The 144179-nt window shown below is 37.5% G+C and overlaps 2 long non-coding RNA genes across 2 annotated transcripts in view; both read left to right on the forward strand.

Annotated features, from left to right (window-relative positions):
- Positions 1–7353, forward strand: part of LOC122791366 — a 17656-nt gene extending 10303 nt beyond the window's left edge. Inside the window, exon 3 of the long non-coding RNA XR_006363152.1 lies at positions 7252–7353. This is a non-coding gene — a long non-coding RNA (uncharacterized LOC122791366). The remainder of the gene's footprint in view (positions 1–7251) is intronic.
- A 50760-nt stretch (positions 7354–58113) lies between these two features.
- Positions 58114–119395, forward strand: LOC122791260. The gene is made up of 3 exons (XR_006363121.1): positions 58114–58226; positions 59517–59627; positions 119327–119395. It is a non-coding gene; the product is annotated as an uncharacterized LOC122791260 (long non-coding RNA).
- The last annotated feature ends 24784 nt before the right edge of the window (positions 119396–144179 follow it).

The following is a 144179-nucleotide window of genomic DNA, read 5'->3' on the forward strand; positions in this document are numbered from 1 at the left end:
ATGTAATCAGCTAATTTTTGTTGTTCATCATAGAAGTCAGAAATTAAAAACACTTCCTCAAGAGTGAGCAGATCCTGCCCCCACCCCAACACGCACACACTTTTAGAAACCAATATTGAATCTAAGGCTAATCTATTCGGCAACACCCCAGCCCTCATTTCAGTCATTTCTGTCTTAGCTATAGAAAGATGTTGAGCAGTTTTATTAAACAGTTCAGTTAATACGTGTGATAAGGCATTTGGTTCAGCTGTACTTCTATAGATACTATAATGAGGGAGAAAGAATGTCAGCATCTGTTCATCTGGGAATATTGATCTTTAGCTTCTCATTGGCCAGTTGGTAGAGACCAAAAATGCTGGATGGCTGGGTAATGTAGTCTACAAAGCAGCACCTGGACTAGATACTGGGGAGCTAGGGATAGGCATGATCTTCACAAATGTAATAATGATTAGTTAACATGCTCATAGCTTGTTCCCAGTTATAATATTTTAGTTTGAGTTAATTTAAAACTTGCTCATGTCAAGTCACATTTACATTTGCTGTAGCCTACATGAACTGTCACTTGTCTTGCATAACAGATCTTTCCTGGAGTGAATACTGCCTATTGAAAATATACATTTTCTAAAAAAGATGAAACATTATGCCAAATTACATTTTTCTCAAACCTCTGTTCAAAATTCATTTGAAGCTCTGGAACCAGAATCACACACTCTGGAGTGCTCAGGCACAAATGCACAGGCACAGCAATTGCTGATGTTAAGATTTGCCACATATTGAAGTAGTACTTGTAGAAAGAGGTTCTCCTTTGACTTGGATGGAAGGATCATCAGGAGTGATGTCATCAGAAGCAGGTGAACTCTCACTCTTTGTCTCTGTGGATACCAGGTAGGTCTCCTTGCATTGAGAAGCATTGATCCAAGTTGGCAGTCCAGCACACTGAACAGCAGTATGAGTTGAAAAAAGAACAAGGTATGGCCCCTTCCACCTGGGCCCCAGGGAGAACTTTCACAGAAGGACTTTCATAAAAACCCAATCCCCAGGTTGCACATTATGGCAGGGTTGAGCTGAAGGCTGAGGAATAGCCTCAGGAGTTCTTCATTGTGAAGCCTGTAAGATAGAAACACTTTTTGAACAATAATTCAGTGGTGCATCAGTTAATGTAAGCTCCACATTTTGGACAGGTGGAACAGATGGCATTCTCATGAGAACCAAATGCAGAGCATCAGGCCACTTTAGTCCAGTCTCTTTACATATATTTTCTATCCATCCACCCATCCATTCACAACACCTTTTCCCATTTTTGTACATGGGTCGGGGTGTCATTTCAACAGTGATAATCATATGGAGCTAAGGTTTATGCCACCAGGTGGCTAGTCCTGTCATGGATGTATCTTTCCCAAATTTAATTTTAATGGTCTGTTTCATGTGCTCAATTAAGCCATATGACTGAGGGTGATGAGAGCAGTGGAGCTGCAAATTTACTTTAAAAGTCTGACAGAGTTTCTTTATGATCTCAGCAGCAAATTGTGTGCCTCTGTCAATATCAATAGTATGGGGTACCCCAAACATTGGTATAAATTCATACAACAGTTTTAAGCTTCTGCTGAGGCTGAAAACAAGCAGACAGTTATTAAAATGTATTCATGGTTGTAACATCACTTCAGCTAGATGAAATACAGCTGAATATTGAAAAAGGCCCCCAGTCGGGAGGCAGAGCTGAAACGTTAGTTTTGACAGTAGGAGACACATTATAAGACAGCCACACAGCCACGTTTCACAGTTGTACACATATTGCTTTATCAGGGAAGAAGATGATATCAAAACCAGTCATGATTTATCACATTTGTTATAAACTATTCCTAGCTATATGGTTAGGTAAATGATACACTCTTACTAGCCAAGGTAATGTAGCCAGAGGTGCCTCAATGTGCCTGTCAGGATTCCACCATACCAAATAACTAAACATACTGATCCATTTTTCTTTCCTATTTTCTGATGCCTCATCATGCAGAGCAGTTAATGTGTCAAAATTAAATATAGGATTACAAAGTGTTTCAGGTATCATCGTTTCAGAATTTAGAAGACTATGCAGCCCAGCAGCTCTTGTAAATGAAAAAAAAAGGTGATAGAATAAGAGGTTTTCATGCTAAAATAAATTTTCTGAAGGACGAACCTCCTTAAACTCAAATGTCTATCATTATTAATTAGTTCAGTATTCCCAAATTAAACTTTGCTCTGCACAAACAGCTACCAACATTGATTGCCGTAACCACAAATGCACGAGAAACAGACCAAATCTGAAATAAAACATGGACATTTTGCAAGATCTGAACAGTTTTAAGGCAGACCTACCACTCAAACAGCTTAGCAGTGTAGTTCTGCACAGGGCTGAAATCATAACTGCATGAGATGCCATATTGCCAGTGAAATTAAACTACTAAATAAAGATATAATACATCCCAGCAAGGTTACCTAGCATCCCCAAGGGAATATCAATACACATGATAGGCTGCAAGCATACCTAGCTCTGGCAACAAATTACACTTAAAAAACTACTCTATAAAATACCAAACCTGACAAAACAAAAACCTACCTTCTCCAACAACAGAGGGTCAATTTTAAGTATTGTTGCACTCTTTATAAATGATTCAAGAACAGACTCTGGCCTTAAACAAACCTAAGATGTGGAGCTGGAGACAGACAATCAAGCAATCCAAATAAAAAACAATACATTGAGATTTAATTCCAAAAACAAAAAAACAAAAAAACAAACTGTAGAAATCACACAAAAACGACTAGAGTGCAAGCAAAACTCTTATTTAATGAAATACAGTGAAGCACTTTTCGTTTGTAAAATAACAAACTTCATCAGACTAAAACAGTGTTAAACCACAACTGAACTTCTTAAATAGAATTTTATAAGCCCACCCTGCACTAGAAAGGAAATGATGTCATGAACAAAATTTTAAATTTTAAAAACATAAAGCATATATATATAAAACACACATACAATAAAATACATTAACTAAATTCCTTCATTAATAAATAATCTAAAGTCATCCTAGCTGATTATTAATTAAAATATTTCTTGTTATAGAAAAAAAAAAAAAAAATATATATATATATATATATAAGTAAATATACTTATTAAATCACTAGCCTAGCACAGGTCAGCAATAATTAAAACCAACTTACAAATTATCTCACCTATGCTTTTAGCCTGAGTATACTATTGATTGCACAGTAGTCATTTAAACCCGGCCATACATAAAAATGTAGTTTTAGTTGCCAGATTAATTCTGCTCTTTCTAAGTGTAGCATCCATGGGCTCCTCAAGTTGCTCATGGACCTGTTGGATACCACAAAATTCAAATCTATGTTCACCATACTCCTGTATGTGTTTTGCAAGTACATTTGTTAAATTCATCTTTCTAATGGCATATAGGTGCTCATATACTCTTTCTTTTAGGGTTCTAGTAGTCTTCCCTATATAATAAGCTGGACAGTGCTTACACATTGCCACATATACCAGCTCTTTTGAATTACAATTTAGTTTATCATATATATTGTATTTCTGGCCATTAATTTTAACATATTTACCCTCATACATATGCTTGCATAAATTGCACATTCCACGTTTTTTCATGCCTTTAACTTGGTGTTTTTTTTTTTTTGTTATTTTACACATTTCAAGAAGAGTTTTTAATTTCTTGCCTCTCCTGGCCATCATTTTGACATCATCCTTAAATTTATTAATAACAGGTGCTTCAACCTCGAGTAAATGCCAATTTTTTTAAATTATTGTTTATATCTCATAAAAATGATCGTTAAATGTTGTAATGAATGTTGCATTATAATCTATACGATTATCTTCCTTTTGTATATATACCTGGTTTACCTGTTGATTTAGGATTGGTGCAAAATGTCCATTATTCCTTTTATGGCTAACCTCAGTATAAACATCATGTAATAAACTAACAGGATAACCCCTACTTATAAACATCTCTGTGAGATGCCTGCACTCAAAAATAAAATCTGCTTCCAAGGTAACCATTTTAGCAGCATGGACACATTTTCCTTTTACTACCTCTTTTTTATTCGATAAAGGATGGGAGCTTGTAAAATGCAGGAAAGAGTTAGAGTAAGTTGGCTTCCTGTGTATTTTTGCAATAAATCTTTGATTAATTCTACTAAGGTTAACATCCAGATAGTTTATTTCTTGCTCGTCTATGGCATGTGTGAATTTTAAATACTGTGTTGTGCTTTTAATATATCCTAAAAATTGTTCCACAGATTGTTGGTCAGCTTTCCATAGGATAAATACATTGTCTAAATAATGGAGATACAACATAATGTTATCAGCATAATTGCCTCCCAGGACATATTTCTTTTCCCATCCTGCCATAACTAAATTGGCAAAAATGGTCCCAGAAGGTGTCCCCATTGCAACTCCTACCTTTTGAAGATAGTAGCTGTAATTAAATATTAAGAAGTTATTGGAAAGTATGATGTCAAACAGATCAACATATAAATTGATTTCTGATTGTGGCATGGCTTATTCAAATAGAAACTGCTCTATAATCTGAATACCCTCCTGTTGGGGTATGACAGAAAACAGATCCTTTACATCCACTGTCAGGAACAAAGTCTGATCAGAATATTCAGTACCATTCATCAAGCTTAGAAAGTGCCAAGAATCCTTGCAGATCTGTACTTGCCCATCCAAAAACGTCTTTAATCTACTATCAAGAAACTGGGTGGGGTCCAGAGTTTGGAGATTACCAATGTCTTTGTTTATAAGTTCCATGATGATACGTTCCATGATCTTGTAGACCAGGCTCGTCAGGCTAATGGGTATCTGAAATATATCTGTAAGCATTCAAAATTACAGAATATAAAAAAGAACTTGCATTTACTATAACATGTTTTTTCTGTTTCCATTATATTCTTCCCTTTGACAGCCCTTAGAAGTCATCTTTGACCATAATGCCGTAATGTGTAGGTTATTAATAACAACACTATTGCAGTTGTCAAATACATAATGATTCTAGATGCCTTTATGTTGGAGAAATCATTGACTTTGTTTTTGCATTTTTCATAAAATACTTCAACAATATATTTCTAATTAAAGAATATATTAAAACTATAACACAAATTATAATTACTGTTGCAATCAGTCCAACCATAGATACATCCATCCACAACCCCCTTTTCCTATTTTTGCACATGGGGTCAAGGTCATGATTGGCACAATCTTCACTGAACAGGGTGAATCTACTAGCTGATAAATTTAGCTTGTCATAGACTTGTCATAGATTAGTATTAGGCTAACTGCCCTTGTGGGCCATTTTAAGCCTAGACAATTATCCCATGTGAGAATCAAAGCCTGCATCTTGTGTCTGTATGGTAAACACCTAACTTCACCTCCACTTCCCCCCAATAACCCATGTGAGACCCCTTCTAGCATACCCCCCAACTATCAACAGGTAACTGGTCCTGAAAGGGCTTACTAAGGGCAAAAACACTACTTCATTCAGCCCCAACAATATTTCTGGTTGCCTCCTAAATAGCCTAAAACACAACCTAGCAGGACCACTATAGGCAATCCTCAACTATAACCTCAAAACTCTTTACATGCCATGTGAATGTAGGGCTACAACAGTCATATCTTACACAGATCGCCTTAAGGACCTATCTACAGGTTACTGACAGCTGATCTATACCTAGCATATAAGACATTTTCAGATCCAGCTTAGGTGGGATCTTTTGCACATCTGCAAAACAAACAGCAGCAGAAACATTAGATCCAATGACCTGAACTTTGCCTGTGACATAAATAAAACATACTGGAGAGGCTGATACATGTCTCAAAGGATCCCTGCACTATTAAATAAGCTCTCAGTCCATGTGAAATAGAGTTCATCCCTACCCTATTCAAACAAAACTGTGATCACAGGATGCAGAATTGCAACTTCATCCACTGTCTGGCCCTCATGTCCCTGATGTCCAAAGGTCAGCAGTAAGTAAATTAATGCTCAACTAACATTCCTCCACACATAACCCTTAGCTACTGCCTTACCAACATATACCCCTCCATGTAAGTGGCCAAGGTATTCAGGGACAAAGCTGAGTTGGGTTGCATCGCTAGGCTTAGAAAGACCCTGGTGGTCATCAACCAAGTATAAATCTATGAATCACGGAAAGCCCTCCACCCACAAAATGTTTTGTAGAAGTCTCATGTCTGTCAGATGTTGGAGTTATGGGAACTGCATAGGTGTTGGATAGACTCATTGTACGCAATATCCTGTGCATTGCAAGCTTTCTATCAGTTGATGGAATGAAAGCCTTTCCAGTTGTCATGCCAGATAATATGAGACGCATGTTGGGCTTTGATAGTAATATGGGTGCAGTTAATGGTGCCAGGACCTCTGGGGGAAATGGCTATGATGCAGAATGCCCAATAACTGGTGGTTCTGCTCTCTGATTTCTGGGAAAACAACATATACTCCTGCATTTGAATCTAGGCATTGGTATGAGATATATATGAAGCTAAGGCCTACCTAATCCCTAGTGCCTCCCCTGTCTGATGCTGAAAATTCCCCTTAGAAAGGAAGTTTTATGCTACACAAATCTTTATGTCCACTGGAAAGGAAATCCATTAATCCTCCTTGATTACATGTGAAGATGGCATGTTCCATTTTCTACAATATGTCTATGTCCACATAGTTGTGGTCAACTAGTTCATGATCATGGAGGTGGTAGTATGTCAGTTGCTGATGGACTCTTCTTTCATGTGGAGGACAGTAACATGCAACATCATGGACATTAGCTCCAAAATGACAACTAACACATGCTGACCAGCTCAATTGGTTAATCTCTCCATTGAGAAATGATGGTGCTCAGATAAGCTGGTCACTGTGGCATGTCACACAATGTCTGTCCACTTCTGGATCATTATGACATTTGGTTTCATGATTTGCATATGTGATGGCTCTTGTTAACATACTGACACTCATTAGAATGTCCTTATGTAGTCATTTCCATGTCATGCATACAGAACTATTGTTCCTTCTAGCACAGTCACACTACATAGTCCCTGAATTGCTCCTGATGGCATGTCATCACTTACCATGCTGTTTTGCTTAACATGTTGTACTGTTTGTTTCAGAATACCCATATAAGGTTATTAATATATACTTAGTTTGACTCTTTTATGGTTGCATTTTTTTCATTCTGATCTTTATTTTTCAGCACATGAAAGATTCACAAAGAGAAAAACTTCTACCACATCCACTAAAACAACACAAAGTTTCACAGCAACACCAACGACAAAAGCTGCAGCAGTTGCATCTGAAAAAGGTGAGTTTGTGTTGCCTGCTATTACACATCTGTCTTATTATCGTTCTAAATATCTCCTGTGAGCTATCACGTTCCAAAAGCATTTATCAGTTACCAAGAGCAGTATGTACCAAAGTTCTGAATCCAAAGGCAGCATTAAAGCTAATGTTCTTTTTTGATTGACTTGGGATTAAAAGTGATGATTGTTTCAGAAGCAGACAAGTAATATTGCAAGCAATCCCTCCTTCATTATCAGGATATAGCCTAATATAATTGATATCATTTCAGTACAGATGTTGTCCACAAAGTAAAAATAATATCTACCTAAGCGGGATAATCAGGTCCTCGTTTAGCTATTTCAGCCATATGGTCACTGCAAATACTAAACTTGAAGATCCCAGGATGAATTGAGAGTTTTCTTATAGGTCTCTGATAATTGTTTTCCTGTGCTTCAGCAGATATTTCTTTCTCAATAACACGTTAAGAAAAAGCAAACTGGCTAAAGAAGGAGAGGAATAAATGAATGAAGGGTGGTAGTAACAGACAAAGTATTATTTGCTGTCTATAGTAATCACCATTGTAAGCAAGTCATCTGCTTTTAAGAATTCTTATTAGTAAGAACAAGCATACATCTCAGAATAACTTTCTCAGTATCCCTGTATCGAGCTGCTAAAATCCCATGGCAAACATTAACTCATTGAGCAGTAACAAACATTAAAAAAAAAAATAAGTTGTTGCCTGATTTTCTATCTAATGAAAATGCTCAGGTTTAAAAAAACAGAAAATAAACAATGAAATATGTGATCACAACAGTGTTTCTTGTAAACAAAAGGGACAGAGGAGCATTTATTAAAATGAAATTTGAGTTGGTGACTGGGACCATGCCTCTCTCAATTGTCCAGATTTTCACAGAATGTCCAGATTATTGCATCATATTTTTGGTCTGTTTCTCATAAAATGTGTGGTGTTCCAGCACTTCAGTGAGCACTGAATTTACTAAACAATGACATATGTTTAAATTTCAGACTTCATATCCTTCAGTAAATGCATGGTAACAAAACCTTTTATGCTAGCAACTTTATAAGTTTATAAGACGGATACTTAACATTTGTCTATATTTTTGGGACTTTGTCCCTCCCCTTTCTTTTTGGCTGTGTCCAGATTTCTTGTGCTAAGAAGATGAAAGATATGACTGAGACACAGTCTAAAAATACTTTAGCAACCACATGAAATGTTAACACAGTTTAGCAGTCAAAGAAGTGTGACATATTTCCAGACTTCCAAGGACCCATGGTTCAGAATGTATCAAAATGCAAATTTACCCTTGATTATTAACAAGGGGGAAAAGGAGCAGACGTTACTTTGCCTGTGAAATAAAATACATGAAGTCACTGTTATAAAATATCCTGAACTTATTTCAACATTTTATAGATAGTCAAGAAAAGGAAACTATGCAAATTGCAAAACCTTTATTACATGCAAATAAAAAAACTAAAATGCTCAGTTAATCAGACCTCAGCCACACTGGACAACTGTAAAAATATTCATTCTTTTAACTTCATCAAAAATGTTACTTAATTTATCAATTTGATAAGCTGTATCTAAGAACAAATTTCTTATGACTAAAGAGCTGTTTAGGCTGTGTCTCACCTTCCAAAAATTCAAGGACTTCTAATAAGGAGTTAAGGTATGAAGTAATTCAAAGGCAAGCAGGCAGATTATCTGGTAATATAAATATAATATTTATTCCAAATCACAGCTCATGGGGAGTACCAAGAATTTTGTAACAAGGTCCTACAGAATTTTGGCAAAACAGCTCTTTTTATACCTTAAAAGATGTTAGGTATGGTATGAGACGCACATGGTATGATACAATTTTAACAAATCACAATCTCACAACTCATACTGTTCATGTGAAAAGTGCACATATGTGAGGATATCATTGCTCTTTTACCCAATAAGGAAAACGGAATCCAGTCACTTATTGAACTCTGTTTTCCATCTTACAGTCAAACTATCAAACTGAATGAACTTTTGGAATTGAGAAAACCTCATCTGTATGTTGTTTTTGTAGTGCTATCTTCAAAAGTCCATAAAGCTATTTCCTCCCTTAATTTAATTTAGTAACATATCTATGCACGTTGCTTTGGAATATGTCACAATAACAGGAAAAGGAATTTAACATGTCATCTCAGATTGTACTTTGAGTGTCTGAAATATATCCCTAAGCATTTAAAATTACAGAATATAAAAAAGAACTTGCATTTACTATAACATGTTTTTTTTTGTATTTCCATTATATTTTTCCATTTTGACACCCCTTAGGTGTCACCTTTGACCATAATGCAGTAATTTGTAGGTTATCAATAACAGCGCTGTTACAGTTGTCAAACACATACTTATCCTTGATGCTTTTGTTTTAGAGAAATCATTGTCTTTGTTTTTGTATTTATCACAAAATAGTTCAGCAGTATATTTTTAATTAAAGAATATACTAAAACTATAAGATAAATTACAGTCACCATAGCACTCCATCCAACCATACATACATGCATACATACACAACCCCCTTTTCCTATTGTTGCACATGGGGTCAGGATGTCAAGAGTGACAATTATCTAGAGGCAAGGTTTAGACCACCAGATGGCTAGCCCTGCTGCAATACTATGGCATGTATTAGTACAGTAGTAATCAAACTCTGAAAAATACTAGCTCCTGTATTCCCAAATGCATTTCCCAAAGAGCCAAATAACGTCCATTTTGTTTCAGTTTTGGTTTGATTTCTAGCTCCTCCATGTAATCAGCTAATTTTTGTTGTTCATCATAGAAGTCAGAAATTAAAAACACTTCCTCAAGAGTGAGCAGATCCCCCTCAACACACACACACTTTTAGAAACCAATATTGAATCTAAGGCTAATCTATTCGGCAACACCCCAGCCCTCATTTCAGTCATTTCTGTCTTAGCTATAGAAAGATGTTGAGCAGTTTTATTAAACAGTTCAGTTAATACGTGTGATAAGGCATTTGGTTCAGCTGTACTTCTATAGATACTATAATGAGGGAGAAAGAATGTCAGCATCTGTTCATCTGGGAATATTGATCTTTAGCTTCTCATTGGCCAGTTGGTAGAGACCAAAAATGCTGGATGGCTGAGTAATGTAGTCTACAAAGCAGCACCTGGACTAGATACTGGGGAGCTAGGGATAGGCATGATCTTCACAAATGTAATAATGATTAGTTAACATGCTCATAGCTTGTTCCCAGTTATAATATTTTAGTTTGAGTTAATTTAAAACTTGCTCATGTCAAGTCACATTTACATTTGCTGTAGCCTACATGAACTGTCACTTGTCTTGCATAACAGGTCTTTCCTGGAGTGAATACTGCCTATTGAAAATATACATTTTCTAAAAAAGATGAAACATTATGCCAAATTACATTTTTCTCAAACCTCTGTTCAAAATCCATTTGAAGCTCTGGAACCAGAATCACACACTCTGGAGTGCTCAGGCACAAATGCACAGGCACAGCAATTGCTGATGTTAAGATTTGCCACATATTGAAGTAGTACTTGTAGAAAGAGGTTCTCCTTTGACTTGGATGGAAGGATCATCAGGAGTGATGTCATCAGAAGCAGGTGAACTCTCACTCTTTGTCTCTGTGGATATCAAGTAGGTCTCCTTGCATTGGGAAGCATTGATCCAAGATGGCAGTCCAGCACACTGAACAGCAGTATGAGTTGAAAAAAGAACAAGGTATGGCCCCTTCCACCTGGGCCCCAGGGAGAACTTTCACAGAAAGGCTTTCATAAAAACCCAATCCCCAGGTTGCACATTATGGCAGGGTTGAGCTGAAGGCTGAGGAATAGCCTCAGGAATTCTCCATTGTGAAGCGTGTAAGATAGAAACACTTTTTGAACAATAATTCAGTGGTGCATCAGTTAATGTAAGCTCCACATTTTGGACAGGTGGAACAGATGGCATTCTCATGAGAACCAAATGCAGAGCATCAGGCCACTTTAGTCCAGTCTCTTTACATATATTTTCTATCCATCCACCCATCCATTCACAACACCTTTTCCCATTTTTGTACATGGGTCGGGGTGTCATTTCAACAGTGATAATCATATGGAGCTAAGGTTTATGCCACCAGGTGGCTAGTCCTGTCATGGATGTATCTTTCCCAAATTTAATTTTAATGGTCTGGTTCATGTGCTCAATTAAGCCAGATGACTGAGGGTGATGAGAGCAGTGGAGCTGCAAATTTACTTTAAAAGTCTGACAGAGTTTCTTTATGATCTCAGCAGCAAATTGTGTGCCTCTGTCAATATCAATAGTATGGGGTACCCCAAACATTGGTATAAATTCATACAACAGTTTTAAGCTTCTGCTGAGGCTGAAAACAAGCAGACAGTTATTAAAATGTATTCATGGTTGTAACATCACTTCAGCTAGATGAAATACAGCTGAATATTGAAAAAGGCCCCCAGTAGGGAGGCAGAGCTGAAACTTTAGTTTTAACAGTAGGAGACACATTATAAGACAGCCACATTTCACAGTTCTACACATATTGCTTTATCAGGGAAGAAGATATCAAAACCAGTCATGATTTATCAAATTTGTTATAAACTATTTCTAGCTATATGGTTAGGTAAATGATACAATCTTACTAGCCAAGGTAATGTAGCCAGAGGTGCCTCAATGTCAGGATTCCGCCATACCAAATAACTAAACATACTGATCCATTTTTCTTTCCTATTTTCTGATGCCTCATCATGCAGAGCAGTTAATGTGTCAAAATTAAATATAGGATTACAAAGTGTTTCAGGTATCATCCTTTCAGAATTTAGAAGACTATGCAGCCCAGCAGCTCTTGTAAATGAAAAAAAAGGTGATAGAATAAGAGGTTTTCATGCTAAAATAAATTTTCTGAAGGACGAACCTCCTTAAACTCAAATGTCTATCATTATTAATTAGTTCAGTATCCCCAAATTAAACTTTGCTCTGCACAAACAGCTACCAACATTGATTGCTGTAACCACAAATGCATGAGAAACAGACCAAATCTGAAATAAAACATGGACATTTTGCAAGATCTGAACAGTTTTAAGGCAGACCTACCACTCAAACAGCTGAGCAGTGTAGTTCTGCACAGGGCTGAAATCATAACTGCATGAGATGCCATATTGCCAGTGAAATTAAACTACTAAATAAAGATATAATACATCCCTTCAAGGTTACCTAGCATCCCCAAGGGAATATCAATACACATGATAGGCTGCAAGCATACCTAGCTCTGGCAACAAATTACACTTAAAAAACTACTCTATAAAATACCAAACCTGACAAAACAAAAACCTACCTTCTCCAACAACAGAAGGTCAATTTTAAGTATTGTTGCACTCTTTATAAATGATTCAAGAACAGACTCTGGCCTTAAACAAACCTAAGATGTGGAGCTGGAGACAGACAATCAAGCAATCCAAATAAAAAACAATACATTGAGATTTAATTCCAAAAACAAAAAAAAAAAAAAAACTGTAGAAATCACACAAAAACGACTAGAGTGCAAGCAAAACTCTTATTTAATGAAATACAGTGAAGCACTTTTCGTTTGTAAAATAACAAACTTCATCAGACTAAAACAGTGTTAAACCACAACTGAATTTCTTAAATAGAATTTTATAAGCCCACCCTGCACTAGAAAGGAAATGATGTCATGAACAAAATTTTAAATTTTAAAAATATAAAGCACATATATATATATAATATATATATATATAAAACACACATACAATAAAATACATTAACTAAATTCCTTCATTAATAAATAATCTAAAGACATCCTAGCTGATTATTAATTAAAATATTTCTTGTTATAGAAAAAAAAAAAAAATATATATATATATATATATATATATATATATATATATATATATATATATATATATATATATATATATATATATATATATATATGTAAATATACTTATTAAATCACTAGCCTAGCACAGGTCAGCAATAATTAAAACCAACTTACAAATTATCTCACCTATGCTTTTAGCCTGAGTATACTATTGATTGCACAGTAGTCATTTAAACCCGGCCATACATAAAAATGTAGTTTTAGTTGCCAGATTAATTCTGCTCTTTCTAAGTGTAGCATCCATGGGCTCCTCAAGTTGCTCATGGACCTGTTGGATACCACAAAATTCAAATCTATGTTCACCATACTCCTGTATGTGTTTTGCAAGTACATTTGTTAAATTCATCTTTCTAATGGCATATAGGTATTCATATACTTTTTCTTTTAGGTTCCAGTAGTCTTCCCTATATAATAAGCTGGACAGTGCTTACACATTGCCACATATACCAGCTCTTTTGAATTACAATTTAGTTTATCATATATATTGTATTTCTGGCCATTAATTTTAACATATTTACCCTCATACATATGCTTGCATAAATTGCACATTCCACATTTTTTCATGCCTTTAACTTGGTGGGGTTTTTTTTGTTATTTTACACATTTCAAGAAGAGTTTTTAATTTCTTGCCTCTCCTGGCCATCATTTTGACACCATCCTTAAATTTATTAATAACAGGTGCTTCAACCTCGAGTAAATGCCAATTTTTTAAAATTATTGTTTATATCTCATAAAAATGATCGTTAAATGTTGTAATGAAGGTTGCATTATAATCTATACGATTATCTTCCTTTTGTATATATACCTGGTTTACCTGTTGATTTAGGATTGGTGCAAAATGTCCATTATTCCTTTTATGGCTAACCTCAGTATAAACTTCATGTAATAAACTAACAGGATAACCCCTACTTATAAACATCTCTGTGAGATGCCTGCATTCAAAAATAAAATCTGCTTCCAAGGTAACCATTTTAGCAGCATGGACACATTTTCCTTTTACTACCTCTTTTTTATTCGATAAAGGATGGGAGCTTGTAAAATGCAGGAAAGAGTTAGAGTAAGTTGGCTTCCTGTGTATTTTTGCAATAAATCTTTGATTAATTCTACTAAGGTTAACATCCAGATAGTTTATTTCTTGCTTGTCTATGGCATGTGTGAATTTTAAATACTGTGTTGTGCTTTTAATATATCCTAAAAATTGTTCCACAGATTGTTGGTCAGCTTTCCATAGGATAAATACATTGTCTAAATAACGGAGATACGACATAATGTTATCAGCATAATTGCCTCCCAGGACATATTTCTTTTCCCATCCTGCCATAACTAAATTGGCAAAAATGGTCCCAGAAGGTGTCCCCATTGCAACTCCTACCTTTTGAAGATAGTAGCTGTTATTAAATATTAAGAAGTTATTGGAAAGTATGATGTCAAACAGATCAACATATAAATTGATTTCTGATTGTGGCATGGCTTATTCAAATAGAAACTGCTCTATAATCTGAATACCCTCCTGTTGGTGTATGACAGAAAACAGATCCTTTACATCCACTGTCAGGAACAAAGTCTGATCAGAATATTCAGTACCATTCATCAAGCTTAGAAAGTGCCAAGAATCCTTGCAGATCTGTACTTGCCCATCCAAAAACGTCTTTAATCTACTATCAAGAAATTTGGCACAAGAGTATGTAATGGAGTTGCAACCATCCACTATAGGTTGTAAAGGTGGATTGGTTACATCCTTATGTATTTTTAGAGTACCAAATACAGTCGGAATACTGTGTGAAATAATGTTCATATAATTATAAATGTCAATAGTAATTCTGTTTTCCAAAAACATATCATTCAGAGCAATAGAGATTCTCCTATAGGCCATATTCAACTCATTTCTAGTAACTTCTTCATACTGTTAGTCTGTACATGTCCCAAGTCCCTTACCACTGATTCGACTCTTATGGAAGTGTTATCAATGTTTTAATTTGCAGGGTTGGTCATTGTTCCAAAGGGTATAATTATGCATTTTTTGCATTGAGTTGTAGGCCATGGTTCTGACACTAGTTATTTGTGTCAGACCCTCCTGGAGGATATCTACATTTTTGGAGGATTTATTGAATGCATCCACCTTGCAGTTATCAGTAAATTTGGTCAGCCAACTGCCCATTTTTTGCCTTGACTTCAGAGAAGTATATTCCAAACAGGAGAGGCCCCAGTACTGAGCCCTGTGAGATACCACTAGTAACAAGCCTCTTGGTGGAAGTGGACTCCCTCCACCCTAACTTCATGAGCCCTATCTGTGAGCCATTTGGCTATCCATTGGATTACAAAGGGATTTATATGTAATTTGTGAGTTTGTCTATAATACTCAAGTGATGTATTGTGTCATATTACTTTGCCACATCAAGGTAAGCAGTATGTACCATTTTGCCCTCGACATGACTCTAGTGACTTCCTTGAAGAAGTCCACCAAGTTTAGTAGACATTTTCTGCCCTTCATGAAACCAAACTGGGATGGGTCCAGTATTTGAAGATTTCCTATGTCTTTGCTTATAAGGTCCACAATCATTTTTCCATGGCTTTGCATATAAAACTAGTCATAGTAATGGGTCAGAAGTTCTCTGGGTCTGTTTATGCTCCATCTTTGTGTAGAGGGATGATTTTGCAGTCCTCTATTCCCTAAGTATGAAGCCTGTCTGGAATCTGTGGTAAAATAGAGATTCTAGCGGGCCTGATAGATCATATCTCAAGCTATTTAGGAGGCATCCTGGGATATTATCAGAACCCATGAAGGCAGTGCTTTTAGTCCTGGAAAGTGCAGAGAGTACCTGATTTTTAGTGATAGGAGAGATATGGTAGTGGGTATTTCCTGGAGGGTGGTACTGGGGGTGATATGGGTGTGAAAGTGGAGCTAAATTTATTGGCCAGCAAATTTGCAATATCCTTCGGTTCAGCACAGGAGGTTTGCTTTACTATTAGTTCAGCAAACTGTTGGGTATTAAGGCAGCATGCATAACTGAAAAATGTCTTATGGTTACCCTTAGCCTGGGAGGCTCTTTTTACCTCAAAGTTGGTTTAGGTGGACTAGATTAGTCCTCTCAGTTGTTTGGTGAGACTGATGAGGGAGATTTTTTTGTCTTTTGGCATAGCCCTTCCTATTTTTGGACAGGATTTTCTTTTTTTGTTGAACAACCTGTTTATACCAGGGGAGTCCACCAAAGGGATCTGCTTTTGGAGTTTGTCTTAAGTTTATTTTGGTTTTATACTACTGTTTCGATGCACCTGCTTGTACATGGTTTCTGTAAAAATTTCTGTACATGCCACCATGTTCTCTGAGTTTGGATTGGCTTGGAATGTAGTTATTCCATCACTTAATAGGAGGTAGTTAGTCTTGGAAAAGTTCTTAAAGGTTCTGGGGTTTGCTGGAAGTTCAGCCTTTTTATTTATTTCAAGGGTTACCGCTTTGATATGACCAATGAGGACATTACGCAAGAGGGGTGCAATGTTCCCTCATATTTGTGAGTACCATATCCAGGATATTTGCACCCCCTGTAGGTATGCAGATTAGCTCTTCCAGGAATCTTTGAGCCTCCATGATAGTGGTTGTTTACGCATCCCAGTTTATGATGGGATAGTTGAAATCACCCATGAGTATGGTATTGGGCTGAATTGTGAGTGACTCCAGTACATTCAAGCATGTAGTATGGTTATCTCTGTTCATATATGGGGACCCATAGCTAGCAAGGATATGGTATGGAACATGGAGTAGCTCAAGTATGTTATATTGTATGACCAGTCTTGAGGTGTGCTTACATTTTATGTACATTGATACTCCTCCACCTCATGTCCCTTCCTGTGCGGTAGCTTGTCTGAATATATGGAAGGCATTATTGCCTTGTACTGCCAGGGTGCATTCTGTGACTTTAAACCATGTCTCAGTAACTGGCCAGCTGTCAACACTCTCCATGGTGAGGAGCACTTCTAGGGAGTGGAGCTTCTTCTTGAGAATCCTATCACTGAGCAGTAACACCTTCAGTTTATCTTGAGTAAAATTTACTATGTTGAAAGGTTTATCAGATTGGCATTGCCTAAAATAGGCACTATAGGGATATAAAATGTTATAACCAATATCCAAAAGCCTAGTAGGGATAGGTATAGGCAATTGCTGGCAAAACAGCATAGCCTGTTGTTCATGTCCTGCCAAGATGACAAAAATTAGACCCCCTTAGAATGATGCTAGTGACTAAGCCAGTTGTTAAAATCAGTCATGTTCTGTTTATATTGTGGCATCACCCTTACAGAAGACAGAATGCTGCACAGTGCTAGGCTTATGCCTGCCTGGGTGGGACACACAATCTAAAAGATCTATCATGTCTGCCCTCGTAGAGTCCAGGGAGGTATATCTCAGGTCATTAACACCCACATGGACTATGACAAATTCATACTAGTACTTGTGGTTCAATATCCTGAGTGTATATGTGATCTGGTGGATCCTTGCCCTAATAGACAAGTGACAGTGACTGTCTGTTTGCTCAGCCTGGTGAGGGGGTATCAACGTATCTCCAATAGAGTCTCCAATGACCAATATATTGGGTTGTGTGACAGTTTGTCTTAAGGCTTAGAGGATGAGACCTTGTGAGATGTGGATGTACATGTCTTGGGGAGTATTGTCTTTGCAGAGTGTCTTGGAGGTTGCTGAGGGCAGCAACTTCCACAATCCCTTCCTACCCAATCTAAAACTTAACCCTTTCTTCCCTACTTAAGCCTAAAACAAACCAGCAGGTGTACCATGTACAAATAACTTTGCTCCACAGACTACATTTGTCAAATGCTGTTTCCAGGTTCATAAATCACAAATTTGTATCTGTATGGAGCAATGATTTGCCACACGTTAAATTAGTTTCTTAAAAAACTGAATGCGTGAAATACTATAAACCAAAATGTGTACAGCTTTTTAAACTATGATATCATAAGAATAAATGTAGTAATGTTGCAGTTCTACGACTACATTTTTTCATTCCAACGCCTGTTTTACAGCACATGAAAAGATCACAAAAAGAAAGCCTACCACATCAGCTACTTCCACAACACAAAGTTCCACCAACTCAACCACAGTAACAACACTTGTAACTGAAAAAAATGAGTCTGTAACAGCTTATGCCACACATTTATCTTGCTGTTGCTCAGACATCCTAATATGAGTCTGTAATTTAATTAGTTATATTCAAGTGTTACAACTAATACAGCATTAAAATGACTGATGTTTTTATTCTACTTATCAGGCATGCGATTGTCAGTAGTATATGTTCAAGACACAGTTTCTAAAATTATATTCCATTTTAATTTGCATCATCTGAGTGTTGCTGATAGCTAGAAAAGGCTCCTGGCATGTGTGTGTGTGTGTGTGTGTGTGTGTGTGTGTGTGTGTGTGTGTGTGTGTGTGTGTGTGTGTATATATATATATATATATATATATATATATATATATATATATATAATAAAACAGTAGAAACCAACATGTCCACCAGGCTGATTGACTAAAAACAGGAATTTTAATAAAAGTTGAAATAATTAACAAGATGAGCACTTTTGGACAATATATCATTCATCAGATCCAAATATAAAATAATCATAAAATATTTAAAAGCAATCTTGACAAATTACAGACAGCCTTCACAGCCAGCACCCAATTCTTGACCAATAGGAGTTATGCCAGATAGCTCATCGGTGGTTCAGTCAGCTGTGGAGCAACATCCATTAAAATAAGAGTATAGAGACATTGTCTCCATATCATCCTATCAAGTTCTTTATTGTAATCTTCGTGCTTTCAGCACCAGTTTAAGGGGTAGATTTGTATTTGCTGTGGGCTTGTAATTCAGCAATCCAACTCATATCATTCCATTTAGTATGTAAAGCAATATCTCCACCATGAAGCTCTCTTTAACAACTTGCAGGACCATGAACTTAAAGTTATGTCCTGGATTATCGGCAGTATGTTTGAATAAAGGGCTCTTAAAATCCTTAAGGCGGATATCACTCGTGTTTGGAAATCCACTCCTTAAGTTGCCTGTCTGGCTGTTTTTCCCACACAGAAACTGTGACATAGGACACAGGTAGCTAAATAAATGACATGCCAAGTTCTACAATCAGCATAATCTCTGTTCCTATGTCTCATGCTGAATCTCAGATGAATGAATTCTTGATTACTGGAGATGTATCTACAACTACAACTAGAACAGAGTCCACAGAGGTAGGTGCCCTTTTAATGCAAAGATTTACCACAATAATTGTCATTTGAATAGCATAACAGCTGCTTTAAATTTCTATGGCACTTAAAAGTAAAAAAAATGGCTCCTCACCCACTATCTCTTTGATGGTAGGATCAAGTAAAAAAATGTTCCAATTATCCCTTATGATATCACAGATATATCTCACAGCATATGAATATGTCAGCATAAATCTATTTTTATTGTTTCTATTTCTATTCTGTCATGTAGTAATATCAGCAGTGTCTCCTTCATGTCGCTCATATAACTTATCCACAATTGGAGGCATGTTTCTTTTCTTGTTCAAATATGGTTTCACAGTTCTATTTCTTAGCATCTTAACTTTATTAAATTCTCCAATGCTATCATTGTTTTTATAACCTTGTGCTGTAAGTTCAGCCCCCAGTCTATTGACTGCTTTGTGGAAGTCAGCATCAAGAGTGCTGAGCCTGGAATATCTACATATTTGGTTCCTGATGATATTAGAGAAAATGTGTCCCGGTTGCATGCTATTCCAATTTAATAAATTGATCTTCCTGCATTCTTTTTGGTGAAGACTGGTCTTAATCATATTCTCTCCCTCTCTGGAAATGTTCACATCCAGGAAATCAACATCCAAATATGAGAAGTGCAATATGAATCTAAGTAAATCAGTGGCTGATTCCAAATATGAGACAAAATCATTTGATCTCTCAGCTGTATCTTGCCATATTAGATATATGTCATCCACAAAGTGCTTATAAAACTTCAAGGATGACCTAAAATGATTCCTGTCATTAAATATAACAGAGGTCTCCCAGTCAGCAAGTACCAAGTTGGCGTAGCTGTTGGCACATGGTGTACCTATGTAGCTATGACCCATCTTAGCCAGTATATTTGCTGTCCAAATGTAAAAACACTGTTATGCAGTATCAAGGCTAATAGATGGCAGATTAAATCAATTTTAGCTGAATCATATCCGTTGTTATTCTCAAACTTTAAATTTTTGGTGCCGTTCCACAGTTTCTTTCCCTGTTTTTTGTTTTACAGTCTGTTTTTCGCTCATTTGACCTTTTGGGTTATTCTCAAAGTATCATCTCAAAGCAATAGTGCTTGAAATTCTACATAGATGGATAAGGATTCAGTTGCCCACCTATTTCCTATTATCTATTATTATTATTATTATTATTATTATTATTATTATTATTATTAATAGATTATTATCTATTATCTGGAGCCTTTCTCCTCGGGCCTCCGCTGAAAATTGGCTTTGTTCCAAGTCGGACTTTCCCGGTTAACAAATGTTAAATAAATAAATAATTAAATAAATAAATAATAAAAAATTCCCAGTGACAATAAAACTTATACCATTATTAATAAGCAACATGTGGATAAAATGATTACTGACATTCATAGTCATATTATTGATCTATTTAAAATTAAACAAATAACCAAGGAATTGCATGATTACTTTGTTATTGAAGATCCCACTATTCCAGTTATTAATGGCCTACCCAAGTGCTTAAGAACAGTAACTGCCCCCACTATGTCCCATTGTATCCGGGAATAGGTGGGCAACTGAATCCTTATCCATCTATGTAGAATTTCAACTTAAGGATATAGTATTGAAAGCACCAGCTATCATAAGGGATACTGGACAATTTCTTGAATTCCTATCAGAGGGTATTAGAAGCTATCCCTCCTTACCTTTATGGAGAATGGCTTTATTCAGAATTGCTACTTATACCAAGTTATAATTGTTAGTTTTTCTTCTCTTTAGAGTTTTCTGGTAACCCAGAATTTTAAAAAATGTATATCTTCATATTCCTAGATTAACATGTAGAAAATTCTAAAGGTTTTCTGATTCTAGAACAATATCAGATACTCTGTATTAACCTTTGGTCGATCCACTTCTGTAAAGTTACATACAAAGTGTTTAGCTCCTGTAATAGCCTACTACAGACTGAAAGATGTTCACATTGCTCCTTATTTGGACAACTTGTCTTTACTTGCGAAGTATTTTTCAAAATGTCAGGAGTCTCTCATTGGGTCAGAGATTTCCTAAACAGACTGGAATTCAAGGTTAATATACAGATGTCTTGTCTAACTATTTCTCACATGGTTATTTACCCAGGGTGTCTCTAAGACACCTCAGTTCACAGATCATTTCTTCCATAGGGAAAAAATACATCTGTATCTAGATGTATTCTTGAGTTTTTCTACTTAGACTAGTGTCTCAGCAATGCAATTCCTCAGGATTCTGGTCTCATGACATCTATGATTTTCATGATACCTTTCACAAGACTCCTTATAACAAAAATTCATTGGTACCTGTAATTTATTTGGTCACAAAGTCTATGTTTCCTGATGTTACAATTGAGTTTTGGATGGAGACACCAACAATTTCATAATACAGGTCTTTCATTCTCCATCCCAGCTCCAAGACAGTCAGTCACTACAGATGCCTTAGACTTTGTTTAGAGAGCAGTATCTTTGAGAATAAAACTGCAATGTCTTTACAACAGATAACATAGACCAAAATGTATAAAAACAAAAAGAGACATTTGCATGGCTAAACATTCTAAACTTACTCTCATTTATTTTTGGTCCCTGGGACCTTTACAAGTGTAAAACAACAAGGGTGATCCAGTTATTACCATCTATGCAGACTAGCCATGGTAGCCTGGGATATAATTTTTCAGCACAATGTTACTCTACAGGCATCTTACATACTGTCTGAGTAAACTTGTGTAGAAGACAAACTGTGCAGAATCAAGACAGATATTTGAAAATGAAAATCGGATGGGGTTTCTCCTAGGAATTGATCCAACTGTTGGGAACACCTCAAATAAATTTTTGTTTGCATTCTCAGGTATGACTTGGTGAAATTCTGTTCCAGGTCACCATTCTCGAAGGCCTGAAAGACAGATACCTTTTCTTTTCCTTGGACAAGAATTTTCCTGTATAATTTTCTATCCTTTAATAATATTCAGGGCCATTCAGAAAGTCTCTCCAATAATCATCGTGGTGACTCCCTTCTGGCCTTCTTTTGGAATGGTCAGGGGAAATTACAAAATCTACTCAAAGACTGGATCTACTCACACAAGACCAGGGGTGCTTGATACATCCCAAACATAACAATAACCGACTGCCTGGATGATAGAATTGTTTTTACCTTTCAGACACCTTTTTTAAAAGGTGCAGCAGATATTAAAGGAAGCAACAAATCCTGCTACTAGAAATCATATATTAGTAAATGGAAAAGGTTTTCTAGTTGGTGCCAAAAAAGAATCAGCATCAATTCTTGTCTCAAGTTCCTCATTTTTTGTGTTAGTTACTATCCTACGGCCTATTTTTCCCCTCATTCAAGGTTCATTTGTTGGCCATTTCAACATGTCTGCCCATGGACCCACCCCCCCTTTTAGATGCATTCTCATATGAAAATGTTTTGAATGGGGGTGCTGCATATGAAGACTCCAGAATTCAGGTGGCCGTTCCTCGGGATCTTTATTTGGTGTTAGTATAGCCAACTGTTGCTCCATCTGAACCAGCTTATCAGGCTGTCTTGAGGTTGATGACATGGAAAACAATGTTCCTAATTACTCCTAGCTTCTGCAAGAAGAGTCTCTGAGTTGTAAGCTCTTGTGGTGGGAGCACATTATCTTATTTTCTACATAGATAGTGTTTCCATAAGAAATAGTCCTTTATTTATGTATATAGTGGTAACCAAGTTTACCTTTGGCCAAGCTTTCCAGCTCACTCTCTCTTCCTTTCAGAGACAGGACATTTCATACCTTGGATGTCCACAGACAACTGAGGTACTATTTTGACAAAACAAAAAATGGAAGATCCTCAGATCTGTTATTATTTTCTGTAAAGGCAGAAAAAATGTTTAAATTCAAGCTGTTTTCAAATGATTGTCTCATACTGTTACTTGGTTGCCTCATGATATTATCTTTTGTTATACCCACAACAACAACAACACTGTTCCAAAATGTGACAAGGCTCATTCTGCCAAGGCCTTGGCTTCATCTGTGGTTCTTTGGCAAAGGTTGGATTCTAGAGGTTTTCTGGAAGCAGCAACTTGGTCCACTGTGCACACTTTTACAAAACATTGTAAACTAGATTTATTCTCCAAGTCTAGGACAGGCTTTGCTAGGACCATTCTCCAGGGATTCTTTCTGAACTTGCATCCTTCCTCCTCTCAATCAGTATAAGCTATGGAAATCTATTCATATAGATTTGGATACTGCAGCAGTGATCCATATGAAGAACATAGTACAGTTGTGTAAGTAAACTTTCAATAACAGTAAATGTTCAGATGATCCCTGTTGCAATAATTGCTCCCTCTCTCCATTCCTTTGTTTTTGCATGTTTTATGCCAGGATGTTTTATTACTTTATTAGCATTATCCTTCCTTGGGCTTTAACCTCCCTCTCAGTATTAGCATGAAAGCTCTAAAGGGCTTCACACCCAAACCTGTATTTTAGTCAGCTCAGCTTGAACTGACTAATAGTTTTGGTGTGTGGAAGGTGCCCTGAAGCTTTGGAAGTTGGCCAGCTGTTATATATGTGGCAGGATATAACTCCTACAGCTAAGGCTACTGCAGCAGTGATCATTCAAACATTTACTGAAATGTTAAGCATGCATTACACATTTGTCTGATTATCTTTCTAAAGGTTTCCGCATCATATACTGTACACCACAGCAGGCATCTATGCGAATCTGAGTCTGTAGTTTAATTACAGTTATAGTGAAAATGCTAAATTCAAAGGCAGCATTAAAGCTAATGTTTTGTTTGCTACATTATCATAATCATGTTCATTAGTGGCATACATGTAAGAAATATACAGTTAATAATTAGCATTGCATATAAGGTTATATCTGCTTGATAGGATATTTAAGCCAAATTACCATAATTTCAGTGCAGGTGTTGCCAAGATTATTAAATCCTAGCTATTCAGCTTGTTTGGGTCCACTTTTGCTTAATTCAGCCAAATGGTCCCTGCAAAGAGTAAAACTGAAGATACCAGGATGAACTGAGACTTTTCTTAAAAGACTATGAAATTTCTTTTCTTTCATTTCAGCAGAAAGTTTATCTCAAAAATCATATTCTAAGAAAACAACAAACTGGCTAAAAAAAAGAAAGCAGAAGAAAAGAACAAAGGGTGTCAGTAACAAACACTATAAACATTATTCTGTTGTGTATAAGAATCACTATTTGAAAATCTTCTGCTATAGATCTGATCTTTCTAGCTTTAAACATTCTTATGACAGGCAGCCTTCTCAGTGTAACCTAGTTCCATCCTGCATACCAAATAATTAACCCAAAGTGCATTTGTAGAAAAACAGAAATAAAGATGATGTTGCCTGATGTTCTGTCCCCTAAAAATGTTCACATTAAATAACAAGAAAATAAGAAACGGAGCATGTAATTACAGTAGAGTTTTGATGTTTATATTTCGCAAACATGACAGAAGATCATTTACTAAAATGCAGTTTCAGGAGTTGAGTCAACAGTACCAGAAATTAAACAACAGGACAATGCCAATAAAGTAATGATAGGAACTGTAAAATACATAACCAAGTAAACCTTTAAGCAGATACATCTAAAAATTCTTGCCAACCTATACAAGAACTTAATGGTGCCCAAATCCCAAATCAAATGGGACAGTGCATAATGACCCTGGTGTAAATTTGTATCTACCCATCCAATTGTGCTTGATTTGCAGTAGTAACTTATCCTATAGTTTGGGGCTACATTGAGTTTGGAACCTGTCCCTTAATAGATTCTTATTTATTTGTGGATGTATATTTAGGTCCCAGGGCAGTACAGCGGCACAACAGATAGTGTTGTCGCCTCACAGTAAGAGGATACCCTGTTTGATTCTCGGCTGACGTGCCTTCTATGTGGAGGCTACATGTCCTCCCTGTATTCACATGGGTTTCCTCTAGGTGCTCCAGTTTCCTCCCACATTCCAAAGGCATGCAGTAGGTGGATTGGACACTCTAAGTTGGCCATAGGTGTGAGTGTTTGTATGAGTGCGTGGTGTGGATGAACTACCATGGTATAGCTAGCCACCCAGTGATGTAAACTTTGATGATTGTCACTGTTGAAGTGACTCCTTGACCCCATGTGCAAAAACAGGAAAAAGAGGTTGTGGATAGATGGATGGTAGATTTCGGTCCCTAGTGCAAGTGTTTATAAAAGACACTGGTTCTGTGAAGAAAAAAAGAGGTCACATAGGATTTGGCCTTTCATGGCTCAAAAAGTGACACATGTCACCTCAGAGGAGCAGCAGGCTGCTGAGTGATAGCAGCATTGTACTAATCTATTTGGATACTTGAAGAATTTAAGGCTGTTAATTTTAATGGTTAACATTTTTTGGTGCCTTTCCATGAAGTAACACATTTGGATTTGTATATACTAAAGGGGATAATGGAAGACTGCAATAGTAAGATGGCTTCCTTAAATCTTGAAGTTATTCACCTGGAAATTAATTGGGCCAAACAGAAGAATTTCCTGACAATGCTGGAAACATGATAATTGAATGAGAGAGAATTGTTCCGATAAGTACCCAGGTTTCTTATGACAGTATCTGCTTAAAGAGCAGTACCAATTACAGTATGAGGTAAGATAATTTTTTGCTGAATGCTGCTGTACTGTGCTCTTTTACATTTGTCTTGAAACCATTTTCAGTAAACCAGGTATGTTCATATTCCAGCCATTGTTGGAGCAGTATAGTATCAGTATAATATCAGTAGATGAGCAGAAAACAGTGCCCAGCTTGTAGTCATCAACAGACTTCGTCCACCACACTCTTTATATATTGGCTCGGATGCCTGCAAACTAAATGCTAAACAGTAAAGGGACCTGTACTGATATCTGTGGTACCCTACTAGTTGCAGTTTTAAATTCACAGAGGGTATTAGCAATTTTCACAGGTAATGATCTGTTCAATAGTCAAATAGCAATGCAAAAGACAATGCAGGTGTTTACATTAAATGTGCCTCACTTTTCAGTTATACCAGCATGGGGGATAGCACCAAAAGCCTTAACCAAGTCAAGATAGGCAGTGTACATGGAGTGACAAATAATGTCATACTCTGTAACCTTTTCAAAGAAAGTCCTGTGATCAGGAGACAGCACCTACCTTTCACAAAACTAAACTGTGAGGGGTCTAGATCAGCTGAGATGCCTATATCTTCCTAAATTAGTTTTGTGATGATATGCTCCATGGCTTGTATATAAGGCTAGTAAGGCTGATGGATCTGTAATTACCTAGGCCCACCCTTGTGCTGGAGAGTCAAAGTGGCTGTTGTCCAGACATTAGGCACAAACTCTGTGGATAAGCTGAGGCTGAACCATTTAAGAAATGGCTCAGATAGTACTAATTAGCACTGATGATAATGCATCTCGCCAAGTCATCTGGTCCCATGGAAGTATTATTTTACCACACTTTCTCTGGCCTGTGGCTCAGCATGTATGAAAAACCACAACATGTTCACTGTTTTCAGTTGTACTGACCTTACTTCAAGATTTTCTAGATTGTCAAAAACAGGAAACAATCTGAAAAAAATGCAAATTCAGGATGAAAGCTTTATACCACATACAGTTTTCAGGTTCTTAAATAATATACTAATCTGCATGAAATAAAGCATTTTAATAGTCATCGAGTCAGTTTTTAAACAACTGAATATCAGAAATAATGTAAATCAAGATGTGTAAAGTTGGATAAGGAATACCTTATCAGCATTGATGTAGTATGTTGCTGTTGTGCAACTACATTTTTACATTCCCACCTCTGTTGTACAGGACATGAAAAAAAAACACAAAAAGAAAATCTACCAGCCTTACTACTTCCACAACACAAAGTTCTACCCCAACAATAACATTAAGAACAACAGCACATATCACTGAAAAATGTGAGTCTGTAACAGCTAATGTTGCACATCTGTCTTGATGTTGCACTGACATCCTAATCTAAATCTGTAATTTAATTACAGTAATACTCTAAATGTTATGCTTAAGGTAGAATCAAAATGGCTGTTCCCTTTATTTTGCATGTTAGGTGTGTGATTAATAGTATTGTGTGTGTATGTTCAAGAGAACTGAAAAAAGTGACTTAACAGAGCAAAACCACCACAATTTTATTCAGTGAAACATTCAGTATGCACTTTCATCTATTACAAGACTTCTTCAGACTGAATGAATCACTGCAAAAAGCCCCATTAAAAAAATCTGAATTATTCACACATCAATTAACAAGCTAATTAAGAAAAACAGTTCTGCCTGTGTCAATGCCTGAGCTTTCTTCTCCTTAAAAAACTTTAAAATTATCTTTATTGTTTAAATCTGGAGGGCTGCTGGAATCTAATCGTACTTGTCAGCAATACTTCTTCCAGTTTAATTCTTCTTCTGCACCAAATCTATTCAAATAGTTAGGGACACTATCTAAAACAAAAAATCTGGGTAAACCCTCGCATTTTCTTTTTTGTGATTTTATTTTAGCGTTTGGTGTATTTATGTGTGTGTGTTCAAGAGAGGCAGATTTTAATATAACAACATTCCATTTTAATTTGCATAATTTCAGTAAAGGTGATGCCTGGGAGGACTCCGTAATCAGCATATTATAATGTATACACATAGGATCCTAGTTGTTACAATGCAGCTAGTCCAAGAGGCCATCTCAGCCTTGCCAATAACCACCATGAGGTCTTACCTCCCTTATCAATGATGGACATGACAGTCATACCAAAAATAAATATATGAATACCCATCCAGCTGCCCAGCTCATTTTTAAAGGCAGTTAGTATATCACACTGCTTAATTTGGAGAGGAAGTTTGTTCCTGAAAAGGGGTAGACTCTGAGTAATGAATTTGTCTCTCCATCTTGTTCTATTTATTTTCAGGAGTATATTTAGATCTCAAGTCCTAGTATTACTCAGGCTTTTTGATTTTTGAATGTGCAAGAATTCTTGGACAACTGGATCTAAAAGTAATGCAGAAATCACTTCTAAATAGTTTATTCAATATTAAATATAAAGATCTAGCCTCCGGTCTCTCTTGCTAGCTCAGATCTGTCAAGCACTTAATATTTTTAGTAAGGAACCTTTGGGTTCTTTCAAATTGCTTGATATGCTTTGTAAGATACATCTGAATGGGGGAATTGTTCTCTGTGATGAGCTAAATTAGAGAAGAATACAAGGAAGTGAAGACTTCTTTTGACTTGGAGTAGATAACTTTTGCTGTGAGTCGTATGACGTAAAAGGATTTCCTCAACATCGTAACATGATGGCCAAACATAAGGGAGCAATCCATCCTGAAACCTGGTCTCTCACTACTTGCTCATTTTGGAGTGCTATGTTATCTGTACTGTAAGCTGGAGTATGGGTTGCTTACTGAATGCAACAAATTTTCGCTGTTTAGAGTTATGTTTGAGCCCATTTTTGGCCACCATTCCTTGACAAGTGTAAGCTCACTTTTGAGTACCTGTCTGTCAGAGAAGGACTTGATGATGACTCCCAGCTTACAGTCGTCAGAAGACTTTGTTAACAAAAGTGCATCATTTGATCAATAGAGATCTGAGAATTAGATACAAAATAGCAGAGGTCCAAGTATAGACCGCTGAGGGACCCCACTAGTCACCTTTATACTCTTGGAGGATGTACCCTCTACTATAATTTTATAAGTGCTGTCCCTAAGCCAGTTTGCTAGCCATCTAACTATGGTGAGGTCAAAGTCAAGCTCATTTAATTTGTATATAATATTTTCATGTACTGTGGTATCAAACACCTTGGTAAGGTCTAGATTCATGGGTTCATAGGTTCATAGATTAGTACTAGGCTAACTGCCCTTGTGGGCCATTTTAAGCCTAGCCAGTTACCCGATGTGAGAATCAAACCCTGCACCTTGTGTTTTTAAAGTAAACATCTTAACCATTATGCCAACCCCCATCCTCTAATCTGCATTCTCCCAATCTGTAGTCCACAGCTTGGTTATCTGTTTTGAAGAAGTTCATCAGACAAAATCTACCCTTGATAAACTAAACTGCAGAGGGGGTATAGAGTCTGATAAGATTTTTAATACCATAGTTAATGAGGTAAGTCAGGATACTTCCCATGGCTTAACATATAAGACTCATTAGACTGTAATAGGGTTGGGAAGGTGGCCTAATAGGTAAGGTGTTTGTCTTACAAACACAAGGTGCAGGGTTTGAGTCTCACAAGGGATAATTGGCTAGGCTTAAAATGGGTCACAAGGGCAGTTAGCTTAGTACTAATCTATGAACCTATGAACCTATAATTTACAGGCTTGTGGGAAAAAGCATGTTGTTAGGCTCAGGTTAAAGAGATTAAGAGTGGGTCTACCAGTGCTTGCTTAGTTCTGTTTATTTAGGCACGTGGTAGGTTATCAGGCCCCATAGATGAGGTCTTCTTCGTTTTGGAGCACACATTTAATAAATGTTCTTTTGTAAAGGCTGATGATCTGCATCTGCCTGTTATAAGTGGACTTGCATACTTGTCTCTGCGGTGAGGTTTGTAGTATGTCGGCAATGTCTACTGGATCAGATTATCAATGCCATTGTCAATAAGCTCTGACAAATGATGAGTGAGTGTTTTTCCTTATTGTCCTGAGATAGCTGAAAAGATACATTTGTAGTTGCCTTTGGCTTTTTTTGCAAGTCTGAATTCATGGGATATATTCGATACTGTTTGATTTTATCCATGATTCAAGGGTATTTTATTTTACTGTGTAATTTAAGGAATTTCTTTCTTTTGTTGTAGAGTTTATTCATGCTAGTGGACCACCACACTGGTTTGCTTTTAAACTTCCCCAGTTCTTTGGATTTGGTTGGGGCTGCCAAGTTAATACATTTCTCCAGGTGTGAGTAGAATTTGTCTGCATATATCTCAGTTGTATCAACATTTTTGGGTAATACAGTCTTACTCAAATTTGGAGACTTCATCATAGAATTGTTAGAGATGTGTACATATGAAGTATTTCAATTCTGTGTTGTTTACATATATTGTTTTGAGATTTTGATACAGTAGGACACTTGTTTGCGGTTGGACTTAACAAGAAAGGTTGATACCATGAGAACAGTAGATACAGGTACTAGGTTTGTAAGGGCCATGTCAAGTATATTTTGTCCTATAGTGGATTCATTACCAATCTGGTCCAGTGAATTCTGGTTTATAGAATATAAGAATTTTTGTGCATATCCTTCATTGGTAGTGTGCGTTTCCCAGTTTATCAGTGAATAGTGAAAGTGTGATAAGATAACACCATTTCTATTATGTGGAGTTCATCAAGAATATTTAGGAATCTTATTTGAATTTGTGAGAACATAGACAGGGCCCTGTAGCAAGCAATGATCTGATAGTTGATCCTATTTAATGTGACTTGATTCTGTATTTGTTCTGCTTGTGGGACTCTGGGTATCTTTCTGGAGGTAATGTGGTCCTTAGAAATATCAATACTTCATCACAGTTCCCACCAAGTTTACATGAGTGGTGAGCAAAAACACAAGCAGTGGAGGATTGATCCCTGAACTCCTGAACCAGGAATCTATGATAATACACACACATAGATGTACTCCAAATGCAGAAAGGCCTCAGGGGCAGGCAGTGTATTGTTTAGACTTCTGACATTGCGTAGAGCTACTTCGATTTAATTCAGTGGTTGACTTGGTTTGGAAGTTATGATGCGAGGTTCATTAGCTTAGCCCTGCCTAAAAAGACACAACAGAGGCAGCAAATGCTTTCACCAGTATGCGGACACCTTGGAATGAGAGGGTGCATACAGTCCTTGATGAAACAAGTAAGGTTGTCAAGCATCTATTCCCATGATTACACACACTGGATCCCCCAGAATGGCACTAGCTATTTAGCCAATTGTTAAAACCAATCATCTTTTATTTTCTTTAAATTTTAACATCACTCTTGTTGATGGAAGAATGCCACTCAATACCAAGATCTTTCTTGCATTTATGATATGCATGGGAAGCTCTGTCAAGTTTCTCTGCATATCCCTCTTGGTTCTATGAGAAAGAACCTTTACTCCAGTATGGAAAACCACCATATAATAATCATATTTGACATGGTTAAAGGTTTTCAGGGCCCTTAAAACATCAGCAGTCTTGGCTTCTGAAAGGCAACTCGCTGTCACCCTGCTCTTGTCCAATTTCTTGAATGCAGAATGAACTTGCATAACTATGGAGCCACAAATCATTAGCACATTTCTATTTGTGTTTATTAGTTCTGGTGTTGGAATATTCTGTTTAGTGTGACTTCCTGCAATGTTTGCAACCAGTGAAGTAGCTCTGCTTTATAGATGCTGGGCTCTACTCTTAATAATCTGTTGAGGCATGGGTAAATATTTTTAAATATATCAGCATAGGATAATCTAATGTAGCTTGTGTGGGGTGTAGTGGTAGTGAATGAAGCTCAAAGGATGGATTTAGTTGTGAAGGAGAGGTCTCATTTTTGCCCACGCACTTGCATTTCTTACAAGTAGATGGTGGTGCACCAAGTAATCGGTCATTGTCCATGAGCATCAGGCAGTTACGACGTTGCCTGGGTATACTGACTGCTATGAGGCTGGCAACAGAGACAAGACTAGCTGGATGACCAAGGGTCAGTGGATGTAGGGTAATGGATTAGATTGGTAAACACACTGATATGTTAGTGGAACTGGACAACATCTAGTTTAGAGGGGTGACTTGACAGGTAGCACAGGAAGTACTAGGGCATAAGGAAGTACTGAGACCTTAGGAAGATGAAGAAAAGATATAAAAAAAACTTTTGGCTCTTGGCTAAAATATTTAACAGAACAGAAATAATATAATTTGAGTAAAGTGGGTAAGTGGGTTCTAATAATAAAATTACCATGTATTTTAGACGTTTTGCCTGTCCTAAGTTAGAGTTGGCTATGAAGTCAGTTTAAATGTTCAGCATTTTATCAGTGATTAACTTTGCAATTTGTACAGTTGCTGTGTGAAGTGGGACTCGCTATAGTTCCAAGGGGACAACTGGAAAGTGATGGTGCCCATGTCTGTTTAATACTACATTGTGCAGCATTACATGCTGTGCCTCCCAACATAGTTAAGCTGAAGAAGTAAAGTGAAAGAACCAATAAAAATAATCCAGAACTCCAGCCAATAATTTCCACCTCTCAGAAACACCAGAAAATTATTCACTGCCACTGAATAACCATGGCTGCCCTCAGCAATTAACACCCTTACCAGAAAACTACTGAAACTGCAATTAAATGTAAAATTAAATGTAAATGGATGAAGAAAAGTAGAAAAGGACAGGAAGAACACTTTAACAAAATGGAGATGCTAACACTGTAAAAAAGAAAGAACATTTAATGTTAACATGGGTGTTATCTATCACAATAATAGCCAGTCAACTGTGAAATATACAATATAAGCAATTTTGGTAAAAAACTGCAATTTAAGGTAAAAAAAATTAAAAAAAGTGTAAAATACACTGGGATAACACTAAGTTTAACTAGACATAGATGCAATCTAACACAATAACAACCAGGTGACTGTTTCAAACATAAAAGTAATCCTTTAATAAACAAATCTTCCAATTCACTCCTAGTCTGTCTATAAGTGACATTTAATTGATTACGTGATGCTGATTCATATGTTCCGCTATTAATAATTTCTCTATTAATTAGTGTCACTTAATCAATAAAATTGGGCCTATAGGCAGATCAAGGGTTAATTGGAAGATCTGTTTTTTGAAGAATTAATCTCTGTTGATGAGTATAATTTTTTGACCGTATCCCATCCTATGACTCTATTGATATTTGCTTGCCCAAATTACATAATGATATTGTACAACCACCCATGTGCTCTTTAGTAGATACAAGGGGTTCAATGACTCAACCAATAGCAATATTTGATAAACTAAAGATTTATTTTAAAGGAAATAATAAAAAAGTAAAGATTCATGGGAAATTTTGAATAACATTAATATACCCTTTGATGAGGGTGCAATATTTCTCACAATTGATTCTAAAAGATCTCTACACCATCATTCACCATGATATAGGGGTTGAATGGTTTTGTGAATACCTTTTGAATAAAAACATCCCACAGGTGGAAATAAATAAGAATGAACAAGTTACGGACATTGTGCTAAAAAAAACTTCATTATGTTTGGAGGTGACTATTTCTTACAAAGAGAAGGGGTAGCCATGGGTCATCATGTGGGGGATTTTATGCCAACATAATTATGCTCCAATGAGAGAAGAAATATTTATTTAATTCCCCATATTATGGCAATTGTGGATTCTATACCCGCTTTTTCGATGACATATTCATCCTTTGGAAGGGGTCTAAAGATGATACACAATATTTTATTTAATATATTAATAATACATCCTTTTTATGCTTTACTTGCACAGTGACACTCAGATTTCATACCTTGATGTTTTATTGAAAAAAAGATACACGTTAATACATTAATTTCTGAAATATTTAGGAAGGAAACATATTCTAATAGTTTCTTACATTTTACAAGTGCTCACTCCTTTAAACAGAAGAAGACTGCATTAAAAGGCCAATTTGCAAGAGCAGCAAGGATGGTGAGCATTTCTGAGTTCTTCTTAGATGAATGTGATTTGTTGAAAAGTAAGTTTTATAAAGAGTATACCCTCCTGAATTAATTAATTAAATTGTGATAGAGGTCATAAATAAACAGGAAAGGAAATATTTCAAACCAATTTTAAATTGTGAACAGCTTACAGGGTAGGCAGATACTCATATAAGAGGACAAATTGTATTAAACATGGATGATAAAAATGAGGGTGAAACAATATTTCCAGATGGACAAATAAGTGATGGTGGAATTAATAATGGAAAAAAAAATTTAAAGGCACATTCATTACAACTTATTGTAACAATAGTCACATTATTAAAATGATTTAATGAAGAACAGGGAGATTCTAAATTATGTAAGAGATGTTGACATATTACGGGTAAAAAACCCACCATTGTTTATAGAAAGAAAAATAATCTAAAGGATATTTTTTGAACAGAGAAAAAGGTCACATTTAGAAGGGATAATGAAGAAATTTGTTTTTTTTTTCTTACTGCAAATTCATTTTAGAAACTAAGGAAGTGTGAAGATTTGTTTGCATGCAAAACACTCATGTAATATTGAAAGGGTAGTGTATTGTGCTTTATGTTCCTCATGTTCCTGTTTTTACATTGGGAAAACTGCACTAGCTAGACATTGCTCTAAACAATCTGGCATAGTTTCCATTTTATAGTATCGGAATCTTTACTTATGAATGAAAGGGGAGGGGCATGGACATTGCTACTTCAACTTTATGCACTTGTTTGGCAACTGCAGCTGAACGCAACATGTTGGCCTGTATTAATGATCAGATTGCAATTTCCAGCATTTTAAAGTTAAAAGCTCTCGAAGGATGAGCTTGTATAAATTGTTATTTATTTATTTTGGTTTTAAAAGGAGTCTTTTTATTATAATTAGCTTGTTTATATTCAGAGTAAATACTACATGAATTTGAAACTGATCCATTGTGTCTTGGGGTATGTGTATCAGCTATTCATTGATTCAGGAAATGATGTATTTAAATTCAGGATGTGGGTTTACAATTGTATCTGATGACGTTTCTCAATGAAGGAGATGAAAGTACTTATCTTTCCTGCTTTTATTGTTTTATATTTTTAAATAAAAAGTATTTAAATCATTTAATTCATGTATAGTGGTTGCTTGAATTGCAGTACCAGCAGGTTACTGTAACAACCATCTTCTTTGTTTTCAAGGACTGATTTTAACACTACCAGTTATTGGACTCTGATTTATTTTTTGCCTTTTCTGCCAAATCTGCTGACCTCCTGGTTATTCATTCCCCCTAACCATCAGGGGTGAGGGTAAGGTTTCACAAGAGAGTATCATGCTTCAGACAGAAGCTCTATCACCTGGAGTTTGTTCCAGGCTAAATCTACTTACAGATTTTACAACACGTGCTGACTTCAGGCTAACTTTCATTGTAGAATCTGCAAAGTGAGCATCCCATCCTGTGGTGACATGCCTCTCATGGGGTTCTACACCCTGGAGCATGCAATGGGACATTACAAGTCTGCATCCCACCTCCACTATCACAAACTGCCTTTTCTGCAGTCCTGCATGCAGACTTGAAAAATGGTGTGCAATCAGTCAGTCAATGATGTACACCAGCAGCATGGAATATACAGATTTCCCCAGCATACCCTTAATCTATCTTCCTTTGAGAGGAGAGTGTGCAGAGTCCATTCAATTCTGCCCATCCCTCATCAGCTCCTCCTGTAACACGGCCTCCAAATAAACCCTGGTTTTCTGGTCATAAGTATAGACCAGCACTCTAGTCCATACAGTTAGTTTATGACTGATTTGTTTTTGACATGAAGTCTTGAAAAGTCATACTCATTTCCTTTACATTTTTCAAAATACTGTTCCCCAAGACTCTCTTCCCTGCTTTTTTAAAATTAATTTTATTAGGACTCATACTGAAAGGGTATTGGAATATGACTGAATTAGAATGTTGTCTTACAGACAAAAAGTAAAGCTATGTCTGCATGTCCTCCCTGTGTTCACATGGGTTTCCTCCCAGTGCTCTGGTTTCCTCCCACATTCCAAAGACATACAGTAGGTGGATTGGACACTCTAAATTAGCCATAGGTATGAGTGTGCATGCAAGTGTGTTGTGTGGAAGAACTACCATGGCAGGGCTAGCCACCTGGCGATGTAAACCTTTGCTCTAGATGATTGTCACTGTTGAAGTGACACCCTGACCCCTTGTGCGATGGATAGATGGATGGATGGATGGATGGATGGATGGATGGATGGATGGATGGATGGATTGATGGATTGGTTGTCAATACAAAACAGCAGTGATGAGGTAAAAGAGCCTAGAAAGCTGTAAAGTACTCAACAGCTTTTAAAGCTGTCAGCCCATCAGAGGTTCATTTATCTTTTCAATGCAGTTTGTGTCACAGTGATATGTGATTCACATTTTTCAGACCTGTAAAATACTTGGTGCCCCTACACTTTTGTTTCTGTAAATAATAGTACATCACAGCAGCTGAGGTTCCCTGTACTACAAAGAATCATGACCAGTCTTATGTACATTGTTTGGCAAAACACTTATATGAGTGTATCCTATTTGAAAGACACATAGCAAAATGTTTTATTCCCTAGAAACAGAAAAAAGTTATCTACTCACTGCTCTTAGTCTGGTTACCAGACTGATTTTGCATCTGAAACCCAAGCAGAAGTAGATAGATATTGCACCCCACAAATTCCTAAAGGAATTCTGCTGAGGCCACAGTTCAGAGACCTGAATACAAAATGTTTACTTATCCTGACAGTTATTTCAGGTGCCACTGCCCAGCTTCTACCTGCATGCTTCACTCATTTCAGATTAATGTAAAGAAGTACCTTAGTGTCTTCATTATAAAAGCAGATTTAGGTCTTCCCAATGGTAAGCAAGTGGGTTGTTACATTATAAATTAATTGACAAAAGCTTGAATAACTAGAGGAACTGATTCTAAATTGCCTGCAGTACTTTTGCAATCAGAATAAATAATTGTTGCACCATGAAATATAATACAGTATCTTCCAAAGATGAAACTGATTTGTTTTAATATAAATATATGTCCCACACACATATGCTGTTAAACAAAGTATCCAGAAATTATGCAAGTATATGAAACTACCAGTCATACCCAAGGATTCAGATATGCTGTGTCCATGATCACAGCCAAGCCAACACTGTTTACCATGCTTGTGTGACGAGTCCAGACTCATTGCAAAGGCATGTGGCAAGGCCAGTTTGTGCAATGAAAAGGCCACACTAGGGACCTGAGGGAAGATTGTGTTAGACCAAATTGCAGCCCCGGTAAAGTAACAGCAGCTGCTGTAAATATTGACTGTGCACAAGACTTTATGATACTCACACACACACATGACCTTTAATGTGCTGCATTACTGTTGTGACTCAAGGCAATGGATGTGCAGAAGAATGCCCTACACATAAAAAGTAAAGCTATGATTGTTAAATGCTGAGTTTAGAGAAAGGCAACAGAAACAACAGAAACTCACAGAAGACTACATTTGGAGCCATTGAACATCGGAGGGATGCAGAACTCAGCGGAGAAAGAGGTATGACACATACACAAATATCCATCTGAAATACCCAGACAGAGAGAAAATGTGAAACTCACACTGGATGAGGAATACAGGAAAGTTGACCTGTACTGTATTGGTAAATGTGATGAGAAACAAAATATCAATGCAGAGGGGATATGATTCCATTATCCAGTTCAGTAATATGCCTATAAACACAGCATTAACTAAGTGAACTATTGCAGGAGTCATGTTGAAGCGATTGGGGAAGAACATATCGGGGGAATATTACCCAACAACAGAATGTAAGCAGTAATTAAAAGACAAGTCTCAAGGGAAAGAGCGCCAGACATATTCAGTGATTGTCTTCTAAACATAACATTAACTGGGTGAACTACTGCAGGAGACACATTGAAGGGAGCAGGGAAACACATATCTGGGGAATGTTATCCAACAATAGAATGGAAGCAGAAAAGTAAAATAAATAATATAAACAAGAAGGGAGTTAAACACCCCACTGTCTGCATTGACAGTCAAGCAAGTCATTAACAAGATGAGCCAAGACAGCAGTCAGCATAAAGGCATATGCTTTACTTTATGTTATATTTGACAACTTCCATGCAGCAACACTGGTCATTTGCATGATGTAGCTCATTACATAGACTGAACTTCATCTCTGCTATAAATGACAAGTAGCATTTCTCATTGGTTCTGTATGGGCATCAAGTGTGCCCTCTGTGACCCATCCAGTATTGCATGACCACAAAAATAAGAATGCTTTACAAGCCTATTTGGGCATGTTTCTGTGGTATGTTCATCAATGTTTGATCAGATTAAATGCTGGAAATGGGAGTATAAGATAGAGATGAAAAAGGGAGACAAGCAAAGGGTAGAAGTGATACTAAAGAAATAAGGAATGGTCAGGATGACGGTGGAGTGGGAGGAATAATCTTTTTTATGTAGGACAGATGCCCATTTTTATGATATGGAAAAGCTGGATAAGGAAGTAAGGGTTTTTGTAATATGTGCTTTTTTATTTTGCATGGTTCTTCAGTATTTATGCTTCATAGAAATTACCACATCATAAGTAGCATTTATTTTAATTGTCATTCCTCTGGCATTATTTATATTGCAATCTGCTCTAGCTGCTGTCTTTTTATATAGGTATTTCTACAAGAAAACTAAAAGTGAGAATAAGGGAACATCTGTATAGTATTAAACCATGTGAAATCAACAATGCTCTTTATAAACATTCTACTGTATGTGTAGATTTCAAACAGTTTAATTTTTTGGGTTAGATTCAGTCCCAAGGGATGCAAAGGGTGGTGATTATAAAAATTACTTTTGAGGAGAGAAACTTTTTTGGAAGCTTAGGTTACAAGCAGATAATCATCGTGGAATCAATGACAGTTCATAGGTTCATAAGTTCATAGGTATGTACTAGGCTATTGGCCCTAGGGCCTATATAAGCCTAGCTAAATGATACCCTGGCTTTCGCCACCCAAGAAAATTATTTTCCTGTGGCCCTGTCGAGTAGAGCCACAGAAGTGATCCCGGGGTGAATTTCCTATCTCCCATTCAATCATCAATATTTTTCTTGAAGAGTGCTAATGAGGAGCTTTGTTTGATATAGATAGGTAGTTTGTTCCAGAGTATGGGAAGTTTCTGGGACAGGAATGTATCCCTCTGTTCTTTCTTTTGTGGTGACAAAGTTTAGGTCCCTAGAGCATGTAGCTTGGAGAGATTGGGATTTCCTTAAGTGGAGCATGTCCAACAGCTCTGGGTTTGACATAGCTTTGTATGTTAGGCAGAGATTGCCTCTGAGTAGGTGATATGCAATGGAGTAAAGCTGGAGTTTTTTGGGACGGTCTGCGTAGGGCATCTGTTTGAGGCCATTAATCCTCTTTGTGAGGTATTTCTGTGGCCTTTCCAGTTGTTGTAGATGTCTTGTGAGGTACATACCAAAAGGGGCACTGTACTCTATAATGGGTCTAATGAGTGAAGAGTAGAGGGGAACAATGGCCTCTTTTTTCCTAGATGAGAAACCTTTTGTGATGAGGTGTGCCATGTAGAAGGATTTCCTGACTACTGTGGCGATGTGATTATCAAAGGAGAGACTACTGTCCATCTGTGTCCCAAGGTCTCTTATCACACTTTCGGTGTTAAGTAGACTACCGCCTGTGTGGTAGTTCATGGGTACAGAGTTTTTACCAAAAGGGATAACAATGCACTTTTTGGCATTGAGCTTGAGGCCATGGCTTTGACACCAGGCATCTGTCTCAGTGAGGCCCTTTTGTAGGATGTCCACATCATTAGGAGTTTCAATTATGGCTCCAAGTTTGCAGTCATCTGCAAACTTTGTTGGCCAAAGACCTTCTGTGTTAGCCTGTACTTCAGTGAAGTAGATACCAAACAGGAGAGGACCCAGGACTGAACCCTGTGGTACTCCACTTGTCACTGGTCTGAAGTTGGATTTGGAGTCTGATACTTTCACAGTGTGGGTTCTGTCAGTGAACCAGTTGGCAACCCATCTTGTAACATAAGGATTTATACCTAGTTTAGTGAGTTTATCTATAACTCCAGAGTGGGGAATGCTGTCAAAAGCCTTGGTGAGATCTAGATAGGCTGTGTGAACCACCTTACCCTCATCTACGGCTTTGGTGACCGCTTCAAAGAAGTCGATCAGGTTTAGGAGACATGACCTTTCTTTTACAAACCCGAACTGGTTAGGGTCCAGAGTTTGGAGATTACCAATGTCATTGTTTATAAGTTCCATGATGATACGATCCATAGCCTTGCAGACCAGGCTCGTCAGGCTAATGGGGCGGTAGTAACCGGGGTCCGTGGAGGCTACCACTTTGTGGAGTGGGATAACCATTGCTGTGCACCATTCAATGGGCACAAAGCCTGAGGTGAGGCTATGTTTGAACATGGTACTTGGGTGGGGTGCCAGTTCATTCTGTAGTTCATGTAGAGTGCAGCCTGGGATGTTAACAGGTCCCATGGATGCTGTGTTCTTGGCTTTGGAGAGTGTATTTTTTACCTGTGTAGCTGTGATCACAGGAACTTTGCATTCTTCCGGTATAGAGATGGGGGATGAGAGGGGGGTAAAGTTAGCACTGAACCTATCTGCCAGGATGTTGGCAATATCAGTTGGTTCTGTATATTTAGTGCCATTGTGCTGTAACTCAGAGCAGATTTTAATGTTGCCATTGAGATTCTTGACATAGTTATAGAATGCTTTGTGGTTGTCTTTAGAATCAGTGGCAATTTTATTTTCATAACTAGCTTTGGAGGATTTTATGAGGGATCTCAGCTTCTTACTGAGGCTGACCAGGGAGTTCTTCCAATCATGGGATTTTACTCTTTTTTACAACATTTTCTTTTTTCTGTTGTAGTTTGTTTATGGCAGGGACCACTAGATTGGCTTCCTTTTTTTGGAGGATAGCATCTTGGTTCTGTTAGGGATTGCCCGATCCATGCACTCATGTAAGTGCTTATAAAGTGCATTTGTGTAGGATTCAGCAGTCGTACCTCTATTGTCCGTCAGCATGGCTGTCGTGAAGTTTGCCACTGCTGTCTTAAGAAGAGTGAAGTTGGCTTTGGAGAAATTTTTTACGGTGGTTTCCCTAATGGGGGGGGGGGTGAATTGTGGATGTCTAGGGTGATTAGCTTGTGGTCGAATCTGACCAACGAGGAATTGACCTCTGGTGTGGAACACTGGTTGCCCATGTTGGTAATGACCAAGTCTAGAATATTGCTGCCCATGGTGGGGGTGTGGATAAGTTGATCCAAGGCGTTGGAATTTATGAATTCCAGAAAACGTTGAGCACAAGAGTTGGTACATGAGTAGTTTTCCCAGTTAATTCTGGGGTAGTTGAAATTGCCCATTATTAGGGTGTTTAGTTGTACCTTAATATTTTCCAGTGTATCAAGAAGTGAGGAGTGGGAATCCTGGGGCATGGTGGGGGATCTGTAGCAAGCTACAATTTGGATTGTGGTCTTGCCTAGAGTTAGTTGCACTTGAATACTCTCGAATGTATTATGCTGAGCAAATAGCCTGGAGGTGTGGATATCCTTAATGAATATGGACACGCCTCCGTTTTTAGTGTTTTGGTCCAGGTTAGGTAGCCGAAAGGTGTAGTATGAATTATAGCCTGGTAATGCAGGGGTGCTCTCAGTATTTGTATTAAGTGCTTTTTATAAGTATATGTAATTTTGCTTTAAAAGTTGTTTTGCTGAAGTTTTTAGATTTTAACTGTATGATTGTTTAGTCAATTGTTGATTAGTGATCAGCAGTATGGTTTCATGCTGGGAAAAAGCAATACAGATGCGATGTTTGCTCTGAGACTGTTGATGGAGAAGTACAGAGAAGGTCAGAAGGAGTTGCATTGTATTTTTGTAGACTTAGAGAAAGCATATGGCAGGGTGCCTAGAGAGGAGTTGTGGTATTGTATGAGGAAGTTGGGACTGTCAGAGAAGTATGTAAGAGTGGTACAGAATATGTACGAGGGTAATGTGACAGCAGTGAGGTCTGCGGTGCGAGTGACGGATGCCTTTAAAGTGGAGGTGGGATTACATCAAAGATCAGCTCTGAGCCCTTTCTTATTTGCAATGGTGATGGACCGGTTGACAGACAAGATCAGACAGGAGTTCCCATGGACTATGATGTTTGCAGATGACATTGTGATCTGTAGTGATAGTAGGAAACAGGTGGAGGAGACCCTGGAGAGGTGGAGATATGCTGTAGAGAAAAGAGGATGAAGGTCAGCAGGACTAAGACAGAATATATGTGTGTGAGAATGAAAGGGAGGATAGAGGAATGGTGAGGATGCAAGGAGTAGAGGTGGCGAAGGTGGATGAGTTTAAATACTTGGGATCAATAATTCAGAGTAATGGTGAGTGTGGAAGAGAGGTAAAGAAGAGAGTACAGACAGGATGGAGTGGGTGGAGAAGAGTGTCAGGAGTGATTTGTGACAGACGAGTACCAGTAAGAGTGAAAGGAAAGATCTACAAGAGGGTAGTGAGACCAGCTATTTTATATGGGTTGGAGACAGTGGCATTGACAAAATGGCAGGAGTTTGAGCTGGATGTGGCAGAGTTAAAGATGTTAAGATTTGCACTGGGTGTGACGAGGGTGGACAGGATTAGGAATAAGTATATTAGAGGGTCAGCCCAGGTTGGAAGGTTTGGAGACAAAGCCAGAGAGGCGAGATTACGTTGGTTTGGACATGCTGAGGAAGGATGCTGAGTATATTGGGAAAAAGATGCTAAGGATGAAGCTGCCAGGCAACAGGAAAAGAGGAAGGCCTAAGATAAGGTTTATGGATGTGGTGAGAGAGGACATGCAGGTGTTTGGTGTGACAGAGCAAGATGCAGAGGACAGGAAGAAATGGAAATAGATGATCCACTGTGGTGACCCCTAACAGGAACAGCCGAAAGAAGATGATGATTGTTTAGTCAATTGTTGAACTGAGTATGTAAAACAGTATATAAGGTTAGTTGACATTTTGTCATTTTATTCTGATGAAGTCTTTGGATGAAATAAACATTTCCATGACTGGAATGCCTTCTGTGGATGTTATTTTGTGGAGAATGCCAAAGAACATGAAAAGCAAGGTGTTCGTACAAAATGGTGGTGCAAGCAGTACTTCTGTATGGTAAAAAAAGGGCAGTGAAGGCAGTGCAGGTGAGAAAGCTAGAGGTGAAGAAGATAAAGTGTCTGAGATTGGTAGTAAAGTACACATTGTATTCCAAAGTCAATTAAGAATTCAGGCAGCTGTGTTTTGAGGATATTGTTTTGTTATCCAGGATTACATACAAAATATGCATTTTTTTCACTTTAGAAACAGAGTAACAAGTCAATTAGCTTGACCACATCACAGCTTCTAAACAGCTAAACTTCATGGTATTCCATTTTTCTACTTGGTGGTATACACATCCAGGTGGAAGCTTAATAGTAAAGTAATATGCTGCCTAAGTTGTCTGTTCTAATGAGTGTACGTTCTTAGGAAGAAACTCAAGGAGGCATGATGTGTGTGTGTGTGTGTGTGTGTGTGTGTGTGTGTGTGTGTGTGTGTGTGTGTGTGTGTGTGTGTGTGTGTGTGTGTGTGTGTGTGTGTGCCTGAGCGAGGGCACATATGTCTGTGTGTGCATATGTTTGTCTCTGTATTATACTTTCACTGCCTTCCTCATTCCCTAGATGATTCACAGAAGATTAACCAAACTGCTGATATTGGCAGTAGGAATTATATTTGGCAGCTTAATACAGAAGTTTAGGAATATGTACCACACTAAGCCTTCATCCTGTAGTCCTAGTTTTGATTTTGCCAGTCTCGATTTGCTTATTGCATTACTCTGAGCAAAGTTACTAAATAAGGCAGTGTTCCTTCATCATCCCTATCAAGAGACATCTGTGCCTAGATGACTTCCCTGTTAAGTAAATAGAATATAATTCATTGGGTAGCACATGGTTGCAGCAGTTACCACTGTTGCTTCATTTTCCTTGCTCTTCAATTCAGAGGGGTTGAGCCATCTGTCTGAAGCATTCACATCCTCCTTATATCTGTGTTATTGGCCCACTAACTGAAAACACAAAGACATTGGAAGACAGACGTGATGTAATACCTTTTATTGAAGCAATATAGGTTCTGCATAGTCGGTCCAATAAAAGGTATTGCATCACGTGTGTGTTTCACTGTTTTTGTGATTTTATCATTCAAGTAACCAGACTTTTCTTTTATAGCAGTCATATGCGTATGTGTATATATGTTTACCTTTGTAGAAAGCTTTTCTCCCTCTTCAATTTTCACTCACATTCACCCATTATACTTCTCCCTTTCCCTTACTGATATGCCAAACTCAAAATGATTTCTGTCGCCTTTGTTCTTTTCTACCTGTTCCCTTCTCCCCCGCTCTACTATCTTATGGTTTGTTCTTTCACTAATCTTTCCTACTCTGTTTTCCTATCCTGTTTCCCAAATATATTTTCTCTAACTCCTTTAGACCTAAATTCTACTCTCCTTACCTTCTCTCAGTTCCGTTCTATCTGGCTATTACCTGAGAGCATCTCACTGCTACTACTACTATTACTACTAGTACTGCTACTGCTGGTGATCATACTACTAAAACAACTGCTACTACTATTACTTCTAGTGCTACTAGTACTGCTACTACTACTGTTACTGCTGGTGATAATACTACTAAAACAACTGCTACTACTATTAGGTTTCCTATTAGATGATCAAAGACGCATTCTTTTGAATGTGTCTTAATCAAACTTGAAAGCGCGAAACGGCAAAATACCGAAACAGCATATAAGCGAATTCTTTCCCTGGGAAAAAAATCACTTGGCCGCCTTTGGTATTTTGCCATTTTTGTCACTGTAGTGCAATCTCGGAGTTGGTATATTTAAGTAGGGGGTGTGTGGGGGGGTTTAAAGGTTTTTTTTTTTTCTTTTTTGGAACAGCAATTTTTTTCCCTGTGAAAAAAATTGCTGGTCTGAGTATTCAGGATTGTAAGCTTTCACGTACATGAGGTTGATAAATCAGCGTTTGCTTTTCCAAGCATTCGCTGATTTAATATAGAACCTACTACTATTACTACTAGTGCTACTAGTACTGCTACTACTACTCCTACTACCGCTACTGCTGGTGATAATACTACTAAAACAACTGCTACTATGACTATTACTACTAGTGGTACTAGTACTGCTACTGCTGGTGATAATACGACTAAAACAACTGCTACTACTACTATTACTACTAGTGGTATTAGTACTGCTACTGCTGGTGATAATACTACTAAAACAATTGCTACTACTACTATTACTGCTAGTGGTACTAGTACTGCTGCTACTGCTACTGCTGGTGATAATACTATTAAAACAACTGCTACTACTACTATTACTACTAGTGGTACTAGTACTGCTACTGCTGGTGATAATACTACTAAAACAATTGCTACTACTACTATTACTACTAGTGGTACTAGTACTGCTACAGCTGGTGATAATACTACTAAAACAGCGGGTACTACTACTATTTATGTTGCATACTGCATTACAACTATTATCCTTACTGTGCTCTGATTCTGCTATGCAGTTGTATAGGAATGTGACTGATTTTTAAAATTGATCTACTCTGCATCTGCTTTGTATTTGTAATTATGGCTAATTATTATGCAGTTTATAGTAAATCTGTAAAGTCAGTTCTTACCTTACTACTGTTTCTTCATAAGCTTATGTTTATTATTATGTTATCCTGTTTGGCAAACTATTGTAACTTTCTTTTGTCTTTTGTATACTTTGTGTTCATATTGATGAGATTAACTTCCCCCAGGCCTTCAGTGAAAAGGCGTTACTGTGCTGACTAAGTCAGACTATCCTGGTAAAGAAATCTTAGTAGACAGACAGATACAGTAAATAGATGGATAGATAGATAGATAGACTGGCGGGGCCTGCTTCTACTTGAAATACTCCTAACCACATGAAATGTGGAGCCTATTAAAAGCGGCTAGAAGTAGACGTATAATATCTTAATAAATAATGTAATAATTGGAGAGCCCATAAAGTGCTATATAAGCGCCTCGCCTCCTCACCTCGCCAAATCTGGAACAATCACAAATTAACCTTCTCTCGATCTACCCCATTTCTATCAAGGAGAACAGACAAAAAACTCTCGTTTTGTTTGTTGACCTTATCAGAAGAGGTATCAGATTCCAAATATTCTTCACAAACATCTTCTTCCAAAAAATAAATGACATTAAATATCCCAAAGCAAAGCAAGAGCAGAGAAGCCTAAGTATTCAACAAGGTTCCTGAACCTTTATAAAATACTAATACAAGCGTTTTAGCAGATAAACTTAAACTATAAACTTCCTATAAACTCTCACGGATGCTTACAACTCTTCTCATTACTCATCTCCCAATAACCATCGTTTACCATGGTTTAAAGAATTTTAAACATTTTTTCCTTTTTTTCCAGCATTTCCTCGTGTGACAAGCAAAATGTACCAGTAGCAAGGAACTTATGTACGGTGGAGATCTTTAGCTGGGGGATCTTTAGAGTGCAGGTTCAACCTAGGTCAGCTAGGTTGCGCTCTCACTTTGCAGCTTCCTACTAACTATTGCATACCTGTCCTGTATACTTAATCATTTTGCTCCACTACATCACAAATATATTATATTGTTCATCTCCTTAACTTTTACAACTTCTGCTATAATGTTATATACACAGTAACATGTTTTTTGTATATGATAAGCTCCATGGGGTTCTTGTTGTACCTGTCCATTACCTATTATGTTTTGTTTTGTTTGTGATAAAGAAGAGTTGTTCCTGTATAAGTTTGTTTTTCCATAGTTCATAGATCCTCTCATCCTCTATCATCATGATTATTAGCGAACAGGCTTGCTATGTGTTAATATATATCATACATTAGCGAACGACATACTAGTAGGATAGTTTTTCATTTATTTATGCTTGCTGATCTGTGTGTGTGATAGGTGAATCTGATCTGATGATCTTTTGATTTTTTTTTTTTTGTTGTATTATAAAATATATGTATTTTTTATTTTTATTTTTGGTTTCACCTGTGGGGTTTGGGTGGGTAGGGTTGGATGGGTCAGAGAGATCAGAAGAGGAACACTTACTCCTTTTTTTTTACCCAGGACAATTATAGTGCAGATTCTTTTCAACACTCATTAACCTTTCATATCTAATAATAATAAGGTTCCATATATATTTTCCTTCCTTATACCTTAGTGTTAACCTGCATGAGTTGGGTTGGTTGACTCTTGGAATATTAAAATACAATAAAAAAAAAAAAAAAAAAATTGCTACTCCACCTTGTTTTTAATCCCCAGTATCTGTTTGTTTTTCTTCAGGAAACACATCTGTCTAAAGAGATTGGAAAGAAAAACAGAAAATGGATTAGGTCTATATAAAGTGCAGGTTTGATAAAATTGAGTTTAAATCTGATATAAGCGGTAGATGGTGTTACTTCACTTCTATACCCCAGACTCCCAAAAACCAGTTCTTTTTGAATCTATATGGACCATGCTCTCAACAACAAACCTTTTTTTTAAAAAAATTTAATAAATAATTCATTTTCCTCAAACTACTCTATCATAATAGGACTGGAATGGAATGCTATAATATATCCTAGCTTTTTGACAGAGTTAACTGGGACTTTTGTTTGCCCTACCCTGTCTCATTTTTAATATAAAACCTCTCTCTGATGTCAGAATCTCAGAATACTCTACAAAACACACACATACACATACAAGCAAAGAAACAGAGAATACTGATCACCAATGGAACAAAAAACCTTTCCCCTTTCTTTACTTTCTTTTATTTTTTTTTTTTTTTTTATTTTTTTATATAAATCTATACTTTCAATTTCCCCAATTTCAGATCTACCTAAAATTTTAAGCGCCCAGGAACTTTCTCTCTGCCTCAGAATACCACCAAATTAATAAAAAAAATATTATTTTCCCCCAATCAACTCCCATAAATCTTAAATCTTTCCTTTCCTTTTCTTCTTTTCCAATAAATAACATATAACCTTAGGTATTCTCTTTGGGAACATAACCAAGCTTTGCTTCAAAAAAAACCTACCTAAACATGGTCTCTAGTACATCAAGATCTTCAAAGATGAAACTCCCTGAACCTAGAGACTCCTATATCAATTCAATGCTTGGATATGTTAGTCCTAATAATTTTTTTTCCAAAAATTAACAAAGATCTAGCCAAGTTCATCTGGTCCTAAGTCAGTCAGGATCTCTCTTACCAAGTTAATCTATCCTAAGGGAGGAAGAGGGGAGCTAGGCCTTCCATTTTTTCAACTACTACACAAGATCATGCTCTCTAATAGTCTCTGGTCTATCTCAAATATAAACAGTAAAGCTCTACTCACTATCCATCCTGGATGAAAATTTTGGCATCACCATATATCTCTAATAAAATTAAACCCAGGCTATCCATAATCCAAATCTCAAGATCAATAATAAAATGTTTGACCTCACTGATTTCCTCCTCATCAAGGATCGAGATCCACTGCCAACTCAAATTAATTTTATCTTCTCCTCTCCTTATTGTCTCTGGTAGAAATTGGTATATTATTATTTTTTTAATAATACTGTATATAAGTGTTTTGGTTAGATTGATTACAATCTTTTTCTTTTCATTTTTTTTTTTTTTTTATGTACTTGTTTTGTAATTGTCTTCATATCCAACAACCTAATTCAATTCGTTGTTTTTTTTTTTTATGTTAATTGCAATGTTCTCTATTTTTCTGTATGCATTGTTTTCTATTATGAAAAAATAAAAGAAACATTTGAAAAAAAAAAGATAGATAGACTGACAAAGACATAGAGAGATAGATGGGTGTACAGTTTTGAATTTGAGAAAATTAGTACACACATAGGCATCTAAGGCAACATATTGTTTGTCACTCTACATGCTCGTAAGTTTGTTGATGAATATTTTATTTAATATTTAATATTAAGTATGCATCACATTTATAACACTTTCTTACCCATTTTTCATTGTTAGTACTGGCATGGCTCTTATTGGAGTCTAAGAGCCAAGCAAGACCCTTGACTTATCTATGGTATGGCTCTTCAAAAAATGTAGGCTTATCCACTTGCAGCTGTGCAATGCCAAAGAGAGAGGAAAAAAAATAACAGGGTAGTCATGGTGTGTGTGTGTGTGTGTGTGTGTGTGTGTGTGTGTGTGTGTGTGTGTGTGTGTGTGTGTGTGTGCATGTGTGTGTATGCTTGTGGGTGTGTGGATGTGTGTGTGTGTGTGTGTGTGTGTGTGTGTGTGTGTGTGTGTGTGTGTGTGTGTGTGTGTGTGTGTGTGTGTGTGTGTGTGTGTGTGTGTGTGTGTGTGTGTGTGTGTGTGTGTGTGTGTGTGTGTGTGTGTATTTGTGCTTGTGAATTTGCAAATGTTTTTGCATGTCGTGTGAGGGGAGATATTTGTATGTGCTTGTGTAACAGAGTTGCATGAGCTGATTGGTTGAAGACTAGTATGGTAAATTCTAACATGCTAATGAGCTCCTGCTCCCTGAAGTTCTTACTTGTCTCAGATTAGTTGCTTGAATGAATAACTCTACAGACCCCACCAGATATGCCCTGCTGCAGGTAGAGTGCTAGTGTTTTTGAATGGGTCCCCTTCAGAATGCTGAAATTCAAAACTTCGAAACCCATGTGATCGCAGACCATATGTTCGAAGATTTGAAATACCAACATTCTGAATGGGAAATCGCATACAGCGCGGACCGGAAGATTGTCCTTGTTCTCACTGTACTGCGATCTCGGAGTTGGTATATTTAAGTAGTGGAGGTGTGGGCGGTGCAGGGGGGGCCCCTCTATACACAGTTTAATGTGTGTTTTTTTTTTATTTTTATGAGTCTAGTTCACATTTTCGAACATTCAAATGTTCGAGCATATGGTCTCGGCCATATAAATTTATGAGCACATCTACACTACAGACAAGTATAATAACTGTTTTTAAGAATTAATGTCACAAATATAAATTTAGCTCCACACCTGTTTATGACTAGATTTATTTTTAAATTTGTATCTATTTTACAGCACATGAAAGGCTCACAACAAGAAAGCCTTCTACCACATCCACTGCTTCAACAACACAAAGTTCTATCACCAGCACAGCAACAACAATAACAACAGTAACAGCTGTGGCTGAAAAAGGTGAGTTTTTTAGCAGGTGCTTTTACCCATGTGTCTTTCTTTCAAAAGGTTTCATCTATACCTGAAAGCAGACATGATATGCTGTGTCTGTAGTTTACAGTTGTAGTCAAAGTGCTACACATAAAGATGATATCAAAGCTAATGCTCTATTTTACTAATCAGAGTTGTGATCAACAGAGGTGTAGGTTTAGGTAATAGATAAATTCTAACGTAACATTGCATAAAAGGTTATGCCTGCCTGATTGCAAGGATAGCTGACTCTTAAACTCCACCATTTTAGTGCAAGTGTACTTACGCATATTACAATAACTGCTTGATAAACAAAATAAATACATCCTCTTTTGGCTGATTCAGCTAGATGGTCACAGTAAAGAATAAACATCAAGAAATTAGGCTAAACTGAGTGATTTATTTATGAGTTTATGAAAGTTCTTTTCTTGCACATCAGTAGGAACTTTCTGTCAGAGTTGCCAGCTTTTGAAAATGCAAACTGCCATACCACTCAACTGTCTGGAATTTTGCAGAATGTCCACATTTTGTCATATATTTTGGTCTGTTTCTTATAAAATGTGTGGCTTTCCGGCAAATCCTCAAGGATTGAAGTCACAAAATAATGACCTACATTTCAGTCTTAGACCTCATATCCTTCGAAAAAATGCATACTAATGCAAAACCTGCAATTGTAGCAACTTTCTATATTTATAGGAGCAATATTTAAAATATGTCTCTGATTTTGGTTCCCCCCTCCCCCCATTATTTTTGGCTTTGTCAAGATCTCCTGGGCTTAGAAGTTGAGAGGTATGAAACTGGCTGAATAACAGAGAGTGCTAGAAATGAATGAGGGTGGTAAACTCTACTGTCATTATCTTTCCTCCATAACTGTCAACAGAAGAAAGTCATCTGATATAGTTGTGATCTCTCCAGTTTTAAGCTTTTTTTGATAAGTATTAATAATCAAACTTCTCAGTATAACCATGAGCCATACCACCTCTCAAGCTACTAAAATCACAGGGCAGACACTAACCCAGTATAACATAGAGCAGCAAACATTAAAAAATAAAGACATTTTTGTCTGATCTTCTACATCATAAAAATGCTCAGATTAAATTAAAAAACAGAAAGAACCATAAGAATATATAATTAGAGTACAGTTCAGATGCCTCATGTAAACCAAAATGGCAGCAAAGCATTTATTATAATAGCATTTAAGAAGATAAGACACAGAAGAAATCACCCTTTGAAACTTCTGTGAACCATTGGCAAGACACAGAAATGCAGAGAATGCGGCATATTACCACACCTTCACCATTCCATTGCACACCATGTATAAAAATGTAATCGTAGTGATTCTGCTATGCAGCTGTATATGAATGTGACTGTTTTTTTTAATATTGATAGACCCTGAATCTAGTTTGTATTTGTAATTATGAATAATTGTCATACAATCTATTGTAAAGCTACCTTGCTACTGTTTGTTCATAAGTTTATGTTGTATTATTATGTTATCCTTCTTGGCAAACTATTGTAACTTTCTTTTTTCTTTTGCATACATTTTAATTTTGATAGGATTATCTCTCCAAGCCTCAACTGAAAAAGGTTCTTTGCTGACTCAGTCAGTCTATCCTGGTAAAACATCATAGTAGGCAGATAAATAGATAAACAGAAGATAGAGAGAGACAGAGATAAATGGAAAGATGTACAGTTTTGAAATTGAGAAAAATAGTACATATAGAAGCATCTAAGGAAACATGGTATTTGGCACCCTATCAAGAGACATTTGTGCCTAGATGACTTCCCTGTTAAGTAAATAGAATATAATTCATTGGGTAGCATATGGTTGCAGCAGTTACCACCGTTGCTTCATTTTCCTTGCTCTTCAATTCAGTTCTCATTGGGGGGAGGGGTTGAGCCATCTGTCTGAAGCATTCACATCCTCCTTATATCTGTGTTATTGGCCCACTAACTGAAAACACAAAGACATTGGAAGACAGATGTGATGTAATACCTTTTATTGAAGCAATATAGGTTCTGCATAGTCGGTCCAATAAAAGGTATTGCATCACGTGTGTGTTTCACTGTTTTTGTGATTTTATCATTCAAGTAACCAGACTTTTCTTTTATAGCAGTCATATGCTTATGTGTATATATGTTTACCTTTGTAGAAAGCTTTTCTCCCTCTTCAATTTTCACTCACATTCACCCATTATACTTCTCCCTTTCCCTTACTGATATGCCACACTCAAAATGATTTCTGTCGCCTTTGTTCTTTTCTACCTGTTCCCTTTTCCCCCGCTCTACTATCTTATGGTTTGTTCTTTCACTAATCTTTCCTACTCTGTTTTCCTATCCTGTTTCCCAAATATATTTTCTCTAACTCCTTTAGACCTAAATTCTACTCTCCTTACCTTCTCTCAGTTCCGTTCTATCTGGCTATTACCTGAGAGCATCTCACTGCTACTACTACTATTACTGCTAGTACTGCTACTGCTGGTGATCATACTACTAAAACAACTGCTACTACTACTGCTACTGCTGGTGATAATACTACTAAAACAACTGCTACTACTACTAGGTTTCCTATTAGATGATCAAAGACGCATTCTTTCGAATGTGTCTTAATCAAACTTGAAAGCGCAAAACGGCAAAATACCGAAACAACATATAAGCAAATTCTTTCCCTGGGAAAAAAATCACTTGGCCGCCTTTGGTATTTTGCCATTTTTGTCACTGTAGTGCAATCTCGGAGTTGGTATATTTAAGTAGGGGGTGTGGGGGGGGGGGTTTAAAGTTTTTTTTTTTTTTTTTTTTCTTTTTTGGAACAGCAATTTTTTTCCCTGTGAAAAAAATTGCTGGTCTGAGTATTCAGGATTGTAAGCATTCACGTACATGGGGTTGATAAATCAGCGTTTGCTTTTCCAAGCATTGGCTGATTTAATATAGAACCTACTACTATTACTACTAGTGCTACTAGTACTGCTACTACTACTCCTACTACCGCTACTGCTGGTGATAATACTACTAAAACAACTGCTACTACAACTATTACTACTAGTGGTACTAGTACTGCTACTGCTGGTGATAATACGACTAAAACAACTGCTACTACTACTATTACTACTAGTGGTATTAGTACTGCTACTGCTGGTGATAATACTACTAAAACAATTGCTACTACTACTATTACTGCTAGTGGTACTAGTACTGCTAGTACTGCTACTGCTGTTGATAATACTATTAAAACAACTGCTACTACTACTATTACTACTAGTGGTATTAGTACTGCTACTGCTGGTGATAATACTATTAAAACAACTGCTACTACTACTATTACTGCTAGTGGTACTAGTACTGCTACTACTGCTACTGCTGGTGATAATACTATTAAAACAACTGCTACTACTACTATTACTATTAGTGGTACTAGTACTGCTACTGCTGGTGATAATACTACTAAAACAATTGCTACTACTACTATTGCTACTAGTGGTACTAGTACTGCTACTACTGCTACAGCTGGTGATAATACTACTAAAACAGCGGGTACTACTACTATTTATGTTGCATACTGCATTACAACTATTATCCTTACTGTGCTCTGATTCTGCTATGCAGTTGTATAGGAATGTGACTGATTTTTAAAATTGATCTACTCTGCATCTGCTTTGTATTTGTAATTATGGCTAATTATTATGCAGTTTATAGTAAATCTGTAAAGTCAGTTCTTACCTTACTACTGTTTCTTCATAAGCTTATGTTTATTATTATGTTATCCTGTTTGGCAAACTATTGTAACTTTCTTTTGTCTTTTGTATACTTTGTGTTCATATTGATGAGATTAACTTCCCCCAGGCCTTCAGTGAAAAGGCGTTACTGTGCTGACTAAGTCAGACTATCCCGGTAAAGAAATCTTAGTAGACAGACAGATACAGTAGATAGATAGATAGAATGACAAAGACATAGAGAGATAGATGGGTGTACAGTTTTGAATTTGAGAAAAATAGTACACACATAGGCATCTAAGGCAACATATTGTTTGTCACTCTACATGCTCGGAAGTTTGTTGATGAATATTTTATTTAATATTTAATATTAAGTATGCATCACATTTATAACACTTTCTTACCCATTTTTCATTGTTAGTACTGGCATGGCTCTTATTGGAGTCTAAGAGCCAAGCAAGACCCTTGACTTATCTGTGGTATGGCTCTTGGCTCTTCAAAAAATGTAGGCTTATCCACTTGCAGCTGTGCAATGCCAAAGAGAGAGGAAAAAAAATAACAGGGTGGTCATGGTGTGTGTGTGTGTGTGTGTGTGTGTGTGTGTGTGTGTGTGTGTGTGTGTGTGTGTGTGTGTGTGTGTGTGTGTGTGTATGTTTGTGGCTGTGTGTGTGTGTGTGTGTGGATGTGCGTGTGTGTGTGTGTGTGTGTGTGTGTATGTGTGTTTGTGTGTGCATGTTTGTGTGTGTGTGTGTGTGTGTGTGTGTGTGTGTGTGTGTGTGTGTGTGTGTGTGTGTGTGTGTGTGTGTGTGTGTATTTGTGCTTGTGAATTTGCAAATGTTTTTGCATGTTGTGTGAGGGGAGATATTTGTATGTGCCTGTGTAACAGAGTTGCATGGGCTGATTGGTTGAAGACTAGTATGGTAAATTCTAACATGCTAATGAGCTCCTGCTCCCTGAAGTTCTTACTTGTCTCAAATTATTTGCTTGAATGAATAACTCTACAGACCCCACCAGATATGCCCTGCTGCAGGTAGAGTGCTAGTGTTTTTGAATGGGTCCCCTTCAGAATGCTGAAATTCAAAACTTCGAAACCCATGTGATCGCAGACCATATGTTCGAAGATTTGAAATACCAACATTCTGAACGGGAAATCACATACAGCGCGGACCGGGAGATTTTCCTTGTTCTCACTGTAGTGCGATCTCGGAGTTGGTATATTTAAGTAGTGGGGGTGTGTGCGGTGCAGGGGGTCCCTCTATACACAGTTTAATGTGTGTTTTTATTTATTTTTATGAGTCTAGTTCATATTTTCGAACATTCAAATGTTCGAGCATATGGTCTCGGCCATATAAATTTATGAACACATCTACACTACAGACAAGTATAATAACTGTTTTTAAGAATTAATGTAATGAATATAAATTTAGCTCCACACCTGTTTATGACTAGATTTATTTTTAAATTTGTATCTATTTTACAGCACATGAAAGGCTCACAACAAGAAAGCCTTCTACCACATCCACTGCTTCAACAACACAAAGTTCTATCACCAGCACAGTAACAACAATAACAACAGTAACAGCTGTGGCTGAAAAAGGTGAGTTTTTTAGCAGGTGCTTTTACCCATGCATCTTTCTTTCAAAATGTTTCATCTATACCTGAAAGCAGACATGATATGCTGTGTCTGTAGTTTACAGTTGTAGTCAAAGTGCTACACATAAAGATGATATCAAAGCTAATGCTCTATTTTACTAATCAGAGTTGTGATCAACAGAGGTGTAGGTTTAGGTAATAGATAAATTCTAACGTAACATTGCATAAAAGGTTATGCCTGCCTGATTGCAAGGATAGCTGACTCTTAAACTCCACCATTTTAGTGCAAGTGTACTTACGCATATTAAAATAACTGCTTGATAAACAAAATAAATACATCCTCTTTTGGCTGATTCAGCTAGATGGTCACAGTAAAGAATAAACATCAAGAAATTAGGCTAAACTGAGTGATTTATTTATGAGTTTATGAAAGTTCTTTTCTTGCACATCAGTAGAAACTTTCTGTCAGAGTTGCCAGCTTTTGAAAATGCAAACTGCCATACCACTCAACTGTCTGGACTTTTGCAGAATGTCCACATTTTGTCATATATTTTGGTCTGTTTCTCATAAAATGTGTGGCTTTCCGGCAAATCCTCAAGGACTGAAGTCACAAAATAATGACCTACATTTCAGTCTTAGACCTCATATCCTTCGAAAAAATGCATACTAATGCAAAACCTGCAATTGTAGCAACTTTCTATATTTATAGGAGCAATATTTAAAATATGTCTCTGATTTTGGTCCCCCCCTCCATTATTTTTGGCTTTGTCAAGATCTCCTGAGCTTAGAAGTTGAGAGGTATGAAACTGGCTGAATAACAGAAAGTGCTAGAAATGAATGAGGGTGATAAACTCTACTGTCATTATCTTTCCTCCATAACTGTCAACAGAAGAAGGTCATCTGATAAAGATGTGATCTCTCCAGTTTTAAGCTTTTTTTGGTAAGTATTAATAATCAAACTTCTCAGTATAACCATGAGCCATACCACCTCTCAAGCTACTAAAATCACAGGGCAGACACTAACCCAGTATAACATAGAGCAGCAAACATTAAAAAATAAAGACATTTTTGTCTGATCTTCTACCTCATAAAAATGCTCAGATTAAATTAAAAAAAAGAAAGAACCATAAGAATATATAATTAGAGTACAGTTCAGATGCCTCATGTAAACCAAAATGGCAGCAAAGCATTTATTATAATAGCATTTAAGAAGATAAGACACAGAAGAAATCACCCTTTGAAACTTCTGTGAACCATTGGCAAGACACAGAAATGCAGAAAATGAGGCATATTACCACACCTTCACCATTCCATTGCTCACCATGTATAAAAATGTAATCGTAGTGATTCTGCTATGCAGCTGTATATGAATGTGACTGTTTTTTTTTTAATATTGATAGACCCTGAATCTAGTTTGTATTTGTAATTATGAATAATTGTCATACAATCTATTGTAAAGCTACCTTGCTACTGTTTGTTCATAAGTTTATGTTGTATTATTATGTTATCCTTCTTGGCAAACTATTGTAACTTTCTTTTTTCTTTTGCATACATTTTAATTTTGATAGGATTATCTCTCCAAGCCTCAACTGAAAAAGGTTCTTTGCTGACTCAGTCAGTCTATCCTGGTAAAACATCATAGTAGGCAGATAAATAGATAAACAGAAGATAGAGAGAGACAGAGATAAATGGAAAGATGTACAGTTTTGAAATTGAGAAAAATAGTACATATAGAAGCATCTAAGGAAACATGGTATTTGGCACCCTACATGCCATAAGCTTATAAATGTATATTTTAGGAAGATAGTATATGTCATATTTATAACACATTTTTACTCAATTTTCATAGTTAGTAGTGACATGGCTCTTATTGGGATCTAGAAGCCAAGCCAGTCCCTTGACTTATCTGTGGTATGTCACTTCAATAATTGCAAGCTTGACCACTTGGAACTATACAATGTCAAGGAAAGTCGAAAAAAAAAACATAGGAGAGTGGTCATGCTGTGTGTGTGTGTGTGTGTGTGTGTGTGTGTGTGTGTGTGTGTGTGTGTGTGTGTGTGTGTCCCTGTGTGTCTGTGAATTTGTGCATGTGATTCTTAAAATGTGTTTGCATGCCATATGTGGGGGAGGTGCTTGTATGTACCTGTGTAGCAGAGTTGCATGGGTTGATATGGTGAACACTGGCATGGTTAATTCTAATATGCTGACAAGCTCCTGCTTCATGAGGTTCTTAATTGTCTCTGAATAGTTGCTTGATGGAATAGCTGTACAGAGCTCAACAGGTAAGCTCCATTGCAGCTATAGTGCTAGTGTCGTTCAACACATCCATACTCTAAACAAGTATAATAGCTGTTTAATTAACAAAGTCAGGAATATAAATTTAGCGCCACACCTGTTTTATGACTATTTTTTTATTTTGATTTATTTCACAGCACATGAAAGGCTCACAAGAAGAAAACCTTCTACCACATCCACTACTTCAACAACACAAAGTCCTATCACCAGCACAGCAACAACAATAACAACAATAACAGCTGTGGCTGAAAAGTGTGAGTATGTTAGCACCTGATTTTACCCGTTTTTCTATTTTTTTTCAAAAGGATTCCTGTGAGGTATCACTAACCAAGAGCAGACATTATATTCTGTGTATCGAGTTTACAGTAATAGTCAAAGTGCTAAATATAAAAACAATATTAAAGCTAATATTCTATTTTACTAATCAGACGTGAACAACAGAGCTCAAGGTTTAGGTAACAGACAACTTCTATTGTAACATTGCATAAAATATTACACCTGCCTGATTGCAAGGATATCTGACTCTAATCTCCAGTATTTTAGTGCAGGTGTTACTTATGCGCATTAACAAAAACTGCTTGATAATTAAAATAAATAAGTCCTCTTTTAGAAATTCAACCAGATTTCACTGTAAAGAAGAAACATCAAGAAATGAGGCTAAACTTAATTTTTATGAGTTTATGAAAGTTCTTTTCTTGCACATGAGCAGGAACTTTCTGTCAACATTTTAGCTTTTGAAAATGCAAACTGGCTAAGGAACAGAGAGTGAAAGAAATGAACGAATGATAAACTCTAAAATCATTATCTTTCCTCCACAATTGTCAACATAAGAAAGTCATAAGATATAGATCTGATCACTCCAGCTTTAAACTCTTTTTTAATAACTATTAACAAGCCAGTGTTTCAGTATAACCATGCTCCATCCCACCTCTTAAACTACTAAAACCCAAGGCCAGACACTAACCCAATATAATACACAGCATCAAACATTCAAAAAATAAAGACAGAAAAGCATTTATTAAAATAGCATTTGAGAAGATAAAACATACATGAAACAATCCTTTAAAATTTCTGTGAAACATCAGCAAGGCACAGAAGTATGAGACTTAACACCCCACTTTCATCATTCCATTGCACCATGTATAGAACTCTAGCTTTACTGATGGTCATTACAGAGGGACAGAGGGAATAAAGAATGCATATATTACTTTGCCTGGAAAATAAAGTGCATGAATTCAATGTAACAAAGTGTCCTACACTTACTTCAAAATGTTCTAGAAAAGGAAAGGAAGCAATGTTAACAAGGTGGAGATTCAGAATTATAACTTCATGTCACACACTTTCCGTCTTCATAAAATGTATAATGATATCTACATGAAACAAAGCATAGTCACAGACAATAAATGAGTTTCTTACACATTGAGGTGTCAGAAATAATAAAAACTAAGATGTGTACAACTCTTTAAGTAATACTATCATCAATCTAAATGCAGTTCTAGAGCTGTTATATGACATTTTTTTCCATTTCTACCTCTGTTTTATAGCACATGGAAATATCACAAAAAGAAAACCTACCACTTCTAGTATTCCCACGACACAAAGCTCTGCCAGCATCACAGCAGTGACAACAAGAACAACAATTGGATCTCAAAAAGGTGAGTCCATAACATCTCATTCCACATAACTGTTCTGATGTAACACATATATCATAACCTTTGTCAGTAATTTAATTAGAGTTATTCTCAAAATGTTTTATTTAAAACAACATTAAAATGAACGCTGCCTTTAGTCTACCTTTTAGATATGGCTAACTACTCTGTGTAATCAAGAGAGAGAGACAATTTCTGAAATAATACAGCATTTTAATTTGCATAATTTTAGTCCACCTGATGCCCAGTGAAAAATTCAGCAATCAATCTAAAATGAATGCAGTTTAATTATTTAAAATTTGTTAACCAGGGTTGAGCACTAATACAAAGGACCAAATTCAGATTCAGGCCAGAAACAAAAGAAAGGAAATACAAAGGAAGTGACATTTATATTTAATCTAAAAACAATAATGATATAACGAGAATAACCAGTAGAAATATTCAATTATTAATAATGAAACAAGATGTCAAGCAGTATAGACAGCAATATTATACATTTATTTACGTTTAGGTCAAAACAAAGTGAATATTATCATATTCAATGTGTAAAAGGAATACAAATGAATAGATTCATCAGCTAGTTATGAGAGTATGAGTGATAGGTGACGTGAAATGGAATGAGATGTGCAAAACCAGGTTTAAGTGCAGTTTAGTAGAAAAAAGAGATTAGGTGATATGATTAGATAAGCAGAACTTTTCATTTGGTGGGTTAGTTTCTGAAGATGGGCCTTTAGCTAGGTTTAGAATTGTGGGTAGAATGAACTGCCTCTTATTTGGGAGGGAATAAAGTACATGTATTTTGATCCTAGTATACAGAAGCAGTGACCTGTCCACTGGAGTTTGGTTTTAGGGGTTGTAATATGGGTGCTGTGTAGTTCTGATTTCTGAGGCTATAGGAGGGAGTTTGTCTGATAAGCGTGACTGCTAAGAGAAGGTATAATCTTAGTTTTAATGGAAGTCTGTCTGACATCTCCACTCTTTTGCAGTAAGTTTAATGTTTTTGGGAAGTGTGGCGATTCTACATGTTTTGTTGGTGACTGCTCAGATTTCTGTGAAGTTTCTTCTTCCATGCAGATGCAATATAGAAAAGTTTGTATTCCAGTCTGGAATGAAGAATACATTTTTCTTTTGTTGTCCTAGTAGCCTTGGTGATAAATAGTGAGATTTTATTGGCCCCAAATAGCAGGGACTTAGCCATTTGCCTTGTATTGTCAAAACAGAAAAAGATGTTTATGACAGGATCAAGCCAAATACCTAGGCTTTTAAATGCATTAGCATTTTTGTGGGTCTGTTGCCATGGTCACATATTTGTAATGGATATGGTGCTTTGGCAATTTTTCCCAGTCCTAAAAAACAAGGGTTTTAGTTTTGCTGGAGATGAGTAGGAGGTTTTTGCTACTTATCTGGTGGATCAGTTAAAAGGAAGTCTGACTGGAGATCTTTTTGGAGACTAACGAGCAAGTCACTTGTATAGAATACAACTATGTTGTTAGCATACAGCATTATGAGTAATTAACGCAGGTCAAAGGACACTTTTTTATATGCAGATACAGAATAAGTGAGAGGTAAATATGAAAATTAGTGGAGCCTTTTTTGAAACTATAAGTCTAAGAAAAAGATAAGTGAAGTTTGACAGTGAAATGGCAGTTGGAATGATAATTCTGAAACTATACCAAACACTTTATGAATGCTGCAGGAAATAGTGCAAGTTTATTAGCACTTTTACCACAGTAATTTTGACACTTCATCGAAAAAGCTACCACCTACAACTTTATGGTCCATAAAAGAAAGCTTAGATCACATGATTTAGTCATAGAGTTCACTTACTGTGTACAGCTTAAACAATGACTTCAAATAAATACTTGAAACAATTAATAAAAAATGTATTCGTTGATTAATTGATTGATTGGCATTTGCCTACTGAGGAAGTATAACTGAGCAGTGCCCTTTTTCAGCAGAGACTTGGAGAAAAAAGCTCCATTATGCAAACATCATGGACATCATTTGAATTGTTTCATCATTTACAGTCAGTTTCATTGATTAACAACAATTCCATTATTCCGATATCATTTAGATCATTTAGAAACAGTTAACAGTTACATGGGTTCTAGATGAACATGGTTTTAGCACAGGAGGTATATGCAGTACAATATCATCAGTACGCATAGATTGCCAAGTTCTATGAAAGATAAAAAAACTGAACAAATATCAGTAAATAAACATGTTGTACATTAATGCAGCACTTAGAATAAAATGCATAGTCAAGATATGTTTTATGAAATTAACCACAAGTGCAAAAACATTAAAAATGTGCATGTTATAAATGTAGAAAGCAGAAGCTGTATTTGGTAACACAGCATATATGATGTCTTTAAAAAAATCTGCTATTTCACTTATAATTTAGCAGCGATACATTTTAATAAACTATTAATAAACAGGTTATCATTTAGTCCAGGGGAAAATTTGCCTTGCATCAAATCTGCCAAAAAAGCTCATGCCATTCAAGCAATCTTTTCTAGTCTCTGCCCCACACTGATTGCTGAACTTTTGCTGTAACACACTATTTGAATTTAGTGAAACTGTCACAAATAACAGATTGCTTGAATACAGCAGTATTGTTCTTATGAGTTTTAATACTATAGAGATGCTGGTAAATTCTTTCCTACTTTCGTTTTCAGTTTTACTAAAATAGAATGCCATAAATTGCTAGCATAAAGCAACATACACCACTCTGGAAGTACAGTTACATTTAACAATACTTTCACTTTTCTCCTGGTCCACCAGGGTCACATTGTTTGCTTCAAGAATATATGCACATTGGTTAGAACAACCATATTTATCATACCAAAAGTAACACCACTTTGTACTAATTCACCATTTTCCATCAAAATCTTAAGATCTTTGCCCTTTCTGTAAACAAAATGAACACCAGTTCCTAATTTACTACAAGGACAGGGATGCCTTGCTACAATAGTTCCCCGTTTTTTGGCAACAATGTTCTAGGCAGCCACCCCATGGTGCAAAAAAGGTAATATCAAAGCTTTAGTTTAATCTTTCATCAAAATGTGGCATGTGGCATAGTCTTTCTATATCTACACAATCCCTCCCAACAGAGTGGGCCTGAATCTTCTGCATGTTCATCTAAAACCTGTGCCTTAACCATGCTTACAAGTTCTGTTGGATAACCTCTGTAAAAAAAACATTGCCTTAAGCTTACCAGCTTCTTGTTCTTATAAACTGGCCCTTAACCAACCACACTTTTCTAAAGTGGGTTGGTAACTATGATAGTCTAATTATGCATTAGAAAATATGGGCTTATGATGAATGACACTCGCAAAACACTGTTCATTTAAATTTTTAGCAAATTTATGATCAAAATAGTTCATCTCATGAAAAGAGTAATGAAATGTAAGCTTAAAAAATCAGTAGTCAAATTAATGTATTCAAAAAAGAGACAAAAGGTCAACATCTCTGCAAAAGTTCAAAAAGGTCATTCAGGAATTGTATGTACATTGAAATATGTTTAAAACAATCAGAAAAAATAAATGCTTTAATTCTGACATACACATGACAACATTGACATTGACAAAGTGCATCTAGACCCTATAGCAGCATCAGTTTTTTTTGCCCAAAGTATTCACCGTCAAAGAATAAAAAATTATTGTACAGCTCATCTAAAAAATATGTTAATAAATGCACATCACTGCTGCCAAGGTCATATTCCCATGTTTACAGGTGAATACTTGGTTAACTGCCCTGAAGGACCATTTTAAGTTTAGCCAATGACCTGAGGTCAGAATCACATGCAGTATTTTGTGTCTATAAGGTGAGGACATTAACCATTATGGCAAACAAACACTCCTGTAAGAGCCATAGTAAACAAGTCAATTCCTACATTATGGGAATACAAGAAAAGGTCCACTACATCAATAGTAACCAACAGACATTCTTACTTAAATTCATTGTTTGCTTAAAAATATGGCATGTGGCTTGTCTTAGAAGAAACCTTTTAATCTGTAATCTATACAGTAGGTAAATGTCTCTGTCTTGGATTGAACTAATGCTGCAACTGGTGTATGTGTGTGTGTGTGGGGGGGCAGCCATGTTCCTGTGTACTTTAGGAACACCGAACACTGCTGGCATAACAGGATCTTTCGTCCTAACGAAAATCAAAAACATCATAACCAAAACACCTTATACTGGGACTCCAAGAAGCATTTTAACAGATGTCCTGAAGAGGAGAAATTTCCATTCCCTGTCCTTCTGCTACACACACAACTCCTGAATGAACTTTAACCTGGGTACAGGAAGGGTCCTGTTGCAGTACATTCAGTCACACAGACTTGATCAGTCATTCATCAATCACATGCAGATCTCTCAACCAATCAGGGACAAATTTGAACAGAATCAGGGAAAAGTTAAGAAAAAAATCAAGGACAATCAGGGACACTTTTAAAATAGTAGTGGTATTAAGTTGAAACATTGAGAGAATCAGAGCATATGAATTAATACATCTTTTCTGAAGTCAAAGAAGTGTATAACTCTTAATTATTGTCAATTATTCAATCACATGTGTTCTAACCTCTATGTGGTCAACAAAATGGACATAAATCATGTTTACATATACAACATATTCCTTCAAAAAGACATTCCTACTGTCACAAACATATGTAGTTTTAGCTTGTTTTGTTTTCCAAATTTTGATATAAAATTCAAATGAATTATTTTATATTTCTGTATTTTAAATTGAAACAAGTGTCACCATAGTATCTTTTTTTATAAGCTATAACATTATTGCATCTTGCCGATCATGCTGAACCACCAAGTACCCTTTGAGCAACTCATTATACTGGGGCCAACTGTCATTTCTTCTGCTGCTATCATCTCTCATCTGTCTGAAACTGTGCCATAACTTTTCTAAAAACTAAAAACTCTGGTTTCAGAAATTTGAGATGTATATCACTGACAGGAACTGTAGGGAGGAAAGGTCCAATATGCAGTTTCCTTTCAAGTTATAGACAAAGAATCATCAAATGTGTTTAACAAGTATATCTAAAAAAGAGGGAAAAAACAAGTCAGTAATTCTAAAAGAAAGATTTCAAGCAATACTGCAAGCTGAGCAATAATGTTTAATATTTAGGGCACCTATTTTTCACAAGAAATCAGTGCATCCATTCATCAATGGAACACTTATTTGACTGAGATTAAACATATAGCAAAAGACTATGAATCTCTACATTTGCAGGATTAAAGAATAATAGAATTACTTATTTCATAGATTCTTAGGTTTTCACTAAGCTTACAGCAAAAGAAGACCACCATGACACTCAACCACATCATCCAATACTGATGGGAGACTAGCAGACTGCCCTATTAAATGGACTTTCTTCACATATCCCATTTGAAACTTTGATCACCCATCTAGTCACGAAGACTGGTTTCAAAGTTTCCTAGTTAACTACCATGCTTGTTAGGTAAGTGCAGCTTATTCTGGGGGGTGCATTTTGTTAGGTATCTCTCATGCCATCTGGACTAGTTGATGTAATAGTGTATGTTTAGGTCTCTAGAATGGGTGCTTGCTTTACCACTTGTTTTGTTTAAGTAAAGAAATTCAAAGAATGCTATCTCATTCATCGCTTGGAAAGTTAAGAACAGATCACACCTCAGGAGTCTGAATGAAAGTAAGTGTAGTGTATCACAGTAATTAAGGGTGCTCAGACCTGCAATTTTTCTGGTGAGGAAATATTTTGATCTCTTATGCTAGTTTAAGTGATTAGGTAGATACATGCCAAAGGGCACATTATATTGAATGCTGGGCCAAATAAGTGATGAATAATGTGGGACTATACATTTTTGGACCATGACAATATGCCATGAAGGATGAGCTGTGTAAGATAGAAGGATTTTCTAACCACCACAGAGCCACGGCTGTCAAAGGAGAGTTTGTTATCAAGATATGTGTCCAAGTCTCTAATGACTGTGTCAAATTAAAATGGAATGTTATCTAACTACTAAGCAGTAGTGGTGATGGATTTACCAAAGGAAACTATGCTACAAGTCTTGGTGTTAAAAATAAGCCTGTGATTAATACATCAAGCATTTGTTTGGTCCACCCCTTGCTGGAGAACTTGAATATCAGAATGGGACTTGATAACTGCCCCCATTTCCAATCATCATCAAACTGGGTTAGTCATAGTCCCTTTATATTGGATTTTTATCTATCTGTCTATCTATCTATTTATTTTGCTAACCTATTATTTATTTTATGTCACAGAAATATATACTAAAGAGGCAGAAACCCAGGACCACACTGTGGGACATCAAAAGTGACACTTCTCTGTCTAGAGCAAATAATCCCAACCTTAACATTATTGGTTCTGCCAGACAGCCAGTTACCTATCCGGGTAATATTGAATTTGAAGAGTTTGTCAATAACCCCCACATGAGGGATAGTATCAAAGGCCTTGTCACCTGAAAATTAGTGGCTGTATGTAAAGTTAGTGAACTGTGAAGTATATAGCTTAAAAGTATGAAAGAGTAAAATAAAGTCAGTTAATCAACATAAGGATAAAATTAAGCAAAATGAATATATGAAATTCAATTATAAATGAAACTGCATATGAGTTTATATATCCCAAAACAGTGCCTGGTGATAAACATGCAGTTGGAAATAGAGTTGCATGTACCAGGTGTGATGTAATTCACAAGAAGGTAGATTGAGGAAATTTAAATCAAATCTGTAATGTATGTGGAGGTCAGAATCATTTGACAAAGATATACAAATGGAATGTTGTTATTTTTTCTAGCACACTTTACATACTATTGAGTCAAAAAAGTGGAACAAAGTGGAATTGCTTGAGGTGACTCTTGAATAGTGTGAATGCAGTTAGGACTTGAGGTAACAAGCATTCCGCTTAAATTATGTTTGGTTTGAACAGCCTGGAATTTAAGGTTGAAGTATTACATTTTGACTTTTAAACTGATACTTAATGTCACATTGGCATTTTACCTGAAAAAATATCATTAGTTCATGCACCAAGACAAGTTGCTAAATCTGAAATGGAAATAAAAGTCCATAATATCGAATTATAACTGAAATCCATGTAAAGGCTAGGATTAATCATTATTTAAGTTGAACTAGCTGAGTGGGTGAAACGTAAAAGTCAAGACAAAAGACATGCTTAGGATATGTATAAATCCTTAGGCTTAGAAAATAGTTGATAAAACAAGAGCACTATTCAAAATGGGTTTATTTTGCTCCATTTCCTCCTTTGATTTCATCCTTGCAGCTGCTCAGTGGCCCAATCCATGCTAGGTCTACCAGCAACTCAAGTCACGCCACCCACCAAGGACAGATTATTATCAAATTTTAAGCAGAGGCCAGCATGGAACATAAAGGCATTCTGGGGAAGTTGTGCTGTCTAACCATCAATGAGGGGGTTCTTTTTAAGGCCTACCCCACTCCTCCTTGACATGTGTGACTGGTGAGATTCAGAGGACATGCAATGGGCAGACTACACAACCCCACCTCTATACTTCTGTATAGGGCTTCTGTCATGGCCTCCATCAGGAAGCTCATGTTAATCTGCATGCCCCCCTATGTCAACCTACCCATAAGATGGGCATGTCCATCCTCCCTGGTCTCCCATCAGTTGTCCAGGCCATTAATCAAACCTGGGTCAACTGGGCTGTTTTCAGAGATTTATCAGTCTACACCAATCGATTGGCTCACACTGTCCAATAGAGAGTTGAAAAGTCAGCAAGCAAAGGAGAGTAGTACTGCTGAAATTGAATTCATCCTCAAGTCTTGGTGAGTACCTTCACAAGGTGGACCCTGATTTTCACAAAATCTCTCCAAGGCGACACTGATATATAGACTGTATTTATATAGCATATATCATGGACAGAAGTAAGTCAAAAACAAAAAAAGATAGCTGGGTGCACAAAACCCTGGATAAAAAAGTGCCCAATCCTGGTAGGCACACTGGTGCCAGGACTGGAAAAATGACAGTGTAGAATCCTGAAAATATGGAAACATTCCTACAATGGGGCCAGGCCAGGCCAAGGGGGAAGATGGCCCCCCTGTTGTAGAAGAAAATAGCAGTCCACAAAAATTGATTGGCCAAATAAGACCCATAAAGATGATAGAGTGGACTATTGAGAATAAGAAAGAAATTATGTATTATTATTATTATTATTATTATTATTATTATTATTATTATATAAAAAGCCCAGAATTTCCAGACACTAGATATACAAAATGATTAAGAGAGAAATTAGAGGAAAGAAAAATACTTCCACAGGAAAAACTGTCAGAAGCTTGAAATAAAAATTTGTGTTCATTAATACAACAGATTTTTGAAAAACAGTATACAGATCAAAACATTTTGATCTGTTTAGAAAAAGAAGCATCTGAAGAAGTGTGAAAATATAATTAGCAAAACCTAGAGATATTTGAAAAATATAAAAAAGTAATATGGACATGGGAAAGAAAGAGAGATTTGATATGGTGCAATATTTATGCAAAGGAGATAGCCAGGTTAACTAATATAGAAAAGGCAGTTTCAAAGATATTTGAAGAGAAATACAGGCAAAGGCATCCAGATATGGAAAATTTCACAATAAAAAATTAATAGCACAAGGATGTAATGTGAAAAAGAAGATTAGTAAAGCAGAAGTTAAGGAAATAGAAGTTGAAGTTATGGAGTGCCTGCGGACTGAAGAATTTAATGTAGAAGGTCTAACACGGACTACATCACAGCATGATGGAGTGAGACCCTATAATAAGGAAAAGCAAGAAGATCAGGAGACGTGAAGAAGAAAAATGGACATGGGAAAGGAAAAGAGATTTAATATGGTGTAATATTTATGTAAAGGAGAAAGCAAAACTAACCAATACAAAAAGAGCAGCACCAAAGATATTTGAAGAGAAATACAGGCAAAAGAATCCAGATATGGAATACTTTTCAATACAAAAATAAGAAGACTAAGAGGAAAAGTAGAAACAGAGATTAGTAATGGAGAAGTCAAAGAAATAGAAACTGAGGTTATGGAACAGTTGCAAAGAGAAGGATTCAGTGTAGAAAATCAAATGCAAAAGCACCACAACAGGATAGAGCAATGGATATCTAAATTAAGGGGAAACCAGTGGAACAGGAAGTAATTGGTCAGGTGCCATATCAAGATATTTTGGAGCCTTCCAAAAGAAATCAGTAGAAATATTCACTTGAAGCTACATCAAAGAAATGAACAGGAAACTGTGGAAACTGTGATGCAGTCAATGTTGAGGAGTAATAGGCCAGTGAGTTCCCATATGACAGAGCAACAGATGACACAGGATGAAATTGAAAAGAATGTGCCATAGGAAGATGATATAGAACTTTCTATAGAATGTCTGCAGGAAACAGAAAACAAGGGAGGTGCACTCAGTTTGGAAGAAAGTGAAATAAGGGAAAAGTTGCTTGATTGAATAGACATGGATAGATATATTAAGATCAATGAGAGAAATAGCCTGCAGAAGGTCAATAAAACCCCAAAAGTAAGAAGTCTGATAAAACAAATGAATGCAGTAATTAGGACAGTCCATAGAGATCCATGTGATATAGCAGAAGTGAACAGGATATATTACTGTGCTGCTAAATTAATAACTGATAAAGTTCTACCACAAGATCACAGGGTAGTGAGGGAAAGGAAGGGGGAAATCGAACACCATCACTGAAGTATCAAATAGAGAAAACTATAAAGCAATTAAGACAAGAAGTGTCACTGTTAGAAGAATATAGAAGAGGGAATAGATCAACAAAAATCCTAAAAAAGATAGATGTGATTAAAGCGATGCACAGTATTAGAACAGACCAGGTTCTATCAAGCACTATCGCAAATAACAAACTAAAAATGTCAGTACAGGGCAGAAAAATTTAGAAGATACATAGATAAAAATAAGGGAAAAGTAGAAAATAAGAAATTTATTGATGACCCAAAAAAGTCTTATAGAGAATTTGGGAATAAGGTAAAAGGAATTTAAAGACTGCCAAAAAAAAAGAGGAAGTAGATACATTTTGGAGAAGTATCTATGAAGATGCTGTGAAACATAACAAAGATGCTAAATGGATAGAAGTAAAAGAAAGAATAAGAAGTTTAAAAAGTACAGTATATGAAATGGGATGAATTAACAGCTAAAGAAATTGAAACAAAGTTAAGAAAAGCCTCTAACTGGAAAACCTCATGCCCAGATGCCGTACCTAAAAGTAAGAAGTCTGATAAAACACAAACACAAGTGGAAAAAAACTAAGGGTAATGCTGCTCAATGCCAGAAGTCTAAACCTCAAGATGCACGCCCTCGAAGCCCTTCTCAGTATGGAGAACATTGATGTCTGTGCAGTGACTGAAACCTGGTTCAAGGCTCCTGAGAGCACCCCAGCACTATCAGGTTTTACCTCATATCATGCTTTCCAGCCCCAAAACTTGGACCGAACCACAAAAGGAGGGGGAGTATCCATATTCATCAAAGATACCCACACCTCCAGGTTAGTGGCAATGCACGAAGCATCGGAGACCATCCAGGTGCAACTAACCATAGGCAAAACTGCCTTACAGTTTGTAGCATGCTACAGACCACCCTCTCAAACTCAGGAACCCCACACAGCCTTCCTGAAGACACTAGAGAGTATGAATGTCTCTCCAAATACCATCATATTGGGAGACTTCAACTACCCAAACATAGACTGGGAACATTACTCAAGCCCCAACACCCTAGCTCAAAGGTTCCTAGAATTCATAAACTCAAATGCAATGGAACAACTGGTCACCATTCCCACAAGAGGAGACAATATACTAGACCTGATCATCACAAACATGGGGACAAAATGCTCCACACCGGAAGTATATTCTCTTTGGTAAGATCAGACCATAAATTAATCTCACTGGAAATCCACATCCGCCCCACCCCTGCACAAAAGACCACAGTGAAGAACTTCTCAAAAGCCAACTTCACACTTCTTAAGACTGAAGTGGTATCCTTCAAGGCCCCTGGGCCAGTGGAAACCACAACCCACACTGCTGAATCCTTTGCAAATGCCTTCTACGGGCACCTTCAAGAATGCATGGAGCATGCAATCCCAAATAAAACCAAGACCCATTCCCCCAAAGGCAGGCGCCTGGTCTGGTGGACCCCAGCCATAAACAAACTCTACAACAGGAGGAGGAAGCTACTACATGACAGAGCAAAATCCCTAAAAGGGAAGGCATCTCTGATCAGTACTAGCAAAAAACTACGATCACTCATAAAATCATCCATGGCCAACTTTGAGAGAAAAATCGCAAAAGACACAAAAGACAATCACAAGGCCTTCTTTAGCTATGTTAGAAACCTGGGTGGAAACTCCCAGATATGCTCAGAGTTAGTCCAAAATGATACAAAATACACTGAACCCACTGACATTGCCAACATTCTGGCAGACAGGTTCAGTGCAAATTTCTCCTCCCTCCCCAAAAGGAGAAATAACTATCCCAGCAGAGTGTAGCTTCCTAACATCTCAGATGCCCAGGTGAGAGCCGCCCACTCTAAAGCTAAAAACACAGCATCAATGGGACCAGACGGTGTCCCGGGCTGTGTGCTACACGAACTCCAAGAGGAACTAAACCCACACATAAGGCTGCTGTTTAATCTTAGCCTTACTACAGGATACGTACCCAAAGAGTGGCGTCGCGACAGTGGTACCACTTCACAAAGGCGGTGCTTCTATGGACCCTGGAAATTACTGCCCCATAAGCTTGACGAGCCTGGTCTGCAAAGCTATGGAGAGGATCATTATGGAACTCATAAACAAAGACATTGGGGACCTACAGACATTGGATCCTACCCAATTTGGCTTTGTCAAAGGCAGATCCTGCCTTTTGAACTTGATCGACTTTTGAAACAGTCACTAAGGCCATTGATGAGGTTCTACCACAGATCACAGGGTACCTTGACCTTGGAAAAAGCCTTTGACACAATACCATCACGGGCATCATAGAGAAAACTATAAAGCAATTAAAACAAGAAGTGTCACAGTTAGAAGAATATAGAAGTGGGGATTGATCAACAAAAATCCTAAGACAGATAGATGTGATTAAAGCGATGCACAGTATTAGAACAGACCAGGATCTATAATGCACTATCGCAAATAACAAACTAAAAATGTCAGTACAGGGCAGAAAAACTTAGAAGACACACAGATAAAAATAAGGGAAAAGTACAAAATAAGCAATTTATTGATGACCCAAAAAAGTTTTATAGAGAATTGGGGAATAAGGTAAAAGGAATTGAAAGACTGCCAAAAAAAGAGGAAGTAGATACATTTTGGAGAAGTATCTATGAAGATGCTGTGGAACATAATAAAGATGCTAAATGGATCGAAGAAGTAAAAGAAAGAATAAGAAGTTTAAAAAGTACAGTATATGAAATGGGATGAAGCAACAGCTAGAGAGATTGAAACAAAGTTAAGAAAAGCCTCTAACTGGAAAACCCCATGCCAAGATGCCTAGTATGAACCTATGAACCTATGAACCTAAGTATAACATCTTTGCATGAGGATTTAGCCCTGAGTAAGAACTATTTATATGTGCACCCCGAATAGCCACCACACTGGCTAACAACAGGCAAAACAATGCTCTTACTTAAGAGTGAACCTGCAAGCTACCCTAAATATTATAGACCAATAACGTGCCTTCCGACGACGTATAAACTATACATGGGAATTGACATGCACAGAGTTCATAGTAATTTAGAAGAAAACTCAATTGTGGTAGTAGAACAAAAGGGCAATAAATAAAGTTATAGTGGAGAACTGTAAAAAGGGGAAGAATCTATGTATGGCATGGATTGACAACAAAAAAGAATTTGATAGTATCCCACATTCATGGATAAAAGATTGCTTAAAAATGTATAAGATACACCCTACACTGATTGACTACATTACAGTAATCATGAAACAATGGCAGACCACTTTCCAATTCCATGATAAAGGACAGATTATTATCCCAGGGTAAAAATTCAAAGGCGGATATTCCAGGGTGGCTCTGTGTCACCATTGCTATTCTACCTTGCCATTAACCCATTAAGCTGTTTACTTAACAGCTTAGACCATGGCTACAATTTGGCTCCTAGAAAACAACAAAATCTAATGACTTTTCATCTTATCTTTGTCTGTGATTTAAAACTGTATATCAGATGAGGGACCGAAAGCACAGCTGCAGGTAGTCAAAACTTTTTCAGATGATATTAGAATGTCATTTGGTCTTGATAAATGTGCAAAAGCAACATTTAAAGCAGGGAAACTGCAGCACCAGGAAAACATCAGTTTGGGACTAGAATGAGATATAAAAGAACTTGAGCAAGAGGGAGTGTATAAATACTTGGGAACTGATGAAGAATCAGGAATAAAGTATGAACAAATGCGAATAAAACTCAGTAAGGAATTCTATAGAAGACTTAAATTAATCCTGAGAACAGCATTGACATCTAGGAACAAGATCCAAGCTATAAATCAATTTACTCTTTCTGTCCTAATGTACAGTTTTGGAGTGAGTGACTGGCCCCAAAAAGTGTTGGATAGATTAGATATTAAAACAAGAAGGATGCTTCATGCTCACCAAATGATTTATAAAAATTTGTGTATACCAAGATTATATATTCCCCATTCCGAAGGAGGGATGAGCCTCCTTGAAATTGATTACATGTATAGATCTGCAATCGTGGGACTCCACACATATCTACTGACCTCGCAAGATCTAAATGTAGTGAAAGTTTTGAAACATGAGGAGAATAAATCTAAGATGACTTCTCTGCTTAACTTAGCAGAAGCATATCAACATCAAGCAGGAATGGAAATCAAATCAGAAGTACATAAGGACCAGCCAGCAACTGAATGGCCAAAAAACAAAAGAAAGAATATAAGATGGAGTACCAGATGAGATGGCAAGAAATGTGGAAAAAACATAAATATAGTTGCAAATATAGAAAACTTTTGGAAGAGCCTCATGTTGATCAAGAACAAACGCAGGAATGGTTAAGGAGAGGTGAACTCAAAGTAAGAAATGAAAGGTTAATATTGGCAGCCCAAGACAGTGGGCTGCATACACGCTGGTTTACAAAGTTCAATGAACATGTGGGAGAAACCGACAAATGTAGGTTATGTAAAACCGAATTGGAAACAGTCACACACCTTGTTGCTGGCTGAGATACACTAATGGCAGAAGGACTGTATACTGAAAGGCATAATAATGTGGTGAGACTGTTGCACTGGGGATTGTGCAAACATTATGGTATTGAAGTAGCTGAAAAACACTGGAAACATGAGCCACAAAGCATGAAAGAAAATGATGAAGTTTATATCCCATGGGATCACCCATTCTCAACAGTTCAAAAGATAGATGCTAGAAAGCCAGATATAGTGGTCCAAGAAAAGAAGACTACAGTGTCTTGCATACAGAAGTATACAGTCATAAAATACCATGACCTGCAGGCAGAAATGAGAGCAATGTGTAAGAAAGATACCCAGACAGTTCCAATAGAAGTAGGAGCAACGGGGTCTTATAAAAAAGAATATGCAATCATATTTTGATATGTTGCCAATTTATGTAACCCCATACGAATTGCAGAAGGAGTCATTACTGGGGACATTGGGGGTGCTGCAAAGAGCACTGCTGGCTGATATCAAAGATTGAAACAATACTAATTTCATGAACTTTAATCATCCTTTGACTTAGGAACGGGGTCCATTCCTTTCATGGTATTAGAAACACAAAAGACTTGGAGAAATTAAAAAAGGCAGAATTCAAGTTATGTGTAATACTACATTCTACTCATTGTTATATGTTTATCAAGATTTCTGGTAAACTATTTAAATGAAGCCAGTTGGCTACATGATTTGCACATTTGCCACCCCTTTGGAAAAAATAAGTTTTTGTAAGATTACTTTTTGGAATATTGTCATCCTGAAAAATATTTTCAAGATCAGCAGTAGATTATATGATTGCTTAGAAGATATAGTTAACATTCTTGATGATCTTTGGGTGTAAGAAGCTGTCAGGCAGGTGCACAATACAAGATTCAGTTTTTTATAGGTTCAGACAAAAAGTCTTCAAGTGGAACAAAAGAAAATGTCAAATTTGTGTGACTAAGTTTAAATATATCAATCATGTTTTAATATAAAATGACCTTAAAACTGACTGTAATAAGCACAATGTCTTATTATCATGCAATAGCCTCATGATAAACCATTTCTCATGGCATTCCTCGGAACTGAGTAACATCTCTCCAAGTTCATAGCAAACTTTTCAGATAAAGCTGTACAAACCATATGAACATGTTCCTAGTTCTAAACTTTATACATCACATTTGTTATAACTATCATCAATCCAGCATTACATATATCGCTCAGTTCCTGCCTTCCTTTAAATATCACTCCTCCAAAACATTATTCTGCATATGTTATTCCCACAATTTCCATTATTCCTATGTAATTTGCTCCTACCCTCTTTTAAGGATCCAACTTCCAATGCTTTTATCTCTGTAACAATATTCAGTACTTCAAATACTGTTGGTTTAGACTTTGATTTTCATTTGCTAGTAATTTTTTTGCGCCCTCCAGAATTAAACTTAGCAAGGTCTAACTATGTTTAGGCAATTCAGATCTTTTATCCCTGCCCAAAAAAAAACAAAACATTTTATTAGTTACACCTCTTTGCTTACTCAATATTTCTGAAAAAGTATTCTGTAGGGGATTTTTGAAGTCTCCCATCTCATTATACTCCCCAAAATTATGGTCCTAGTTATCTCTTTCTTCCCCCATCACACTTCCACCATCTGCCATCTACCTGATGAAAAAATCTTTGGAGTCTGCTTGGACGTAAAATACCTATGGAAACACTTCCAAGCAAAACTCCTAAATCTTGACTTTGTTGGATGCTTAGGAGACATACATATGTCCTCCAATTATTTATATGTGAATTGCCTGTCTAATATTTCTTTCCTATCTTTTCTAACATCTTCTGATTGATTCTTATAGTTATCATGCAATATTTTATATGCCCTACTAATTGTCCCTTTTTAACATTTTTTTTTCTAGATTTAACTAAAAACTCTACCACAGCAGGATTTACACTTTGCATTTCCCTATTGCTTTCTCATTACATATACTCTGATATCAATTTCTAATATGGAAGGTATTGTCCAGCCTGCAGCCCAAATGTCTTGTTGGCCTCTTCCCATTCTGTGTCCCTCTCTACTTATTTGCTCCCAATACCTTGGTTCCTTTACCAGTTTTCTCCAATAAATTCCAGCCCCGTTGGCTTATTTGCTATACCCCTAATTTTACCTAATTGACAAAAACCTCCTTTCTGCATTTTTATGCTGGCTTAGTTCACTACATACTTCCTGCTACTTTACGAATTTAATATGCTGTATGGCTTCTGTTATTCTCCGTAAGGATCTGAATCCTAAATCTCACTCTCTCCTAATTTCTTGAAATTTTCCCATGTTTCACCATCATCATCATCACCCCTTTATACTTTTATTTATAGCTTTCTGCTTCTATTATGCATAAGATCCTTAACTGTGTAGCTCTAAAATATCCCTTCAAATCAGGTAATTCTAAACCTCATTGCTTGTTGGAAGGATTATCTGATTGCCTTCTCTTTGATTTCTTCCCCTCCCAAATAAATTCCTTCAACTCTTTATTTATTAGTTATTGCCCAATACTTATCCTCCAGTTGAGAAAAATGTGTCTGACCTGTATATAACTCTAAAGAGACTGATCACATTTTCACTGCTTGTATTTTGCTATTCATATCCATAAAAAAGACCTTCCAGTTTATCAGTGTTTGTATTATCCTTTTAGTCTCTCCACACATATCCTTAGCTGCCATAACAGAATCCTTTTAATTTGGTTCCCGTTCAGAAGAGTGAAAGCTGAAAATGGCGAACACTCTTCTGTCGAACTGTAAAGTTCGAAAGCTGAAAATGTCAAAGTCACGGAAAAGTGTTTTTTTCCCCATGGAAAAAAATCATTGGGCCGTTCTTGGGACTTCGCTGTTTTCTCCACTGTGGTGGAATATCAGAGTTGATATATTTAAGATTGGGGGTGTGGGGTGAAGCCATATATATATATATATATATATATATATATATATATATACATATGTGTATATGTATATATATATATATATATATATATATATATATATATATATATATATATATATAATATATATATATATATATATATATATATATATATATATATATATATATATATATATATATATATATATATATATATATATATATATATATATATATATATACATATGTGTATATGTATATATATATATATTTTTTTGGATCAGCGAATTCTCTGGGAATAAATTCACTGATCCGTGACTTTGACATTTTTGGCTTTCGAACTTTATAGTTCAGTAGAATAACGTTCTCTATTTTTAGCTTTCACTGTTCTGATATAGACCCTTTTAACTCATACTCCAAAATGCTTCATTTTTTTTATGTCCCCTTAAATATGGGCATTGTTGGACCAATTCATTGGTGGATGCATAATTTGCAGCTGTAGCCTTTATTTTCCTTAATGTTATATCCCAAAAAGATATGAAACTTTCTCAAATTGCTCCACAACACTGAGATGTCCTTTTCTGGTATTATTTTATTTTATTTATTTATTTATTTATTTTACATTTGTTAACCGGTTTAGTCTGGCTGAGCTTTTGGCTCATTTTCAGCAGAGACCCCAGGAGAAAAGCTCCTCAGGACTATAAAATAATTTATTAAATTTTAGTAACATAGTAGTAACAATCAGCTATAGGATCTTACAAGAGACCTGGAGAGAAAAAAAGCTCCTCAGGCAATCCAGTTATACAGAGTATTAACAATTGGCAGACAAGTATGTGAGTTGTTGCAAACAAGGTTTTAAACAATTAGCAGAAGAAAATGTGACTAGTTACCATATTATTTAAGCTGCTTAGAGCAAAATGAGTTAATAGTTAGGCAGATGCTTATTTAAAGTGGGTAGGATCTAGTTGTATAGGAGTTTGGAAACAAGAAAGGAAAGTAAGAATGGCTAGTAGGAGATGTAGGGGAGGTAGAGTATAGGAGACAAACTAGACAGGTAGGTTGTTTTGAGACTGTAAGAATTAAGAGTGGTTGGGGATAGAGGAAGGGAAGAGGCAGAAGAGGCAGGGGAATAGTGTTAGAGATACATAAGAGTGAGGTGGTGAAATAGGTGAAAGGATGGTGGTTTCAGGGTGGTTGGCTACAGAAGCAAGCCCACTTTGTTTTTAGGTATTTCCTTGTGGCTAATTTGAAACTTTTGCTATGCTGGAGAGATTTTATTTCCAAGGGAAATTATCAGGTACAAAATAATATTGTCTGTAAATAAAGACATTTCTTGAATCCCATACTAATTTTACCCTTGATTTTCTGAGTCCTTTGTTTTCTTTGCAAATTGCTGTAGATATGAAGCAAATAAGAAAGAGAGAGGACACCCCTGTCTGTTTCCTTGGTTCAGAAACAACTTGTCAGAGAGGAACCCTCCAGCTTTAATGTTCACATCAAATCCCTCATATATCCTCCTAATTAACCTTATTATTGTATCAGAGAATGCAAAAACTTCCATTCCTTACTCATAAAATCCTAGCTTAGACTGCCAAAGATTGACTGTCCATCAAGTCCCACCAACAACATTGGCATTTTCTTATATTCTGCTTCTCTCTGGATCATCATTGTTTTATTAATGTTGTCAAATGTTTGCCTACCCTCTACAAAACCACATGGTCCATAGTTATTAATTTTGAGAACACCTTAGCCATTCTTTTAGCTATGCAGGCATAAACACTTTATAATCATGGTTTAATATTGCAATGGCCCTATAGGATGCTTGGTCTGGTGGTTCTTTACTGTATTTAGGTATTACGGCCAATAAAGCTTTCTTCCAGGATGTTGGTGCTTCTCCTCCTTTTAAAATACTCTTAAGCAAAACCTTCCAAATTTTTATCAATTTCTTCCCTCCTAGCTTCCAAACTTCCACAGGAATGACATATATTTCTGAAGACTTTCCTGCAAATTGATGTGACAGTTTTTATCTCAGCTCTTCTTACCTTAACTGTTAATTGTTGAGCCTCATCTACCTCTAACCTTGGTATACTTAAGTCTTCCATAAGTATTTCCATTTGTGCTCTTTCTTGATTTCCACATTTCTTTGATTTACACACATTTTCATGAAATTTCTAAAATATCTCTGCTACATCTTCAGGATCTCTGATTACTTTTCTGGTTATAGGCTCATTAAGTATGGTAAAAAACATTTCTACTTTCTAAATTCATGTTATTGTGCTAAATGTTTTTGTGCTGTGGGGTTATTCTCAAAAACAGTTGCTTCATAGCAATCTTTCTAAACTCGTGTATTATCAGGTACACCCTTATTTTCTGTTTAACAGTCTGCAGTTGGGCCTCTTCTTATTCTGTGACATTCCCCTTATTTACAATGCTTTACCCTTTGTTAGACCTTCTAAATTTCCATTGCTTCCTAACCATATCTCTTTTTCTTTTATTTCTATCCTATTTTTAGACCCCACTTTCATTTTGTTCCACTCACTAGCTAACACTTCTGAAGAAATTTCTATCTTCCCTAATAATTCCCCAAACATTTCCCCTACCCATTCCTTAAATTCCTCCCTTTTTAACAGATACATAGGGAAGAACCAATGTCTCCTTTTTACTTTGTTACTCTGGATTTTTTGAAATAGTTATTGAATGTGTGTTGAAACTTTTGATTAAATGCACATAACCTGTTAAATATAATTTCTGTGTAGTCTAGCCCAGTTACTGTACCTTGGAGAACAATATGTAAAATCTCTCCAAGTTCCTACTAGTGAATGCATATCTTCCATACCAAATATTTTCATAAATATAATCTAATTTCCCTTCTAGCTCCCCTGATACATTCTTGCTATTGTATCTCAAATTCCAGTCCCCACCAATAAGTAACATTTCCTGCTGGAAGCTGATTATATCTCACAAAATTTTCTTAATCTCTGTAATAGCAGTTTTAAGTGGAATATAACTACATGCCAACATAATCCTCCATTATTGGCAGTAACCCCTTACTATAAAAAATCTACCATTATTATCTTTTTTCATCTTCTATCGCTATTAGGATAAGTACTCCCCTTTTCCTTTGTCCCTGATACCCTGATGAATATCCATCCTGAAATCCTTTCTTTATCAAATTCACTTGCATCAATTCTTACCAAATGTGTCTCCTATAGCATTACTATTAGCACTGTGCATTTTTAATATTATTCAATACTCTTTCCTTTTTGTCTATACCTGCGAGATCATTCACATTCCAAAATAATATGGAAAGTATTGCCTTTATGATATGAAGTTATTATTCCCACCTGTTATATATGAATTTTTAGATGTCTATCTCCAGTCTTTGTGTTACATGCGCCCACTAATGTTTGGCAGGTTTAGCTGTTCTATAGTTGTTTCTTGTCTTTTTCATTTGAAACTGTTAAATTTTACAAGACTTTTTGTTTTAATGAAAACCCTTATACAAAAAACAAAAACACACCCCAGAACACCCCCATAACTTATTTACTTGAAACAAGTACACAATGCTATGTACATCTTCAAATAATGAAATTTAACCCTCCTGATAGGAACAATTGTCCCAGATTGATAGCTGAACACATGCACACACACACACACACACACACACACACACACACACACACACACACACACACACACACACACACACACACACACACACACACACACACAAACTACCTAACCTAAAATTAGGATGATCTTCTAAGATCCATACTATAGCTTCTGCACCTACTTACACAAATTACTGCTGTCCTTATCTTATTTTTATTTTCCTCACAGCTGTTAAAAACAGCTTGCATACTGTGACGACTGTCCCCTGGCTCAGCAATCAAGGAGCCACAATCCTCACCACTAACACCAGGAAGGTTGTCTCCTAGAAGAGAAAATGATAACTAATACACACAGTAAAATACAATTTCCCTTAAGTGCACACAGAGATCACAGTCAGTCTAGGCTGGCTGCTCCCTTGCTTACCAGGTCCCCAATATGACTCCCCACTGGCACAGCTATAAGGTCCAGGTCTCAGCCTAGCTGGGCAAGCTAAAACCTCCAGTACCCTCTCTGTCCAACCAGTACTTCATGTCCCTGCCTAAGTAGCTGACACACCACACACACACTTTGAGATAAGTATTTATACTACTTCACAGACACTCCTGGGAAAGGCTGACACAGATTCTCTAGCTGTGCCCCCTTACCCAGACTATACAGTAGTAATTACTGCCACCACCCAACTAATAATATCAGCTACTAAGAGGCCCTTAAAAGGTTGTCCAATTATTACTGTGCAATATTAATATCCAATGGTAGTATGACTACCAGTCAAGGCTTATTTTAGAGTGGCCTATTACAATAACCTCTATAAATATGCAATGTACTCTAGAGCTTATCTCTACACAAATCAGCCACAGGTAGAATGTTTTAAAAATATTTAATAATAAATAATTAAAACACAAGACAAAACTACTACACCACAGAGATATTTAAGAGTTCAGCGATCACACAGAAAATTAAAATAATACAGTAGGACAGATCTGATTTCAAAGAAAAATACCTAATTAATCTTTACTAGCTTTACCTATTCCTACAAGAAGTCACAGTGCTAAAGCTTACATGTGAGCACAAGGCAGAGTGCTGATAAGTTAGATATCCAGGATCAAAATGCTTCATGTCTCCTGTGAGAAACAGTATTTAAACATTACTAACAAACATGTTTGTTGGGTCTCTCCCCAAATTACATAATTTTTGACACTTAGGTTTTCCCAGGCAAACAAACTGCATTATTTAGCAATCTAACATCTGCACAGAAACCTACAACAATAGAAGACATTCCACATGTATATTCTAAAAGAAACCAGTGCAATAAAGCACATTCCACATCTAAATTCTGGTCATAAACTTTAGAATTAAAACAATGGGCATGAAATCTTCATCCAGCCACCCTGGAGCGAATTCTAACATGAACAGGTACAACATGCTTCACTGGGCCAGTAGAGTGCAATGTTGTCACATATTTTGCAGTTCCACATTTCACAATATTCTTTTACATTCAAGAAAACATGTCTGTATTTTACATTTATTTACAAATACCAGAATTATACATCAAATTCTATTTGACTAGGCTGGCATCCTTTGCCCATCTCTCCCCAGTTCTCACATATACTATTAGAAAACATTAATTTCTGGTCTTAAAAAAGTGCTCTGGCTTTTATTGCCTAGCCCTGTAGCCATGAAACCATAAGAAGAAATGTACAGCTGCCCTCAACTGTAGACTTCTCAACTTAACTGAACATTTATTTGCTAAAGGAAGACTTTTTATTGCATCCAGTATTTTCTTATTTACTTGCTTACACTTCAAAATTATTATATTAAGCCAAGGGCCTTAATCCAAACATTCATGTATGCAAAAGTAAGAGAAAACATATCAGCTCTACATATATTATGACCTGTGCACTTTTACATGCCACCCCCACCTCAACAACCCAAGATTACTCCCTATTAACTTAAATGTGCTTTTTCTCAGTCTTTCTTCTCTTTTTACATTGTAATACTTACATTTCTTAAAACTAAAAAAGAAAAAAGTACTCATCTGCTCTATTATCTTTATCATATACAACAATAACTGAAAATGCATTACTGTATAACATGCAATTTATATCATGAAATGTTTTATACAATACTGTTATGGAAAAACTTGTTTTAGCTAGTTACTTTTTCTTTCCCTTCCCTCCCCCATAATATTCTTCTAAACATTAATGACATGAAGTGGGGCATATGCTTTTCAGTCCCTCACAAGTTTAACAATGTCAATAAAAGTCCAATCTTTCCACTTTTTCTTGCAACCATATTTTACAAATGTGATAGATGCTTTATAATTTCATATGTATTCACTAATTTCAGTTATTGCTAGTCTTCCTCCTGTTCAACACCATCTCACAATCCAGACTCTGGTTCAAATCCAAGGTACTCCTAATTCTTCTAGTCAACTCTAATATTTATTTCTGTCTCTTAAGCATTTTCCTTTGAAACATTTGAAAAGGTTTCACTGGAAAGTCTCTCTCTATGAGCATTATTATCAGAATAATGAGAAGCAGAGTCCACTTCTTTTTGATACCTCACTTTTTGTTGGACAAACTTTTGTATTTCATCCTTGGCCTGTTCTTCATCAAAAATTACTTTGATCCTTCAGGAAAAAAGTATTTTGAAGACAGCTGGATAAAGCAATTTGAATATCACACCTGCCTCTTGACATTTCCTGATTGCTGAGATACATCTGCTTCCCTTCTGCCGAGTGTACATTGAATAATCACTTTCTACAAACACTCTACAGTCTACAAATTTTCATACTTTGCCCTTCTGCCACAGTTTTGTCAGAATCAATGCTTTCTGCTGGTATGATTGCTTCTTCACTAATACAGGTCTTGGCTGCTTTCTCATGCCAGGTTTGTAGCATACACAGAATGGGCCCTTTCAATGAACAAATCCAGCTGTGGAATACCAGTCCAGTTGCTTATGTGTACATTCATGAATTTAAAGTGGTCTGTTACTTCCAGTTTCTCTGGTACAGCAGTAAATCTGAGGTTTTCCCTACATGCTCTGTCCTCTAACTCTAGCATTATTTGAAACATCTCCTCTTGAGCAGTTTCATACTCAGTCAGATTTCTCTTTATTTTAAGCTTTGATTTGTGCATTTTAATCACTTCATTTAAATAGCTGTTTATAGGTCTTCCATGTTTCCAGGTGTTTGTTATTTGAGTTGATATACTCCTTCAATGATTTGTTTATTTTAATCAGATATGAGCACACTTATTTATGTTTTGCTCTAGATTACTGGAAGTCATGTCTTGCACCAAAGATGGAGCTTGAACTACTTTCTTGCTGAACATCTGCAGTATCATTTTCAGTCAGTGTTTCTCTTCTCCTTTTCTAATTGTTTTTCATTCATGCTCTCTAAGTTTCCTCTTTGCTGGCATCCAGGCAGTCCCCCAATTAAATAAGCTCTGTAGGTTCTGTGCAGAGGCTACTTGGAGTATTTTCCCATACACGATATTGCTCATCATTTCGCATCGTGCTCTGCATATTAATGCTGTGCAGTGCACGTAAGCAAGGTTTTGTGGCTTGAACCAGTGTTGCTGGCCATGAAACATTATAATATGAATGCGGATTGTACCTCACAACATTTTACTGCAAGAAATCTGGACAAAGGCTAAAATAATGGGGGATAAAGGCCCAAAATAGGAAAGATTTATTGCATAGTTCTTATAAATGTAGAATATTGGTAGAATAATAGGATTTGTGTTAGCATGTATTTTCTGAAGGATATGAAGTATGAAACTGAAATGTATGTCATTACGTATTGACTTCAATCTTCATGATTTTCCAGAAAACCACACATTTCACAAGGAACAGCACAAAAATATGATGCAAACATCAGGACATTCTGCAGACTTGTAGACAGTTGGGAGGTATGATGTGGATAGAATTTTCATGTAAGGCTGCTAGCCATTTTAAGGGGATTGGAGGACAGCATGGCATATACTTTTCCCTTATGTGAGTTTTCTTTATTAAAATTTGTTTGGGGCACTGCCATAGATGTTTTTTTTTCATTTCAACTATGTCTTCATTTTTATTTTATTTATTTGTTTATCTATTTATTTATTTATTTATTTTTCAGGCCAGTGTTTTCTTGATGTGTCACTTAGCACAAATATGTTTGGCTGTGCTCATCTGGTTTGTGCAAAGTGCAGCAGTACACAAACTAGGTTGCAGACAAGACCCAGATTGGTGTCTATATCACTTTGTCAAACAAAGTATTTATTGAATACCTCTTCATCGAATTTTATTTATTGAAACTTAATCCATCCAACACTCATTTTAGAGAATTTTTTCCAAGGGAAAAAAATTAGTCGGCCAACCTGCCAACCATCACAAAAAACACAAAATTTAAAATCCACCTTGGTTGGAGGCTACTCACCCCACACCCCCTCAACTGAATATACTAACTCTGAGATTGCACTACAGTAGGAAAAAGGGCAAACTCATTATGATGGCCAACTAGTTTTTGTCCCTGGGAAAAAAAATTCACTAAAACCAGCATTCGATGGATTAAGTTTCAATAAATAAAGTTTAATGAAGAGGTATTTGACAAATAGTTGATTCAACAAAGTGATAGGGACCCCTGAGACAGCTAGAAACATAAACTGGATGCATTCAATTAATACTATTGGCCAGTGTGCAAACATGGTAAATGGCACTGATCTGCAATTAACAGTGAGAACTTTACAATGAATACTAATAAAGGGCATATCACGTCACTAATCTTGTGACAGCATGTGTTAAGTGTAGATGTGGAATGCAGATTGCACAGGGTTCTAGTACAAGGTGTGCACATTTTATTTTACTGTTGTGAGATTGCAGATTATAGCAATGAAGTGCAACATACACAGTTGTTTTCTCAACCTTCTTGTGGCAATAGTTGTAAGTGTAGGAGAACCGTATATATGGTCCATTTGACTAGCACATTTACAGGAGTCCCTGTATACAAAATAATCTTGAAATTGCAGTGCTTGCTACTGTTGTGCATCACTTAACATTGCACAAACATAGTGCCCACCAGTGTGCACCCTCACCTACCATGTTTGCACAATGGTAAGTGATATGCAATGTTTTCAAATGTTGCAAAACCAAAACATGTGCACTCTCAATAAGCATGAGACATGCAATTTGTAGGAAAACATCAGGATACAAAATGTAGTTGGTGGGAAATGCTCATTCTACATTAAGCTTGAGCTATGTAGACATGTCTGGTGTTGATGTTGAGGGATTGTGCTTCTGAGCACAGTGGTGGGTTGTTCAGGAGTCCAAAGCATTTACTGGACTCCTAGTTAAGGGGCATGGACAATAGTTTCTACAAGAGGACTATTCAGGCATGGAATACAAGTCTAAAACCTGAAATAGTGTTGTCAGGGCTGTGACAGTACTACAGGTATCCCCCGCACTGGTGAACAATGCAGACATCACTTTGATGACCTCTGGAAGAGGAAGTGAGATACCTTAACCATTGGATCTGGGAATTTAGTACAGGGCACACCCCACAGATGTGTACATACCAATTTCAGTGAGTAATTGTAAGAGTTAAAAGCTGAATATAGTCAAGACTGGTACTCATAATGGTATTCTGTTCTGTTCCACAGCTGGCATGGAGTGAGTCTCAAATCTGAGGCCTCATGCCACGGGTTTGTTAAGGATGCGAGAAGCATGTGGTATGTATGCATCAGAACAGTACTGTTCTAAAAAGTAATTTAATAGTAATAATAATTTTAATAGTAATTTAGTAGCATTAAAAGTTAATGATGACTTAGTTGGTATTTAACACATTTGTATCAAATATAGCATGCATATTTCAACTGTAACAGAAAGTATACAAGCCTTAGTCTGCAGCACAAAGTAACAGTTCCATATTCTCAAATAAATGTGAGCATGCATCTCTAAACTTAAAAGGAAAGTATGCATGCAGTAGTCTGTATGACAAAATAGCAGCACAGTATTAGAAAGCAGTCAGCGGTTCTGGGTTCAAAAACCACAATTTCCAAATATGCAATATTGTTAGGTTTTCATCATTATTACAGTGTAACTTCAGACCTCTATACCAGTAAACTGTGATCATGATAATGTGAATACACATATGTGCAATATATGCACACACTAAGGATTGGTGGTGGCTATCTGTATTATAGTATGCCTCTGTTATGATTATAAACTGAGTAGTCTTAAAAGTAATGAAGAACTTTGTTAGGAGTTTGTAGTGTTAAAAGTAGAGGTAAAAGAACAGAGTCAAATAATTGTATCAGTGCTTTGTATGTCACATATGAAGGTATTCATTTTCTTCTTGCTTTTTTTTCTCACAAGCCCAACTCTTTTTTTAATTGTTTTTGTTTTTTCCCACAGAACAGTGGGGTAGGCTTGTCCCACAGAATCCTCCTGCCCCCACTCCACTGACTACAGCAACGCTACCCAACACATCTGCTGTGTGACCTGGCAGCACCCTCTGCTGCCCCTGCACTACCTGGCCCCTCAGGGGGTTCTGCGCTGGAAGATAGGCCTGTGCCTCCCTTCAGGAGTAGTGGTGGAAGTGGTAACTTTATCATGGTAACTTTATCACTTGAGAAGAACTGCCAAAGATGATATGTAGGATTGTGCTCTACAATTTGGGCACACCTATGCCAGACGGAGCTCCTGTTCTCCATCCTGGTTCAGAATTCCCATAGGAGACACAGACTTTGGGCACTGCAGCCAACATCACAGTGAGGTGACAGTGATGATAGTCCACTGAGTGAAAACTAGATTCTCACTGTCAATCAGGCTTGATGTGCATGGGACCTCGATTTCCCCACCCTATCCACAACCATGGTGCTCAGCCAACTCTTGTGTCCAATACATAGCTCTCCATTTCTCACACATGCCTTCATGACACACTTGATTGAGTCCAATTTTCTATACAACACGATTGTGTTGTGGTCACCCTTCTCTCTCTCTGGAGGTGACAATCCAAATTCAGTTAATATTTTGCATATATGATCATGTTTTGTTGTTGAAGAAATTGATAGCTATGTTTTTTTCCTACATCCTTCCTGCACATTTCTGCCCTCCTTTCACTTTGGTGAAATGGGGAGCAAGCAGAGGGAAAAACACTTTCCTGTCTTCCCCATTTCTTTTCTTTAAAAAATTATTGTGCAATGGTGCACATCGCTCACCAACGCGAAGCAATGGTGAACAGTATCAATATTAGTAAATGTATTTAAAGTATCCGACACACTTGTAAAATTAATACTTACACCCATATTTGAACCCAGTAACAGCTGTCCCCAACAACACATGCTACCACAGACTCAGTTATGTAGCAGATATATTTTATACACTCAATAGTAACTGAAATAGTTTAGCATGGATTTCCCTTTCTACTCCCGATCCTTGCTCCTCATATAACTAATGCCATATCTTAACCATTATGTTTGTATGAAACATCATTGCATGATCCCCAGTAATGTTTTATAAAGCATTATTGTACAATACCCATTTAGTTTTGTAAAGAGTTACAGCGAGAAGGTGCGCATTGATAAGCAATGCTAAAACAAAAGTAGTTCAATATATTATTTACAGCTGTATTCAAAACCAGTACCATCTGGCTGCAAAAAGGAATGTATGTTACTGCATTAAGTGAATTAATACCTGCAGCCAGAGAGTCAGTTAAGGAGTAGGTGTATGCAACAGTAGTTAGGTCTGCCATTTCCTATTTATGTGCTATACAACTGAGTCTGTAGCACCATCTGTTAATGCATTGATCCATTCATTTTTTGGGTCAGATGGTACTGGGTTTTAATCCAGAGATATGTAACAGTTTCAAATTCCTTTACATGTAAATCTCAGTTCTGAAGTGTGAAAGTTGGTATGGAGGCTTTAAAGCAGTTGTGCACAACCTTTTTGTGGGGGGGGGGGGCACTGGCATTTTTACTTAACTCATTCCCTCCAGTACAACTTTTTTGAGTGTGTACCTTTAACTCCTAGTGGGTGTGGCCTGTTCCTTTAAAAATGAAGTTATCACCTTGCAATTCTAACAAATACTCATTGACAGAGGTCAGACATCAATACAGTTGTGTTTGCCATCATGTATGCTTCAAGATAAAATATTATGATACCTTGTATGTAGCATGGTTTTGGAATTATTAATGCAAATATGAACAAGCAGTATCTGATGCCCAGAGGAGCAGTAGGAGGTAACTGCAGATGCACCTCGAGACGTCACTCAGATGTAATGAGTTAAGACAGCAGTCATGAAATTGCCTTTCTACATCAACTTTGCATTTAACTTTATTCTGGCTTGCAGCCTTGACTTATTAAAAACTCTTGTAGAAAGTTACTACTGCTTAAAGACTATAAATTATAAGCAAGAAAGAATAGTTACTTCTGTGGCTAAAATTAGAGGTGTGCACAACTGCAGTCAGTTAGGAAAGTAAGCACATGCTGGAAAGTTTGCATGACTGGAGTAAGGCATAGCATTGTTTCACTTTTTTAAATTGTTTGGTTACTCTCCAGGGGCTGGATGGTGTTGCGTGGAGGGCCGGATTTGACCCCCGGGCCAGATGTTGTGCACCACTGCTCTAAAGCATGGCTAGATGGTACTGGTTTCCAATACAGCTGTATAAAGCACTTATAACTGCTTTTTGCCATAACCTTGCATTAGTGTGTGATGCGCATTAATGAAAATAAACTGGAAAGATAAGAAAGTGGTGAAACAGGGAGCAGGCCAAGGGAAGAACAAAGTGAAAGCAGGGCAGGAATGTGCATTAAGGATGTAGGACAGAACCATAACTATCCATTTTTTCTACAGTAAAAATGTTCAGATGTGCAGTTGAATTTGCAGTGTCAACCCCAGAGATAAGGGTGACCACAAGTAAATCATGTTATATAGTCAGTTGGACTGAATCAAGTGTGTCAAGATGATGCATATATGAAATGGAGAGCTATGTATGGGATATTTTTTGGGACAGATTCCCTTTTTTTGAAAGAGAGATAGACAGGAAGTTTGGGGAAGCAATGTCAGTATGTCTAGGTCAGGTAGATTGAGTAGGAGTGGAAGCAATTGCAGACAGACAGGACATGCAAGACAAGACATGGGGATGGTGAAGAACACAAGAGATGGGTGAACACCATGGATGGGGTGAGGGTGGGGACATCGCGGGGTGACAGTGAGAATTGAGTCATCACCCACTGGATTGTCATCACTGTCACCTTCCTGTGGCAAAAGCTGCAATGTCTGATGTCTGCGTCTCCTTGTGTTATTCAATAAAATGATGTAGAGCAGTTTCTCCATCCAGCATAGGCATACACCAGCTCTGTGGCACACAACACTACTCACCAACCCTGGCAGTTCATTGGATAAAATCAGCACCTCTGCCACTGCTCTCGGAGGGAACCACTGGCCAATCCTGCAGGGCAGAACTACCTGAGTGGTGAGGTACTGCAGGGGCAGCAAATGGGGTGCTACCGGGTTGTGTCCCAGCTGTGCTGGGCTTTGGTGCCGTAGCTGGTGGAGTGGGTGCAGGTGGATCCTGTGGGGCAGGCCTACAATGCTGTGCTGTGGAAAAGAACAAAACATTAAAAAAAGAGAGAAGTTAAGGGTTGGGGTGAAAGAAAAACAAGGAAGAACATTAGCAACTTCATATGTGACATACATTGCATTGATACAATTATTTGACTCTATTCTGTTACTTATGTTTTTAAGACTACCACCTCTTAACAAATGCCGTTTTTGCTATTAAGACTACTCATCACATAACAGATGCACACTACACTACAGATTGCAGCCAGGAATTCTTAATATGCATATATTGCACATATGTGTGTTCCAGTTATATTGACTGTAGTTTACAGAAGGCCATTGGTGCCACTGCTTAAGAGATCTGATATCACATTGCAATACTGATGAAAAGTTAACATTATTGTATATTTGGGAAGTGTGGTTTCTGAACCCACAACCTCTGAATACTTTCTAATACTGAACTGTTGTTTTGGCTTTCAGACTACTGATTGCATACTTTCCTGTTACAGTTGAGAGATGAATGCTCAATTTGATACTATTATATAATAAACCAATAAAGGTGTCTTTATTTTTAATGCAAAAAAAAAAAAAACAGTACTGTTCAGATGCATACATACCACATGCTTCTCGTATCCATGTCAATCTAACAGCATGGTTTATGCATTCATTTCTTGGTCTGTGATGGCTGTGGAAAAAACAGAACAGAATATCATTATGAATGCCAATCCTGACTATATCCAGCTTTTAATTCTTATAGTAGTCTCTGTAAGTGATACTTACACATCTGTGGGGTACCCCCAGTCCTACATTCTTCAATACAATGGTCAAAGTATTCCTCTTCTTCATCTGGAGGTTTCTGTAGTGATTCCTGCATTGTTCACCAGTGCGGGGGATACTGGTAGCACTCGTCAAAGCCCAGGCAAAACTATCCCATGCATCTGACTTGTAATCCAAGCCACGATAGTAACTCTGCAAAAGCCTGGGCCCATGTTCATTCACTAGGAGTCCAATAAACACTTTGGACTCCTGGACATCCTATCTTTGAGCACTGAATCTCAAAACTTGTCCATGAATGACTGCCATGCGTACTGCCAATCAAGACCAATGTAGAATTATGTTTTCCCACCAATTGCAGGTATCTCACTTACTGACAGTGTGCACTTTTTAGTTTTCCAACATTTCAAAGTGTTGAGCATCACGTATCATTGCACAAACATGGTGCTTGAGGGTCTGCACTGTTGAGCAACATGTTTGCATGATGGCCAACACTCTCAATTGAATGCATCCGGTTTATCTTTGTGGCTGTCTGGGTCCTGTCTGCTACCTGGTGGGCCATTCAACCAGTTTACGCACTGTCGATCTGCATGCAAACTAGATGAGAATAGCCAAACACATTTGTGTTACATGGCGGATACTCAAAAATAAATAAATAAAAATGAGAAAGAGTTGAAATGAGGAAAATCAGTCTATGACATGCACAGTAAAACATGTTCATACACATGAGATATGTCTACATAGGTCTGGATCCCAACTCTCACTCCAATGCACCTTCAGAAAACAGGATGGGTGCCTTATCCATCTTTGCCACACAAACAGCTTTGCAGCAAATAAATGAAGTAATTCCTCACAACCAAGTGCAACTGAATGTATATTGATACCAAGGCATAAACTTTTATTTGTAAATGTATTATATTTAATATATTTGGATGTAGTGCACTTAGTGATCACATGGCCTGTTACGATTATTCCTTGCAAATATACAGCCCTGTCTTACCTTTCTGTGTTTTTGGTAATTCATCAGTTATCTGACCATTACACAGAGACATGCAGCCAGTCTATATCGTTTGCCTTAAAATGTGTGAGGATACTAACTGTAAATACTATGATATGCAGTTGCCATCAAATGAAGGGCAGGTTGGATGGCACAAACAAGCACAGACTGTTCTTTGGAGGGGGGAAATGGGAGTTCCTGTTATGGCACATACAAGGGTACACTTCTTCTTTTGAGGGGGTTGGACTCAGGCTGAGTTACTGTTATGGTACAAATAAGGATGAGTTGTTTTTGATACTCTCCTTGTTTTTCATCCTGCCTGTTTGATCTTGTGAGGGTTGTGAAGTTAGAAATTGCAATGTAATTTGCACTAATCATACATTTTAAACTAACTCAATTGGCAACTGACAAGTTATTTATTTGAAACATCAGTTTAAATATTAATTGTGCCCTTGAGATATTGTTGCTGTTTTGACAAAACAAAACCTGAATTGAAAAAGGAATGATTTGAAAAAGTGAAGTATTGTACAGATTTCAAAGACAGCTATTGACACTACAATATAAGTAGAAATGTATACATGCAAGGAAATATTGAAATGCTTTATACATTTAGTTAAAATAGCTTATTGTTAACTTTTTGCTTTATCAGAAAATTTAAAGAGCTAGGAAATTATTTCTAATTTGTCTTTATAATGTTTACTAAAGTGATGTTAGTCACTGACTTGTTTAATGGATTGTGAGTCATGTACAAGATGGACTACTGAATGTTATTTCTGTTTCCCTATGTTTGCTGCATTTCTTTTATTAGTACTGATTTAAAACAAGGAAAAGAAAGGGAAATCTCTGTTTTGGTCAAGGGAGGAGAGGCTTAAGAGTATTCTAACTGCCGCAAGAACTCTCTAAGATGCTCTAAATGCTATTTGATTAATACTTACCTAAGGTAAGTCTTGATTACCATATAGGTATCTTCACGTTCATTCTAGACCTGATATGATTACCTATTCTGGAAGTAGGAGGTGCCCTATGCAGGATGGGAATTGTCAGGGTGATCATAGTACATTCTTAGACTCTGCTTTGTAATCTATAAATATGCAAAAGCACTGCACACTAGAATGTAGGCACCTCTAGTCAGAGTCAGGATACCACTGATAAGCCATGTCCTTTCATAAATGCAAGTTGAAGTTGGTGAGCTAAAGAGTGGGAAAGTAAAGAAAGGCAGTACACCTACAGTAAATTCATATTTCATTGGTAATCACTCTGTAGAGTCCTTTTAGTCAAATTATTTTAGTAATAATCTATTTGTTGTTGGCTTATTTAGTGTATGCTCCTCTGTTGCATTTAATTTATCCAAAAAGACATATTTGACATGTTTGGGATCTCTTAAGGGTAACTAAATATTGGATATTTTTTAAGTCAACATAATAATTGTTTACACTACTAACATTCCATCCCGATATATAAAATACTATAGAACAATAATAGAATAAAAAAGAATTTCATCTCTCTTTTAAGAAAATTCTCCATATAATAATTTAACATATGGAGCTCAGTTGATATTGTTGGTTAAAGGTATGAGTGATAATCCAATACATCTATCTTTATCTATTGGATTAAGAATGACTTTCATTCCATGTTTAATGGGAAATTCAAATTTACTTGTATTTGATACTTTAGAATTAATGTTTTATAGAAGTACTTTTTTAAAGCCTGACCAGAATTTTACCCTGCTTATATTTAAAGAAGAAAGAACATTAAATTACACTCCCAAGTTTACACATATAAAATAACATCCAATGGTATCAGAGAATATGGTATAACTACTATAATCAAAATAAATTCCAACAATAACTTGAAATGGATTTAATATTCTTATCATTAACTACTAATGGCTTAAATAATGCAAATAAAAGATCAAATTTACTAAAATATTTAAATCTAAATAAGGCACAAGTAGTATTTCTCCAGGAAATGCATTTTAAGACTAATGATAGCTTTATTTGGAACCCTAAGGACTATACAGTCTTAGCTCAATCCTCCTATAGAACAAAGACAAAAGGAGTATCAATTCTCTGGAAGAAAAACATAATCACTCCAAAAGTTATTTATAAATATGAAGACAAAGAAGGTCTACTAGCATTTGTTATAATTAAATTTAATAACAGAATATGGACCTTAGCTAATCTATATTGGTTCCCAGGAATTGGAGCAGAAATGGTTAAAAAACACCTAGATTTTATTACCGACAATTATAAAGGAAATCTTATACTGGGAGGAGACTTTTAATTGTACCTTAGAAGCTTCTGAAACCACCAAGAAGTCTTTTCGCATAGCCACTATTCCAAAATCCTTAAAAAATGGATTGATTCATTTAATTTAATTGACACTTTTAAAGTAAAAGATGATAAATCCTTATTATTTTCCCATAAAGACCATAGATTTGGAACACAAACCAGAATAGACAAATCATTCGTAGTTCAAGATTTACAAACAAAAATCCTCAACTTCTCAATAGTTCCATGCCTTTTCTCAGATCATGACTGTCTGATAATGAAGCTCTAAATAGAGTTTAAACCTTTCTCTCAACTAGAATTCCATCATATATCACGAAAATTAAAGGATTCAGACCATGGATGTTGTCAGAACTACAATTATTTCTTGAAATTAATAATACAACAGAAATCAGTAGAGTCATGGTTTGGGACTCATTAAAAGCATATTTATTTGGTAAGACCCTTAACTGGTACAAAAACAAAGTTAGAGAGTGTGAATCTGAATCATTAGACTTGCAAACCAGACTCTTGACAGCAAAATCTAAAAAAAAATCAGAATTGTCCAGAAGTCAAAAAAGAAATAGAGGAATAAAATAAAAAGTCTAGCGCACAAAACTTGTCTAGCCTTGGAAAAATTAAAAATAAACTCATTGGCCACCTCCCCCGGATATCTACATAACTAATCTACAAGAATTGAAATACAATCTAAAGCAAATAACATTAGTAGTATATATCATGAAAAGAAAGGGGGAAAAGTATCAGATATAGGAGACATCCTTGAAGCATTTTGGTACCAATATATGGAACACTTCAAAAAAGAAGATTTAGATACCAACCAAATAAACTTAGATACAAACCTTATCAATATAAAAAAAATTCCCAAAAACTTAAAACTAGACCTACTTACTCTTATAGATTATGTGAACAAAGAAGATAGAGAAACACTTGTAATCAGATTAGACATAGAAAAAGCATTTGATTCCCTCAACTGGGAATATCTATTTAAAACTTTAGCATTATTTGAATTTCCTCCTCCCTTCATCTTATTACTAAAAAACATATATATTAATAACTTAGCCCACATTAAATTAGGTCCTTTCACGTCAGAATCTATCCATATAACAAAAGGTACTAAACAAGGATGCACCTTTTCTCCTATTTTATTTGCTTTGGCTATAGAAATACTTGCAGAAATAATACACAATAATCCAAGAATAAAAGGAATAGAAGTCTATGACCAGTACATATCTAAAATAATACTTTTTGTTGAAAATATTTTATTAACCCTATCAAACTCCAGAGAGTCATTAGGAGAGCTAAAAGAAGTAATGGAGAAATTTTATAAGATTGCAGGTCTACACTTTAATAGATCAAAATCAAAATTTCTATTTTAAATAAGAAAAAAGAACTACAAGTTACAGATAAATCCATCATAGGAAAACAAGAACTTACACTAAATTATTTAGGAATAGTGTTATGCAAAAATATAAATGAAACAATATTAATAAATTATAAAAATATTATTGAAACAATAAAAATATATATAGAAAAGTGGAATGAAATTATATTAACTTTTGAAGACAGATTGCAATTAATAAAAATGGTCTTATTGCCAAAAATACTATATGTAGCATTAGCAATACAGTTAATTCCTGAAAGATGCATTCTTAAAGAAATAAACTCATGTTTAATAAAATTTTTATGGTATCCCAAAAATAATAGAGTTGTTCTAACTCATCACATTAGACCCTGAGAACAAGGAGGATTGAACTTCCCAGAAATAGAAGCATATATAAAAGCATCTGTGCTTAAAACTACAATAGACTGGATAAACCCAAATTATTTTTCCAAATGGAAAGAATTAACAATGGCTATATTAACAAATGAATTTAATCTGTTAAAAAAATTTTAATAGTAGACAAATCAAACAAACCCTGGAATAACAAAACCTTCTAAAACAACGCCGATTAATCATTACATCAATTCCTTTAGGAAACTTATCAATGCAAACATAGATCTAAAACTTTGGTTTGACCTTTTAACCCCATTTACCATCAGTAAGATCTTTCCTCACAAAGTATATAAGGAAACAATAACCTCCTGGGAACAAACTGGATTCTTATGCTGGTTTCAATGTGTAAATAATTTAAATGTTTTAGATATACATATGATAAAAACTGCTTACAATATTCCAATACAGGACCGGTTAACCTTACAAAGCATTCTAATATACACTCAAGATTTATGCAGATTAATTAATAATTCCTCTTATAAAGATATTTCAAATCTAATAAGTTCTCTGTATGAATTTATATATAATAGCTGTGAAAAGAAAAATTCCATTTCAAATCTATATATAGAGTCAATAACATATAAAACAATTCCCAAACCATCATATTGGCAGTTCTTAACAAAAGGTCAGTCATTGCAGTTAACAGAATAAATTAAAACTAACATCTTACTATCAGTTAATTACACCTCTAACACACAGTACTGGAAAATATTTAACTGGAAATACTTACATAGAGCATTTTTAACACCAGATAGAATTAAAAAGATCAGTACTACTACAAATGTTTTTTGCTGGAGGTGTGAAAAGTCAAATAACACAGACTGGATTCATATTTTTTATGAATGTAATAAAATTAAATCATATTGGAATGGAATCAATAATTTTTTGCAAGCTTTATTTAATGAATCCTTTACCTTAACTAAAGTATTGATAATTCTAAATGTAAATGAAGGTCCCTACCTGAATAAGACAAATATGTATTTGTTATGGACAATACTTGCTATATCTAGGAAATGCATAACCAGAAGGTGGAATTCAAATACACCCCTGACCTTGGAATAATTCTACACTTTACTGAAGACAACTGCATTGATGGAAATAAAAATCATAGAACTACGAATCTATCCCAGGCCATTGGTAAATAATCCTTGGAAGAAAGTTATATCTTTGTTGGACACTCTGCAATAATCAATATTGTATCTCTGATAACTGATCTGTTAATTCTATATTTAATAACATACAGTGTATATAATTGAAAGTCAGGCTATTGTAAATATTGTATATAGTTGTTTAAAATATTAAAAAATATTATGTAAATGTTATTTTAATTGAAAATAAAAAAAAAATATTTGAGGAAAAAAATAAATTGCAATGTATCTCATTACATTCTAACTTATCTCTGTTATGATTTCCCATTACAAACGTGTGGTGCTAAACTGAGGGCATGCAGTGATCATCAGTACTTTGGAGACATATGATTGCCTGAATCTTTGATGCCTGAGGCCTGCTACTTGCTAATGGACACATAAAAATCAAATAACTCTCTGCTGTCACATGTTATGTAAATTTCTGTACAATTCTTCCACTTTTTAATTGCTTGCTGTACCAAGTGATGAAATATAAGGACATGCCATAATATTATTAAACAATACAGTTACATGTGCAGGACATACCTTGTAAATGCAACAGTTGCCCAGTGTTAGTTCAGGGCTGACTGTGATGCAAGCAGTACACAGCCAATACATGGGGAGGTAAAAGCTCTGGCTCTGAGATGCGGCCAGCAGAGATCAATGAGTTCCTGTATTGTGTCTCTGTACACCCTGTAGGAGTTTACAGTGTCCATGATGTGTATATTGTGATAAGTTAAATGTGGCCTGAAAACTCTTCTCTGTCTAGGCCTAGAACTATCGGCAGCAGCAGCAGCAGCATTGCCTGTAGCACAGACAAATGGAGTTAAGCAGAAGCAGCTCCTAACATTCTGTCTGTGTCTGTACTCCTCTAATTTTAAAATCCACAGGAAAAAACAGCATGGAGTCTACATGGTTACTTTAGAACTTGTTGAATAGCTCCACCAGATTGGTTGATTAGCATAATTCATATCTCTGAAACACAGGCTAAGACAGATGCAATCGATTAATAATTTACTCCATTATAAAAAGGCAAATGTGTAGCTAACCAAACTGATGGGGAGGACACTTGCTACATGTTTACAGGACTTCACAAAAGCAAATTTGTTCCAAAGATATCCTTACAGAGGAGTACTGAACTCCAGGAGGCACGCTCCCATTTTGTTACCTACATAATGTATATATTCTAGAATATATTAATGAATAATGTGAAGCAAAGACTTTTACACTTTTATATGTATGCATTAGTTAGAAGTGTACTGATGGCATGGCCATGTTTGTCAAGCCATTTCAGAGGTACACATGATTGACTATACATGAAAATAGAAAGCTGTGTGATACATATGTACAAATGTTTCAGGAACCCGTCCTTTGAAAGCACTTTTAGCATTTCAAAGATATTTTACTAGCAAAATGGTTCATGTGCCTGTTCTTTTGTGGGTGGGGGGGCAAAAAGAAGTTACTGTTATGTCACAAACTAGAATGGACTGTTCTTCTGGGGGGAGCACAGTTAAGTTACTGCTGTGGCACATACAAGGACATGTTGCTCTTGCTACTCTCCTTGTTTTGCATCCTGCCTGTTGTTAGTATTTCACATCTGTAGACTGTTTTATGTTTTTCCAGTGGGTACTACTGACTGCCTACCTTAACTGTTTTATCTGGTAACAGTTACTTTGTAGTTATATGATACTTATGTGTATTATCATTCTGTTGTCTTTTAGAACACCAACAATGTCAGTAAGGCAGAGACCCCCATTCAGTAAAGTGGATAACAATATTGTTGACACTGTCCATCAACATGGGGCATTTCTGCTTGGAAGGGGTCAGCTCAATATGTAACAAAGGCTACAGGTATGGCAACAGATTGTTGCCAACATCAATTCTGGGTGGCCACAGCCGGACATATGAACAGGTGCACCACAGAGCCACTGACATGATATCCTCTGCATGGTGGTGAGCAACTGCTGTTGCCCAAGACCAAAGGGTAACCAGGGGATGGCCTTCTACAGAGCCACCTCTTGCCCCCAATGAAAAGTTCCTGGTGAATATCCTCCAATATGAGAGCTCACAGCAGTGTGGACCACAGCATGTATTTGATGTGAGTGCCACTCCTTTTGAATCCTAGAAGGAGCTTCCAGGTAGGCTTTGTTATGTGACCAGTTTAATACTGTTCAATAGTAAACTTTTGAAAAAAAGTTACCTCTGTGTCACATGTGTTTTTTTTTGGGAGGGGGGGGGGTTGAAGACTGATACACTGATAAGCTCAGCTTGGAGCTGTCAACCGGATTCTTGTTGAAAGTACAGTTAATGCTGATATAGAAGAGTACATGTAGTACCACCTGTCTTACTGCTAAATCTAATGATGTTGTCCTTACCTCTTTCTTAACTTATTTCAAGACCATCAGGAATCCAGCAACATATGCTTCCTGGGAATGGTAACCCAAATAAATTCATGTCAGTACTACAGATCAATTTATAGAAATATCAAAATGTGTCATTTTAGGCCTGTTGTGTGTATTGCTGTACTGTCTGTAATAGTGGCAGCACTGTACGTTTTTCAGCATTGCACCATAATAGTGCAGGTATTAATGTATGCCTGTCTTCCTTCCTTTTTACCACAGGTGATTATGACAGTGGGATTGTGGGACCTGTACCATCTGATGTCAGTATTTATCAGACACTGAGGATGATGGTGGTGAAACAGTGGAACAATCAGAAGTTGAATCTGACACAAAGGATGACATCCAGCCACTCCCTTGATTTTTCCTTGACACAGCCAGTAGGCCTACAGCTACCCAGTCCACTGGGACCACAGATATTGGACAGGTGGAGGTGAGAAAATTGATCAGGGAGGTTTGACTGTTGTGGCGTCAGTGGTTGCTGGCTCCAGCCATAGCCACAGTGTGGGCGAGGTGCCACACAGGAAGGTTGATAGGGGTGCTCAGAGGGGGCCTGCTGTCCCTCCTGCACCTGGTGGAGGTGTCTCTACTCCTGTCACTCAACATATGTTTAGAGCCATTATAGAGGCATAGGCACATTCAAAAAGGCACTCCAGACAAATGGTCAGGGTTGTAGATGTGGCAAAGGCTGACATGCATAACTGCCTCCACTGTGTTGCAGATTCACTGGATAGGATGAATGACACATTGAAATGAGGGATGTCTGAGATGGACCAAGAGATGTCTGTCATGGTACAAGCAGTATCTGTGATGGATTGTCTGCTGGGATGGGAGTGGTGTTCTCATGGGCATAGGTCAGCCACAACACCTGCTGATAGCCAATGTGGCCATGCTCCATCATGCTCCCTTAGTGGCAGTACTTCCACTGGTCTGTCTGTGAGTGTGATGTCCACACCCAGATGTGGCAGGCCATGGGGTCATGGTCCTGGACATTCTCTTGAAGGAAGCATGTCCAGCAGACATCAGTCACATTCAGGTAGCAGCATTGCATCTGACCTTGGGTGTGGAGGTGCCAGTGCAACTCCTGACAGAGTCAGTTCTCATGGTTGGGGGTAACAATGATGAACTGCCAGCTCTACCATGCATGGCTCACACTTGTCCAAGATGTAGCGCTAGCACTGAGCTTGGCTGTGTTCATGCAGATTCTCCCATACCACTTTCAAATGGATGACCCCTACAGACACACACACAGCAGTTACATGGTTCACCCTGCCTGCTTCCCTTTCATACTCACACACACACTTACCAACCTTTTGTGCCAGCCTAGGTCTCCTGACCCCCCACATAACACCCTGTGCAAGTGATGATAACTGTGCCATATGCCTGTTTTCTCTTTTTTTGATTCAGGAATACAAAAGCTTTGTGTCTGATGCACAGGGTACATAGCTACATTAGTGCTTTATATAAGCGTTTTGAACTGATAATTGTACCTGTCACTTATATTTGCCTTCCCAAGTTATACAGTGGATAGTATCATCATGTCAGTGCTTTCTAGTGTATTCTCTTGTAAGGGGTGTGAAGTCAGGAACCGCAATGTGTCTCAATACTTTTTATCTATTCTCTTTAATGATTTTCCAGTACATATGTATGATGCACGTCATAAGACATGCCATCATATTCAGATCTCAGGATTGTGTGACAGCTCTGTAGTCACTCATTAGAACAGTAATATAGTATAATGCTCTCTTTTGCATGAACCTCAACAGAGAGATGCAGCAGCTGGACAGACCACTGGGCTTAACCATCAAGGTAACACAGGGCCTGCTAAGCATGTAATGATGTATGTGGATAGATTAAAAGCCATGTCACCGTAATCTGTCTGGTATCAGATTAAATTGTAACTGTTATTCTAAGCCTCTTTGTTATGGTTTAAGAACTTGGGTTTCAGGCCAGTTGTTTTACATTAAGAAGGTTTGTAGTCTACACTCGTGCGGTAGAAGAGGGCAGCCTCTGTCCTTCTGAGCTGGGAATTGCTGGTTGAAGGCTTATTGTATTTCAGAATACGTGTTATTCTGAAAGTGTCTTAGTTCTGGTTTAAGTACTTGGGTTCTAAACCATTTACTTTACTTTAGGAAGGTTTGTGGTCTGCATTCTTGTGGAAGTATTCTTTTGAATTGCTGCTTTATTTCAACTGTTTTTTTTTTTTTGCTGTTATGACTGTGATTTTCTGCATTTTGAATTTCTAGTACTTCTACATTTTATAGCATGGGCTAGATTTAGGCTTGCTGAATCTAAACTGTTTGGTATCATTTGAGCAGTAAAATCAGCCATCCTACATTAATTCATTGCATCCGAGTGCACCTCCAGGCATTTCTGCAGTGACCTCCTACTGCGCCTCTAGACGTCAAACATTTCATTGTTCACATTTGCATTAATTCAAAACCATGCTACATACAATATATCAGAATATTTTATCAAGCATACGTGATGGCAAACACAACTGCATTGATATTTGACCTCTGTCAATGAGTATTTGTTAGAAATGTAAGATGATAACTTTATTTTTTAAAGGCTCAAGCCACACTCACAGAGAGTTAAAGGTACACACTCAAAAGAGCTGTACTGGAAGGAATGAGTTAAGAAGACCCCACCTGCACCATTGTGGCAGAAGTGTGCAATCAAGGACCCATCTGAGTTGGGGATTGCTGGAATAAGGCTCAGTCTTGGGCATTCCCTTTGGTAACTTTTTAAAATCATTTGACTTCACTTTTATTTAGGCATGGTGTTTGCGTGAGTTTGCTCTCAGTTTACCATAACTGTTCAGAGATTAAACTGCTGCCCTGTGAGTAACACAGTTGTGCATTGTGAAGCACTAATGCAGTTTTCAACCCTTAGCCCTCCATAGAATAGTCACTTTTTGTTAGTCTTATAGCAAAATCTGGTCCATATACCCCACTCCTCACTAGTTACTGCAGTATATACCTACCATAATGGATGGATACTTTCCCACCATTTCTCCATCCAGCCTGATTGATGTGGTCTTCCTGAGGCAATGTAGCAATTGCCTCATGTATACTGACAGCCAGTTACTTTTAAAACAAACAAATACAACTGAGAGCTGTATCTATACTATGAATTTGGAATCAATTCTCTGACATAAAAACAAAGGTTGCCAAAAAGGTTGTCAGCACACACACTTCACCACTTGCACATAACAAGCTCACAACACATAAACCCACATATGTGGAGGTACTCACTAGAAGCCTACCTAAAGATCAAAGATCTCCCAAATGCAAACCTACTGTGCACCCTGCAGACCCAACAGAATCCACTACACATAATAATACACACAACAGTGTCTCAGCCAATAAGACCCTAAGGCAGAACACCTCAAAACCAAATGTCTTGGTCATAGGTGACTCCATAGTGAGACACACAGATGTCCCAATTACCAGGCTGGAAAAGGAGAGGGTAACGGTCAGCTGTCTGTCAGGTGCCAGGATCCATCAGATCATGCACAAACTCAAGTCTGTTAACAAAAAGTACCATTATGACTCTGTCATTTTCCATGTAGGAGTAAATTACTTGAGACGTACCTCACTGGACTATATGCAGGTAAACATGACTGGGCTCTCAGATTATGTGTCCCAGGCAGGTATGTCCCTAATCCTAAGCAGCATTCTACCTTAACCCAGAATGATGCCTCAATTTGAACAAAAAATGATTGACTTCAGCATTTGCCTTAGCTTCTGCTGTCACTTCAGGGGGATACAGTATCTGTAGCCTGGAGAGATATGGCTAACAGACCATACTGCTTTGCCTCTTGGCTGTTGGTTATTGGCAAAGGCAGTTGCCTCCCCCATAATACATTTTTTAGTCAGTGTCATAACAACAAATTTCCCAACATAAAAAATTCTACTAGAGACAAACTCAAGGTTATGCTGCTTAATGCTAGGAGTCTAAATTAGAAACTGTACTCACTGGAAGCACTCCTTACCTTGGAAGATGATAATGTCTGTGCAGTCAAAGAGACATGGTTCAAGGCCGCAGAGAGCCCCCGACCATGCAAGGCTACAATGCCTTCCACACATTCAGACCTCAAAACAAGCATGAAAGAACCAAAGGCAGAGGTGTACTCATCTTCATTAAAGTCAAATATACAACAATATGACTCCCTAGAGCTATTCCCAAGTCCAACTAACTGAAGGTAAAACCCCCTTACATATCATTGTTAGCTACAGGTCCTCCATCATGAAACATGAGAACCACTCTGCCTATCTGGACCTACTTGAGTCACTCATTATACAGCCAAACACATTGGTCATGGGTGATTTTAACTATCTTTCCATCAATTGGGAGTCATGTTTGAGCTCAAACATGCTTGCCCCAAGGTTCCTGGCCTTTGTTAATAACAATTCTCTGGAAAAGGTAGCCTGCACCCCCACAAGGGGCTCAAATGGCCTACATTTAGTACTCACCAACTTAGGGGGTCTCTGCACTACCCCCTGTGTGTTGCCCTCACTGGTAATGTCTGATCATAAATCAGGCTTGTTTGAAGAAACAATCATATCTGACTCCCCCTCAAGAGCAAAAAGGATGAAAATTTTATTCAAAGCAAACTATAGCCTCCTAAGCCATGGCATCCATAGTTTCAACCCCCCCCCCGCTACGACTGTCAGCAGTGACTGCTATACAGAGGTGTACACAAACGCCCAGTATATAAACACCTATACAAATTTATAGACTTGGCTGTACCTGAATGGATCACACAAGGTCCTCACAAAAAAGCAATCCACCCTTGTGTGAATCAAGCATAAATAGGTTATACAATAAGAGGAAGAAACTAATGTCTAAGAACAAGAGGGAACTGACTCAACAGAGGAAGGACACCCTCCACAGCTTGAACAAGCAAATTAGATATATTGTAATGTCCTCTAAAGCCAATTACAAAGCTAAACTAGAATCCCTAGCTAAGGATAATCACAAGGCATTCTTTAACTATGTCAGAAATGTAAAAGAGAAGGCCCAGCTTAGTGCCGAACTAGTAGTTGATGGTACCACTCATACTGACCATGAGGACATTGCCAACCTCCTAGCAAACAGATTTGGTGTAAAGGTCACCAACCCCTTTCCCACCAGACATAGCCCAAAGCATACCTGTCACCAGTCCACTACCTAGTATCTCCAAAGAGCAGGTCATAACCACACTCTCCATGGCCAGAAACACAGCCTCTATGGGACCAGATAACATCTCAGACTGCCTACTTAATGGTCTAAAGCAGGACCTAGCAGAACAACTTGGCACTCTCTTTAACCACAGTCTAAGTACTGGCTTTGTCCCAGCAGAGTTGAAAGCAGCAACAGTAAGTCCCTTGCACAAAGGGGGTCCATCAACTGACCCTAGAAATGATAGACCCATAAGCCTAACCAGCTTTATCTGCAAAGCCATAGAGAGAATCATCATTGACGTTATCAACAAAGACATATGTGGCCTTCAAACTCTTGACCCCAACCCAGTTTGGCTTTGTTAAGGGTAGATCATGCTTTTTAAACCTGGTGTACTGCTTTGAGAATGGCAGCAAAGGCAGATGAAGGAAAATAGTACATACAACCTATCTTGACTTAGCTAAGGCTTTCGACACAATGACACACTCAGGCATCACTGAGAAACCCACCAGCTGGGAATTAACCCATATGTCACTAGATGGGAGCCAACTGGCTCACCAACAGAGTGAATACAGTCAAAGTTGGGGATTCCATCTCTACCAGCAGATGAGTTACAAGTGGTGTACCACAAGGATCTGTACTGGACCCAATACTGTTTAGAATCTATTTCTCAGACGTCCAGGTGAAAATAGATGGCCTGCGGCTTGACAGGTTTGTTGATGATTGCAAACTGGGTGCAATAATTGAGTTCCCCAATGATGTTGACATACTACAAAAAGGGCTTACACAGACAAATGATTAGTGCCAAAGTCACGGACTTAAACTAAATGGAATAAAATGCATTATCATCCCTTTTAGCAAACAGGAACTCCTTGCAAATTACAATAATAACATTACCTCCTCTTAGCTCAAACAGTATGGTGACAGGTTTGGGAACACAGGTTGATAGCAACCTTAACTTCAATCACCATGTGTCCACAGTGGTAAGAAAGGCCTTCTGTGTTGCACATCTCATAAGTAAGGGCATCATATCCTGAGCTAAGGAGGGTATAACTCCCCTGTACTCATCTCTCATCAAACCACTAACAGAGTGCAATGCTCCCTAGTATATGTACCCCACCAGACACCTGCAGCAGCTGGAGAGACCTCAGAGGTTTCTCACCAAGAAAATTCAGGGCCTTCAACACATGACCTACATGAAGAGACTGGAGGCTCTGTCATTGTACTGCGTATCTTATAGGCTGCTGAGAGGCGACTTCTGCCTGGCCTACAGAGCAGTCTCAGACTCTACCGTAATGGAAGTGCTGTACATCTGCAAGTCTCATGGAGCAACATTCATTCTCTCTAGGGATCTTAACCTAGCCAGTGATATTAACAGGATGTGCTGGAGAGGCAGATATGTCTTCCAGAGACTGCCACTGCTCTGGAACAAACTCCTAATTCATGCAAAACATAGCTCCTCAATAACCCTATTTAAGCGTAACTTAGACAACTGTTTGGGAGACCATAAATTTACCTTGGGGGTGTCTCCTATGTCCCTCTTGGATAAGGACAGTTGGTGCTGATCATAGACTTGCAAAAACATACAACTTGGTCAATAAGGGAACAAGAGTGTAACATGGCTAGGCTTATAAAGGCCCTAGGGCCAGTATCCTAGTAACTCTCTATGAATCTAAGGTAGCATCTGCCTGGTTTCCAGGCCAGTGTCTGATCATCCCCGAGCATATGGTAATAACAGTGTCCCACATGCTGGTGTAAAATGCTGTCTGTAATGTCAAGTAACAGCTCACACACACATACACACAGTTGACTGCTGAGAGAATAGAACCCCTACCTAAGTACATAGACTACAAAACACAGTACTTTACGCAGGCACCACAGTACAAGTCTGACTTTTACTTGGCTGCAGGTCAGCATAAAGTGGATGACATCAGTAGCCCCTTTGGAAGAAAAGTGGTTGGGTGGGCTGCATGAACTGGATGTGTAGGCTTGTGCAAGTATCAAAATACTGGCAAGCCATGCCATTGGAGAAGTAACTGTAGGATAGCAGAGCAAGGTTGTCAGTACCACCAACTGGCCCTGTCCTTGAGGTAGCACACCACATTATATATTACACTTTGTAGTGTTGCTGATATATGTGTTAAAATACTGAGACACCAGGGTTGTTCTGCTTGGGGGGGGGGGTAGATGTATGTATTGTGACTATATAACATATACTTAGAATGTGCCCTGAATTTGCAATGCTTCCACATGTTGGTTTAAGTCATACAAAGGAATGGTCAATAAACACTAATAGGAAAACTCGTATATACAGTTTCATATGCATTGATCAGTGAATTTGCGTGATAGTTAACAAAGTGTACAAGCATGCAAGTTACACATGTTTGCATGTAGGCAAACGGTACGCAAATGTGAATCACATTGTTAACATCTGCCAAGCAGAATGCAACAGTGGCAGACAATTTTATGTATAGGCAGTTGTGTATGTGTTTTTTTTGCAAAAGTTAAAAGCTGCTGGTCAAGATAACAGGAATACATCAGGACTTTACTATACAGTATACCCTCTGTCATACATGTGATCATAAATGTAATAATACATGGATTACTCTATCAGTAAAAATAATATTACATGGAATAGAGTGTATTTGAACTCAGGACCATGCGTATGGCATTCCTGCAATTACGCATGTTGCCACAAGAATGTTGAGCAAAAATTGTCTATGTTGCACTTCATTGCTATAATCTGCGATTTCAGAGCAGTAAAAGAAAGTTTGAACACTCTGTACTAGAACCCAGCACCATCTGTACTCCAAGCTGGGTTTTCACGATGGCCAAGGTAATTATTTTAATGCATCTAGTTACTATTTCTGACCATCTGCTTTGTAAGTGGTCCACCACACTTCACATAAACCAGATAAGCACAGCCATTACCCGCTTATGCTATTTGCACTATGCAGTGCATCACACAAAAAAGTACAATGAAAACCGAAAGGAATAAGAAATAAATCTTAGTAATGGGAATAAGTGTTTGTTGTCACATGTTAAGGTACTTTCTGTACAAATCCACTAATATTTACTTCATTACTGCACCAGTTTAAGATATGCAAGGATAAGCCATAATATTATTAAAGAATATATTCTAGGTTCAGAATTTACCTTGCAAATGCAGCAGTTTAGACAATTTTGTTTCAGGCCTAGAATTTCCTTGTCTCTACTCCCATGATATTGAAGTATGCAGAAAAAAACAGAATGTAGGCTACGGATACTTAATAGCTTGTTGAATAGCTCCACCATACTGAAAATAAGCTTTTTATGCTGTAATTAGCACCTGTGAAAAAACATCTGTTACTTTACTGAATATATCATCTCCGTTGATGGTCATTAGTGTATAATGTGCACCTACACTGAAATAAGGTGAACACAGGTGATCTTATTACTTTTGTGAATGCCTGTGATATCACACAGATATGCACCTCAAAAAGTGGAGGGATGGTTTCAGACCCTGTACTAGAACCTAGAACCTTCTATACTGTAGCCCTACACATACACATCCTGCCACAGGAATAGTTATGTGACAAGCACTGAGAAACCTGGGATTCATTCATCCATTTCCCATGGTTGCACTAAATAACACATTGTGTAAACAAGGATGTAAATTAAAAAATAAATCTGAAGTTAAAACGGACAGAGATGATATGTTTTAACATATAATAAAGAGAATGAAACAGAACTTGGGAATTGTGCACTGCTTACATACACTTTTACACTTCACAGACCTACATGTACACCTCTGGGAGTGTAACCTGACACACCCCACTGTTGTCAACATTCACTATTGCTATGCATTCAACAAGGACACCGTGGAAGTGCCTACATGAAGCAAACATCCCTACATGGTTACAAGTTTTTAGGATTCAGCAATTCTGATGAGTTTTGACCTCATTTGCATATTTACCTTGCTGACAGCCCTGAATCTACATGGCTGATAACTGTGTAGGCAGGGAAACTGAAGGTGAATCCATTGTTGTGCAGTAAAGGTAGGGTATTACTGAGGTATATATCTGCACAGAGGAATGCAGGTTTTGAATTGTATGTTTCATGGGGTTTACACTTTTAGCTGTCTACATTAGTTATGGGTACATAGTTCATTTGGGGGTGGGGGTGCAAGGCTGCATTTATGTCATGGCACTTTAAAAGGTATTGCTCCTATTGTCAGTATAATTTTCTAGCATCCAACATGTCTGATAATGTCATAATGCGTGTGGGGTTACATGTTAGGGTCTGTTCTGTACAAATCTATGGACATTTACTTGCTGTAGTATTTGTGTAGACTCCTTTAAGTGGCTGTATTCAGAAATCTTTCAAATGCATGGCCAACACAAGCATGGAGACGACATGGCTGCTTTACAGCTTGTTGAATCACTCCACCATGTTGATTTGCTTCTTTAACATACATGGAAGTTTCTGTGTTTTTGCATGAGTGCATGCCACTACTCAGAGTTTACTCAATCTAAACTCTTTGTGCCCATGTGCACATCATGCTGCAATGAGCACATAATCAAAAATGATTGTGCAAGTAATAAAAGTTTTCTTTTTGCAAATAAATATTAAGTGTGAGTTGAGAAGTGTGCAGCTGAGGGCAGCTGTACATTTTATTCTTATGTTTCCATGGAAACAAGCTGACTATAGAGGCAGATAATAAAAGCAATAGCACTTTTTAAAGCTAAGGTTAATGTTTTCTGAAAGTATATAAGCTGTTTTTCACATCAGGGAGGGGAATAATGATAAGACAAGAACAGACATTAGCAAATAGTGTTAGTAGAACCACAGATTGTAACATTTGTCTTAGCATGGATAACATTAATTTTTAGATTAGCTGTTGATTTTGGACAATTGTTCCTGTCAAGAAGGTTAAACTTCATTATTCTATGATGTACATAGTGTTGTGTTTGTTTTATGTTAATAGGTTCTGGAGTACTGTTTTTTTTTATTTGTTTGAGGGTTTTCTTTAAAACTAAAAGTCTTGTAAAATGTTCAAATGGAGATGGCAAGAAACAACTGTATAAAGGATGAACCTGCTAAACATTAGTGGGTGCATGTAACACAAAAGCTGGAAACAGGTATTTTAAAACTGTCCAATATAACAGGTAGGAATAATAATTTCATATCATAATAGATGCAATGCACACATTGTTTTGGAATGTGAATGTTCTCACAGGTATAGACAAAAAGGTACGAATACTGAATTATATTAAGAAATGCAGAGTGCTGTGACATCCCTCCTCTGAGACAGTAATCAGGAAGCCTGAATCCTCACCACTGACACCAATGAGGGACATTCACTTGGAAGAAAGATAGATGTACACAGTATTTCCAGATGCGACTCTCTGCATCAATCACTATTTCCCTTAAGAGCACACAGGAAAAGTACTTAGTTCAGGGTCCAGGTTTCCCTCTCTCTCTCTCTCTCTCTCTCTCTTCAGGCCCTGAATAAGATTTCCCCCAGCTATAAAGCTGAGTCCTCAGCCAAGTGTCAAAGTCAAGTCCTCCACCACTCTTTCTGTGAAACCAGTGCTGTGTGGCCCTGTTCCAAGTAGCTGAAACACACACTCTTTGAGGTTTAATTTGCACACACACACACACACACACACACACACACACACATACACCTGGGAAAGGCTGGCACAGATTTACTAGGAACATCCCATCTGCCCAGACTATAATGTAGTTACTGCCAGCAGACACTCCAAAGCCAGCTACTCTAAGGCTGTTACAAGGGCACCCAATTATAATGAGTGAAATTAATACTAATACAAATGATAATGTTGACCAAACAGCAGCCAAAGTGTCACCAAATAAGTATAAGTACTCTCAAAGGTTAAAACATTCTCTAAAAGACTAGCCACATTCAGAAGTTTAAATATATTAATAATACATAATAAAAGAACATGAAAATACTAAATATCTGTTTACAATAAACACCAGAGTTTCAATCACAGGATATACTAAAATAACACATCTGAATAGATTCCCACAGAAGCAATTAGTGAAAGTAGTCCCTTTTCCATAAAACAGTGCTTAACTAATCTCACTTATACTATATTCCCAGGCTGATCTAAAGAATTACTATTCCCTGGTTACAAAAACAGACAGCCCTGAGGCTTCAGTATCATGTGGTAGTAAAACATCATTTTAGTCCTGGATTACAGAATGACATCACAAACATCTGTTCATCTGAATCTGGTTCCCATACCACTCCCTTTTCTAGCAACTGAACCAGAATCTTACACATATGTGTCAATAATACACACACATTGAGCTTTGCTAAGATCTGTTGCAGCTTCTGGAAGTCATAAAACATTTCAAACTTCCACATTCCAGATTAGCAATTAGTTCACTACTAAAGACAATGCAGAAGGCTTCATAGTACAGATGTTTTGTCTCTGGCTGTATTGAAACCTGTGAGATATAACCTTTATGGCGTATACCAAGTAATTTAATTTCTATTTTTCAAAGTTACCTGGACTGAAATTAACTCTCCTCTTCCAGTATCCTCTGTCACAATGTATTCATTTCAATAGTTACCATTCAGTATCATCTGATAGTAAAACATCATTTTAATCCTGTATTACAGAATGACATCACAAACATCTGTTCATCTGACTCTGGTTCCCAAACTACCCTCTTTCCTAGCAACTGAACCAGAATCTTACACATATGTGTCAGTAATACACACACATAGAGCTTTGCTAAGATCTGTTGCAGCTTCTGGAAGTCATAAAACATTTCAAACTTCCACCATTCCAGATTAGCAATTAGTTCACTACTAAAGACAATGCAGAAGGCTTGCTAGTAGATGTTTTGTCTCTGGTTGCATTGAAACCTGTGAGATATAAGCATTATGGTGTATACCAAGTAATTTAATTTCTAACTATGTTTCAAAGTTTCCTGGACTGAAATTAACTCTCCTCTTCCAGCATCCTCTGTTACAATGTATTAATTTCAATAGTTACCATACAGTCTGACATACAGGTATACAGGTGTGCTTCTTTTTCTGTCCAGCAGGACTCACTGTTGGTACATTTTTAACATAAGCTGCTTTCAAATAGATTTTCAACACAAGCATCTGTACAAATCAGTTTGATATACAAATGACATATCATTATTTACAAATCTCCATCTAGCTATGTTGGCATATATTACCCATCCCACTGCCTTACTTCTCCTAGCATAGCTGGCAATTCCTGACATTGTCACAAGTGCAAGTAACAATGTTACAGGAGACACATTTGAAAAGAAATAAAAATGAATCCAGGAAAAGTCGACCACATAAAAAGTACCAAACCAGTCAATTCCTGACTACAACATGAACTTGTAAAAGCACTAGCACAAATGAATGGACCACAAAATCTCTATAATCTTTTTTTTAAACAAACAGGTTGAGCGCCATCTACTAAAATAGACTAAATCAGAACAAGTCTCATAAAGTAAAAAAAAACAAAATGTCCTAAATATTGATATGCATTTCAATCACATTTCCCAAATTAATCCTAATAATTAAGTGCTAGTATAGTGTTAATCTATAAAATCCTCTAAAATAATTTGTTATTATACAAATTAATTACATTACATTAAAATTAAGATAATCCAAATAAATGATTTTATAAAAAGATAAACAATATTATAAAAAATAAATAAATTGTAAAATAATAAAAATAAAAAAATAAAAAAATTTTATAATATAAATATAAATACCTATACCATACTACTGTCTATACAATATAGTATAATTATATATACTCATTGATACCAAATGCATAAGGACACTAAAGAATAAAGCCAATTTTGTCTCTTTTTCCCCTTCCCCTTTGTTTTCTTTTTATGTTTGTGTTGAACCAAACTTAATAACTTTAACTAACTCATTTGAAATATTCCAAATGATGTATGCATTTCCATGCTGTTATTCCAAGATGTTTCCTAAAGCATTGTTCCCATCCTGTTGTTCCTGTTCTGTCAATTTTTTTCCTTTTCCAACTTAAAAAAACATTTTCCAGAACACAAAACAGATTTACCAGATACTTTTTTTGCTATGCCAGACCCTTCTGAACCTTACAGTTACCCTTGTTAAATATTTATATAATAATTATTGATGATTCTCTCTTATATAATGGAGGATTTACATTAATTGTGCACTTTGAGGCGTACCATTCCGTCTATGTCCATTGCACTCCTGTCCCATTCTTTTCTATTCTATTTTCATTCTAGTTGCCATTTTTTACATTTTGTACCATTCTATCTGTACTATCCTGTGTGTATGTTCATAATGTTCCTCTTTTGATTTTTGTGTATATTTTTCTTAGATTTCCATACTATAATATTGTTCCACACATTATTTTTATAACACACATGTTCATAATTATTATTGCCCGTGTTTTATTTGTTCCTCACCCCACCACTGGTTGGATTTTTCTTCACCGTAAACTTGTTTAACCCCTTTTTCCCACCATCAATTTTTCCCCAATCATCCACATCAGCAAACTTAACCCCTACTCCTGAAAATCAGTAATTGTGTCCAGTGTTCACCATTTCATCCTTCAGTTTCTAGTCCCATTCGGCTGCTCTAATAATTCCAATTTTTATCAATCCTACTTTCTTTTTTAAATTTGTACATTGATGTATTCCTAATTGAATTTTAAAAAGTGTCAATCCTCTAATTCCAGAGTATATTTCCTTTTCCCATTCCTTAATTATATTCCATTTAAATATCCAAAATAGAATGAATTTTAATATTTTCAAATAGATAGACTTAGAAACCTTTGACATTTAATGACAATTTTATCATTAATCTTCAATATTGTAAATCATTTTAAACCTTGACAATATTAATAAATCAAAATCTGAGATATAAAATAAATATGCCAAAAAGTCCAGGATCAGATTGAATATGTATTCAAATGTCCAGTCCAATAAAACCAAGTTACTCCCAAGACAATACCCCAGAAATCTTAGATTTAAATGGTGAACTGGACATTTTTTTCCTTTGTAATACTCGATTTTTCAAATGACTGATGTCCCCAATTATGTGTTGGAGTGGGGTGAAAAAAAAACCCCTAAGGGGGGGAGCCTAAATAGTGGTGGGGAGGGTTGGGAAAACATAAAAATCTGAAAATGTGTGTTTCAAAAGGGCATGTGTGTGCATAATACAATTTTATATAACATAATAATATGTATTTAGTACATAAAATAAGATCCAACTTGAATTGAAATCTGACAAACATGAAATAGTACAGGATATGGGGGAGGATACATATAGGAATGAAACAGAAACTTATAAATATGGTAATAAAAGAAAAAATTCAGGGAAGTAGGGGAATACAGGGGGGAATGGTTATATTATTATGAATGGGTAACTAATCAGTAATGCATTATATAAATTAGTAGGTTTATATTTAAGAATATCAACAAAAACAGGGAAATAATGTCAGAAGTATAACTGTAACTATCAGCATAACGTATATCTCAGAAAGCAAGGGAGGTCCATAAGCTTATTTTATGTTGGAAAAAAGCAAGATAAAACGACAGACAGAAGGTATCCCACAAGTTAGTATCAGGAAAACAGAGGTGGCAAGAATAATAATGGCCATCCTGCCCAAAGCACCACAAACAATGGTCTTCCAATTGAGAATATTACCGTTTATTAAACACAATCCCAGGGTTTGTCACAAAAAGAACAAACTGGGAATAAAGAAGAGAGGTAGGATGTACTGTATGAATGTTTTTTATTTATATATTAAACAAAACCATATATTCAATATAAATATATTGATTAAATTGTAGATAGTAATAAAATATCATAGTTATATATATAAATTTTTTTTTTATTTTTTTATTTTTTTTATTTTATTTTTTTTTTTATACACTATTATATTTTATCAATTTCACTTATATTTCACACTTGTGTATGTTAGATTATTATTATGGATGTATGTAATTAATATATTTAAGAACATATGGAGTATAGATTTATAAATTATTTTTTAGCTTTAGACTTTAATTACTGATTTGTTAAAATCAATAAAAAAGGTATTGATAATTTTATTTAGACATTATTGTTGACAATTTTTCTTTCTGCATTGTTCTGATTTAGTCTTGTTTGTTCCATTGAAAAAAAAGAAGATTATTTTTTAATTATAGAGATTTTAGAGCCATTTGTTTGATGGTGTTGTTGTTTGGTTCATGTCAAAAGTTTGAATTGTACATTTGAAAAGAAGTCAGCATGTGAATTTGATAAAGAAAGGATTTGGGGATAGATATTTGGCAGATTATCAGGGTCAAAGGAAAAGGGGAGTACTTTCACTAATTGCTAGAGGAACTCCTATAGTGATAGAAGAGGAAAATATATATAATGGAAGATTTGTGGTAGTAAGGGGCTACTGGCAAGGGAGAATTATTATACTGGTATTTATTTATATTCCACCTAAAACTGCTATTATGGAGCTTAAGAACTTTTTGGGAGAAATAATCAACTTTCAGCATGGACTATTACATATAGCTGGTGACTATAACTTGATTTGCAACAGTAAGAATGTATCTTGAATAGAAAGAGGGTAGACAATTTATTAAATTATTTGGTATGGAAGAAATGAATTCAGTAATAGGAATTCAGTGAGAATTTACATATTATGTCTCAAGGTACAATAACTGAGATAGAAATAATATTTCACAAGAACATGTACATTTAATTGAAAGTTTTGACACACATCCCATAATTATTTCAGATCATGTGCCAGTAACAACTAACATAATAATACAGGGTAATAAAGTAAAAATGAGACACTGTTTTACCCTCCTACCTGTTAAAAATTATGGAATTTAAGGAACTGGTTTTTAAAATTATTCAAGAGTTATTAGGGAAGATAGAAATTTCTTCAGAAGGTATAACTAGTGAGTGGGATAAAATGAAAGTGTATTTTAAAAACAGGATAGAAATAAAAAAAGAAATTGGATTAAGAAATATGAAAAAATTATATAGAGGGGCTGACAAAGTTTAATGTATTTCAGAATAAGGGAAATCTTACATAACAAGAAAAAGTGCAACTGCATAGTGCTAAAGAGAAAATAAGGGAATATTTGGATAATATGCATGGTTTAGAAAAATTGCTGTTAAGCAACTGTTTGTTTTTTATAATAATGCTGAAGCAAAAAAACTTTTAGCACAATGACTTGGACAACAGAAAGTGGAAGAGTTGTTGCCAGTCTTAGGAAGCCTATAGTAAAAAAAAAAAAAAAAAAGAACCAGAGATTCTGTAGAAGTTTTAGAGATATTCCATACATTTTATGAATATTTGTATAAAGTGTAGAAATGTGGAAATCAAGAAAAAGCAGAAATGGAAATATTTATTGAAGACTTAAGTATGCCAAGGTTCGAGGTAGATGAGGCTCAACAATTAACAGTTATGATAGGAGGAGATGAGATAAATCAGAGATGTATAATCAATCTGCAGGAAAGTCTCCAGAAATAGATGATATTCCTGAGAAAGCTCGCAAGCTAGGATGAAAGAAAGTGATAAAGATCCGAAAGGTTTTGTTTAACAATATTTTAAAAGGAAAGAAAGCACCTGCATCCTGAAATAATGCTGTGGTGGCTGTAATAGCTAAAGACAGCAAATTCCCATCAGCCCCAGCTTCATATATGGCAATTTCAATTTTAAACCATGATTATAAAGTATTTGTGTCTATAATAGCTAAAAGAATGGCAAAGGTGTTGTCAAAATTGATAGATATGGATCCATGTGTTTTTGTGGAGGGGAGGCTAACATTTTACAACAGTAATAGAATAATGATGACCCAGAGGGAAGCAGAATGTAAGAAAATACACTGTTGTTGTTGGGTCTTGATGCAGAGAAAGCATTTGACAGAGTGCGCTGAGATTTTTATGAGTAGGGTAATGGAAGCATTTGCCTTCCCTGATGCAATATAAAAGTTAATTAGATTGATATATGAGGGATCAGAGGCAAAAGTTAAAGTGGGAGAGTTCATGTCTGATAAGATGTGCCTGAACAGTGGAACCAGGCATTTCTTATTTGCATTATATTTAGAACCATTTGCAAAGAAAATAAACAACTCAAACATTCAATGATATAATTTATACAGTAGTCATGAAAAATTGGCTTTATTTGCAGATGTTATCATTTTTAACCTAATAAAACCAGAAAAAAACATATTAGTGTTGCATAACATTCTGAAACAGTTTCAAATCCTGTTGGTATATAAAATTAACAAAGATAAAACAAAGGCTAAGCTATAAACTATGTGCCCACACATGAATTAGTTCAGCAATACTTATATTTATGGGGATACAATAAGTTATTTAGGAGTATGGGTTAAAAAAGTATTTTGTTATAGCATCTAAGGATATGTGTGAATTGACTAAACAAAAGTTAATACAAAAACTGAGAAACTCAAAAGGTCCTTTTTATGCATATGGATAGCAAGATGCAAACTGTGAAAATGTTTTAGTCCCTTTAATTTTATATACAGGTTAGGCATATTTTTATCAACCAGAGTAGAAGATGTTGATAATTATTAATAACAAATTGAAGAATTTTATCTAGGAGGTGAAGAGGGCAAGTGTCAAGCGGGATAATGTGATGCTTCCAATAAAACAAGGTGGTTTGGGATTACCTGATCTTAAGGGATATTTTAGGGCTACATAGTTAAGACTCATACAATTAACACAAGCAAAAAGTTATAATTAATAGTGGAAAGGGATGATGATGAAGCAAGGAGAGAATTCAAGAAATAAGGATGGGGTTTTGGATGCAGATTCTTAAGGAAAATCACAACAGCCATACAGAAATTATAAAATATAATATAGAAATGATTATTGCATTGTATTATATTATATTATATTATATTATATTATATTATATTATATTATATTATATCATATATTTTTATATTTATTATATTTATGAAGTAGCAGAAAGTATTCTAAGCACTAAGCCAACACGAGAATTTAGAAGGAAGATTGTTCCAGTAGGGATGACTGCAATTAGGTGTACAGAGAATAGGCAAGAGAGGGCTGGAATTTACTGGTGAAAACTGTAAAGGGCACTAAGGTATTGGGAGCAAACAACTTGAGAGGGAAAGGTAAGAGAATGGAAAGAGATCTAGAAGACATTTGGACTGCAGGCTAGAAAATGCCTTCCAAATTAGAAACCAATATCAGATTATAGGCAAACAAAAATGGATAGTAGAAATTCTAAGTGAAAGACTTGCTCTGGTACAGTTTTTAGTTGAACCTGGAACAGAGCAGTTAAAAATGGATAATTAGTAGGGCATATAAAATATTATATGATAACTATAGGAATCAGTGGATGTTAGAAAAGATGGGGAAGAGAGATTGGATAAGAAATTCACAAGGAAACAATGGGAGGGCATATGCATGGCTACCAAATATGCAACAAAGTCTAAAAGATTTAGGCTTTTTGCTTGGCATTGTTTGCACAGGTATGTTTATACAGACTCCAAACAATTATTTCTCAGGTAGACTGCAAATGTTGAAGGTGTGATGGGGAAGAAAGAGGGAACTGGGAACTTATGTTGCGTTATAATGAGTCGGTAGACTTTAAAAATGTTCTACACTGGTCTGTCAGACATATTGGGTGTGCTAATGAGTGCAACTAAGAAAATTATATATTTTGTAGCTTAGACAGAAGATCTGAATTGCCTAGATGTAGTAAAGCCTTGTTAAGTTTAATTCTGGTGGATGCCAAAAAGCAATTACTAGAAAATGGAAGCCAAAGTCTACACCAACCATATTTGAAGCAGTGACTACTGTAATGGAGATATAAGAGCTGGAAGTGGGATTTTTAGGAAAGGATAAGACCAAATTATATAAAAATGGAAATTATGGGAACAATATATATACCAAATAAAGTTTTGGTTGAGGATCAAGGTTTAAAGGAAAGCAAAAATTGAGCAATTTTTGTATTGCTGACTTGATTGTAAGATTAGGTTTCAGTTAAAGGCCTAGAAATGCAATCATATTAAGGCAGACATATATCTTCATTTTACAGACACAACAGAAAGGAATGTTTCATTAACCATCAGTCATGAATACTGATAAAAATGAAATGTGCCAACAGAGTGTGATGTACATTTTTTCCAATAAAATGTTTATTATTTTGTGCAACAAGTACAGACAAGAGTAAATCTCACATTTGAATAATTCAGTATTGGTTACATATATGGCTCCAAAAAAAAAAAGAACTAAGAACTACTAATGAGTGTGCAGTACATTAAGTACAGACAGGCTTGGGAACCAAGGTGAAAGAGGCATGTAGAAATTTGCAGGGTTTTGGTATTTCAGATACAGAAGAGAGTCACTTACTTCATTTGGACTGATATGCAAAAGTCATTGCAGAGCACTCCTAAGCAGAAGGCAGGCATACCTCTCAGTCTCTTAGCAAAAGAAATCTGGACAAAGCCTAAATAATTGGGGGACAAATGTCCCAAAATAGGGACAGATATTAAATATCACTCTTATAAACTTACAAAGTTGATAGAATAACAGGATTTGTGTTAGCATGTATTTGCTAAAAGACATGAAATCTGAAACTCAAATGTAAGTCATTATTTAGTAACTTGAATATTCAGTGATTTGCCAGAATATCTCAAATTTTATGAGGAACAGACCAAAATTATGAGGCAAAAATCTGGACAGTCTACAAAAATCTTATGAAGTGAAAACATGATGAAAAACTTTAAAATCACTTATTCAAAATATTTTTTTGACTTTGATATATACTGTATCCAAAGAGACCTATAGCAGATTAAATATAACATCATCGGTATATCTGTAGTTCTTCTGTTCTTGTGTTAACTATAAAATTTACTTTTCTTTCCTCTTTTACAGACTATGAAAGGTTAACTAAAAGAAAAACAGCTCCTTCTTCACCAGCACAATGGTCCAAGACTACAACCACTGAAATTCAAAATGGTGAGCATCCAACAGCTAATGCATTATCTGTCATGTTTTGAGAAGGCTTCCTGTGAATGATAAATGATAGAATATGATTAAGTTAATCTGTTTTACATTTTTATTACAATTATATTCAGGTCTGAATAAAAATAATGCAGCAAAATAGCTGAAAGTGTACTGGGATACTAATTTTCTTTGTAAGTCTCATGTTTCTAATCTTCAAGAGTATGTAATTAAGTTAGTACATTTCTAAAATAGCAGTATGTAAAGGGTTACAATTTAATTCTCTTCATTTATTTGGATACTTATATTTTGCATGAACCACTTATTGCAGTTGATGCCTACTAAAAGTTACAGAGAAAAGGGCTTAGAACTGTGGGTGATAACAGTCAAATGGTCACTGCAAAGGGACTCATACTTTTCCCAGAAACAGAGCTCCCCATTTTGAATTTCATTACAAACATTTGGTCTGGTATTAGCCTATACCATAGCTCACCAAAATTGATGAAACATCATTTTTTACAGAAAACAAGACTTATTACTGATGTCTAAACATAATCTCATAAACCATGCAATCTTCACACATGCTGCAGTTTGTCCTTTAACATTGGTAGCTGATCTGTCCAGAAAGTCTATTATTAAATGTTTCTGCTGTGATTTTTATGATTTGCATACAGTCCTGGGGTACATTAACCAGGAAATTGTAATTATACAATTATACTCATTATTGCCATACTGAGGTGAATTCAATAAAGCCTACACGGACTGATTTTCCATGTAGGCATAGTGGCACAGAGCTTACATGGAGGTAAGCATACATGTTTTCCAGTAAACAGAGCAGAGGGGCATGCACTAGCTTGCAAACATGGAATTGTCTGTGGCATGCATATAAATGAGGGTGCTGGAGTGATCCAGCAAGCAGATAGGGAGTTCTGCAGACCCCGTGTTGGTGTCCAAAGTGTACATGGAAAATTTCTGTATACAAAATGAACACGGGCTGTAAAAGCACATTTAGAAGGTCAGAAATTGCATAGTAGGCACAGATATGTGTAAATCAATGCCCTGTGTGTCCAAAAAGTAATTCAAAATAATATAATTTTTGTAATACCCATGTGTCGTTTGCATGGCGCGCAACAGTTCGCAAACATGCCATAATGCAAAAAAAATATTATAAAGTGTAAAAACAGAAAATAATAAATATGTGACAATAATGAATTACATGGCCTTGCATTGAGTATGTACAATGGTAGATACCTGTGGTTGCTAAGTAGGCAAGTCTTGGAATAATGCAGTATCCATGATGTGTGCACACATCTGTATGCAAATGACCTGGGGTTACTCAGTAGCAAAAATGGGTTACCATGCCTGCAGATAAAATTCTGTGCAGCCCCAGAACCATGTTTGTGTCCGCAGGAGTGGCAGTTGACATCAAAAGGGGGTGTGTCACTATATGGGTGTGTGTGCAGTACTGCTAAGCTTTGTTTAGCTTCGGGAAGCATGTTTTAGTTTGAGCATATTTGCATGGCGCACCACTTTGTTGAGTGTGCCCATCTATGGGGGTGTATCTACTGACTGCTGAGCATTGTGTATACCAGTGGTGCGGGTTTGCACACCAAGCTGCTGTGCTTAGCAGGGAAGGCAGTTAAAAAAAAGAAAAAAAAGGTAATTGCCTGTGAAGGCCAATCATGTATAAGTAAGTGAAAACCCCTCTACCACTTACACTGAGCCATTCAAACACCTCAATGATGTGCCTGTCAGGTGGAGTGTTTCATAGGTAGCCAATCACACAGGCTGCATCTACAGCAGATCACTATAAAGTATGCATAGATGCTACAATCTGATTTCCCCCCCATACTCTGCACCATTGGAGTACAAACGTGGGAATTTTAACTGACAGAATGCTAGGGGCTGCTGCTCTGCTACATTTGTATGTGCAACATGCTGAGGTCACTGCTGCTGCTGACAATAGCCTAGACTGAGAAGGAGAAAAGTGATCAGGCCCAGGGTAACCTTCCAGGAGCTACATGAGCTGGAGATTGTAGAGTGCTACAGGGTGGGCAGGGACATACTACAAGAACTCACTGAGCTCTGCTACCCTCAACTCAGAACCAGAGCCAACAGAGGGAAACTCATCTCAGTGGAAACAAAGGTATGTGTAGCCCATAGAATACTAGCTACAGGTACTTTTCAAAGACCAACTGTGGACATGATGGGGGTCTCACAGGCATCAGTATCCAGGGTACTCCACCACTTCCTGGCTGCCATGCAAAAACATGCCAGGGAGCACATTTATTTACCCTGCACCCCTGAGGAGAGGGTGAGCAGTATGCAGCTCTTCTACCATGTAGCACACTACCTTGAGGTACTGGGTGCCATAGACTTCACTCATGTACACATCAAAGCAACTGCAAGGGGTATCACTCCATCAACTGCCAGGTCATGTGCAATGATCAGGGCATCCTCATTAATGTGTGTGCTAGCAGCCCTGGCAGTTATCATGACTCCAATATCTGGCACATATTACAGCTGTAGCAGATGTTTGCCAGGGGAGACATCCCATATGGCAATCTAGTGGGGGACGCTGGCTACACAGTGGAATTGTGGATGAAGACACCCATCACAAATACACACACACCTACCGAAGAACACTGTAATGAGGCACACACACAAACTGGGAACATCACAGAGCATGTGTTCGGGCTGCTCAAGTCATGGTTCAGGTGCCTTGATATATCTGGTGGAGCCCTGCAGTACTTTCCAGCCACATGTGCACAGATGTTCGCAGTGTGTGCCATGCTACATAATATGATCCTGCAGAAATATCTGTGGCAGGATCATCACAGGGAAGGGACACACAGTCCCGCACCAGAGCCACAGGCACAGGGGGACATGGAGGAGGAACCCCTTGAGGCTGTCCCTGTAGGCAGATGTAGGTTTGCCCAATAGCACATGCACTGACAACCTAGGGTCTTAGGGACTGACACCTTATTCTGACTTGCATACATAGTAAAAAGGATGCCAGCCACACCACACAACCTGCACCTTATTATGTATTGGCTGTGTACTGCATGTATTAGACAGAGTCAGCCCTAAAAAACAGGTATCTCAACTGCTGCATGCACAAGGTATGTCACTCTCCTTTAAAGCAGATGTAAAGGGTACTAGCCTATGGTAGCATATGTATAGACCTGCTGCATTTATGCAAAAGAATAAAGTGGGCAACTGGGCTACTTGCAGAGAACAAACATCTGTGTGGGACAACAGGTACTCTGTCCAGTAGTGACTGCCCCATAATATGTAGTAGGCCACAAGGCAGCAAAATCCATGGCAGTATGTAAATGAATCACCAAACAGCATGGTCATAGGACAGACATGACTCTCAATGCTACAGGTTCCCACCCCCAACACATCAGAGTTCACATACAGCTGCAGCAACAGAGTTTGCAAGGATATATCAGCAGACCACACAATCCCAGGGCTGTCCCAAACAACCTGGCTACATGTCCTATTTTCCACAATATGCAGAGGTCAGAGTGTATATGCCTGTCTGCTGTTGATAGTGTGAGGAATTAAACCTCACTTCTTGTTGACTGCCGTGGCTCAGTTGGCTAAGTACATTAACATGGTTAAGGGTGTTCATGGTTCGAAGATGGCTGCACCTACAACTTTTGTATGTGTGGTACTCCTGTGGTACGAGTCCCACACACTGTCAGTATGTCACAGTCTGTTACTGCAAGAAAGTTGGTCAAAGCCAGAGACAATGGAGGGACAGAGGGCAAATCCTACAGACATTATACATGCTCTGAGTAACCAAGAAGAGGGATAGTATAACAGCAGTTTGCAGCAAGTTAGAGTAGCAGCAGGATGTAAAGGCCATCACTTAACAGTGTCAGTATGGACAATAATTTAGTGAGCTCTATGTAGTAGTATATTACCAGAAAAACACAACCTGTATGAGAAGCAGAGCAGACATATGGGGTGGAATGCTGGACATTCTGCAAAACATGTACAGTCAGAGGTGTGATGACTGTCACACCCTGTGTGTGATTTGTTACATCAAGTACCCCAGTCACAGCATACCTACAACCATTTAGAGCAGGAAATCTGGACAAAGCCACGAACAGTAGTGGGACAAAGGCCCAAATATAAGGAGAAGGTTTAAATAGTGACCAGAGAAATGTAGAAAGTTCAGAGAATAACAGGTCATGTAGTAGCATAGGTTTCCTGGTGTGTATGAGGTCAGTAACTCAAATGTCTGTCATCATTTCCTAATGTCAGTTATAATGATTTCCCACTGATATACCAGAAAATCACAATGCTATGCAAAACGTACCATACATATGATGCAAAACTATGTACAGTCTATTACAATCTATGCAGTCGCTAGGTATGAGTCCTATATTACGTTCAGCACACAGCCAGGAATACCTTGGACAAAATATCAGGAGGTCCTGGACTGTTGAATCAGGTGCAGCAGCCAATTGGCTGCAGCACAAAAATTCGGACTGGAGTACAGGTAGGTCTGACCGGGAGTCACCTTATAAGTACTCACAGCCACACTGGGCATGCTCCTACACTTAGCTAACTTGAGCCCATATCTGATGCCTCATCTGCCTAAGGAACTGATATGTGAAAATATGTATGTGCATACAGACAGCTATGTATACATATATGTCTCTCCCTATACCCCAATACACCATAGCCCAGCATGGAGAGTACATAAAGCACTTGTAGACATAAATCAAGTATGTTTTACATGGAATACTTTATTCAGACCGGTTTCGGCTACCCAGCCTTCTTCAGTGAAACAGCATCACAAAAATATGCATCATAAAGCTATATATACACACCCTCAACCAATGACAGACATGGTCCAACCCAGAAATAACAAAAACTTAAAAATGTATAAGAAACAATACATATAAGACAATAAATATAAATCCATAGTTTATGATAATAGTGCCTATACATATGTAGATAACAAAATACATATGAAAAAGTTATTTGTACATATATAAACATACAAAAACCAACATACATGTATATATATATATATATATATATATGTATATATACATATATACATATATATATATATATATATATATATATATATATATGTACACCAAAGCGTAATATATATAAAAACTTTTTGATATACATGAATGAAATACAACAGAAAAAAAGCACAATAATCTGTGGTGTCCTGCCTATACCTACTAAAAGGATATAAACTTATAAGCAGACTACATATGTGTAAATACAAAAATTATACTATATATGAACATAGTATTATATATTAGCATGTAATATATATAAAAAATATGTATACACATATATATAGAACACTCCCGAGGTAAACATAGTAATCTGTAATGTCTTTCATAAGTGGTCATTGAGTCCTGGGGAAAAAAGTGCTCCTAAATTAATGATCCAATATTTTTCTTTGTGATTAGGGATAGTATGCCAGCCTTGTTGGTTACATCTGTCTCCAATAATTCTATCAATGATCATAAACCTGAATTCAGCATTGGCATGTTTGGTACTATGTCTACACAGGGCATTTGTTTCCCTTTTATTTCGGATGTCACTTCTGTGCTCCGGCATCCTAATTCTCAATGAGCGAGAGGTTTGGCCCACATAAAAAGCAGAACATTTGCATGCCGCTAAATATACTATCCAACAGAAGTAACCAACAAGGCTGGCATACTATCCTTAGTCACAAAGAAAAATATTGGATCATTAATTTAGGAGCGCTTTTTCCCCAGGACTCAATGACCACTTATGAAGGACATTACAGATTACTATGTTTACCTCGGGAGTGTTCTATGTATGTGTATACATATTTTTTATATATATTACATGCTAATATATAATACTATGTTCATATATAGTATAATTTTTGTATGTACACATATGTAGTCCGCTTATAAATTTATATCTTTTTAGTAGGTATAGGCAGGACACCACAGATTATTGTGCTTTTTTTCTGTTGTATTTCATTCAAGTATATCAAAACGTTTTTATATATATATTACACTTTGATGTATATATATATATATATATATATATATATATATATATATATATATATATATATATATATATTTCTGATGTGTATATATATATATATATATATATATATATATATATATATTTCTGTGATGGCTTGGTGGTTAACTACTGTTACTATGGTCCACAGAACGGACACAAAACGGAAACACTAGCCCTTCAAAAGCAGTCAATCGCAATGTGAAATTGCTGAAAAGAAACTTCTTTCTCTAATTGTATCCAAAGTAACCACAACCACAGGTACAAACCAAAACTAGTTAAATTCAGCCACGCTGTTCCAGAAATCAGTCCAAGTGTTACCACAGCTCTAACGTTTATTCACTCCGTTTTCGTTAAACAACTTCATCAGAAGCATACATAATACATAAACTCTAACAAACAAGACCTTGAAAAATTACCCCATTGCTTTTTATTATTAACTAGTGAAGGTTTTGGTTTTTAAAAAAACTTTTAAAATTGTTTACATTACATATTTTTTAATTATATTTATGTAAATAAGTGTATTTAATGGCACTACAGTGGTGGTATAGAATTTTACTAACCTATTAAACATAAAGATTTTTAACAAGCTTTGTATAACAACTTTTAAAGCTTTATGATTAAATGCCTTATGAATTGAATCATTATGGTATCTCCTTCCAGCATCCCTGAAGGAGTGCCCGACTGTGCAGCTCCAGAGCCAGTTGGGGGTCGTTTCTCGAAGCACCTAAAGGCCTGGGAAAATATTACTCAGGACCAATGGGTGCTTCGAATCATTGCCGGAGGTTACTCCATACCTTTGTTCAACCGCCCCAGTCCAAAGAATCCCGGACCCACCACCCAGTCAACGGGATCATGCAGCCCGGCAAGTATCAAAGCTGCTTCAAAAGGAGTCATCCAACCTGTCCCCAAACCAGGCGGATTAGGGACTTACTCAAGATTCTTTTTGGTGCCAAAAAAGACCGGGGACTTGAGACCCATTTTGGATCTCAGCAAACTGAACCGATTTGTAAAAAAGTCCAAATTCCGGATGGTCACTTTACAATCCATTCTCCCACTGTTGGAGAAAGGAGTTTGGATGTGCTCCATAGACCTCAAAGACGCCTACTATCACATTCTGATGGATCAGGCGTCGAGGAGACACTTACCCTTCAGCCTGGGAGACAGTCATTTTCAGTTCCGAGCACTGCCCTTTGGTCTCACCACAGCCCCAGGGTGTTTACCAAATGTTTGGCAGTCGCGACTGCTCACTTGAGGAGTCTAGGATTCCAGGTGTTTCCATACCTAGACGACTGGCTCCTAACTGCCGCCTCCAGGCATCTACTCTTGCAAAATTTAGCAGCCACGATAGCACTGGGCAAATCCTTAGGAATCACCTTCAATTGGTCAAAATCTGTATTGCAACCATCTCAGCGTATTCTGTTCATCGGTGCAGAAATAGATTCAAGGCAGATGCGAGTCTATCTTCCTGCAGAAAGGATCACGACGCTTCAGTCTCAAGTCCGGACTCTACTCCTCAGGCGTCGAGCTCCAGCAAGAATGGTCCTGCAACTGTTGGGCTCCATGGCAGCCACCATTCTTCTGGTCCCCTTGGCAAGGTTGCACATGAGGATACTTCAGTGGCTCCTCTCAGTCCAGTGGTCTTATCAGGACCTTCCCCTCAGTCACCACATCCTGATCACGGACACGTGCAAACAGGATCTCCATTGGTGGCTTCTAACCCCCAATCTGAATCAAGGGCGACCCTTCGTCCCGCCACTCCCCTCTGCCACGCTGACTACGGACGCCTCCCAGACAGGGTGGGGGGTCATTATCTGGACAGGTCGGTCCAAGGCACGTGGCACCCGGCGAGTCTTCTTCATATCAATATCCTGGAGATGAGGCGGTGCTTTTAGCATTGCAAGCACTGCGATCACCTCCCCAGGGTACAATTGCCATTCAATGCGACAGCATGTCGGTAGTCTGGTACCTAAACAAACAAGGAGGAACCAGGTCGTATCCCCTTTGCAGAGAGGCCATGAGAGTATGGGATTGGGTGATTGCTACCAAGCGTTTTCTAATGGCAACGCACATTCCGGGGAAATCCAACGTGATAGCCGACAGACTGAGCAGAACTATTCTCTCCCCTCACGAGTGGTCCTTGAACAACAGAGTGACAACACAGATTTTCACAAGATGGGGAGTCCCCTGTTGCGATCTCTTTGCAAGCCCCTTCAATGCAAAGTGTCATCACTTCTTCACTCTGACCCCAGTTTCGGGGGAGACTCCCAAGGACGCTCTAGTCCACGATTGGCCCTCCGGTCTGCTATATGCCTTTCCACCGGTTCCCCTTCTCCCCAAGGTGATTCAGAAGGCGATTCACTTGAAAAGCAGGATGATATTAATCGCCCCATACTGGCCTCGGCAAATCTGGTTCCCCTTTCTTCACAGGTATGCATTGGAGGGTCCTTGGTTCCTGGACCAAGTTCCGGACCTTTTGACTCATCAGTCAGGACAACTCCATCAGTCCCTCCATTCGTTGAAGTTGACAGCCTGGCTACTCCTCTTCCAACCATAATTAGGACCCACTCTTTGGCTCCTGAAGTCATACACATTTTGTCTTCAGCCCACAAGACTTCTACAAAGAAAATATATAGCAGTAAATGGAAGAGATTTGCTATTTGGGCCCAGCTCCGAGGATTAGACCCAATGACAGCCTCGCTATCAAGTACTCAAATTTTAGCCTCCTGTTCCAGCAAGGCTGCTCAGTATCTACCATTAAAGTACAATTGGCGGCTATTTCCAATTTTCATGAAAGTGTGCAACCTCCCTTAATGAGCAACAAGCTTTGTAAAGCCTTTATTAAAGGAGCTTGGCTACAACCCCCATTTAAGCAACCTGCACCTCCGTGGGATCTGAACGTGGTATTAGGTGCCTTAACCTCACCACCCTTTGAGCCGGCAGCAACCTGTGATCTCAAATTCCTTTCTTGGAAAACTGCATTTCTAGTTGCTATTACTTCAGCAAGACGGGTTTCAGAGCTTCAGGCTCTATGTGTTAAACCACCTTACCTGGTATTCCACAAGGATAGAGTATCTCTTAGGACAAACCCATCCTTTATACCAAAGGTTTGTTCTAGTTTCTGTCTACAGCAGTCGATGGAGCTACCGGTCTTCTTTCCCAAATATTCCAATAGAGCTGAATACACTTTTCACTGCTTAGATGTGCACAGGCAATTGCGCTTCTATTTGGATAGGACATTCAAAGCACGGAAATCAGATCAACTGTTTGTGTCCTTTTCAGATAACAGATTAGGCAAAGCCATCACTAAAGTCACTATTGCCAAGTGGATCAGGGACTGCATCACTCACGTTTATCTCATCTCAAACAAGGAGCTCATGGCTCCCGTAAAAGCTCATTCCACTAGAGCTATGGCCACTTCGGCAGCCTTTCATTCCAAGCTCTCTATTGGCGACATTTGTGCAGCTGCCACGTGGACATCTTCACACACCTTTGTTTCTCACTACAAATTAGATGTGGCATCCAGGGGTCGAGCTTCCTTCGGTTCCACAGTACTCAGGAGTGTTTTCCAGTGAGCCACCCGGGAATTAGGTGCTAGGGACGCTGTCCCATCTGTAGAGAATGTAGGCGAGATAGGATCACATTACATCTTTTAGTTATGTACTTACCATAACTTTAGATGTATGGGATCCATCTACATTCTAACAACCCACCCTCCATCCCCTGCCTTGTAGACCAGGAGACCGGACGGTCCGAAACTGTTTTTCTTTCCTCTCTTGAAAGACCTGAGTATGTTATGACAATAGTATGTCTCTGTGAATATGAGTGCGAACAAACGAGATCTGGGGAGGTAGTGGTGGTGCATCCTGGGATATGAGGTGACTCAGCCAATAAGAGACTGCGTTCTATTGTATAGCGCCGAGTCGGAGCCGAGGATCGGCTCCGAACCATCTGTAGAGAATGTAGGCGAGATGGATCCCATACATCTAAAGTTATGGTAAGTACATAACTAAAAGTTTGCAGCAAGTCAGAGTAGCAGCTGGATGTAAAGGCCATCACTTAACAGTGTCAGTATGGACAATAATTTAGTGGGCTCTATGTAGTAGTATATTACCAGAAAAACACAACCTGTATGAGAAGCAGAGCAGACATATGGGGTGGAATGCTGGACATTCTGCAAAACATGTACAGTCAGAGGTGTGATGACTGTCACACCCTGTGTGTGATTTGTTACATCAAGTACCCCAGTCACAGCATACCTACAACCACTTAGAGCAGGAAATCTGGACAAAGCCACGAACAGTAGTGGGACAAAGGCCCAAATATAAGGAGAAGGTTTAAATAGTGACCAGAGAAATGTAGAAAGTTCAGAGAATAACAGGTCATGTAGTAGCATAGGTTTCCTGGTGTGTATGAGGTCAGTAACTCAAATGTCTGTCATCATTTCCTAATGTCAGTTATAATGATTTCCCACTGATATACCAGAAAATCACAATGCTATGCAAAACGTACCATACATATGATGCAAAACTATGTACAGTCTATTACAATCTATGCAGTCGCTAGGTATGAGTCCTATATTACGTTCAGCACACAGCCAGGGAATACCTTGGACAAAATATCAGGGAGGTCCTGGACTGTTGAATCAGGTGCAGCAGCCAATTGGCTGCAGCACAAAAAATTCCGGACTGGAGTACAGGTAGGTCTGACCGGGAGTCACCTTATAAGTACTCACAGTCACACTGGGCATGCTCCTACACTTAGCTAACTTGAGCCCATATCTGATGCCTCATCTGCCTAAGGAACTGATATGTGAAAATATGTATGTGCATACAGACAGCTATGTATACATATATGTCTCTCCCTATACCCCAATACACCAGAGCCCAGCATGGAGAGTACATAAAGCACTTGTAGACATAAATCAAGTATGTTTTACATGGAATACTTTATTCAGACCGGTTTCGGCTACCCAGCCTTCTTCAGTGAAACAGCATCACAAAAATATGCATCATAAAGCTATATATACACACCCTCAACCAATGACAGACATGGTCCAACCCAGAAATAGCAAAACTTAAAATGTATGAAACAATACATATAAGACAATAAATATAAATCCATAGTTTATGATAATAGTGCCTATACATATGTAGATAACAAAATACATATGAAAAAGTTATTTGTACATATATAAACATACAAAAACCAACATACATGTATATATATATATATATATATATATATATAGATATATATAGATATATATATATATATATATACATATATATATATATATATATATATATATATATATATATATATATATACACACCAAAGTGTAATATATATAAAAACTTTTTGATATACATGAATGAAATACAACAGAAAAAAAGCACAATAATCTGTGGTGTCCTGCCTATACCTACTAAAAAGATATAAACTTATAAGCAGACTACATATGTGTAAATACAAAAATTATACTATATACGAACATAGTATTATATATTAGCATGTAATATATATAAAAAATATGTATACACATATATAGAACACTACCGAGGTAAACATAGTAATCTGTAATGTCCTTCATAAGTGGTCATTGAGTCCTGGGGAAAAAAGCGCTCCTAAATTAATGATCCAATATTTTTCTTTGTGATTAAGGATAGTATGCCAGCCTTGTTGGTTACATCTGTCTCCAATAATTCTATCGATCATAAACCTGAATTCAGCATTGGCATGTTTGGTACTATGTCTATATAAGGCATTTGTTTCCCTTTTATTTCGGATGTCACTTCTGTGCTCCGACATCCTAATTCTCAATGAGCGAGAGGTTTGGCCCACGTAAAAAGCAGAACATTTGCATGCTGCTAAATATACTATCCAACAGAAGTAACCAACAAGGCTGGCATACTATCCTTAGTCACAAAGAAAAATATTGGATCATTAATTTAGGAGCGCTTTTTCCCCAGGACTCAATGACCACTTATGAAGGACATTACAGATTACTATGTTTACCTCGGGAGTGTTATATATATGTGTATACATATTTTTTATATATATTACATGCTAATATATAATACTATGTTCATATATAGTATAATTTTTGTATTTACACATATGTAGTCTGCTTATAAGTTTATATCTTTTTAGTAGGTATAGGCAGAACACCACAGATTATTGTGCTTTTTTTCTGTTGTATTTCATTCATGTATATCAAAAAGTTTTTATATATATTACACTTTGATGTATATATATATATATATATATATATATATATATATATATATATATGTACATGTATGCTGTTTTTTGTATGTTTATATATGTACAAATATATGTATTTTGTTATCTACATATGTATAGGCACCATTATCATAAACTATGGATTCATATTTATTGTCTTATATGTATTGTTTCATATACATTTTTAAGTGTTTGCTATTTCTGGGTTGGACCATGTCTGTCATTGGTTGGCGTTTGGTAGTTTCGGTCTCTCCCTATACCCCTCACACATGCTCACCCACTCTATCATTATGTGGCCTATATACACACACACACACACATATGTATATATATATATATATATATATATATATATATATATATATATATATATATACATATATAGCTACATACATGTGTAGCGTGATGTAGACCCTCCACATGTATCTATATAATGCTGTTACATAATGCACACACAGCTACACCTAAGTTGGCATCCCTGTTATATACATATATATATATATATATATATATATATATATATACATATATATATATATAGATATATAAACATATATGTATACATGTATATATGTGTGTGGGGATGCATGCATGTCCACACCTACACCCAGAATGCTGGGATTATCTGCACCTACACACACATCACAGTTGTCTGATGGTAAAAGACCACGGCCGCATAACAACATAATCCACCCAACCATAGAACCCTGTACCTGTGGAATGTCACCCTGTAGACAGACAATGGTGAGCAGGTGTTATAATGTGCAATGGATTCAGTGCAGGGGTTGGACAGGCCATATTGTCACTAGACAATTGTCCACCTAGCAAAGGGCAACTGGCTAGAAATGGCAACACTGGTACCTGTGCACACATAGCAGGGGTATTAACAGGTATGCCACTGCTAGGACACTAGATGCAATAACAGAATAAAGCAGGTTCACTCTGCAGGTTACACAGGCTATGTAAGACAAGGCCAGTTTGTGTAGCCCACAACTACTGTGGCTGCAGCCACAAGTGCAACACATGTAATCGTGTGTGTGTGCATGTGTGTGTGTGTTGATATTTCCCTTACAGTGGTACAGACTGGCCTGTGTGCAGTGGCCCAACATTTTACGGGCCTGTGACTAGCGTCCTCCCCAACATTGATCTCCCTGTCAACACCTGCTGATGTCATCCACCTTAGCAGCACTGGTTGACAGTGTCAAAACAGATAAGCTCCGTGGTGCATGCGATAACTACTCACTACTATAGTGTATACTAATAGATAGCTAGGGGGTTCTAATCTCCCAAAAGGGAACTGTGTGTTTGTATAAATGTATCCCCTTGCAGCAGTGTGCCTATCTCTGTACAATGGTTATACATTTTAAGGCCCTGTGACTACCTGCCATCTTCCTGATTGACCTCCTTTACAAGGCCTGCTGATGTCATCTACCTTAACAGCACTGGCTCACAATGTCAAAACAGATAATCTCTGTGCCGCACATGATGACTGCTTAGTGCTATAGTGTATACTAATAGATAGATAGGGGTTCTAATATCACTAACAGCAACTCTGTGTGTGTGAGTGCACAGATGTATTCCCAAAAGCAGTACACATATGGCTATATGGTTGTGCAATTGGCATGCATTTTACTGGCCTGTCACTAGCTGCTGGCCCTAAATAGCCCACATCTACCAAGGCATGCATGCTATCCACCACCAAATACATTTGTTATGTACAGAACACCCAAGTGGCACATATCAAGGGTAGCAGGACTTGTCACAGGGTATGCATGCAAGATTACACTGACTGCCCCCATTGTCCCTGACACACTGTTCTACACATATGCACATAGGTAACCATGTACATGTACAGCCGTACCTTGCGGATGTCATATTTCTGCTGTGCTGCCATGCTATCCTGTGCCACTGTATTGCCACCAAGTCTCCATAGCTTAGCCACTCTGACCCCTGGAACAGAAACATACACAGTTCTGAGAAGCACCTGTCATTCTGCAACACTACCCCCAATCTAACATTATGCAACAAAGGTACACAAACTTTGAAGTGTACTCATGACACATGCCGGAATACAGCACCTGTCATGGCAAAACACTACCACACTAAAAAACTATATGTATTGTAATATAGTCACCCTGTGCATCAGACACATATTTGCTTGTCCCTGCATCGATGGTATGGATGGCAGGGATGTGGTACAGGTATCATCACATGCACAGGGTGTGGTTTGGCGGTGCCAGAAGTCTAGGCTTTGCCAAACAGTTGGCAGCATGTGTGTGGGTCAGGAAGGGGTGCTGCTTAGCTGGACCATGGAGATCTGCTGTGTTGTCTGTTGGTGACCTGCATGTGACAGTGATGTTTGAGTGTGTGCATGTACACAGTCAAGCCAAGTGCTAGCCCTACATATGTGTATGTTGGACAGCTGTGGCCCATACATAGCAGAGTGGAGAGTTGACCGTCTCCAGCCATAAACATGCGAACTGGCTCTGCCAGGAGTGGCACTGGCACCACCATGCACAGTGTCAGATGCAGTGCTAGTTGCTGATGGTGACTGGTATCTGCTGGGCCCATGTCCCACATGGGACTCCCTGGGACCAAGTGCCCATGGCCAAACATATCATGATGTGGACAGTACACTCCCTACTGTAGTGCTGGAAGTACTGCCACTATGGAAGCATGCATGTGCATGGCCATGTGGACTCTCAGCAGGTGGTGTTGCTGACCTACATCCATGTGGCCGATGCCCTACTCCCACCAGATGTTCCAGCACAGACATGTGGCCAAGGACTGACAATGTCTCATCCCACCATCTGTCCACTACATCAGTGAAACGATCTATGATGTCACCAATGTGGTGGAGGGAGTCATGGATGTTAGACTGTGCTGCATACATGATCCTGAGCACCCATCTTGTGTTGCATTGAAATGTGCCTGTGCCTCCATGATGGACCAAAACGTGTTGAGTAACCCGTGATATGACTCCTGTGACAGGTGTTGGATGGGCAACAGTCATCCTTTGAGCACCCTTGTCAATCTGTGTGTGTGTGGGGCCTCGCCAGCTCTCTGGCTATGGCTAGCGTCTACACTCACTCATGCCATAGTTGCCACACTCTACTGTTTGATGTCGCTCCCTATGACTGTCTGATATCTGTGGCTGCAGGGGACTGGATATGTGTGGGCATACTGACTGTGTGCGGAAACACGGGGGGGAGGAAGTGGGATGTCAACCCATGGGAGAGTTTCAGCCCCCAACAACCCTACTATGGCCACCATCATCATCAGAGTCTGATGAGACACTGACATGACCTTGAGAGGGGGACACACTCCAACCCATATGTTCACCTGTGAGGAAGAATACAAAATAAATACATTACTACCTGCACTATTATGTATGGTAATCCACACATATACACCTACAGGTGAGGAGTCACAACTGCATTACACATACCACATCTTATTTCTGATCCCATGCACAACACACACAGACTACAATATACACAGAGAAGACCGTCCCTTTATAACATGCACTACAGCTACGTCCAGTTAATGTTGCCAGTACTATACACCTGTGCGATAAGCAATATGTCAATGTATGTGATAGACCTACACCTAAAACACAGTGCACCTGTCTTGAGCATACTATGCCTGTTCTAGTATCACTGCCTCAGGTATGTACCATCTCCATATTGTGTGGGAACAGGCATCTGTGAGTGATTACCTCCTGTATAGCAGACTCCATAGACTTTTTCAAAAATAAGTGCAAATGTGTTACTGCTCCTGCAGATGTACAACTGTGATTACCTATTCAATGCATATCAGTTAACTCCTCTAAAATTGAACATACAAGTATTGTACTCTGGCTAAGCATAACAATTGTGCCTAGGGGAAAATGTCAGCCATTAACATTCTTAGGGTATATATGATCCGTATACCAAAAGTAGCACACTTACCAGATACAGAACCTTGGACTCCAGCCACACCTAACATACCTATGGAAATGTGAGGGAAACATATTGTCAGCAATACCAAATGTGGTATTGCCATAGGGTAATATGTGCATATATCAACATGTACAGTAGCTAATGTGATACTGCCTACATTGCTGGCATTCTGCGTATGTGTGCACAACTGTGCATTAAAACCAAACCACCCACCCAATGCCGATAGACCTGATACACGTGTAATGGTATGCAGAGGCTGCCACAATGACTGATACAGTATTACACTGATGAACACAGGAAGATTACCTGGATGCTCCTCTGCTGTGGATGCTCTGGCACCCTCCTCCACAGTATATGGGGGTGATGGATGCTTGGGAGCTGGTGATTGTTCCCAGGTTTGCCAGGAATTCCTCTGTGGCCAAGAGTGGTTGTTCTACTGCAGGCTCTCCATCAGTAGCAGCATGGTCACTGGTCACAGTGACCTGCTCGTAGGTTTTGTCCTGTAGCCCTACATGGTTGATTGCTGTGACAAGGTAACCCCACAATGTTGCACATTGGTCATGATTGTGGCTTGTCCTGGATAGCAGAATGCTGTGATGTAGTCTGAGGCTATCCAGGATGACATTATTTTCAGCATCTGAAAATGACAGGTACCCCCTTCAATACATCCTTTCTGAAAGACAACAAAGGTGAACATATCAAAGAACCAGATACATTGATATCCACTACGTACAGACCCTGCCCATTCAAATTGTCCTGCACTATCCACTGCCACCTCCCACGCGATAACCCACAGTCTATCGACACACTATGTATATCGCTATAACTAACATAGTGGCAATAATGGTTAAGTCCCTGTGTGCCATGGCAGAGTGTGCTATCTACTGTGGTGTGTCCTCTGTGGACAAAGTCCCACTACTATCTCATACAGCCACTATCAGACACGTGTGTGTTATTACAAGTATATGGGGACAGTCCAGTCATCTCTGTGCCACAATGACAGACAGCAATGCAAACCTGCTGTAGTCTATCCTCCCTGTAGGCGTCATATTTCTCCAGTACACAGATGTTTGCCAAATGTCTACATGTGCCTTATATATGTGGTCCTTTTGGCATAAACCTGGGGATGTCTGGCAAGCAGTTGGCCAGTAATTGATGGTTGCTCTCAGAATTACATAATCTGGCTGTCACATGCCAGAACCCTCAGAAAACAGTTATGCTACAGTAATATCTGTTACTCAATTCATACTCTTACTTTGTATGACCAATATCTACACTCTGTTGCTGAGGTTTGGCCTGTGTCCCCCCAGTAATACTGGCTATGACCTAACTTCCTGCTGTAGGGAGTTGCCAGGTATGTTAGCCATAGCTCTCAAGCAAAGCCATATGAATGTTGACTAAACTGTGACCTAGCCAGAGTACATCAGGGACCATCATGGACACCTTTACAATGTCTGATGTATTCTTGTGTGACATTCACAGACTGAGAGGAGCTGAATGACAGTGCATCATGTGATACAACAGTCCACCCTTACTTACTGTTAATATGCCCACTACATAATCCAATAGAATTCAAACAGGAACCAACCATTGTAGTAGGGAGTGAGAGGGCTACATCTGTGATGTAATTCACAGCAGGCACAGATGAGAGGCATGCCTGTAGCTGTTGGACAGCAGAGTATCAACTACATGTCATTCCCAGAGATGTACTACAGGCCTACTGTTGTAATCCATATTCCCCAAAATGGCATCCTCCCATCTGCCTTTTATTATATGGGGACTTGTATTACATACCTGGTAAAGTGACATAATCCTTTTGTGAAGAATTCCTAAAGATCAATGCTTGGTAAATCATAGTCTGTCTAGATATAGCAAGTTACATATCTGTTTCCCATAGGCAGCTGCTTGCTTTTTGTAGGTAATGCTCATTAACAGGTAATTGCCTGTGCACCAATCCATGGCTCAGACTTGCTAATTGCATCCAGAACAACTGGGTTGCACTGTCATTAAGCAATGGCATAGCACCACAGTATAATATTTAAGACCTTCATGTAGACCTTGACCCTTTTCTTAGGCTTTGAGATGGACATTACTAAGGTGTGAAGACTACAGCATCACAGGGGGTAGGTACAAATACTGTCCACTGTTGAGATTTATGAGGTATGTCCACAGTTTTCCATGCTATGTTTGGCTATTGTCAAATGACTTTATGATTATCTGGCAGTTCAGTGTTAAACATTTTGGGTTGAGGTCAGTAAGGGGGAAGAGACATGTGAGTGTCAGACATCATACCCATCAGAATATGTATGTTGCTCTATTAGTTGCTGGTCTATCAGCTCTGTATGTTTGTAGGGGCAGACTGTGACACATGTCCCTGTCACTTGATCTTTGCCTCCCACCTCTTTATGTATGGTTGTTGCATAGATCCCTTGTTCTACAGGGTTGTGAGGTATGGTAGGTCTGTAGCAGGTAGTGTAACATACAGCTACATATGTTGCAGCCTACAGCTGCTGCTTTTTGCATAGGATTCGCAGTGGGGAGTGTGAACATGTTGGTAGACAGCAAGCTGTATGTGTCACTGAGAGAGCAGTGTCAGCTATGTCATTACAGCACAGCCAGTCGAGGCATGTGCTTAAGGTACATCTGTTATGTAACATTGCCAATCAGAGTAGTAGGCAACATATAGGTAGGCTATATGAATATGTGTAGCATGTCCCTACCTACAGGCCTTTGTCTTGCTAACATGGGTAGCAATTACTTCAGTAGCAACAACCTGTTTTGGTTAAAAATGCATGACTCAGTCATTATTTGCTGTATTCACAAGAATGTAATTGAAATACAACACACTGGATTTGAACTCAGGACTGTTAGCGCCAAAATTACTGCATGCTTGGCATTTAACAGTTTGAGCTATTGAGTCACTGCTGCAGCAGCTGTATTTGCAAGATATATGTACATGCATACAGTCTGTGATTCAGAAATTGCATCAACATGCATTTTCTGATGGGTATGAGGTGTGACACTCAAATGTCTGTCATTATTTTCTAACCTCAGTCTTTAATGACTTGCCAATACTTTAGCAGACAAATATGTTTTTGTGAAACCATGCCAAAACTAGGAGGAACAACGGTGGACATTCTGCAACAGTCTGTACAGTTGACAGCTATACCTGCTATCCCAGGCCTCATATACATCCATTAATATTTATTTGGCTGTGTATTGGTGTAGTGCCTGCATCACAGTCCCAAGTACACTGCCAAATTCCCCATTATATGTACTTGCAGTGTGTCAGTGGCAGTCAGGATATGTTGGTGGAAACACCTGTTATAATTCAGCGCTGAGTGGCCTTTTGGCTAATGCACTGCGCTGTAGTTGACAGGGGCTCTCATTCAAAACATGGCAGGGGAGATTATTCTGAAGATGTGCCTAACATTCTCAGAAACACATAGGATGGTTAAAGTAGTTTTAAGCAGGTTTGTTTGGGTTTGCTCAGTGCGCTGTACCACTTACCTCCACTTAAACCTGTGCTAAAAAGAAAAAATTAAAAGAAAAAGGGGTGATAGGAAAGTCGTGAAATGGGGCAAGCAGGGGGAAAAACATACTTAAAGGCAGGTAGGGATGTACAGGATGGGTGTAGGAAAGAACCATAGCTCTCCATTTCTTCTACAGCAACAGCTGTGCAGATTTTACAGAATTTAGAATTTGGAGACTCACACCCAAGAGAGAGGGCTGAGGCAACATAAATGTGTAAGTTAATTAATGCAATAATTAATTGTGTCCAGTAGACACATGTGAAATGGAAAGCTATGTATGGGGTGATATTTTTTGAGGGACAGGTGCCCTTTTTTTAAGGAGAGAGTGGAATGTTGGGGAAGGGATATAGGTACATATGGGGAGGTAAGTTGGGTAGGAGATGTCACACTTGCAGATAGACAAGACAGCATACAGAGGTGGTGTGTGACACATGAGGGGGGTAAACACCTTGGACGGGGAAGGTGTTATGGAATTAGAAGTCCATGTGCCCCCAGACTGCAGCAGTGTGACTGAGCTCCCCACCCATGGTCAGTCAGCACTGCTCCTTCACTGCACAAAAGGAGGCTGCACTGGAGGCTGGGTGCCAGGGCTGCCAGGCCCATCCAGGTTAGCGAGTCTCCCTTCAGTCTGGAGCAGGCATTGCTCATCCCCATGATGAAATATCCTGCACACCATCACCAGTAGCTGATCCTGTGTGACAACCCCCCTCCACCCCCTCTCCCGGGGTGGGGGCTGGGCCCTATACCCTGAGGTGGTTCAAACTATATGTAATACAGGGCCAGTGGATGGGGTACTACCAGCTTGGGTCACAGACATGCTGAGACTCATTTGCCATGGCCGGCTGAGGAAGGGTATGCAGATCGCCAGCAACCAGCCTGCCCAGTCAAGCTGTGGTGATGAGGTATTTCAATGTGTATAGGTTGTTAATGAGCAAACCATTTAGTTAGTGATAACAGCATACCAGAACACTGCAAATAACCCAGTAACATAAAATTGCATAGTATTTGGAACACAAGAATAAGTAGGATATGCCAGTAACAAGTTACGGCATAAGACCAACAACATAGGTAATTCAACAAGATATGTTAGTATGCAGCCATTGTAATACATAACAAAAATAAAACACAAGGCCCAACATAATGTTTAGGGGACAACATATATTAATAGTAAACCACAACTGATTTATAAAAATAATAAATTATGATGAAGATAAGGGGTGGAGGGAGAGAGAAATACAGTCCATTAATACCAGTAAAGGATATATAGTTTGCAACAGTACTGTAATATACTCTAAAGATCTGCCCTTCTTTTATGTATAACAGTGCCCTATAGCTGCTGTAGCACATACATACCTCTCAAGCTATCCATATGGGAAATTATGGACCAAGCAGTAACACCTGTGGGTATACAACTACAGCATACTATATCATGTCAGGTGGACCTATATAGCTACCATGGTGTACTGTGGACTGCTGTAGTGTGACTGTGCTATTGACATCATCATGTTGATGATAGATCTGTAACAGAGGGGTTAGGCAGCCATGATTACAATCCATGTCAGCATGACACTTGAGAGACATGTATCATGTACAGTACAGAGAGTATACAGCTATCATGCCGTCCTTGGCAGGCATGGGGTTAGACAATCAGCAAATGTGTCCAGATACACCAGTCATACAGCCATACCAAGATTACACATTTTATTTAATGTATTAACTTTTATTAGTATTGTACGTGTTTCCTTTATTTTATGATGTCTTATCATATTCCTGTTCAATGCTGTTAACACTCTGTTACATATGAACACACAAATTATTAAAGCATAATAAAGGCTATTGAGCCCATTTACCTGTAATTCTTGTGGGGAGAACATCTGTTAACAATATATAACTGATTCAGTAATATTTACTAGTAGCTGACACTAGATTCAAACCCTGGTTTGTCTGTGTGTGACAAAATGTACATAGTACGCAGCATTTAACAAACTGAGCCACTGCTGATTACTGACTGACTAATATTTGTCTAGAGTTCACCTGGAAACAACATATGACCTGGTATTATTAGTACAGTTTTATACAAGACTGCAGTGACACTTGAACACACATGCATGAGATTCATGCATGACAGAGATACTAGGTAAACTGTACATTAATACATAGAACGCGGGTGTACACAATAAATTATTAGTGGGTGGAAATATCTGTGACATGTACACACCATATTGGAGTATTTGGTTGGCTACCTGACCCATATACAGTTGCAGATAGTATATTTGCAGTCTACAGCTATTACAGTTTCATACTTGCCTGCAGCACCATACCTCGGAGCAGGAATGCATATAGCTGAAATGCAATGTTTAACACATGACAATCCTGATTTACACAGTCTACCTTCAGTGTTCCTGGTATTGCTTCCGATGTTAGTGCAGAACAAATGTCATTATGCATATATGTTGCACTACAGCTCTAAATCTACAGTTAGGCATAACACTCTTCCTTAGCTAACCTTGAGTCACTGAGTGGTATTGTTTGTATTGGTATTTCAGAGCAGATGTCATACTCGATTTCATGAACAACAGGCCTACTTGCACACATATTGAACAACACAGCTTTATTAGGAGTGCCGTCATGCAGTTATTGGCATATTTTCAAGTCTTTATTACACAACAGTTTATATAATACCAGTGTTGCATTATAGCTGTAATTCCACAATTATTGTAGTAGAAACTTTATTTAATTAACATTATCAGTTTACCTGCTTTAATCTTCATTGCACTATACTTGGCAGTAGTCATTTGTTGCAGTACAGGCCTACATCCACATTCTTTGCAATACACAAATCTGTACGGTATGTACCTACTGGCAGTGAATGAATTAAAATTAACCTGTACTCCCCACACTTATGGTGCAACCTGGCCAAAAGCCCTGCATGGGCCTCTATGTTGCGAGCTCTCTCCTCTGCAGCTGTAGGGAGAGAAGCACACCATTATGCATATCTGCCTGTCACACATTCAGAATAGGTATTGGTAAAACAATGCTAACAGAACTTACAGACATGTGGGGCATTCCCATACCGAGCATCCTGGAGCTAGGTGTTCAAAAGTCCCCTCTTCTGCCACTGCAGATTGTCATAATGGTGACAAACCTGCTCACCTGTGTGGGGAATACCTGCTGTACTGGTGAGATCGCATGCCAACTGTTCCCAGGCCTCTGACTTGTACTCCAATCCCTGGAACTGGCCCAGCAGCAGCCGGTGTTCATGGTCTTTCATGTGGAGTCCAACCATGTCCCCTGGAATCCAGAATGCCCCACCACTGCTCCCAGAAGCGTGCACCCTCTCCTATACCTGCCATAGTTCCTGTGCAGTTCAAACTTCAACAGAATATTCTGTATTCCCTCCTAGTGCACTTAATATAGCCTGTTTTCCTGCTATTATGCACCATTGGTACCCATGAATTACCAAATAGGTGGCAGGACACTAAACATCGAAAGTGTGATGAGAAACTTAGGGACACAGGTGGACAGTGGTCTCATTTTCGATAACCACATTGCCACAATAATTAGGAAATCCTTCTATGTCGTACACCTCATCACTAAGGGCTTTTCATCCAGAAAACAGGAGGTCATTGTCCCACTGTACTCATCCCTCATTAGACCCATTATAGAGTATAATGCCCCGTTTGGTACGTACCTCACAAGACATCTGCAATAGCTGGAAAGGCCACAGAAATATCTCACTAAAAGAATCACAGGCCTAATGCAGATGCCATATGCTGACCATCTAAAAAAACTCAAGCTATACTCTGTGGCATATTGTCTACTCAGAGACAATCTCTGCTTAACATACAAGGCCATGTCAAACACTGAGCTGTTGGACATGCTCCACTTAAAGACATCCCAATCCCTCAGAGCCACATGCTCCAGGGATCTAAACCTTGTCATCACAATGAACAAAACATGCTGGAGGGATAGGTTCCTGACTCAGAGACTCCCCATACTCTGGAATAGACTGCCCATACATGTCAGGCAGAGTGCCTCCTTGACCCTCTTCAAAAGGAACCTTGATGAGTGGATGGGAGATAGGAAATTCACCCCAGGGATCATGTCAGTCGCCCTGCTAGACAGGGGTCCAGAAAAGTAAATATTGTGGGAAGAAATATCCAGGGAATTGTTATGGCTAGGTTTGCATAGGCCTTAGGGCTGATAGCCTAGTACCAACCTATGAACCTATGAATTGGGCCATTTTTAAAACTGCAGCACATCACTTAGCACAACACAAACCAGCATAGCTGAGTATTGCTTAAACTGGCAAAGCTCAGCAATGTTTAGTGGTGCACAAACCAGCTAAGCGCAGCCAAGTGATGCTGAAGCAGAGATTGTTTTCCCAGTACTTATCTTGGCTTAGCACAGTTTCACAGAGATTAGCTGAGCACAGCACATCATGATTTAAAAATAATTGCACATAATTTATATTTAGAAAATGATTGCTTAATTTCTTTTCCCTGTATTCAAACCCTGCACGTACTGCAAATAAGACCATGACTAACCACTTGGCTGTGTTAGTATGGGGCATGCTGCTTTACTTTTACATATACCTCTGAGCCAAGTTTAAATATGGTTAAGTGCTGCACCGTGCCAGGCAAACCCGCTCAGCTATGCCTTAACTTGACCTTTGGATTTATACTTTAATGTATCTGGTTTCTATTTTTAGATGTCTGACACATGTTTGTTGCTGCCTGATGTGCCGCGCCGCACAAACATAAAAAAAATACATATTCATGTATTGCTTTACTGCACTTTGACAGTGTAGGGGGTGTGTTACTCATCTCCAGACATAGTAACACACTCCCTACACTGATTCAGTAAATGTGTTACATGGCTCTCCCTCAGTAGCACGCCTACATTAATATGCATGGTGTGCTACCGAGGGGGAACCACATACATGGCCACAGTACTTTCTGTGTAGACTGTACACTATGTCTACATGGATTTTATTAAATCTGGGGGATTATCTAA

The sequence above is a fragment of the Protopterus annectens genome, chromosome 17.part0 (genome assembly GCF_019279795.1).
Source record: "Protopterus annectens isolate FY-2018-M chromosome 17.part0, PAN1.0, whole genome shotgun sequence".
Classification (NCBI taxonomy): domain Eukaryota; kingdom Metazoa; phylum Chordata; order Ceratodontiformes; family Protopteridae; genus Protopterus; species Protopterus annectens.